Source organism: Ammospiza caudacuta, chromosome Z (genome assembly GCF_027887145.1).
Source record: "Ammospiza caudacuta isolate bAmmCau1 chromosome Z, bAmmCau1.pri, whole genome shotgun sequence".
Taxonomy (NCBI): domain Eukaryota; kingdom Metazoa; phylum Chordata; class Aves; order Passeriformes; family Passerellidae; genus Ammospiza; species Ammospiza caudacuta.
The window spans coordinates 70,220,092-70,364,270 of NC_080632.1; positions in this window are offsets into that span (position 1 = coordinate 70,220,092).

A 144,179-nucleotide genomic window follows, 5' to 3' on the forward strand; every position below is an offset into this window, starting at 1 on the left:
CAGACACCTAATCAAGTATCCTCCACAGCAGCTCGGCCAAAAATCTGCTTTCAGGCCCTGCGCATAAAACACGGGCCCGCTGTCCAAGAAGTGCCAATGACCTGCAGTTCCCCAGCTTTCAGGGCATTTTAACAGGCAGCTGAAATGTTAGATGACCTAGTCAAAATGGGGAAGCGGGCAAGAAATAACCTCAAAGAGAAATCCAGACAATCAGACACATCAGACTGAAGTGGGGGAAGAATTGCTGGCTGATACTAATCTGGCAACCTTAACCATGATAAAAGACTTTTATAGAAGCAACAAGCATGCCATTGGGGATTTGAGGGCAGATGTACAAGATGCCTTTTTAATTTTTGCATTCTGTGAACTGCAAAAGTTGTTCCTGGAGTATAAAAAAAAATTGTAGATAGATCTGCTAAGAGTTCAAAGCCTGTTACCATATGCAACACGTCCTCTGAATATCTTCTACTCTCACACCAGGAAGTAATATCAATTTCTGCATTCCTGTAAGCAAGAGTGACTTGGGCATTTTATAAAATTGTGTGCATGCTCTATTGTGCATGATTTTAGCACTAACTTTCAAGTTTAAGGTCTTCAAATGGTTTGGTTTAGTTAAAACTAGGAAACTAGGGTATTTCCTAAGGCTTGCTCCCAGACAAAATTTTGTGGGAGGAAAAAGAAATAAAGCTTTTGCACTCTGTAGTTCTACAAAATTCATAGAAAGATCAAGATTTGAAATTATGAGCTTTGAAATTATGATGTATTTTTGCATGCCCTTCTTTTTGGTGTCAGCCTAATTATTTTTCTTGATAGTCATAAAATCTGAAATTTCTTAACAGTACAGTTAAATACAAAAATGTACGAGTGTATATTAAATTCTCTATCAAAGAGAATATTTGAATAGAGAATATTTGAAAGAAAATATCAAAGAGAAAATTTCTCAATCACTCCTTTAAAATATTATTCCTAACCTTCTAACTGTTTTAATAAATTCAGCAAATTTTACATGGCCCCCTAACAGTTTTGGGATTATACATTTTGACCTCAATTATATGACAACCATTTGATTACATAATTACCACAAAAATAACTGAAATAACAGACCTGCAGGAATCAGGAATCCTTACGAATTTAAAATTATCATAGATTCTGCAAAACATTTTAGATTATTAAATCAAGGTAGTGTGCAGAAGGTAAATTCAAGGCCCAGTACTATTTTAAAGGAAAAAAAAGGAAGGAGAAAAAAAAAATATTTCAGTTTAAAAAAAAAGTTCAAGTATTTAGATATTTTCTAAACTTTTTTTTTATTATTAATTTTGTTTCCTGTTTTTTCTTACTTCAAAGCAAATTCATATTTTTCTGGTTATTACAGTGGGCAATTTTGCAGAGATTCTAATTTACTGTACAGGCCAGCTAACACTGACTATTATTACTGTGTCATTAGGAAATAGCTGAAAACAGTAGACACCTTGGCTTTTTCTCTATTAATGTACATGCATGCACACACCCATTTACATACACAGGAATGTGGGTTGGTGTTCAGACTTTAACCAGTGATTTATACTGAAGAAATTTCAGTTTCTGTAGGAAAAACTGAAACATGCAAATTTAGGTCAAGGTATTCATCATGCTGACATTGTCTATTAGGCTTTATTTAACATGACATACCTAATAAAATCATGCAACCTTTTTTTTTTTTCTTGCTCCCACCTTCTTGGGCAACATTATATTCAATATTGCAATGCAAACATCTCATTCTTTGTGGTGCTTCCTACCAATTTAATAATTTCTACTGCTTGATGGAGGCATTATGTTGTCACAAACAGATGAACATGAAGTTCTCTGAGTGAAAACAAATCACCCTAAAGCTTGTAAATTGTAATTAAACACCTGAAGTCTTGGACATGCACCTAAACTTAGCATACCCTAAACATTCTGTGTAAATGTGAGTTAACATTAGTAATAAAAATATCTAGTACAAAACACAGTTATGAATTGTAATAAATTTTCCTGTGAAAAATTTATACAATCATCCCAGTATGAGTGTAATTCCTGTCTTTGCATGAAGCCCAGACAAATAATGAGTAGGCAGAGGAGAGCTCTGTTTTTATGTTTTTATAAATTAAAGCACTATAGAGGGATAATATGAAATTAACTTCACTTCAGATGATTATATTAAGAAATGAACCCCAAAATGTGGTAAGAATTTCAACATCTCCCAAATGTTGCATTCTAATGTATAACGTCATTTAAGCTTGTGCAAATGTTATTCACCAATTTATAAAACAGCACGTGTTTTAAACCAAGTATTGAGCAAACAACACTGATTTTAATAACCCTGTAATTTTTCTGTTTTCACAGCCTCTCACCCACTACCTACAGTTTTCCCAGAATTTTTCCTTTATATTTATTTGAATAGAAAATGAACCCCAAACCTCTGCCTTGCATATAAATATGTAAGTTTATGCAAAATACACTCTCCTGCATTTTCACAGCTTCCCAGAATAACTAATAAACAACCAAGAGAAAACTCTTCATCCATTGTTGTTTCATCACGTTCATTTGCATTTTCTGCCTGTTGGAGCATTGTGTTTAGAGAACTAACGGGTTCGTCTTAGTCCCTATGACTTCCCTGAATGTGGTTTTACACATCCTAAGGCTTTATTTTCTTTTCACTGTGCAGATGAACAAAACTTTTATTAATATTCCTAACTAAATCAATTTTCAGACTATTTGAATGTAAATGGGAGCTTTACTGGACTGCCTGTTTATCCTAGCTGTCTGCAGAATAATTGATTGATCTGTGCATGCTATGGATCAATAGCAACATCAGCAGCTGCTTAACCATTTATGTTTGCAACTTACATCCTGTAGGGAGGAGCAAATATTCCACTGGCTAGCTAAGCCTTATCAGTCTGCAGAGATCAGGAAATCTATCCTGTGCTTCCAGGGAGATTTCGGCATTAAGAATGATAAAGACCCTGGCACAATGTTTTCTAACTAAAACAAGCTTCTAAGCTTCTATATGAAGCTCCTTAATGGCTCAGAAATTCAGTGTAGAATTGGTTAGCTCCATGGTTTAATTCTTCCAAAACACCTTCCTCAGAAATGTAGGTTAAAATGACATATAGGCAGAAGATAGATGACACTTTGTAACAATACAATACATGATTTCAGTGGAGTCTAGCTAAATCTTGGCAATACAGATACAGTAACTGACAGGATTTTCAGGCTTAAATATATATTTTTAAGTGCCTAAACTGTGTATTCAGCACTGTTGGCTTGATTTATGTTTTCTACAGGAATTCTGGTAGGCTTACAGATACTTACTCCTTCTTTATTTCTGACATGGGAAGCTGCCATGTCAAATCCACATTCAGAAGTAGCTAAGCATGACATTATTGGCTCTTGTTTACAGTTACTTAAAAAAAAAAAAAACAAAACAAAACTAGTCCAAGGCCTGGTTCAGTTTTTTAGTACTATAAACAGTCAAAACTTTCAGGAATTAAAAAGCGTAGTTACTGAACAAAATACTGCCTTCTTGACCACAATGGCTCTCATAGTTATGCCTCCAGTTATTAGCTTCAGACCTGTAATATTTAAGGAACATCTGCTCAGTATTTTTGAAGGGACCATGAAATAAATACCATTTTTTATCTGTTTCTATTTCTTTATGGTTTTTGCTTGTTCTCATGAGGAGTTGTGTTTTGTTGTTGCTGTTGTTTGGTGGTTTTGTGACAGAATTTTACCTTCTTTCTGCATTACCCCTAGACTAGTTGAATTCCTCCCGAAACAGCTCCTGAACATGGGTCCTTTTACAGCTGAATAAAGCCTGGTGAACCACAAGGGACAAAGGTCTCTATTGAAGGGTATTTTAAAAGGAAGACAGCCAGTCCTATGCTGTATTGAGCAGCATTGTTGAATAGAATATAGCATACTGCCTCTTTGACAGGCTGAAAGAAACATGCCAGTTCTGATTTCAGACTTGCACAGGATGCAGACCATGTTCTAGCTTCAGCACATCAGGAAATCAAACAGTCAAAGGAATGAGGAAAAGGGAAACTGGGGAAGAAAGGAAGGTTCAACCTGATTTTGTTCTCGTCCTACATAATATTCCTAGCTTCAGCTTTTCTCAATTTACATATTCATTAGAGCATTGGATGGCACTTTTCTGCTTTGAACATGGTAACATAATGAGAAACTACAAACAATATTCTGTTTAACACCATTTAACCCCAAACTGTCTGGGGAAAACGCCACACAATCTCTTGTTGCTTAAGTACTACGGATCATCAGAACAGGCAGGTTAGTTTTTCAGCTACTTTCTGTTTCTTCTGGAACTATCTGCTTTAATTCATTCTTTAACAGAAAGGGAACTTATCTACAAACTTCAGTCAGATAAGGATTCTGTGAAGGGAATAATGGCCTGACATTTATTTCTAAAGATATTCAAATGCAATTTTCAAATAAATTAAATGTCAGGTAGCAGCATGTTCTGTCCTCACTTTTACTAAGGATTTCTGGAGAGGAAGAATTAAAAATTATGCCACCTAGGTGACTACTATCCTAAAGACTCAAGAAAAAGAAGAGAAACAGCAGAAAAACATTAAAATATTTAGATGCATACAGGACATGACAAAACAAAAAAAAAATCATACAGAATATAGTCTGATCCATATGCTACAAGCATAATCAGTGAGCTTGATGGAGAGAATATATGGACTGTTCTTAAGAACAAGTATGATTTTCAAAAGAAATGTTGTTAAGTTTTACAATTTTGCATGAATTTCTCTCATATAAATGATTTCTAGATTGAAGCTGGTCACTGATATATCATGGCCAAAATGGCACTCGAAGGTCTTAATTTACCTCCTAAAATGGTGACATTTAAAAAGTTAATGGCAATTTTTAGTAGTTTGAGTTGCTCATACTTACTCCAGGCATGACCACATGTTACATATCTAGCATAAAAATTAGCTTAGGTTGTTAACAGAAGTAGTTTATTTCCAGCCCCCAAATAAAATTGTAGTATTTGTTAAGATATATTTATACTGAAGTTGAACCACACTCTAAATCCCAGTTTCAAAAACACCCAGACATCAGCAAATTATTTGGGAAGCTGAATGCAGATTTTGGCTAAAACTTCATGCAAAATCCTTATTCTCTCTCTCTCTCTCTATTTCGCTCTCTCTCTCTGTCCCTCATCTTGCTAGAACAATCTTTTGAGGCACATCTGGACGCACGAAATGTCTTCATTACAGGCATTTACTGGTGCAACAGGAAAATTTTTAGAGAGATAGCCATACACCTGCAAATGACACTGTACTCACATCTTTTCATTGTACACAATTTCCTCTGATCACATCCAAGCCTCCTTCCCTATGCCTGCGTTACACATGACAATAGAAAGGACATCATTTTTCGAAGCCACATTTCATTGGTTGAATTATAGAAAATTGTTTAAAAGTAAGATGCACAGACAGCAACTAAAACACATTACACTTAGAAAAGCAGGATGTGTCATGCAGGATCAGAGAAGAGAGTCCAACATGCTTGATATCCTCCTTCCACGCAGTACAGCCCTAATTCTTTAGGGCAATGTAAAAGCATCCAGAATTTCACAAATCCCAGCCTTAGTTCCAGAGCTGGCAGAACCACAGAATCATTCAAGATGAAAGGGAGCTCTGGAGTCATCTTGTCTGACCTCCTGCTTTAACAGCAAGCTGAACTAGGCCTTCCTGACTCACAGCACCACTGAGTTGATAAAGGAACACAGAACTTTTCTGTAATGCATACACATGAGATATCAATATTTCTGGACATAAAATGGCCCACTATCAGGCAGAACTATCTTAATACCAGTTTAGGCTGACCTCTCCTTTTATATATGAGTGAGGGACAGTTTATCAGCACACCTCAGCTCCTGGCACAATATAATGTACTTAAAGGCTTCTACTGATCACTTCATTGGTTGGGTATGACCAAATTTTATTACTTCATCTTTGAAAGCATTTCAGCTCCACATGATTCCCTGAAGTTGTGGTCCTCTTACTTTTTCTCCAAATTGTTGTTACTTATCTGCAAGACAGAAAGGAGCTAAAGAGAGGTCCTATCTCATTAAAGGCCATCAAACTTAATTTAACATGTGCATGACTACAGAAGAATAAAGACAGAAGACCTGATTACCTTGTACCTTACGCCAGTCTAAACTGATTTCCTTAATGCACAAAAAGAAATTTGGAATGATTTCCTGATTAATGTTTTTAGGAGCACATATATAAATCAGATTTTCAGTTGCATCCATTTACAAAGCCAATTCCATCTATGGTTTCAGTGGAATTAGTATGAAATTAAAAAGAAGAACATAGCACCTTTACTTCCCCTCCCCTTCCCTAATACAAAACCATAAAGCATTTCTAAGCACACAAGTAACTTGATTTTTTTTTTTTTTTTTTTTTTTTTTTTTTTTTTTTTTTTTTTTTACTTAGGGATTTATATTACCAACTATTCATTGACTTATTCAAAGGAAAGGGAACAGAAGACATTCTCCTAAGTAAAGCTTTCTGTTCCCTGAAAAAGCTTAACAAGAAATGGATACTTTAGAAAGGGATCAAGGACAAGAGGTGTTTCACACTGAATAGAAAAAGAAATCTTTTGTAAACAGTTTACGTTCTGCCTAGCACATATCCAATGACCATTTGATTGTGTACCTGCTATTACAGAGGGTAGCCACTAGCTTTAACTAAATCTTTGTAGAATGCTCTCACAGATTTGCACAATGACTTACAAGATCACTGGCAACAGGAACACTGCCTCTTCCCCCCAGATTTCACACTCATCAAGACTCAGACCTTGCCCAGGCATCTCCCTGAGAAGATTGGTTTTGGATAGCTCTGGAGCAACTACTGAAGTTTTAGATCCTGACCAGAACCCTACTGTGGACTCTAGTGTTGGTTATCACACCTTGCACAACTGATACCAGGCAGAACTGGCGCTCTTCTTCCCTGAACACTGGTTGGGTGGCTGTGAGTCACAAACATTGCACAGTAAATAATCCACATATGTACAAGAAGCTGCAAAAATCCCAGTGAATCAAAGAGCTCATAGCAGGAAATGTAGGAACTTAAAATAACATAGAATATCCTTCAGCAGTTAAAGAATGGGTTTTAACCACCTGAACACCTGAAGATAAAAGCACTTTGAATCCATGCCTACCTTTTGAAACTAAGGAGTAACTTGAAGAAAAGTTATCTCATGGATTTGCCTCCATCTTTTGGAAGGAAACACTTGCAGACTAAGAAAATACAATTTTGTTTACTTCACTGTTGTGATATGAAAGAACAAGACGTACTTTTGACTCAGCTTTATGATTCTGAATGTTGCTTTTGCTGACTTGTGACTTTTGCCCCACAAAATGTGAAAAGAGCAGGGCATGTGGGTACCTACCAACCAAAGCTGCACAGTATTAATAAACAACTGCATTTTCAAGACTTTCACTATAGCATGCCTGTAGGAAGGGCAAGTAAAACAGATCTTGGACAGAAAGCTTGCTGAGGTAGTTAAGACTAAAATGGAGTTCCTGAGAACCTGCTATGCATGTTCTCAGGAGATTATGCTTATTTAAATAAATATTTGTGAAAAATGGCTTCACTGTGAACTGCATCAGAAATATAATTGTACCTTTGAAATGAAGAAACTATATAGTCATTAGGAGTCCCTCCATTCTCTCACACGCTGCCCCATTTTCTTGAAAGCATTGGCCTGCAATGAACAATCATTCCTAGATCTCTCCTCAAAAGATGGTTTCTTTGCCTTATGAAGAAGTATTTAAAGTCCTGAACCCTTTTCTTCACTTCGGAATAATTTTATTCCTCCACCTGCTCAAAAAAGGTCATCCTTATGAACTGAGGAGAGCAGGATGGGTAATTCTATAAATATTCACATACCCTGTAACACCTCTGGAAGCTGGAACTCGCTTATTTACGTTTAACTGCTACCCCTGCTAGTGGCTGAACTGCATGTCCCTGGGGTTCTTCAAGTCCTGCAAAACATAACCTTGCCACCCCAACTAAAAAAATTACATGTGAAAGTTATGTATTAAAACTGTTATGGAGGGAAGATAAATCACAGACAGCTTGCATTCTGGAAACTCTGCAGTTTAAATTTGACTGCTTTCAGAGTTATCTCTGATGATCTGCCTCCTGGAACCCCTGGCATGGGGACATTTTGAACATGGCCATATCACTTCAGAATTTACAGTGCTGAAAAAAATGTATTTTTTCTCACAATGGAAAGATCAGCAAAAATTCCTGAATTTATTTCCTACTTCATATAAATTTAAAAGATTCTTTCATTTTCGTCAAGACTCCAGAATTAGGTATATACCATAGTCTGTTGATGAACTAGGTATTTCCATCAGTTATGTTCACTAAAAATATGAAATCTCTGAGGCTTTACCCCCTCTTGAGAAAAGCAAGCCATTTCAAGTCTTGTCCCTGGCTTCACTGATAGCCTAGACCATCATTACAATCAGTATCAGGCCTAGCAAACCAGGGATCCAGAACAATACACCCTGCATAATTACAACATTGGATGGGTTCAAAGCTGCTATTTGAACCTGAATTTTCTAATACCAAAGGTCTGCCTGGCTTCCATGCCAGTCTCAGTGACCAAGACTGTAATCTGTACTGTTATGAGTCACTGCACAGGCTGCTACAGCACAGTGCCATTTTCTGAAATCTTGCATGTTGGCACTTCAAAAAAGCAGCAACTGCCTCTTGAGCAGATAAAATTTTTTCATGTCCAGCCTGGGGTCTGTGATCTTCACCAACAATGAAACAACATTTTCAGACAGTGAATGACATTGTAGGAAATAAGCTAAGCCCAGACAGTTATACACAAACTGTAAAAATAATTAAAAAAAAATCAGATAAGCCCCTCAAGTGCAGTTTCAAGACTGACATGTCCAGATTAGTGGCTGGTCTGTAAGTTCATGCTCAACTCTCTTCAGTTGAGACACTATTATTTTATTTTCATTTAAATAGAGTTTTAAATTAAAAGTTTAAGGCTAGGGCTGAATAGTGGTCCATACAAAAATCTGAATACCATTTAGGTATGGTGATCAGAGAAAGTGTGGTCGCTATCACATGAAATGCAATGTCATTGACATACTCGACAGTCCGACACTGCAGCGCCACAGGCAGATCTCCATTAGAGTCACATCACATGACAGAAAACAGAACAAGTCTAACACGGAAGTTAAACTAAAACAACATAAAGTTGTATAACCTTATTTACTAATTTGTCTTTCTATACATCTCTCAGATTTCTGAACTGACAACTGATTTATTTTAATTAACATTTTCAGAAGAGGCCATAAGACTGACACAACTAGTCTTCAGTATTTTCCGTAGTCTCATGTTAGAGAGAATAAGCACATTTTGTTTGTGCCCCATAGCTTTTGTCAACAATAAAAAGGCTTAAAAATCCACTTCATTCTTACACTTATTTATTTTAACTGAAGTTCTATACATTTCAACTCCATATCCCTATTTCTATGGTTACTAACGGCTTCATTCAACATCAAAACGTACAAAATTCATATGTTCTTCAACAGCTCTTTGAAATATCTTGTTTCTAGAGTGCCTGATCAACTGCCTCTAAATGAGAGCCACTGCGTCTAACTGGAATGGATTTGCTGGCATGTCCAAACATTTTTATAATTCAAATGCTACAGACAACCAATGTAACCTCTAAACCTCTAGTTTAAACATATCTCTTATCCATGTCCCTAATTTCTAACTAAACCACGTATTTCCATGTCAAAGACAGATGATGGTATTTACCATATCGACACTATTCTTCTCATGACTATCTATCAATTCACAAACCTAAATCTTTATCTCAAGACTGTAGTTTTTAGATTTGTATATTCAAGTTAATGCAGTAAGAAAGAATTTCATTTTTAAACAGGCCTGAGCTGAGAGGACAAAAATATGTTACAGAAAAATAAATAAACATTACAAGAAATTTATATTGTAAGGTTTGTTTTCAATTCTTCCTTGTTTGGCTTCTATCTACTCGTAAATACAGAAATATATGACGTCTTCTTGGGAAAGAATGTTTTGGGGGAATTAAGGGGATTAGGTATAAAGTATTGGAATGGAAAAGGCCACTGTTTTCATCTAAAAAAATGGAATGTTTTACCCTGTACTCTGGGCTTCCAAATTGCCAAGCTTGTGATGCGCTGTCACAACTTAGGCGTGACTGACTGGTTAGAGAGCTTGCTGATCTATATGGAGAGGTGAGAATTTGTCACTGTGCACAAGCAGAGAGATCAGTCAGATATAGTGATAGATCTGTTCTTTGCACAGGTTCGTATGCTGCTATATTATGGGGGCTCAGTGCTGCCAAATCAAATTCTGAGCCTATTTCTGTGGTTGAAAAAACAGGAAAAAGACATAGGCATGTCCTGACACAAACATTTTCTGTAGAAAAACCTCTTAGAACCTCTATAGTGCTGTGCTCTATCTTCCAGGGCAGCCACAGTGATCCTGGAGTTACTGAGTAATCTCCTCCTGCCCCTGCAGTTCACTCACTACACAGTCCAGCACAGCACAATGTGGAAGCATTCACTACCTCTCCTGGGGCTGTCAATAATGAAGATATTTTGTACAGTTAAATATGCCACTACCAAAGCACACAAAACAGTAGCTAACACTGTAAAGGGAACCTGGAGATGGAGAGCCTTGAGGCTGTGCTTGAAGTAGAGAACAATGGTCAACTTGATTTTCCTAAGGCTTGCCTTAAAACTTGCAGAGCCATTGCTGGAAAAAAAGCGAGTCCTGAGTGGGCTACTCAGACAAAACCACCCCTGTCTAGAAGCACTGTTAGTGGGGTGTTCAACCTGCAATCCCATGTCTGGATGACACTGACTTTTGAAGTGCAAGCATTGCCTTATGCCAGCATTACTCAGTGGACTGAGATAGTTTATGCCCACCCCAGTAAAGAGCACAGCTAGCAGCGAGAATGAAAGAAAATCACAGTCTCTGCTCAAATCTAACTCCCCAGGCAGGACCTCATGTGACCTGCAGGAAGAGCCCTTCTTGTCTCTCCAAACCTACCCTACCCTGAGGAGATGCTATGATGTCTCGACTAAGCATGAGGGTTACAGTTTACAGAAAACCACATACAGCATCCACTCAAAGTCAAAAATAAAAACACAGGAGTGAAAGAAGGGATAACAGTGTGGAGACAGATATGCTGGGTGCCTGCATAGGTAATGCTCTATTCCTGGCCTGTATCCTCCTATCTGTTCTCTCTTTTGCAGGGGGTCCTGTGACTCTCTCCACTGCAATCTCCAACATGTTGTGCTTTGTCAGAACTCTTGACCATAGGTCAATTAGACCTAAACTTTACTGAAAAGTAAATTTAAATACTTAAATTATAAAAGCACATCAAAATCACAAATACCTTGCAGCTAGAGATACATTTTAATAGAACTGTTCTGGCAATAAAATTGATAAAGTGAGGTGAAAGGCACACAAGATTTACAGAAGTAATTGCCAGCCCTTCTCTGTGCTTCTTCCAGAAGACACAGCTGAGAGCAAGAGGCCTAATGTAGGTCAATGTCTGACTCTCTTTAGTGCTTTTAGACAATGTTGTCTATGCCTTTCTGTAAAATTTGGCTGCTGGTCTCCTATTTGTGGTGGTGCTTTATAGTCTCATTATTTTTTTTAAGCTAAAAATAAAGGAATAACTTTAGAAAGATAGTATCCACTCCATCAAGTGTATTTAACCATGCTGCTTAAAGGCTGCTTTTTTGCTGAGGGACAGAACACTCCATTCAGAACATCATGTTCCTTACCACTCACCAAAGGAATAGCACTAGAATATATTTTATTTTTTTCTGCACTATATAATAGTAACTGTATTAATTTTCCTTTCTAGGGATTAATGTAACTTGTATGTAGCAATTTGCAGTGATGGGACAAAGAACCATTGTTCCTCAATGATATTTCCAGACCTGACTGACTTGCGGCTTGACCTTGGGCAAGGCATTTACCACATCATCCACATGGACAACTCTGCTAGGGCTCCAGGAGCAAATTCATCTGAGAAGCTGCCATGCTTCCAACTGCCTGAATGTACCTGCTAGTCTTCAGAGGAGAGACCTTGCTGCAAACACAGTGCACAAGCTTGGTCACTGGTTTACTAGATGGTTTGTCCATCACTGGGGGACTGTGAAGCGGGCCAGCTGCTCAGTGCCATGGCATAGCTGAAAAGCAACATAACTGTCTGCTTACACAGAGTGAAATAACCACTGCCTCCACACCTGAAGCACAGCAGTGTTACAAACACTGTATTGCTCACAAGAGTCTTTTTATTTGGGGTTCCACTGGAAGCAAAGGGAACACTGGTTTATACTAAAATTAGCACAGCCCCTGAAACAAAAAATAAAGAGGGCTCTTCTAGTCCTGCAAAAAATCCTGTAATTAAAAATACTGCACATTTTCAGTTCCCCTGAAAGCAGCAGCAGCACTAACAAACAGTAAACTTGTGAACAATTATTGTTATGTGTTGTGCTGTTTCTTACAGAAATGTTTGTTTGTCACTGGTGTCTATTTAATCATGCCTGTTATGCTGGGTTTTAAAGCTTAGTAAATAACTTACAAATCCACTCTGGTTTTAGAGAGGCTTGTTCTTTGTGAAAGCTCAAATGACTGGATTCATCAAGGGCAAACTTCACACACAGTGCAGGCCTAATCCTTCTGTGTACTGCAGTATGATAAAAACCAAGGTGGCAGGAAGAGAGTACACCAAGGAGACTTACCCTGCTGGTGCTGTTGCAGTACTTTCTTACTTTTCTTTCGTGCAGAACTGACTTGTGAACTAACACTGTGCTTGCCACGTAAACTGTCTGTCACAGAAACTTATTCTTCCTGAATAATACAACTGACATGCAGAGTCATATTTAACCAGAGCTTATTGAGTCAACACACAAGAATAGGTTCAGCAAAAGGATTTGTCTATCAGTATTTGTATAAACCCTAAGGGAACATGATGCAGACTTCCACAAACGCTGTGTATATACGATCACACAATGTAAAAAAGAACACCACTGTCAAATCTAGAGTATTTTTTGATTAATGAAAAACTTCCATTATTTTGCTTTTGATCACTAACGATTCAACCAGAGCAAAAATTGAGAGAACGTGACCAAAACATGACCTGAGATGGGCTATATAAACACGTGTACCTCCCTGTGTATACATCCATATCTGAATACGTATTACATATCTTATTTATAACTGTGTACATGTAGGTAGATAGATACACACACAGAGAGATAATTTCAAGTAGGCCTTTCTAGTATGGTGGCAGATTTTCTCTGAACCTGTAATTTATCAGTGACTAGATGTTAGCAATAGAGAATGCTCCCACTTCACTTTTTCGCATTTGTACAAATCAACATCAGTAGATGCATTACAATCTACTGTACTGTATGGGTGTTTTCAAGACTTGACAAAGGACTGGGAGAGCTGCCTAAAGAAAAGTAGCCTTGACAGAATGCACGGCCCAGAATCTGGTTTCAGCACATTGAATCAGTTTATTTTCAGCCAAAGAAACATGTCAGCTTGTCTAAGAAAGGTCACAGGGACTTCTTTGTGTAGGGCTAGCTTTAGAAAAGTTGAAGAGTTACCAAAACACTCTAAATGCATGAACTCCACCATGAGTTGAGCCAGTATTCTCAAGGCAGACTATTTCAACATACAAGTGGCTCACTCTATCCATGTGACTTACAGACTGAGTCTCAAGGACTGTGTGTACAAGTGTGTATCTCCCACTATGACTAGTGGGAGATCCTCAGACCACCTAACAAGACTGCTGCTTTTCAAGGTCAAATGGTGTGATGACTTTTGACATGGAGAGTTTGTAATTTCTAACAGTTCTGTTTTCCATAGAAATAGCAGAGAGCCATAGATAATCAGGCATTCCCTAAAATTTAAAATTTCTTTAAAAAATACCCAAACCAAACACAGAAAAAACCCTCTGTACTTCAAAATAATTCACATCATGCATACTTGGAGAGGTTTCCCTTCAAAACACTTGCAGGATTGACACCTAACTATAAGCAAATTACTACTACGCTAAATTATATTAAGAAGTACTATTACACTGGATGTATTTTATATATGTATACACGTTTTCTATATATATGTATTTATTCATACACCTGGGATGTGGCCTAATTCCTAAATGACCCTGTACTCTCCATTGAAAATGTTTTAGATTAAATAAAAGAGTATCTGAAACCAGGAACATTTGGGGCTGACCGTACAGCTGTTATTCTTTGAAGATTAGTAAATCAATCTGCATTCAAGAAGTATGCCATATTCCACATCTATGTTTTTATTCTCTATACTATATATGGTGAGAAAGAAAACTCCTAGAACCCCAAAGCAGGTACTGAAAGCAACTAGTGCAACCACTAGGCAGCTCAGTTTGATTAGTTGTCATCAGCTCGGTAGAATAATTAGAAAAAATGCCAGTGTGCTGCTTGTCAGTTTACAGCTTTAAAGAGGTGTTAGCTCATACTGATTGACAGAACTGCTCTTTCCCAGTACAGCAAATGCAAGAGTACACTATAGCAAACCCATAAATATTAATATGTATCATCAGGTTTACCACTTAGGAGTGTCACCTTATGATTAATGGGCTGAGAGCCTGTGAGCTATAAAGCAAAGCTGAGTTGAGCAAGATGTGCCTGCAGCCTGAAATGTAATTCCTATGGCACATTTCAGCACATTGGCAGTTTTAGAAATAAAATAAAAAAATTAATAACTATTAATCATCATACACAGAATGATTAACTGTTTTGTACTAGCATGCAGAGGGAGCCTCCTGTTCCATTTCAGAGAGTTCACTACAAACAATCTTTCATGCGCATGCTAAATTCTTACTTGCTCTGTGCAGATACTAAAGCTGCACTGATATTTTTGGCAAAAGCCAGGATTTGCCAAATCTTCCAACAGGCTGGCTCCTCTTTCCTTACTGACTGCTTCTTCAACTGCACTAGGAGGTCTGACCAGTGCATATGCCCTTGTAAAATCGCACGTTCACATGCACAGGCAGACCTAAACATGGTGACACATACAAATTTCAGGAGGTCTCCAGAACCTTCTGAAGTCCCAAATGCATGCCATTGGGTGAAAAGCTACTTTATATAGCATGCTTTGCTTTACGTAGGACACCCTTTGTGAGTCAGACCTCTCACAATAGAGCCACTATGTGTACCAGGAACCTGCAGAGAGTTCAGCTTCATGTCTGATCTATTTCATGCAAGGTTTATCTTTTTAAATGGAAAGATGCTTTTAGGGACTACTGTGAGAGGGACTGAGATTACTGACATCACCACCACAAAGTTTCTAATGCCATGCAAAAGAAATTATTTGCTGCAATGCTGTAACGTCTTTTTAATACAGATGTATTTGCTAATGGAAAACTTAATTCTGTGTTCCTTTAAAAAATTTATTATTTTATATCTAATATCTATGTCTTGCTTACTACAAAGCTTCCTATACAAAAAGAGTGACGATATATTCCTGCAATCACTTCCATCTTATTTTGTGAAAAGAAAGGTTAAAAACTCTCTAAAGAAGGACAATGTGTAAAAATGAAATAATGATCCCAAAGGACCCAATTGGAAAAGTTTATCTTTTTACTTATTCCATGCCAGCCCTATTGGCCATTATAAAAAAAACCAACCAAACAAACAAACCAATCCCACAAAATAACACGTTTCAGTGCTAGCCAGTAACAGCCATATCAACTTTCACCAAAGCTGATATGCTTGCTGCGTGAAACAATCCCATTATTTACAACAATAAGGTGTTTATCAACTAAAACTTCTTTTCTAATACATCTCCATATCAATTAAGAAAATTCCCCTACTTTATATAAGACTGTAAGAAATATAGAGAAGAAATGTGCCCAAACATTTCTCACAGATTTTTCCAAGGAGTGTTTCAGCTTCTGGTTAGTGCACTGCCCCAGTCCTAGCAGAAGAAAAAGAATGCAACATCACACTTGTTTTAGAACAGGGTTGAAAATAATTACAATTATAGGGTTCTGTTGTACTTCCATGATGCTGTTCTGTCATGTGGAAGTCAGATTTAGAAGCAAACACCTGGTTTCTGTGATTTAGCCAGCATGATACACACCATGCATCTGTGCACGAACAAGATGGAGAGCTAGGATCTGGATTTACACACCCAGACACTAAAATTCAATGGCTCATCCTCCTCCACATAAAAGTGACAGACCCATGTAGCAGGCATGAATTTGAAACCTAGAGTCCGTGCAACAGCTGGGAAATATTTAACTATTGGCAGTCTGGAAACAAGAGGAAACTCATATTCAGGAATGAGTGCCCATACAATCTGTTAAATGAGGAACAGCCAATGTATAGTTTACCTTCAACACAATAAAAACATTTATGATTTTCCTTTTCATATGGTAAAAACTTTACCCATCTTTACACATAGCCAAATCTCTTTTCTTCCCTTTCTTGCTTCTCAGGGCCACCTTATCTATCTGGTATTATGATCATTGGGGTGAACCAGCCATCTTGCTTTTTTTACCAAGTTATTCAGGGCTTTGCTGTAGCTAGGCTCTTCATTAGTGCTAGAAGCACTACTGTCATACAAAAGCACCGTGCAGACACTGTGCAAAGAATTCACTTTAAATGTGACCTGAAAAGTTGCAGGAACTTTGGGTAAATGTCTGTAAATGCAAGCAAAGACCTCACAGACAACTCCTAGGTTACCACATCAAAATAGACCTATTCTACCTAGATTTTCCCAGTTTTATTTAGCTCCCTGAATCAGTAATTCTTAATTCCTTACAAAGATATTTTCCTCTATCAATGAAATACTATCAGTCTGGCAAAGGCAAGAATTTTGTTTGTATTCAAGAGATGATTATAGGGCTTATTTAAACCTCTCATACAGCATTACTATAATGAGTAATTTTGGGAAGCAAGTTTTCAGAATTCTTAATCTTTCTCCTCTCCCTCTAGCACTTACTTTGTTGTTGTTCTGGGTTTTTTTCTCCTTCTTTCAGCAACTTCTATCTTTTGAACTAATTTTAACATGAACAGTTTCTTATTAATTCTCCTCCCACTTTTTTGAGTTCTATCCTGCCTGGAGGAGTCTTGCTTTCAAAACAACAAGGAGCTGTCAAAATACTTCTTTTAGATCTGTCCTCCCTACTGCAGCATCATCCTGGATCCTTTGCACTCAAAGTCTATTTGTATGGGAACATCAAACTACATGAATCTGGACCACAGAATTGAGCACCAAGAGCCATAGTTATTCAGTCACAAAATGCGCATTATAATGACAAAACCAGTATGGCCTTACTGAATAATAATGTCAGAGGTAATTATAGAGCATTATTTTAATTATTGCATGTTTTCCCTGTAGCAAGAGTAGGGAAGTGATGATAATATAGAAACAACTCAGGTAAGTTATCTAATTGCAAACTGGCAGGTCTTTGAGCATGGACAGTATTAAAATATTGTCACACATTACAGCACTACAATAGTGCATTCAGTATTACAAATATTTAATATTGCAATACTCACTTTGGAAAATGGCCATGTTCTGCTTTTTAAAGTAACCTTTTAATGTGGATATAATAACTTTTCATCCTAGCATTACATATGCAGACCCCACAGATTCATGGCAGAATATAATAATTGTGATTCTTTTAATCCTGATTGCACATGGTCTTTGTATATGATGTATATGTGCATGCTTTGTATATGATGTATATGACTGTATGCTACACTACATTTTTGAGGTCATTGACAATACTTTTGAAGGGTAAACTACAACACTTAACACGAGACAGAGAAAACCAAACTGTCCTTTAGTGACCAACTCAGTTACAGAGTAACAGAATTAGATTCTACAGGATAAAGTGAACCTCAGTAAAGTGAAGAATAGCATTGTCCGAAAACAACTGTAATGGTTGAGAATACCAAGCATAATCCCAGTGTAAAATCTCCCTTATGAAAGGTCAGAATCAAAATTTAGCAGGGAGCATCTAAATAGGAAACCTTACTAAATACATGTAGATATCAGCAAGGTCACTTGAATTTAGGGTTTTGGCTTTGATTTTTTTTTCCTCTTTAGCTTTTTAGCTAAATTCACCTGACAATTAACGCCTCAGTGGCTCAACACAATTCAAGAGCAGTCTTCAGATGCAGGAGAAACAGACACATGGCTATCTGATTACACCTAATTTTCCCCTCATGCCATGGGCGTGGACTGGAAGAGGAGAAAGTCAGGCCCTGCATCTCACCCAAGAGGACCAGAAAGGCGAAGGGGCTACATGACACACCACACCTCACATGGTTTCAGACACAGCTGGCAGAACTGAGTGCCATGTAGGAACATAAATAAGATACTCGACAAAATCCTTTCTGCATAAAATGTAATGCCTGCCTCTCACGGTAAGGAAGTTGAGGATCTGGACAGTAAGCTCAAGAATGGATGTGTCCAGCCTTGCTCTAGGTGGGATGTCCGGACACCCAGGCAGTCTGCATCTAACTTCTAACTAATTGGCAGAAGGCTTTTTGTGCCTTCATTTGCCTCTGCACACTGCAAATCAATCAAAAGTATTTGTGGGCTTTCATCTGGGTTTTTGTTGCTGTTTTCTTTGTTTGTTTGTTTCTTGTAACTGACAGATTTCCTGTTATTTGAAATACAATGCCTGGAGTAAAGTTTAATAACTGTCTCAAGAGAGCTGTTCTTTTATTCAAAGGGAAGCCAAACAATGTTTGTTCAATTTTTAATAATAATCTCATTTAGATAATAAAGCCACCAAACAAATGCTCTTGGGAATATGCAAGGGTCAGAAATTACTTACAAACCAGCAAAAAACGACACACAATCACAATGTTCTGAAAACAGAGCACTGGCAATCAGAACCCTATGACGTACAAGATGTATTTTCAAATGATGCTTCATGAGGTTTGACTACTATCCACAGCAGTGGCTTTGTAATCCATGAGGCTGAAAGCTGCACAGTTAAATTCATGGAAGCTTAGCAATAGTCTTTTTTCCTAAAAAATTAGGCATCTGTATAGACCAGAAAGTTTTCTAAATAAAATATGCATAAAACAGCACAGTGGGTGCTTATGCCCTTTGAGAATTCTGTGGGTACACCTCCATGGAAATTAGAAGCCCACAGTCCAATCACTTAGAGTAAGACGATACAGCAACACAGGTGGTTTTGCAAAAATTCACAAATACTTGTTAATGACTGGAATAGGTATTCGGGCATTAAGTAATCTCAGCCAGCAAAACCAACAAGATTTCAAGAAGCTTCCTTTCCTACTACTACCCTCAAGTTCACCAGAACAGCAAATTTGTATGTGCTTACAATGAGCATGGCATGAAGTCTGTGCATCAAGATAAGAACAGTTTTATTTTGTTTGTTTATTCATTTATTAATTTTATTTTTGTTATAAAATTAGCAACCACTATGGTACCAGAAATAGCCTGATACAGCCCCTTTGGTCATAACTGAAAAATTTTAAAAAAACCTGCTCAATTAATCAAAAGGTAACTAGTCCAGAATTAAATTTAGGGGGTCTAATACTGAGAGGTGCTGATCAACCCCCTTAGAGGCACTGAGCAAGCTCATGTACCACAGTAGCAGGTCACAGAAACAGTTCCCCATGACCACTATAGCACAAGATTTGGACTTTGGAGTTATTAATTAATTTTTTTTTTTCTTTTCTTTGTGTATTATCTGTCTATGTCCAGTTTTGTGAGTGAGTTTTACGCAGACACAATATTGACAAATATCTAGAAATACTTTTAGAAATCATTTCAGGAAAAAAAAAGACATATTTAAGTTTCTTCATGTACCTTTCACATGCACTTTCCGAAACTAATTTAGGAAAAAAAAACCCAACGAACTTCCATAAAAAAAATGATTTTCAAGAAATATTAAAGAATGTTAAGGAATTTTAATTTATGAATACTTACACTACAAAGTAACTTCTTAGAATAACCTTCATTAGTTAAAGAACATATCAGATTTTAGAAAGAGAATGAGCCCACCTGGAATTTTAAATATCATATATTGGGAAAAAAACCATAATGCACACTCTAGAGATTTTAGATTATTTATGGAGGAAATTTGGCAACTAAACATGAATAATTGAAGGAAACTGCAGTTCTATTGTCTGTGCTTGAGAACACAGAAGAAATTTCTTAAAAAAAATTAGTTTGACTGGATTCTGTAGAATTAATTGCAAACATACACCAAACATTTCTCACTCATGTCCTGAACATCAGAAATGAAAAAGTCTTGCATCACAATCTGTACACACCATGCAAACCAGCGAATGAAGGCAGATAGGTGTTCATGCTTCTATTGTTTTCCACAAAAGGATATTACAGCCATTACTATTTGCTCCCAGTTTTTCAGTTGTAAGCAAACCTTTGTCCAATAATGAAAAATCAGTAATCCACACAATTTTTATAATGTTTGTCTTCCATTTCACTGAGTTTTTAACAATACGTGCAATGCAGAAATTTGGGGTTTTTTCATTATTTTTACCATGAACAACATGATGATGTTTCTGTATCTACAATGCACTGAACCAATCACTGTCATTTAAGTTACACACATTTTTTTTTTAAATTACAAAATTACAGAATACAAAAATCCATTGCTTGCTTAACATTCATAGTTACTGGGTATTGAAAACTGCATTGCCTACCTTAGCTTTAGAATCTGTCTAGTTTAGAGTCTGTCAAGGCTCACTTACGTTGTCTCTAATTTAAGAGACAACATTAAGTAAGCCTTGACAGACTCCAAAATCTTATCTTAACTGTGTTACATGTTCTACATGCTACATGTATTCACAGTACTTGGAAATCTATTTTTTCCAATTTCAACCAAGTTTCTAACTTGAGACAAGTAAATTTATGAGTTATTTCTAGTATTGCAGTTGAAATGGAAAAGGGAAAATTCAGGCTTCCTCATGGTATGAAAACTAGTGTTTCTGTTGAAAATCCAATGTAAATGATTTGACATAAAGAAAAACAGTATTAGGTAAGAATGAAAGGCAACTAAGAGGATAATCTTTCTATAATATTTCCCACGCCCTGAATTAAACAACTTGGTGTCTTTACACCACACCAAGTGTCTAAAGCTTTATTTTGGCACAGCAAAATCACTGCAATAGGAACTCTTGTGTACAAGGAGAGGATACAGTGGTAGACAATACATAAACGAATTACCAGTCTGAACCTATTCCTCCATAAAATAGTTTCTGAAGTCAAATGAAACATGCAAGAAACATAAAAGGTATCTGCGTAGCTCTCTTGATGATGGTAACAATTATCACAATTCAGATTTTCCTATACCAGAGTAAATACTCCAAAGCTATTAGCCAAAGTCCTAAGATTTTAATAAAAATCCTGAGAATTCCCAAAGATGTTGCGACCAATTAAGGAAAGCAATGAGAAACTGCAATTGAACTTCAAAGTTTTTAGCATTATAACTCTGGTAATTACAATTATATACATTTTTGGTTAAAATAAAAGTAACATTTAAAAAATGCCACCAATCTACTGTGGTGAAAATGCAAACATTTTGATAGCTTTTCTACATGGTTCTCTTTCAAAATATTAATGACCTGCAAAAAGGTCTTACTCTGCACTGCACTGAAGGCAAAAAGAGTAAATGAGCCAAAAATGCAGGGAAAGACTCCAGAGCCTTTTTATGTCTAATGAGCCAAATGTTTGAGACATGATTCTGGGAAAAGTCCCAACAGTTTATTTAGGGCAGTACACGAACATCAAGTAAAGGCAATCAGATATAAGATGACTTCATTGTTTGGTTTGTTTCAGAAATATTATGACAACTTTTTAATTTGGCAAATTCTTATTGCCACCCTGCCTATTTCAGCAGGAACCTCCTCTCCTTCCCACAACTTTTCCTCTTCTTTTTGCAATCACTCTTCATTTGTACCAGCGGGTGATATGGTGTGGAGGTAAAGTGGTGACTGCATTCAATTTCAGCTGTTGATGTTAGAATGCCCCAAGGGACATCCTATCTACTAAAAGAAACTTTAAAAATACCTTGACCTTGATATAAAAATGTGCAGATCTCAGCAAATTAACCACCAAATGTCCCAAGAGTACAGAAATGGTTACTCCAATTTTACAAAGGAATGAAGCTGAAATGTAGCAGGCTAAAGAACATTAGAAAGGTGATTCCTGTGCATCTTCTAAACATCCTGCCCAGCGCTTCCAATTTCATGAGAAAATTTGGACGAAGTTGGTAAATCAAATACACGTACAAGCAAGAACACAGGCAAAGACTCAAAAAGATAAAAAGCTGAACTCAGTTACCAACAGCTCACTTACCAGTCACTCACTGACATACAACAAGAATTGGCAAAGTGACCATGATATGATCCAGCAATCTTAAATAACACATTATAAAAAAATATCATAGCACATGTACATTAAATGGTATTGGGAAATTGACTTTTCTTTGTGGAGAATTAGCAGCAATAGCCTTCTTACCAAGTGCAGTTCAGGCATACAAGTAAATAGAGCAAATTTCAGTAGTGGCAAAATATTCATTAAAACAAAACACCAAAAGAAAATTTAGAAATAAAAGCAAGGGCAATGATGTAATAGAAGTATCAATACATTATTATTACAAAAACTACAGAAAATTGACATTTTCCAGACTGGAGGTTCTTACAAAGAGTACTGAACAGAAAATTTTATCATTTAAATACTTCAAGCTACTAGAGACATCATGATGTTACTATTTCATGTAGTATTCTATTCTATACTATTTCACCAGAATTTGGGACATTTAATAAATCTCTTCTGGTTAGAAAGTCTGTATTTTACAATTATATGTCTGATTGTGTTTTGATTGCTTAGCTGAATTTACCCAAGAGGAAACCAACACGACAGAATATCTTTCAAAAAGTAACAAAGAGCAGAGCTAGCTGAGTATGCACTTCATTAAATTTCTAGTGATTTATTTAGTAAATGTTGCCAACACACAGAAAGAGATGTTATCTGTTAGACCATGTATCATCATAGCTGGAGAGAGACAATTAAGACACAATTTCCACTAGGTTCATCACAAAAGCACATCTGGGCTAAGAGAAGAAACAGAGGTAACTGCTGCTAACCTAGAGAAAAGATCAAAAGAAACAGACCAGAGGCCTAGCAGAACACATTGCATACAAGGTTTACACACAGCAAAGTATTTACTACATGGTTGAGCTCAGTCCTCTTGTCTGAAATGGAAGGTGAAGTGTACTGAGGAAAGGGAGGTTAAGAGAACAGTTACAGGCTTGCACTGGCAGTGCTTGCACTGAGTGCTGTACAAAATGCAGGGCCAGGTTTGCACAGATTATCTCAGTGTTATCACAGCTATGCACATTCTGAACAACAGTCTTAAGCAATGGAAAGCAGTTTTCCTCAGACATTACCTAAGTAACAGCAGAGAAGTGATGACTAAACACAGGCTATGCTGCATACACTGCAAATGGTTCCCAAGCAAGACGTATCACCGGCAGAGGAAAAAGGCTTGGATTCACCTTTATTTCAAACCTTATTGAAGTCCAATGTCAGAAACAGCCAGGAACACCCAAAAAACAGCAGAAAAGACAAGATTGCTGAAAGGGAAGGACTTAAAATATTGAGATTCACTGAAGTAACTTAGTAATGCAAGGAAAAGTGTTTGGAGACATTTATAGAGATAAGAAGAGAAAATGTAAGGAGTACACCAGCAGAATTCTATATTGCATTGCTCACTTCTGCATGCAGGCATTGCTCTGAGTATTAAAAGAAAAAGAAGGGAAAACAAAAACAAAAAGAATACAAATTGATTGCAAGGAGCGAGGCCTTATTTCTTTCCGAAGCAGAATTTTTAACAAAAAACCAGATCTTCAGTCATCTGTGTGGAAGACAGCTATACAGCTCAAATGACCAGTGCATCTTTGGATACCCTTTGTCTTTGTCTTACAATTAGCAAATTGAAAAAGACTGAGTGAATTTAGTCAAAAGTAAGCCAGGAAGATCAAGTTTAGCTAATATAAAAGAATAAATTATTCAATTAGCTACCTAATATTTTAGGACAAATCACAATTAATCCCCTTGAAATTCTGTGAAATATTTCTGTTGTACACAGGCAACAAACTGAGGGACAGAAATAACAGATACTTTGAGATGAAAGTAAATGTCATATTCAGTAATACTTGCTCTATTGTCTTCAATGAATTCAACAGGAACTGTCTGAAGAACAGCCTGCTACACAGGATGGCCCATAAATTAAGGTGCATTAACTTGATTATCTCAACAGCATCTTGGTGATGCGGTAGGATAAGAAATGACCGAGAGCCCCATCCTGCTGCTCTTCTACTCCCCGCAGCCAGGCCTGCTGCCAGGGCCAGAGCCACCCACTGGGGACAGCACTGTCCCCACGCCGCAGAGCTGCTGCTGAGCCACGCCACTCAGCACAGCACCTGCACCAAGCCCGAGTTTGTGAACTCTGTGATCATGTGGATGCGTACACCATACAAAACTGGGAACTTGGAAGATGCCTTGCCTTGTTACAGTGCACAGAAAAAAAAAAAATTGTGGTAACAGAACACTCCAAACAAAACAAGCCATCCTCATCCATCCTTATTCATTTTTGGGGATGTTGATAATCCTTTAACATCCAAATTTAATGTTTGGCATTTGAAGCAGTATATTTAGAAGACATTCTCATCATTCCATTAAAAGTGAATGATGACTTTTTATTTTGACACAGATGTCTTAATTATTGTTTTTAAAAATATTAATACAACTCACCCATTCATGCAAATTATCAGCTGGAGAAAATTATCACAACTTCAGCATTTTCAACAGAATAGTGTTGATTAATACAAGTTGAAAATCCAGACAATTATTTTTACTGCTGTGTGGTATGACAGCTAAAGTCTATATATGTTGAGGAATGAAGACACAGTAATATTCGCCTTTATGAGCTCACAGAGGTTTCAAAGATGTTATAAGGGGTCATTAGTATTCTTAGTTTTTCTTCATGTCACTGTTCAGTTTTGGACTACCTGTTATTTAGTAAAAGATGGAGGCAAGGTGAAGGTGAAGGCACAATGAGAGAGAGCACGGTTCTTTAGCATTGTCACCACGCCTCCTTGGGAGGAAGATCTTGGTTCAGTCCCAGACTCAGTAGCTACTTTATCCAGTTAGTTTCCAATCTGGAAAATAGACCCAAGATTTGAGTATGTAATCTGGATGTTCAGTCTTGCTCTCTGCGGTTAAAGGACCATGCTTGCCCTATTTCTGACTCAGTGAATCTTTAAAAGTATTACAAATGAGAACCATCAGTGGTCAGTATACAGCTTGCTCTCTAAGGTATATCGCTGTGTATTTATGGATTTGACCCTCCAAAGAGCACAGTGCAGAGGAACACTCTCTACACTGTATTATGCTGAGAGATACAAAGAAAGGCAGCAGAAAATAGGAACTTTTAATTTCTGCAAAGCTAAATGTGGAAAGCAAATGTCCTCACATAACTTAAGGATTCTGCAGCCTAAAAGAGGCTTTTAGTGTCATAATTTTGTAGTTGACCACCTATCATAGGTGCAAAACTGAATTTATAATGATTTGGTGGAGAATAAGTTTTTATAGCATGAGAAAAATATTGGTGAACTTGCACCAGCACAAACTTATCTTCAAAATCAGTAGCACTACAGTGAAATCAGTAATTTCTTTTAATATATTTAACCTTTTTGGAGACAATATGAGCTCAAATGATCTCAATAGGAGACAATATGAGTGTAAACCCACCAAAGAGCTATGTATATTCAGGATAACCACTGACTAATTTTGCAGACACACCATCAATGATGAAAACATTAAAGAAACTAACTTAATCTCATTAGAAAGCCTGAACTGCACACATGACCTTTGCAGATTCAGGGGTCTAAGCTGCACCAAGGGAAATAGAGGCTGGATACTAGGAAAAAGTTTTCTTTCAGAAAGGGTGATAAAGTACTGGAATGGTCTGCCCAGGAAGGTGGTGGAGTCACCATCCCTGGACATGTTTAAGAAGAGACTGGAGGTGGCACTCAATGCCATGGTTTAGTTGAGGTCTTAGAGCAAGGTTGGACTTGATGACCTCAAAGGTCTCTTCCAACCAAGTCATTCTATGTGTATGTCTGTGTGATTCTGTGTGTTTAGAGACCCATAAAAGCTGAGCCTAGCGAAAAGCCCTATTTCTAAGGGCTAGAGCTATAGAGGAGGAATAATCCATGTACAGGGAGAAAAGCTGACATATGGAGATTGAAGAGGAAAAAGTAACTGCACGTGGAGAAGAATGCAGAAACATCAGATGAAAGAACGAGACTAGTGAAAGAGAAATACAAGTCAAAGTAGAAGTAAACTGGAACAGATGGCTGGAATGCCTTATCAGAGGTTGGCAAGACATCATTTTGGCTCTAATTTATCCTTTTCACCTTGTTCCTACAAAGTGATGTTTGGGAAGGAGGCCTCAGACACACAGACTAATGACTTCAGTAGAAACAGTAATATTCTCAGCAGAGCCACAGAAGAGAGTGAAAATGGGGAACAAGGACCTCCTGCCTGACTTCAGGCTATGCCTTCCAAATGTACACTCCAGAAACTTTTAACATGCCTGTTCCCCTTAACTTTTTCTGCTTAGAGCAGGTATCACAAAATCATCATGAGATGGTGAGAAACCTCCTAATGACACTTACTCACTGTTGCCAGAATGACTCTGTCTTGAATTTGAACTTCTGAAAAACATTAAGTGAATATTTCTCACAGACACTAGACTTGTAGAATTTACTCCCAGTCTCCCAGTTTGTTCTTTGTATTTTACTGAGCAGGTGAATATAATATTTGTTGGTGCAGCTGCCTTCTGCATGAACCCTGTTTTTGCTTCTTCAACTTGGTAAGTGCTTGACTGATCTACACACATGAAAAATGGAGCAGAATTTACACCATGCAGCTAGGTGAAGGTCAGCATTAAAATAATATCTACATCTGTTAGTAGGGTTCTGACATACACTGCTTTCACACTGTCTATTTCTCCTTAGATGGTCACAGCATCTCTGTCAATCAGAGTTTATTCTACAAGTGTCCCATGGCTCTCCTACCAAGACCTACTCAGTTTGCAAATTTAAGATAATCTAAGATATTATATAGCACTGTGATGAAAAAGTTAAATCACCAATAATGTTTCTAATCTGCATCTACATTGCCCTGACAGAACACAGCTGGGAAACTTGCTCTGGGCAGAATTTGTTGTGTATACTAACTTTGGCTTTAGGCCATTCCTGGAAACACCGCTTCCTGAGCATCCCTAAGCCTGCCAAGGACAGTCTTCAAAGTGCTTTCCCCAGACAGCTGCTCCATAGATTCACCCCAGAGCAATGCCCAAGAACATCTCTGCTTCTACCACAGACAGTCCTTCCTGGCCTGTCTACAGCTGGCTTCTTGCAAAACTGAACACAGCTTCCAGAGGAGGATCATTCAGACAGAGTTGCTAGAGACTGAAATGTGTCACAAGGAGAAAGCTGAAAGCTGAGGAAGGGCAAGAGTAACACTGACTTCATATGATTTTCTCCCTCCAAGATGATCACTGTAGGACAAAAAAATCAAGTCAGCAGTATCTATTTGCTGATCTTCACATCACAATTGCTACAAAACACACGCCAGAAGATACCATACCATTTCTACAAAAAAAAGATAGCAACAGTTTTTTAGTGGAGTTCTTAACCTTGGAGATGGAAAGATGATGGATAGCCACAAAAAAGTTATCGACTGTTCAGGGATAGAGATGATACAGAGAATATTTCACTTATAAGACAAGAAGAGAAAGTGACTCCACAACATATTTTAAAGCCTTCTACCTCTCAGGGTCTCTCAGAGCATATCACAGAACATTAACAACAGGCTGAACAGATACATAGAAAAATTCTGTGCATCACTTGTAGCTACAGCACCCAATCTGATCCTGCTCCTGACCTTCTTCTCCACCCTGCTATCTCTCCCCTCTTCCTCCAACTTTTCTGAATAAGCAAACAGACAACTCACAAGACTTTACAGGTTTGACCACTATATCACCCTGTCCTAGTCTAGTGTCTGTTAAGCTCATAATAATTTGGTCTGCCATCACAGAATAAAAAAGATGTCTGGCCTTTCCTCCTGTCTGTGTGTAAGTAGAGGAAATATGGTATTTGGCATTCCAGACAAGATATGACCAACACAACCTTTAAAAATATTTCCCTAGTACAACCAGTTTGGTGATGAGCTGGACAATAAACATATAGGCTGGGAACACTGCAATAATCCTTAAGTCATTAGAAGAGTTAGCATGTAATGCTTTTGTGGCACGGAATTGTCCTGGTGGTTTTTTCACCTGTCCAGTGTTTTTTTCATCCAGACTTAGTGTCTGGAAAAGAAACCATTATTCTTAAACTGAAACGAGATATATCTTTCTTTGATGACAATGGGGTTTTTTAGTATTTACTAATTTTTTTTTTTAGGATTTACTAGTATTTACTAACAGGGTTTTTTTAGTTTTAATTGTTGTGGACACAGAGGTACAATTAATTTAACAGTCTTGCAGAAGACCATAGTGGAAGACATTTATTTTGCTATTGCCCATTTTCTGCTACTGTCCATTTCTCACCTTATGGTCTTGATGGCCTCAGCCGCATTTTTCAGGTTTTGAATATCATAGCACTACACAATGTGCCATGAACATATCCCTTCTCCAATACTTTGAGCAGCTTTCAGAAAAAAACCCCGAAACAGCAAAACCAAAACAGATGTTTAAGGAAAAGCAGTTTTTTGTTTACCTTTTCCTTTTTTGACATTGAGAAGAGTTGTAGCGAGTCTTTACCTACAGACTGAACAAGGAGAAACAAAGCACTTTATCCTTACCAATAATAAGCTTTATTGGCCCTTGCTGAGTGTTAAGTGAATACATTATCCTCTCTCCTCATTTAATGTCCTGGTAATTTGGCTTAAAATTCCCCACACTGCTCTATGACAAACCCCTTTGGTGCTACTGAGTTTTGGTGACATCCAAAGGGTTATATGAAATCCACATGAGGGGGCCAAGAAGACAATGGAGGAATCTCCTAAAGGACAGACAATGGCATTAAATGAGACAGCAAAGACACAATATGGAGTAGATCATGGGGGTTTGTATGGAGCACCAGCTTTGGGTAGCATTGTGATGATCTCAGTGGAGATGCTTGGAAAGATCATGAATTAAGTATTCACCCTGATGGCACCCCAGAGACCACCTCTGGCAACTAGAAGGAGTGAAAGACAACAAACCACAGGAATTCTTTAGGAGAACTAAAACTATTTGGACATGGTTACTTAAAAATGGACACACAGCATCCATCTCTTTCTCTGCTGAGTGAAAGAATATTCTTTGCATTTGGAGAGAACTTGGTGAAAAAGCAAGATCTTGGACACAATGTAATTATAAAGAAATTATAAAAAAATAAAACATAATGCTCTACAGAAAATCTCCACAGTAATATTGGCAAATTAAGGGAAACTACAGAATTGTGTTCTGGCAACAGAGATCAGAGTACAAATTGTAATAAATTTTGCACTGCTGTGGAAAACCTTGCGCAACCTGCTCACTGAGTATGATCTTACTGCTTCTTTCTTCAGTAATGTTTCTCCACAGAAAGACTAAATAATACGTTAGGCCTATCCATTATCAGAATTTGAATGAGAACACTAATGCAGTGTAATTCTGACAAGCAGAATTCTGTATGACCTTTGAAAAACGTACGTTAAGAGAGTATTGAGGAATAGAACCAGAGACACATTTCTAAACACGAAATAAATGGCTAAATTCTGGCTTACCTGCCTACAAACCTGATGTGCAATAGTGAAGTATTTACATTTTGATAGAGCAAGATAGCTGCATGTTTGCATGCTGACAAAAGCTCTCCTTCAATCTCTGCTTCAGATTGTGTAACTAATTTAACTTGGTTAAGATAGCACAACTAACCAGACTTTTATCAAATGACACCACACCAAAACCTGCTTTTGTCACTTCTGTTTTTCCAGCCGTAACATAGCACACGTAGTTCTAATTAAATTTCCTTTTCATAGATTTTGAGTTCCTGCTAACTCCTAAATACAAAAAAACCAGACTGAAAAAAAAATATTTTAGAATGGCAAGGCAATATTTTAATCCCAAAGCTTCTCGATTATTCTTAGTTTTTGCTTAAGATGTAATACTACCAATCAGATCCCAAAATGTTTTTGAAAATGTCAAATACGCTTCCTTCTTTGGCAGAAGAGAGCATTGGTGCAGTGCCTTTCAGGGATTCCTAATCATACTGTAGATGAAGATGGGATTTTCTGTTGGTTTATATTCAGTTGTTTTTCTCCTCCACCCAACACAGAGGGGATAAAATCTATTTTGAAAATGAAGGAAAAAAAATCAACGCAAACACTAGCTTCCCCTGCAAGCTGATGTATACAAGAGAAAACAGGAACCGCTCACGTATTTGTTTAAATATTTTTCTAAGATACCCAGAGAGAATTTACTACAGAAAACCCTACGGAATCAAGCTGCTGCACAGCACAGCTCTTGAAGCCTTTCCTTTTACTACTGGTGCTGACCAGCCAGAGAAACCAGCTGTATGTCCAGATCTTTAATTGAAATCTGCTGCTGAGGGGAATTGCTCTGTGCTTTCAGCTGGTTCAAATGGGGCTGCCTAGCAACTGCAGAAACAAGTTTCAGCAAGGCGGGATGACACAAGCCATGACCGCCTTTGTGGGAACAAGTTTGTTGAAGTAGTATTTACTAGTGAGACCTCCTCAGACAAGGAACAAGAAGCAAGTCAAAATCAGATGATAAATAAAGTATAAATATGAATATATTAATAATATGCATTTTTAAATGCCTGGTTTTGAGCTGACTCAAATAAGCTTTCCATATGCTGTTGACAAACCTATGTTTTATTTATCAAATACATTTTCACAGGAATGTTAATGTTAAGTATCAACCTGCAGGACAACTGGATCAGCAACAGAAGTACCAATAAAACCTCAAGTTAAATCAACTAATGAGAGATGCAATTAATCTAATTTTAACCAAAACTGTATCATCGCATCTGTCTGTAACTCTGAACATCAAAGCAGTATTTCTGTGTTGATAGCTGAATGCTACATTACACCAAAGCAAACTTCCCCCACATCTGAATTTTTCATATTCTACTCCTGAAATAGCCACAAGGCACATTTGTAGAGTGGTAAAATTGAGAGCTGATGTCAATACTCAGGGGGTAAAGGGTCATGCTGGGTAAGATTCATGGGGGTACATGAACATACGATACAACTTCATTCATGATGAAAATATACTTGCAAACTACAGTAAAAAAATTATGCATAAACATCATGATAACCCTAAATCAAGAGGGCCAGAGATGAACTTTGCAAAATTATCTGCTAAATGAATGTAAAACCATTCTGAACTCTCAAACATAGGGAAGTTGTTCAAATAAAGGAGTAAGAAAGGTCATACTCTGAAGTTTTGAGACTCCTGAGAATGAAATTCTGCCGTGTTCAAAGAATTAGATTCAATATGTGCTTCTAACAGTACGACTTAGTAAAAAAATAATATTTTAGAAGCAAAATTATTTGATACATTTGTCTTTAATGGTTTTCTACTTGTCATTTAAGAATAATAAAGGCATTGCTCTGCTACAATACACATTTATACCATCTCCTCATTATTAGAACCGGATAATGAAACAGTATCTAAAAATGAAACCAATTTCATCTCTAAAGTTCAGCCCCCCTTTAGCAGAAAGTCCAAATCAGGAGCGTTTCTTTTAAAGGATTTACAGAAGCAACTACAATACCAATATTTGTGGTGCAAACTTGCATCTTTGTTCTGCTCTCTCTTGCCCACTCTCTTTTTGAATTTGCTTTAAAAGCTAAATTAGGTCTCAGGGACACTGCACTACTAAACAAAGATCTCTTCTAGCCCATTGTGATGGAAGTAAATGTACTCAGGAGGGAAATGTACTGAGAGGCTAAACAGTCTTCCCCAAGTTCTCTCATTTTTGCATGGAACTCTTTATCCCACTTCACAATATCACTCCCACCAAGTCATACACTTTCCCCTCCTGCTTCTAGTCTTATCTCTTTCTCATATATGTAGCCACATGAATGTACTGAACTGGAGTAAATGTTTTTTTTGGTAGACTTTGCTAAGCTATTTCAACATTTACATGATTCTTTTTATATATGTATTGAAAAATAACTCTTTTCTAATAGTTACTCTTTTCAGAACTGACTTATTTGAAGAGAATATATTCACATTTGAATCTCAGCCCTATTATGACTCAATAACAACTCAGTTCTGCTCTCCTAGTGCGGTCCTGACTGCTACTGTCAGTAATGACAAAGTTCTAATACTTCCTCAGCTTCAGCTTCACTATCACATTATCTTAAATTGCAGACATACTTGTAATATACCTCACTGTGAAGGATCCCAGCTTGCACTGGGTGGGAAAAGAAGACCAAAACAAAACCCAACAAAACCTGAGCTGTATAACCCATTTCCTCCTCAGTTATGAAAACAAATTATTTAAAATTTTAAAATATCAAAATACTGCAAAAGAAAAAAGCCAAGACTGTTGCATTGAGCTAAGAAGTTTATTACACACCCTCATATATGTCACGTGAAATTTGGCATTAAACATTTTAACACAGGCTAGTGGATACCACTTCTGTTGGACACTGAGAAAAGTTTGTTCATGCATATTTAAAAGAATAATAAAAATAAAAAGTAAAGTAACTTTTCATCCAACAGAAAAATAAAAACTGTTTCAGAATTACTGATTTAATCCTGGGCTCCACATAATACTAAAGAAAACCTTCATTTTTCAACTCCGTTTTCTGTCTAAGAAACGTTAGAAGTTTGTGGTATGTATATATTTAAATACGTTTGACAGAAAAGTCCTGGTAAACTAAAGATGTCCTAAGATCACTTATGAGATGTACATAATAGAACAGAGACTCTCATGTTTCTGTATTAGTTTGCAAAGCTTATTGTAACACACAGAATTCTCTCTACTTTTTGCAAAATTCTACTGCTCCCATCATTCCTGCTGTTCCCTTTTAGTACGTCTGGTCAGCTCTTGGGAGTTTTTCCTAAAATTTGTGCATTTTGTAAGTGCAGAGTCAAATTCAGTGCCTGACCACAAGAAGTAAATGGAGATATTTTCTGTATTTGTTACATAATACTATGCTTTATTCACAAATCTTACTTCAGAAGCAAACCTCTTCTACCAAGTACAGCCATTTAAAACTAATGGTAGACACAGAGACTGCATACAGATTGCACATGAAGGTTCAACACCAGGTCAGTAGCGACTGAGCAAGATAAAAATGCCACGGCACTTGGTGGCCCGCATGAAGTAAGCTGGTGGTGTCAGTCCAGTCCTCAACGGACTGAGTTCATTAGACAGGAAAAACAAACCCTGCCACATAGCACTAATTGGCACCCCTGTTGTCACTGTCAGCGGCCAGGCCAAGGTTACAAGAGCCGCAGGAAAAGGGTCCTTCAAGGTCACAGTGGAGGCACAACGGGGAAGCGGCACGGGAGACAGGCAGCGCCAGTGCCACGGGCAGCCCAGCTCCCTGACCTGCGCCAGGGCTGGGCACACCAGCCACCCCACCCACGCAATATCTGCATGGTACAAACCCCTGCAGGAACAGGTCCCCAACCTCTGCAGATCTGGCACCTTTTCAGTTAAAGAATACGGCACGTGTGAAGGCACTTAAGAGCAAAAAATGCCTAGGAAAGTTCCAATTGAACTGACTGACAAAATGTCTTTGTACAAAAGGCTTCTGCTTGTTTTCCTTAATGTACAAGATGCTGGCCATATCTGCAACAGAAGGAAAACTATCATTTGTCACATCAATAGAAACCATCATGAGGAACAAAGCAAATTAAATAACATAACTCAGAATTCTTTCTTGGTTTTCCTGTATATGAATAGTTGCTAAATGCCACTACAGAAAGCATTAATGAGTGCGTCTGTAGTTATGGAGTACTCTGGTATGGAGACTCATCTTCAGTCTGCCTTTCTAATGACTCTAATGAATTATGTGGAAGGATCATGTTCCAAGCTCACCCGTAACACCTCAATAGTTCAACACCTCTTATTCTACTGAGTCTGCTAGTAAGCCTGTTAGAGAAGCAGGTCACAACATTAACAACCACAAAGACCAGAAGAATGTGAAATGTACTGAGAAGTAGCCAGTAATCAGAGAGCAGTGGAGATGGAACTTAAATGAATGCAACGCAAAAAATCTAAAAAGGTTAACTGCAATAAAACCCCAAACCAGACATTGTAGCATAAACATAACAAACATACATTGTAACAACTGTTTAGCTCTAAGACAAAAAATGTGATATATGGCATTTTATTTTCATTTTTCAATCTTCATTAGAAACCAAAAATATATAGCTATTAAAGGAAAATTCGTATACTTGGATGTGCATATATCTCGTACTGTAAATGTTTTGCTGAATTCACATCATGGGAAAATAATATCACCTAGTTTTTAAGAAACTGATTAACACATAAATGTATCAAAATACCACCTATACCCTCACAAAATAAGAAACATTTATATACAAACATCTAAAATCCAAAGCCTTTTCATTTAACTTCCTGAGCAGCATGTAAAATATTAATTGATTAGTGTTCCTTAAAATATCAACAGTCAGGCTTTAGACACAGACAAAAATAGCCCTAATCCTTAAGTGAAATGTAACTCTTAACTCATATTATTCCTGACAGTAAACTAAGAGTTCATCTTTTGTCTTGGTTCCACAGTGAAACATATAAAAAATGCTTTTTTGGACATTATGAAAAATCACAATATGCATTTAATAGCATTTGTTTCCTGGAATTATTTTATACTGCTGCTCATTTGTGCCCAAAAGACAATGCAGGCTAAGACTGGCTCAAAATCGGACGCTTTCCTAAACATTTCAGTAATAGCACAAAGACTCTGAGCCATATACCCTCCTCTAGCTCAACTGATCCTGTGAGAGGATGAAATAGATGCTAACGGATGACAGCTTGGCATTCTGCCTGTTTTATGCTTAGGACTTACAGAAAATTCCAGGAGGGATGTGGGAAATCAAGAGATTTCATATAAATGTACCTCCTACACTTTCAGTGTAGTTTTCTGAAAATTGAGATCTTTTTCTTTTTGGTCATGGGGACTTCTGCAATTGTTGTGGTCTGTAATAGGCTCTGTGGGGCCGCTATAGAAGGAAAAGTTAGTCAAGGGCTTATTCTTAAAAATCACCCTGTTCTTGGACAATTGGAGAGCATTTTAAGAGCATTCTCCATTTCTCTTTTTCTTTTGAGCATGGAGAGAAGATCAGAAGATGTTTTTTCTGTCTTACAAAAAATATTATGCTACAATCAGATAGGACACTATTCCTTCATCATGATGTATTTCCAGCATCTCCAAAAGCTAAAATCTATGTAACAAATCTGTGGGTTTTTTTTAAAAGCAACAACACAAAATCAACCAAACTAACCACTCAAAACCACCAAAACCCCACAAAACAATCAAAACCACCAACCAAACAACGCCCCCAACCAAATAACAACAACAACAAAAAATCAACCAAAAAAACTCCCACACCCCTCCCCCCAAAACACCACGTAAACAAAAACCCAACAAACAAATTGAAAGATACCAGCATATTCTTTTACCAGACAGGAGAAAGAACAGGTGCTGAGAAGTAGGAAGCAATAGGGAAGCAGAGATTCAGCTCTTGAGCACCTCATCTATTTTCAAGGCTACAAGCATAAAAATGTTATAGAGGATATGTAACCTGGCCAAGGTTTAACAAACTGCTTATTTCTTTGTAGCAGGAAATCCCAAGCAAACTAACCAAATGAAAGAAAAGGTTAGAAGGAACAACTGTAACACAGGGACATATGATGTATAATTTAGGGAACCAATTATACATTTTCTAACAAGTGAATGAATTTCAGTCGCAAGCACCTTTCTGACTGTAAAGCTTTTCAACAAAAGTGATTGAAAAAAAAATCAGAAAGAGGAACAGAATAAATGATATAAAGACAGGGAAAAAACTCTAGTCAAACCTAATTTGATTTGATACAGAGTTTAAAAAGATTGGCTTTGGATGCATTTTGCAAATGACATTTCAATTTCACAATAAGTAACTTGGCTGAAGTGTGGTGAATGCCAAGCTTCTACAGACAGCTTACATAACTATATGTGACGCCCTGACTTGCAGCATTCCTGAGTAGTGGAGCTCTGGATATACGCAGTGAAATGAATCGAAGTGGATGTCTAATGTTAGCATTTAGCTGAATACCAAATAGTTTGAAGTCTCATTACAACAAATTTACATGCAACACCAAGTAACAGAAAGTAGCACAATGAATACGTTTATATTTACATTTATATATAATATTTGTTCTTTTCTTTATTTTTCTTGTCTTTTTCTGTTACTTACACTTCTCTCATTTCCAATAGCAGGCCCACTGTAGTTAACTCCACTTGCAATGAGTGGAAATTGAAAAGTCCAGCACTGTGTAGTACAGGACTGTTCACATCAAAACCCCTTCCATCTCCTCACTCTTCTGTTTTATATTGTTCTTTTCCTTTACATTTCCACTTACTTCTTGAACATAACTCTATTTCAAAACAGCATCTTTCTATTCAGTTTGTTGTTTATACAAATTCACCATCCTTTTTTTCCTCCCTATTTTCTCTCGCTCCTGATTGAAAGCATACATTTCTCTCCATCAGTTTTATGATGCAGCTGGTACAATATTTTTCTCCCCAATTCTGTTGAAGCCTGAAAATAGCTTGCTGCAGAAGGTCTTAGTTAATGTGTTCTGTTTTAATGGCACTTCCACTAGAGTTTTTAGGAATGCTGATTTAGAGCACATCTTGGCCAATCATATTTAAAAAAAAAAAATGGAATTTTGGCAAATGCAAATCAATGATAGACAAAGAAAGTGCCTTTTGCATAGGCACCTGAATTAGGATAGCACAAGTTCTCTTCCCTGTTATCCACTGAACTCAAAACTGATTAGTTCTCCCATTTTCTAAAAACCAGTGGGCTGTAAACAACAATGAGAACATATTGCACCTTGATTTTTACATAAGGCGTCCCAACAAAGTTAATCGGGAATTCTATTTCAAAGACATACAGCTCTGCAGTTACAGATTTCACTCAGTTGATGCAATTTACTGTAGTATACATTTGCTTGAAATATTATCACATATAAACAGTTTCTCAGAAAAAAGCTTTGTGTGGTTGTCATTTCTCTAAATGTTAGAGTGAATATTGCATGCAATACCTTTCTTTCTGTTCTCTTATTAATATATAAATTACTAATTAAATTTTGCCTAAATTATGGAGACTACTAGATACCTTTGAAGTTTTATTTTTAATACTGTTAACAGCTGCTATAGCACTGGTAATGCCTCTCTTATCCACCAGTTCTGAATAAGGAGTTTATTTTTGTAAGCATGTAGAGTTGCTTTACAAATTGTAGTGGAACATGATGTTGACATTCTTCAAGCCATGGAATAATCTGAAGTTTAAATTACTCTCAGTGGATGTTAATCAAACATATTTCGCCTCCACTGACATCGTTGTTTTAATCTTCCTCTGTATTCCAACTACTCATGTGAGAGATTGATATAAACTGAATTTTAAAGAACTGGCTATGGCTACAAGGAAACTAGCATTCTAAAGAAAATATATTGATTTCTGAATGAGAAAATTCTGTGTAAGTGTTGCTAATTCTTTACTTTTTTCAACGCAATATTAATTTTAAGTCCTATTGTCCCAGTAATCTAGTGAATATATCTAAAAAAAGACTTCTGGTGCAGTACTGCGTACATCCTACCTATAGTACAATATGTATTAGAGGTTTCCCTACATTGAACAAAACAGTTAAGCTGGTATTTCTTGCATCACCTTTCCATTTCCATATGCATTCCTATAGAGAGAATGGTTTATGCAATTAAAAGGAGAAGTCTGGCTTGCTGACAGGCACGTCCAATGATAGTACATGTACAGCTTATATAACACACTGAAAGAAAACAATAACAGGTTTAATATAACTTCCTGAACAAAATAAATTAATTTCTTCTTGTCCACCAGTGGAACTCTTTCCAGAAGTTAGGTGTCTTTTCTTCACAAAGATGATATCAATGTATGGCTTTGTGCCTTATTAACACACGTCTCCTCTAATGCCGTTACTTCTCTGTGCCACTAGACTGTGCTGCATTTGTTTACATTTGTGCTGCCACTGCATTTGAGTATCCAGCCTCAATTCTTGCGCATGGTCTCTCCTTTCAGTTAATTCCAGTTACTTTCAGTTCATCCCAAGTGATTACCAAATACAGCTCATTGTATTAGAACCTCCCAAACAATGTGCACTGAAGTAAGCAATGCTTTTCATAGCCAGCTGATGCTTCATTCTTCCAGACTGACAAATACGAAAAGAAACAACAGAGCACTTGTTTCAATAGTCAGCCAGGACCTGAAATGTAATATTTATTTTCATTTTCCATCTTGTTTAAAAAAGCAAAATCAGTGCTGCACTGCTGACACGCACAAATGATCAAGGAAAAATGTGCTAGCAGGAAAGTCTTAGGATTTCCAAAATGCACTTCTGTGGCAGGCTCTCAAATCAAAAAGGTGACTCAAATAAATTTATCCTCACCTAGTAAAACTACTTGTATTTTCCAAGAAGGAAAGAGAAGACAACACACATCAATATCTCTAAACAGAACTTTTAATGAAAATATGGTCCTTAATTTTGTTATAGTTCACCTATAGTAAAATCCCCTAACTGTCCTTCTCCAAAAGATCCTTATTTCTAATAAATCTTCTGGAAAAATATTTGCTGAACAGTTCTCAGTCTTCTAGCTAAGACATGCAACCAACTTTGGACTGAGACTATAGCTTCCAAATATCTCTGAAACAAGTGTGCACTTTCAATGTGTAATGCACACTAAATAATCTAACCTTTGAAAACTATGCAGGTGCGTAAAGCCTATCACTCTTTACCTCCTGTTGTAGTGGGAATAATAATTTAAGACTTGCTTATTTAAAAGCAGCTTTGTCTTTACTTTTTACATTTGAAGTTTATTTTAGGAGAACCATAATTTCACCTGAGACCAACAAAATGCAATATGCTACCCACTTGACAGCTCATTATTTTGACAGTAGACCGAACTGCAATTTAATTTTTTTGCCTTCTTTTGATCTGTTTTTCCCCCATGAATGCCTTCACTAAAAAAAAAAAAAAAAACAAACAAAAAAACCCCAGCAAACAAACTAACAAACCCCCCCCCACAAAACAAAGAGAAGAAACAAAAATGAAAAAACACCAACAACTGAAACTTGTAACAAACAGATTGCTTGTAACAATGTTTTTCCTCTAAAGGATTGCTTCAGAGGGAGGGAGAAAATTCAATGTAATGGGAATGCATGTCTTGTTCAGAAGTGTCACTCTGAAGGATAACCTCACTTATGAATATCATGGATTAATGAACCAGAAACATGACTCCGAAAAAGAATAATTTTGTTATGGAAGGAGTTTGCTTGTTCAGGAAACCTAAGTGACCATGGGTAAAAAAACAAATCAGTTAAATGTGAAATCACCTGAAGAACACCTGTAAGTAGACAGACTTTTATATACTGAATTTGTAATAATCATCAAAATTGCCCTTAAAATTATATTGCTCTTTAGCCATACTAAAATATTTATTACCCTATGTAGCATATTCATGCATAAATACAATACAAATATATGTATGTTCCTAATCTTTACTTAAAGATCTTTCCAATCTTTGCTTGGCCACTATTTGCTAGCAACAGCAGAGCAATGAGCATGAGCGTAACAAATAAACAAAGTAGTTTGTTGGTAATTGGCAGAAAAACAATCTTTTTGAATACTTTTTATGTGTCAGCCTCAGCAGATAAAACATGTATCATATTTCCAGCATATATTGCAAACAGCTGTATTCAAACACTGAAGAACACCAGACAGTGACAACAGGAAGGTGATTTTACTGAAAATTCAGAGCAAGAAGACATTTTCTAATTTGGCATGCTTCTTATGATATCAATTCCTTGTGGCCTTATAATCATTCATGCTGCTTACAATCTCAAATCATTGGGTGTCCAAGGGACACAGAACGAGCAGTCTTAAATTCAGCTTGCCTTATTACTGTGAATAGTCCCATAAAACCTCACTGAACTACTCACATATACAAGAACCATGACAACTCTTCATAAGTGGGTTTGTCTGTCAAGCAAGCATAATTGATGCTTACTCTTTAATAAGTATATGTTTTTAAATGGCCGCGATCCAGATAAACATAAATTTACATTTTAAAAAGTTACTGCGTTTTTGTGCAGTAGGAAAAGTGTAGATCCTCCATAAAAATTGTATACATGCATTTTAATTGGCAATTCATCAAAATAATTCACAATTAACAGCAAAGTAACAACATTTATGTCAAGCTAAATTAGCGTATATACTTGTAACAGAGGCAGAAACAGCTGTTAGTCTGTTTGCATAAACTTCCAGCAGAATGTGTCTGGCAAAGTTAAGCATGAACATTTCTGCTTCATAAAAAATAGTTCCAAGACTGAAAAAATGTAGAGGGCCAAATGTCTCATTAATAGGACCACTCAAGTGAGTAAGCATTGTTCAGTCAAACAAGGACCAGGCCATCACAGCTGTACTGTATTCTCAATCCTGTGCATAAATTAGAGTTTTTAATATGCTCATGAAACCAATATTAGAAACAAACAGAGAAATTGCATGATCCAAAAGGCACCTTCTGTCTGCCACCCCCAGTGACACTGTGTGATGTTTTGTTCTCCAAGCTGCACTGCAGACTTTGCCAGACTGCATACAGAATCGGAAGAAAAAACAACATTGAACTTTTTTAAACACAGAGCACAAAGAACAACATTTTGACATCTACAGCTAGTCTATGAAAGTCATTATGGAAAGCCCCAACTGTGCTAAATGTACAAAGCTGTTAAAATTACTGTTTAAAGAAACTGATTTTAAATTCAAATGTATCAGTTTTTTTAAATTTACACTTTGATTTAAGTTGATATAACAGGTTTATTAGCAAGCTCAACAGCAAGTGATCGAAGACAGAACTTAGAACTGTAAAAAAATGTATGACCATTAACACACTACTGTTATCTCATGACTGTGTAGCAATGCTCAGACATTCTTATCTTTCTCAATTATTTCAGTTTTGAAACTGGAGCAGCTAATATATCTAGCACAATTTACCATAAATGTAACACCTGTGATTTTCCTCATTAAAAGCAAAATTGACTGGTTCAAGGGTTGAAAGGGCAGGGTATGGACTACAAAACAGCTAGTTAACATAACCATTATACTGCTTTACTGATGAAGATCATTTCTATTCACCAGATGATTAGTTCAATCAATATTTACTCCTGTATGCATCTTCAGCTACAAAGCACACATTCTTCAATTTTGCAGTGCAGACCTTAATTTCTGGGAACTCACTGCACCACTTGTGTGGTAGAAATTTTTTGTATAACTTGGGAATCTTTCACCCCTTTGAACTGTTTTCCTGTATCAGGTAACCAATGTGCACACTATGGCAGACGCTGGGTCCCGAAATTGTTTAATAAAACTCACTACTGTTGAAGGTATACCTTACCCACATGTTTCTGCTGATGCAAACGTCACTATGATATACAGCCATACCTCCCATAGTGCCCTAAAGACCCTCCACAAATTATCACAAGTACATTTCAAACAGGAATTATGACTTCCAGAATTCTTGTCTACTCAGAACACTTTTTTCCTGATAGATTCACTCCTAAATGCCAAAAATAGTTTTTAACCATAATACACAATTTAAATGACCTCTACTACTCCACTGTCAAATTAAAAAAAACACAGCAACTTACAGCTCGCCACTGGATTTGGAGAAGACCAACAGTGGAAGTCAGATATTTTCCATACCACAAAAAAGAAATTATTCTCAGCCAGTGCACATGGTATTTTTGCAGTTTTTAAATTAACTGTCACTCGACTTCCATCTATGAAAAACAAATGTAACTTTAAAAGAATAATTATATTATGAAAAAATTCTTATAAAATATCTATTTGTTATCAAATCATGTAGTTATCTATTGATGAACTTTCATTATATATTCTCCTTTGATCCCTAATATAAATTGAAGACACCATATGGAATGTAAGTACCATCCAATGCAAAGTAAAAGTATTGCTGAGGTAATAATGGGCACTCATGCTTTCCCTTTTACTTTTGCTCCTTCTGCAGAGGTGTCACTGTTTATTGACTATATACAGCTGTATTTTTTATTACATGACACAGTTTATTACTGGCTCACAATTTTCAAAGCATTTACTGACATTTATTAAATTTTACCTGTGAACAGCTAACACCAGAAACTTGTGCTTTATCACATATCAAGGAGTCCCAATGAAGTCAAATAACATTATTCAATTAAGGAGTTGCTAGATGCACTACACTGTGAGGACAAACTGGTTTTACAATGGTAGGGCAAGGTCCTAAGTCCTTCCTTAAATACTCAATGCAATCGATCAATTTTAGAATACTAATGTTACATATTACAAATAGAGACATATTTACTTTTCCTGGAATAAACTGCAAAATAATTTTCCTTTGAAGTTAATGAGTCTATAAAGATTCCCTGCACTCATCTACTCAAGGAGATCTTCTAAGCAAGCCAGTGTCTTTATATGCATTACTTAATAAGCTGGCTTAGAAATACTGTGTGTAGAATTTGAGCACTTTTATAATTTCTTACAAATATTTTAGTCATGCTAAGAAAATGGAGTAACTATATCATGCAACATGTATTATTGCTCATCCTGGCACCAACAAGAAAAAACTACACATAAAACTCACTTAAATAACTTGGCTTCAGGGAGTTGTGGTGCTTCTTTTCTTTAGATGTAACAAAAAAAGCTTTAGTAAGATTTTCAACTAAAAGTTAAAATATTACTTTTGTAATAAGTGAAGTACTTGGGTACTAATGTCACTTTCACAATTAAAATAGATACAATCACAAAATTGACTTTTGTATGTGTAAGAGTACCATGTTCCCAGAGTAAAAGTAGATATTTTGACACTTTTTTTGCCACAGTTAACCTTCCACATTTGTGTAACAGCTGCATTATACACAGAACTAACTTTTAATAGCTTTAAACTTTACAAATAATTTTAGTAAGAAATGAACTACAAGGAAAAATATAAGACCTGTTTTTCAGTTAAATAGCACAATCATTTTAGTGCGCTTTCTGTTCTCTTTTTCTAAAAAATATACTGAAGTACACATTCTATGTTCTTAACTCCCTCACAGGATGTTGCCAGGAGTGGGACAGATGGAAGGAAGACTGTGATGAATGCTCACTGTAAATTTCTTTTACACCTATGTTTGCCTCTATAAAATACTAGTATAAAAGTCATCAACTCCAAAAAAACCCCATTTTTCATTCAGAGGGAAATATCGGGACCTACCATACCAACAAATGCTCAGTGCCCTGTATATTGCTCTGCTATAATTCAGTATGGCTACATATGCTTAATGGGATTGAAATCAAGGTTTGAAGTGCAGAAAATTATTATTTTGGATGGAACATGACCAATGATGGTAACAACAGCTGAAAACTGGCTTCCACAGGATGGGATAACAAACAGTCTATGTGACCCTGGTGCTCAGGGATTCAGCAGAAAATAGCCAGGTTAGGTATTTTCGGGCACTTTTTGGCCTCTGTCTCCAATGTGGAGCAGTAATGAACCACAGCAGCCCCTGAACATCCCATATCCCAGGTATTCTGTGCCAACTGCCTCAACCACAGCTTGGAAGGATCACAGCTCAGCTGGGAAAGTTCAGGGGAACAGACCACATGTTCAAGACTGAGCGCTTCCTCTTCAAACCAATTGCAAATACAGTTGAAAACAACTACATCCTTACAAGAAGGCTCACAGCTCTCTAAAAGCATCAGTCCATGGGAGCTCACATCTGTGAACTGTGACACTCGTTTATTTCCATTATTTGGAAAGCCACAAAGACAGATGCTCAATTAATGTGTAATGTTCCTTTTTAATTGAGATGGTATGAAGCACTGCTCTTGCCTTGACACACACCTGTTGCAAAAACTTCACTTTACTGATCTCTTGCACATGATATAAATAAGAATGAAATCTGCCTGTTTGTTTGTTTTTCTCCTCCATCCCCCCACCCCCAGCCCTTTTTTCCCCACCTGTAAATTCCCCATTGAGTAAGCATAAATACAATGCAAATACTAATTTGCATTCTAGGGGCAGAGCTGCACCTCTTCACATTGGCTGACAGCACAGCTAAAGGGGTGGCAGAGATGGTTAGGGAGCTGGGGCAGATCCTGCAGGAGATGTAACCAGATATGCAGCAAGATATGCCTCCCTCTCCCTGCCCAGCACAGCTAGACCACTCCGGGCCTTGCTTAGAAGGAAAGTGTCTGAGGAGAGGGGGGACATTACTCACCACCCTTGTACAGGCCACCCCAGGGCAGGGGAGGAGAGGCATGGGAGCCACAGCTTGTGAGGATGAGCTGCCCACAGAACGGGGAGTTGGGGCTCCTGACCAGGGGTCACTGGATGGGCACGTTTTTAAAAACAGCCCCTGAGACAATGACCGGCTTTACTCAAATTGGAGGCGCTCTGGTGCGCAGAAAAAGAGAGAAGGAAAAAACCCAAACCAAAACCACAAACAATACCAAAACCCACACAAACCCCATAATCAAATAAATAGAAAATCTCCAACCCAAGCTGCAAAGCTGCAACAGGGGCCACTTTACAGAATTAAGTGTTTTCCCTTGTTTCCTGTTGCTCTTAAGAAAAACAAACACCCTTTAGGAAGTTCTTGCCAGATGCCCCACAACCAACACTCTAACAAAGAACGCTGGGGGAAAAGAAGGTCTTTTTAAGTCGATCTGTGCCGATGTCATAGCTACAATTCTTTGAAAGCCAATTACACACGTGTGATTTGTTAGTGCTTCTAACACATGCTGTTAGAGGAGATGACATCAAAAAAGCTGAAATTCTAGCTAGAAGTTCTTTACAGTACGTGTGTGTGTGTCCCATCCTTAAACAGAAGATCAAGAAATCTGCATACAGTGCCGCTGTCAACCCCCAGCGCGTCCCACTCCCCATAAGCCCTTCTCCTCCGTTCCAATACCCTGGTAGAGACTACTTTTTGTCCCTTTTACCATGCCGTGGGTGAGGTAAGCAACTGCCCTACCAAACTGGGTGATAAAGGGTAAGGTGGAAGATGGGGGCGGAGGAGCTGCGTAAACCCCGCGGACGCCCGAGGCTGGCAAGGGTTGTTCTTGCCCCGGTGCTGGCGTTCGTCCAGCCCGGGGATGGGGCCCAGGGGAGTCTGGTCTTGGGAGACAGGGAAACAACGCATTCCCATGTCCTCCGCAGCCCTACACACCCACCCGGGTGCCCGGCGTGCCAGCACGCAGCCTCTCTCCATCCCCACCGGACACCGGCAGCTCTCCATGCCTGAGGGTGTCCCGTCGGTGGCGATATTCTGTTCTCCGGCGGGACCCTCACCGAGTGCGGCTGCAAGCCCCGGGGGAACCTCTCCCGCCCTCCACGATCGGGCTGCGCAGGCAGGACAGGCTCAGGACCCAAAGAGACCTGCGGGCACGGGGAAGGGGTTCCCGGGCAGCGCAACCCTTGTCGCCCAGTTAGCAACCCATGAGGAGTGGGGGCCTCCAGGCGACGTGCCGGTTGGGGAACAAAGTCGACGTAACTTTTGGGGAGAAAAGGGGAGCCCCTCTCCGTGCTGGCAACGACCCGGGACCAAGCGGCAGCGGGTTCCGCCGTACGGGACACCTGCCGCGCCCCGCGGACAGCTGCAGGTGCGGACCTCACAGCACAGACACGGCCAAACCCCCGAGACTCCCTCCTGCCGGCCCTTCTGCCCCGGGCCAGGGCGGCGCCGGGCTCCCCGGGACAGCTACGCGAGGGGTGTCGCCCACCATCCGCCCGGAGCCTCCTCGGTCTGGGTTGCGGCCCCCGCGGGCGCAGGAATCAAACCGTAAGTAGCCACGCCGGCGGGCGGGTACGATCCATCAACTTTCTCCCTCGGACCCTCTTCTCTAGTACGAACCCTCTTCTCCCGCCCGTTCACCAGCAGCTTTCCCAAAAGACAGCCGCTCGCCGGCCCGCTTACCTCGCATGGTGTTGGTTCCCCGCTCCGCGCAGTCATGAAGCTAGGAGCCCAGGAACCGCACCGCACAAATCCCGTCTCAACACCCGCGAAGGTGGCAGCGGCCGCAGCTCCGCTCCGCCGGGAAAACCATACCTCCGGGGCGGCTCCGCGGGGCGCGGCTCCGCGGGCTCCCCGCCGCCGGGCGCGCTGCTCCGGGGCGGCCGCCCCGCGACTGCCCGCGGCTCAGCCTCTGCGGGGGGCGCCTGGCGGCCGAACGGCGGCGAGGGGCTGAGCAGGGGCGGAGAAGGAGGAAAGGAGTTACGTGAGAAAAAAACAGGAAAAACACGCGGAGGCAGAAGAGAGGGGGGTGCCGCGTGGATGGCAGAGCATGTGCGCTTTCACATGACAACGGCGCCCCTCAGCAGCTCCCCGGTGCGGATTTCCACTGCGCAGCCACAGCAACGCACGGAGCGAAAATGAGACCCAGTGAGAAAGCGGCAAAGAGGCTTATAGCGGGGGGTGGGCGGTGCCGCCGCCGCCGCCCCGCCCGCTGTCAGCGCCGCCGCCAATCGCCGCGGCCCGCCCGGCTCCGCCGCCGCGGGTGGCCCCGGGTGCCGCCGCCCGGCCCGGCCCGGCCCGGCCCTGCCCGGCAGCGCGGGGTCCGCGCCGCAACTTGCGCTCGCCCCGGGAGCGCCGGCGGGTCCTGCCCGGCAGGCGAGGCTGGGCGTGGTGGGGCAAGGATGGGACCGGCGTGCAGAGCTCTGGAGCTTGTGGAGGAAGGCAGCGGGCGCAGAGAATCACCCCGTTGTGGCGTTGTTAGTGAGGACGCGGTGTCTGCGGGGAGAAAGGCGAAGGCGCTCGGTCACCACGGTGTGACCCTCATCGGAAAACTTCATTTTCCGACGGGAATGGGAAAGTTTGGTGGTGAGTCATTTTCTCATTAAAGAGGGAATCTGGACATCGAAAGCAATTTGTTTTCCGGTGTAAGACTAGCAGAAGGTTCTGCAGAAACCGGTGTGTTTCTGCGGCCAGCAGGATTTTCACGACTCACAACTCTCCCCCTGTTTAACTGATAGACAAACTAATGTTTGTCCCCCAAAAAACAAAAAACCCAAGCAAACAACCCCCCCCCCCCAAACAAACAAAAGAAACAAAAAAGGCAACAAAAACCACCCAAACAAACAAAAAGAGCATGGGATCTTTTCAATTACTGTTTTGTTTTGTTTTTTTTCCTGTATGATAGATCATAGAACACAATCGAAGCTCAGTAACACATCCTAAAAACAGGTCCCTATTATCAAGGTTTACAGTTCCTAGCTCTAAGCCTAAAATGAAAAAAAAAAGCCTCTGCTTTAACTAAAATGTATATAGTAACAAAGTTACTGTATCAACATCATAAATCAAAATGGGATACATAGTTCAAAATGTTTAATTAAGTTGAGACATACCAAAATAGATTTATTTGTTCCTACATGAATTATCAGACTGCGTTCTATTAGGTCTCTTTTGCAAGAGGTCATAGGTATGATGTCTTTTGCTGTCTTAAGACTTATTCTAGGAAAGATACAAAGTGAAGTGCCCACTGTTAGTGCAAAGTGGTGGCAAAGCTTTATTCTTGGGGAACAAGATTACAGGGTTTAGAGGAAACAAGTTCGTGTGGTTAGCCTGTTTTAAACACCTGTTTAAATTGCAACTGAAAAAGAAATGAAAGAATCAACTCTGCCAGTATTGCAAATGTGTAGATTTACTTGACCATGGTGAATTTTGACTGTATTCACTGTAGTGAACACAGGGTCAGTAAAAAAAAAAGAAAATTCTTAATTCCTAAGATATTAGATTGTATTTGTATTCCTCACTATTGTATTTACGCAATTTATATACTGCATGCAAAGTTGTTAGGACCTCATCCAGAAACTTTTACCAATTACTTGGCTTTTAGTCTACTTATATCAGCACACCTTTCAGTAACAGTTACGTGCTCTCCATCTTTTCACTTCATAAGACATGGAATTTACAGTGGCATGTTTTCTTTTTAATTGGGATTTTAGCAGATGTGGCTGGTGGCAGTTAGGCTTGCCTCCAGGATTCTCTTCTATGGATTTTCCCACAAACCATCTCTTCAATCTGTTCCTCCTGTTCAAAAGTTTCTGAGGTAATTGCAATAAAACAACTCTTACTCATCACTTTGCAAAGCATATTAGGAAGTCTCATCTCATAATCGGTATCATTTATCTGGTATCTAATATGAAATTTAGTGAATAGTGCTTATGGCTCTTACAAAAGCAACTAGGAGAGATAGCAGAGATTCCATCTACTTGTTGTATTGGTGCCAGAACATTTTTTTTCACTACTGGAGATTCACCTAGCAGCAGGAACAAAACACAGGTGGATTTCAAGAGGAGGCATGCACTCTCTTTTCACATTGTTAAGACATCTTGTTCCTGATTATGCCAAAATGATTTTTAGATTTATTTGTTTTCAAGGTTCATCTTAACACAAATCAAAACTTTATTAGGTAAATAACAAGCTATCTACTTGCTGTGCTGTGCATTCAAAATACCTTACACTATTACAGTGAGTTCTGGGTCATCTTTATATGGGATTTGTGTGGTGCTTTTGACAATGGAGAAAAAAAAATCTCATTATTCATTCTTAGCTTGATTTTGACAAAAAGCTTTTTTTCTCTTTTTCTTCTTTTTCTTTATTTCCTACAAAACCCACATAATTTGGGCTCTGGAATTAATTTACTTTTCTCACTACCGTATCAAGTGGCAATTTTTATTTATTTACCATTTTCAGAAGCCTTGGTAGATTTTTAGTTTATTCATCTTTCTTGTTCCAATATAATATATGTACAATGATGTCTGAGACAACTTCACTAGCTAGGGCAAGTTGTAAAATTTCATTTTAAAAAATATTTATGATTAAATTTGTCTAATAAGTACTAGTAATGGTGGTGAAAGAATTAGATGTTATAAACATGTGTGAACTTCAGTGAGAGTCAGACAAACTACAAATACTGTATTTAAAAATACAAGGCTTCTTGAAGCTGTTATATGTTGAAGCAGGTAAACAACACACAAGAAAGCCACATGATCTGAAGTCATACAGAAATTTAGATAATATTTAAAAACTGAACACATACTTTTAATAGTTAAATAAACTGAGAGTACAGTTTAGCCCACTATTCTTCAAAGATGTTAGTTATCCTAGGTTTCAAAGACAGCCTTTTCGGGTTTTTCTCATTTCAGGTGAGTGATTCAGAGAAGTTTAGAAAACATCAGACAAATATAGTTTAAGTACAAAAAATAATTTGTTTTACTTCAAAATATAAACTAATATTCTATGGCTAAAGAGCTATATTATTGCTATTATATTTTCACTGCAAAATAACAGTGAGGAATTGATTTTCAGAATATTCACTTACATTAGCACCTTTCCAAGCACAATCTTCTAAGACAGTATTTAAGGCTACATAGTTTTATCATTTTCATAACTTGCAATATGTTCATTAGAGCTATAGCAAGTTAGGCCTAATTTAGTTGCTTCATTAAAAAGTACTGAATAAATAGTCACAACAAACTGTATCAGGCAGGTCCCATTTAATTCCCCTGGGTATCAGTGGCTAATTTCTGTTGGCATGAAAGGAAGCCAGATGCACCCCATAGTCAAAATTTATTTCTGCGATTCAGTAAGAGTAGCATGGTCACAATTTTCTTCATTTGTCTACAGCTTCACTGCCAGACATTCCTAACTTCATGTAAGTAATAAAGATTTTCCAGTTTTTCTTTTTATGACTTTTGCACAAAGTTATTGACAGACTCAGGAATATGAGCTTCTCTCATGCATTCTTCACTTTAGATTTATTTTCTGAAATTCTTCCTATCTCATTATGCTGCCTGCAATCTGCACATGTACTATATTATCTTTGTCTCCTATAAAGACTTATAACCATTATGCAATTTTAAACCGTTTCCACAAAATATTATTAAATTCAAAACTCTGCATTTTCTTCCAAAGTAGTAAAATTATTTTAAAAGCAGCCCTAGAAAATCCTGACACAATAAGGAACAACATTTAGTAATTGAAAAATCTTTATTTATGCCAATTTAATTTTAGAAACTAAGTATTATGCAAGACAGGACAACCAGAAAGAGGAAAAAATTAGGTGAAAAACTATGTTTGACTTTTTCCTCTGTCTTGTGAAATGAAAAGCAATCCCTAGCCACAAATAAAGAGGCTCAACTCCTGTAAATACTTCATGACATCTATTTCATTCTGTCTCTTCTTCCCTGCCTTAACGGCAGAAATTGTGTCTTCCTCTGCTTTACATGCAGTGTCAATCACTGATCATGTTATAAAGTATCCCAATTGAACATGAAACAGAAACAGATACTAGCTGAGATACTAGATACCATCACCACCTCACCCCCTGACAAACTGTTCAGCACCTGAAAAAACTGTCTGTTAAGGATATAATTGCTGCATTAAACCTAGAACACCAAACTTTGAAATTATATTTTGGATTCTAAAACCTAGCTAAGGAAGGTGCTAAATTTGACAGTAGCACCTATGCCCAAGTAACCTGAAGTTTGCTCTGGAGAAATTACAGCATATTCAAACATTGATGAGAGAGGAGGCAGCAGTGAAAGGCTGTCTTCCTGCAGCAAAAAGCCTGCCAAGAGGCAGTGACCTTCCAGGATTTGTGTCCACGTTCTCCATCCTTGGAGGGTCCAAGGGTTCCTAAGTTGTTTTGAGGCAATCCAAGACCAAGAATGGGCTCCAATGAAGGAGATAGAAAGATAAGAGTTGGAAGGAATATGTGACCAAAAGAAAATGCTGTAGGGAAAGAAGCATGACGCAGAAGACCTGCCTTCAGATCAGTGCTTCAAATCCTCCTGGCAGCCTCTGAGGCACTAGACACTATAGCCTGGGAATGAGACTCTGAGTATCTTCAAATGTATATTGCTCTCATTAAGTAGTTTAAGGTTTAAATGTGAGCATGTATTACAAGCAAAAATTTTTCCCTTTAAATGAATACTGACCCTCCAGCTAACTATTCTTTCAGCTTCATGGAAACACTTTGATTTTTCAAATTTGTACTACTCTTTTACTGGAAAACTGCAAACCCAGAATACAGTTATTTTTATTCATCAATAAATGAATTAATTTTCTAGTGGAATCTCAGTATTCCTATTCTTATTTATGCACTACAGTTTTACATTATAAAATCAAAGAAGTTGAAAACCTTTATTCTAAATTCTTTTTCATTGTATGAACAATTGATGTTATTTCTGAGCTAATATCTGTTCAGAAAATCATAGTATTTAGTATATCAGATCTGTTTACACAGTTTTTAAAAACTGATCCTTTGCTATAGGTAGCATATAAAAGCATTTGCATGTTAGCAATTGTCTTCTAAAAGAGGTAAAATAAAGGCAAACAGAAATATTGTGTATTCATTTGAAAAGAGAGTATCACTGAAAGTGGAATCTTGGATATAATGGATAACAAGCAAATGAAACAGAAAAATTTAGAGGGCCTAACTTTCTGGACTTTATAGGAACCATGAAGCATATTGACTGAGTAATCCATAACATTCTCTTGATCATTCAGTTGTTTATTGTTATGTCACAATAAGCTACTAGTACCTGCAGAACAAGGCTGGTGGTAAAAGGATAATTTGGACTAAGCAATTTTAAAACAGCTGTATTCCCTGGTTTTGAACTGAAAAGTATATATTTATTTCTAATTTTCACTCAACTGAGAAATATTTAGGATTCAATTTGTTGCCCTGCTTTCACTTCTGGGGCATTCATATCTGGTGTACTGTTCTAGACTTACCTTGTGTGCATAATGAGTCCACTGCTAGAGACCATAGCCTTAGTTGTAGCTCAGAGCAACGGCTGAAGTCAAGGATGCTTAAGGGCTTCTCTTCAAAAGTGCCTTTTCATCCATCCTCCCTCCCTCCCTCCCTTCCTTCCTTCCTTCCTTCCTTCCTTCCTTCCTTCCTTCCTTCCGACACTTCCGACACTTCCGACACTTCCTTCCGACACTTCCTTCCGACACTTCCTTCCGACACTTCCTTCCGACACTTCCTTCCTTCCGACACTTCCTTTCGACACTTCCTTCTGACACTTCCTTCCTTCCGACACTTCCTTCCTTCCTTCCGACACTTCCTTCCTTCCTTCCTTCCTTCCGACACTTCCTTCCGACACTTCCTTCCGACACTTCCTTCTGACACTTCCTTCCTTCCGACACTTCCTTCCTTCCTTCAATATAAACGATCAGGCCAGGAGTATTCAACGTGTCTATTGTTGGCCTAGTTTATTAAACAGATGAGAAAAGAATCAGGTTTTTGAAAATACACATATTAAAAAGCAGATTTTTAAAAATCTTAAAGTATATTTTTGAAGAGAAAAAGAGCTTACAGATTGCTTACCCCTATTTTTGGCATGATACATTTACAGGCCAGTGCAAAGCAAACTAGATAGTTACTCAGATAACAAAAATAACCTCCAAAAGCAGAAATTGTTGTCGATGCTCCCCTCATTTAAAAGAGCTGTTTCTATTAGCACCACTTTAATTTATGCTGTTAATTTTTCCATCCAGTTCATAGGCCAATCCCAAGAGGGAAAAAAAAAATGGCCCCTGCTCTATCCCTTACATAAGGCAGGCAGATTTAACAAGTCTTGATCTGAGAAAGTAGTAATGCAAATGCTCAGGATTAAACATGTGGTTATGTGCTTTTTTTAAAATTAGAATCTGTGTCAGAATGCTTATTTAGCTACAATTCTGATAGTAAGAAAATCTTCTTGTGTTGGCTGACCTGATACAGAAAGTGGCATTGTTTTGATTGTTCCTTTTGTTTTATACACCTATGGTAAAATACATTGAGTATATAAATATTTGTAAGAGAGACATAGATTAGCTAATAGACATTTAATGTCTTATTTCCAAATTTATTTTTGTGATGTCTATTGTGATAAGATATGACTAAGACCAAAAGAAAACTTCTAGATACAGTGATATAAAAACTCTGAACCACTCACACTTGTGAACAGATGCATGCAAATGAGTTTTCATAAGATGTATTTGAAACTAATAAATGCTAGTATAAATTGAGTTCTTGGCACATACACTATCCCATGGTATTGTTACTCTGTGTCACTACAGCATGAAAGTAGAAAATACTTAAATGATTCAACTGTTAAAGATGTTCCAACTATTAAAGATGTTGGGACCTCCAGCCATAGCTGGCTTACGGGCTGATAAATGCACAGGTTGGACAAAACTAAGCAAGACCAAGAAGCTAATATTCCTTTAAATCTCAGTTCTCCAGGATGGCCATTTGCACCTGACAAACTGCAAGTGTTCTCCACGGGTATCTCCAGTTTAAATCCCTGGAACAGGAAAATATAAAAGCCCACTAGGACACAGTGTAGCATAAAGATGCAAGCCAGTTTTAAATGAAGTATTTTGGGTACTGGCAGCAGTCAAGCTGTGATAGCAGAAAGCTTACTCTGTGCAAGAAGTTTATTCTGCTGCATGGGCATGTTTAGCAGCCTGTTCTGCACTTCATGCTATTGTGAGGTGGCTGCTATGCAATGTTTTGCATAATACCTGCCATGCAAAATGTATCCAATAGAGCAGAGGCACCTGACAAATAACAATTAAATGGGCTAGAACTACACTGAAAAAGAATATATATAATACACATTAAACATGTAATTAAAGGTATATTATACACTATAAAACTATAATTGCATAGTTTATTCTAATAATTTCTGCCAATTCATTATACCACTTCCCCCTTTCTCAGAGCTTTTCTGTGTAAAATGTGGCTGGTCTTGAGATGCATGCTTTCTAGAAAGAAAACATTCACAGGAAAGAAATGAGGCATTTCTGAAGGAACACTACCTGTAGTGGCGCATGTGTGTGAATGAAGAGTAAATCTCCAAACACCTACAGTTATTGCAAGTTTCTCAGATGAAATGAACAACTTCAAGACTGCTGCTGCTCATAGGACACAATGAAAAACCAGCAAAACCTCTCTCTTTGCTGTTTATACAAGTGACAAGAAGATTTTGGGTGCCCCAGGCCCATAGGATGCCACTGCATTGCAGGGAGATATCTGTTGTGTCACATTAGCTTTTTTTTCAGGTAGGCAACGAATGACTGTACAAAGAGGTATCAGGTTATTAAGCAATATGGAAGCATGATAGTAAGTTCAATTAACAGAAAGAATATAGAAACATATGGAAAATGTTCATGTAACAACAGCAGGGACACAATTTTCAATACAGAATAAATAAGAAATAAAGGATAGGTTTAAACTCCTATATTTACAAATTAGGGATTTTAAGTAGAGATTAGAATTACACAGGGAAACAGAAAAGTACAAAAATAATTGCCTTCTTAACCACAACAAATTGAAATTAATGTAATGTTTATTCTCCTGTCATCTTTCCAAATGTTTACCAATTCATAAATGCAGCCATTTTAGCTACACAAAGTAAGGAATTTAACTTATGTGGGATAGAGACTCATACTGCTATCTATTATAAATATTAAAATCACTTATTACAAGAACAACAATAGACAATAATGAGGAAGATAAGTACTAACAGAGACAGGAACAGAAATTAAAAACAAATGAAATTAAGAAATAAAAAATTAAGAAATTAAAAAATAAACTAAAAAATTAATAAAATTCAATTAAAAATTAAAAAATATCCTTAAAACCACTGTATGATACTTTGGTGCCTTACTTGGTACTTCACTATATCATGTTTTATATATAAGATGTTTTTTGTAACTCTGCCCAGGACATTGCACACCTTACTAAGATAAGACCAGAGAGAGGGAATACTGAAGGGGTAGGAGGCTACATAATTCTTCTTGTAAGTTTTTTGAGTTTTAGAAGAACTTGCATATGTTACACAAGTTCTTTCTACTCTGGGCAATTACAGTAGTCTGACCAGACTGAAAATGCTTGGACTCCACAGAAGTAGTGATTTTTTTGAAGGCTGATAAGTGCTAAATTTGGGAAAAGATCTTAAAGCTTTTCCTTTCAGCTCTTGAAGAAATCTATAAGCTGTTGAAATTTTTATTTATTTGCAAATAAAAAGTAGAGCTTTTGCAATTTTTGGAGAATAAGTATTGTCTTAAACTATGATAACTCCTATACTTCTAAGGGCTCAATAGAATGTACAAATACTATGCATGTATGACTGTATATATAAAAATAATTTAATAAAGCTTTATCTTTAGGGGAAAAAAGAGTGATGTTAGAAAACTTTAGTAGTGTATTGTCAGCATCAGTTATGTAATTGTTATACATTACAGACATTTTCAGACTGTCATATTCAATGTTTCTTTTAGATTGCGAAGATATTAGAACAAGAGTCCACTAACAAGAAATAAAAGAAATTAATGTCAAGCACTTCTAAACCTCTTCAAAATTACAGAAAGTGTCAAAAGAATGATGAGAACAATATTCAAATGACAACTGTAGAAACACTATACAAATTACAGTCATGTCAGGTTGTTCCTTGCAAGCTCTCCAAGTCATAGTAGGCTTATGTTTATTTTTCTTTCATTCAAAACAAAAAAGCAAACAAACAAATGAAAAAAATCCACAACAAAACCAAAAACAACCAAAGAAAAATACACACCAAAATTAAAAAATTAAAAGCCCATTTTCATTGCTTCCTTGGTGTTAATGACCTATGCTATTGAAATAGACATCTTTAAAGAAGCAGCCACTTTTCCAAATACAGAGAATCAAGCACCAAACAAAGAAACAAATCAAATCACTCCTCTGTGCACATCCCCCTGGCCAGCTGGATTATATGTCACATTTGGAACAGTTTCTATGCCGAATCAAACCTTTCATTCCCAAATATACTGGTGCAGAGAAAGCTAAGGGCCAGATTTCTGTTTCAGTCTTCAGCTATTTTGTTTCAGAGTAAGATCAGAAGTCAACATTGATAAATACTGTTTTGTCCATAGACATTACCCTCTTGCTCCCACTAAATCTCCTTTCAATCTGTTAGGTTTTTCTGCAGCATTTTAGAGCTATTCATTCATGCCTTTTTCTTGCTGCATCTGTGTTAGTTGATGCCTGACTTATAAACTCACCCTGCACAAGGGTCAGTTTTATTTCCCTTCAGCTCCCTACATAATTTGTGTAAACCACCAGAGGAGTGAATAAGTGCTGGCAGCAGATAGCATGATATTCAGCTCTAGCAGTCCTACATCTTACTATGACCTCCAGCCTGACCAGGAAGGAATGAGCTGGTTAAAACCAAAGTCCAGTCCTATCTGGAAATAGCAGAGAAAATTATTTCGTAAGGTCAGTCCTGCAACAGTGTTCTGAAAGTGAACATTGGTTTGTGTGCAGTGCATGGCTATTGATGGGTTCTTGCTGATTCTAAACTCAAGCCAAAAAGTATCCGTTAAAACATAGTAGTCAATAATGTCTTCATAGGTAGGAAATTCCTTCCAGCTCTGCCAGAAGAATGACTGCCTGTGACTAAACTACAGCCTAAAACAGAGCTGGATGTAAAACCACTGATGAGTAGGGAACATCAACTTAGCCAGCTGTTGTATTTCCTAAGTGGCACAGGTACCACAAACAGAGGGACCTTCCACTGGTTTTATGTAGAATTTTTAATTTGAGTCAATGGCTCTTTCCTTATATTTTTAGGTGATCCCAGATACTGAGGAGACTGCTTAAACTTGTGGAATGATGCATGTGTTCTTTTACTCAGGAGGACTTTAAATGATAAGCATACACAAATGGAAGATGAGGACTATGGACTGGTCATGAGCTTGAAATTCATTTATCAACGAGGACCATAAAAAAATTGTTTCTTGTGAAAACTGCATTTTCTGAATTTTCAATTTTTCTATGCCTGTAGCTATAGTATATTAACAGCACTTCTCCCCCTTTCACTTCTCCATTTCTTTACACTGTAAAGTACATTGTTTTGGTTAAACAGTTCCACCAGCTATCTCATTCTATAAGATCTGAAAAACACCGTTTTCTAAACACATAGTAAATACTGTGAAATTGTGCAGTTCAGGAAGCATAGTTTTCTTTATACATGCTATAGAAATAAAATTTTGAGTTAGTATGCTCTGTTTGCAGAGTCTGATTGTGATGTCACTGAGAAACATCTGCATATAGCAGTGGTTCTTTGACTGGAATGAAAGGAAAAGACAGAATGATAGGAAAGGGAAGGGAAGTTCTGGGAAGGGAAATTAGGGAAAGGGAAAGGGAAAGGGAAAGGGAAAGGGAAAGGGAAAGGGAAAGGGAAAGGGAAAGGGAAAGGGAAAGGGAGGATGAAAAGAAGTAACAGGATTAAATGAAAACTATATGTGATATGGTCAAGCCATTTAAGCACTGGAGAAGCTAAACACTCAATTAAGTGACATGTATAGTAAACTTGTACTGATACTTGGCAGAGGAAATACTGTGAATTAAGAATATTGGAGAAAAGTATAATTTTTGTTACCTTAGTGAGATTTAAGGATTTACAGAGTTGTCATCCCAGATTTTCTTCTAATGGCATTTTAAATAAAGATCCCAGAGAAACAAATATTAATTGGTGAAACTGAGAATTAATGATTAAAATGTAGTGTCTGAGGAAAAAAAGCTGCAAAAGACATAAGTGAAAGGAAGTACAACACCTAGAGGAAAGAATATTGTGTGCAATTTGGAAATAAAACCTGTCTTTTCCTTGGTACTTGCAGCTTATGAAACTGTTGCTTGTGTAATTTTTCTGCAACTTTCTGCAACATTCATACTTTGTATTGCCTTGTAAGTGTGATCAAATCAAAGTTAGAGAAGATGTAGCGGTTTGGTGTACTTGCTAAGATGTCTTTTACCTATCAAACCTGAATTTAGGCAACGCCAAGCACTGGTTATATTGAACTGCATATCCTGCATTAAAAAAAACCAAAAAAACACAGAATGAATACGAAAACAAAAACTGTTATACCAAGTAATTTTGGATTTGCTGTACTTTATGTTATTTTTTTTTTAAAAGAAGAAAATCTGATCCTAAATATCAGCTTTTAAATATAATACAGATCCTAAAGCCACATTAAACATTAACAAAGCTATTTATCAAAATAAGAACATTAATTAAAAAAAAATCACTGAGTGCCACATTTGACTAGTTGACAACAAAAATAAAACGAGATAGACATGAACATTTTTCTCCTCAAAAATTAAGAGCAAAAAAATGGAATCAGCATTCAGTAGACGTGATGAAAAAATCTGCAGAAAAACATATTTATGAAGTATACTGAACGAAAGGATTATTACACTTACTTACAATGAAATCCATATGGTTTCCACAGGGACCTGTTTGAATTAAGGCATAATTTTTAGACAAAGCAAGACTAATTTGAAATTTGTCAGCAGTGAATAATTTACTTTGTCCTTTTCTAAAGCAACATTAGCAACAGTTTTTTGTTATCCTATTAGAAATCTAAGATAATATCTCCAAACTCAACTCATGCCATGTGAATTTACTGGGGTTTTATCTTTAAAACTTACCTTTTTCATTGCTGTCTTTCCTTCTTAGCGTGACTTGCTGAGTATCTTGCTCTATAAAACAGGTTATAGAGCTGGAAATGGTCTGTACCATGGAAGTTAGTCCTGAAGCTCCCACTGGGAGAAATACAGGTTTTGACCAAGTGGCTTTATCCATAAGTCCAGAAGTCTTTGGAACAGAGGTGGTGCAGCAGCTCCAGCTCCAGCTCTGGCTCCATTGGCACATCCTGGTTGCAGCAGCTCTTCTGATTCACAGACTACTCATAGCAAGCGTAGCCCCAGCCAAGTCTGCGAAGCCAAGTTCTGTTCTTGGTTACAAGGATACAACCCTGAGGAGATGATGGCCTGTTTTATTCATTTGTGGTACATACCGGTGTCAATGTCTTTGGATATGAAATTAATGTTCATTCAAGCAACTTCCCACTCATGTAATATTACTGTCCCTACTGAAATTATGGGAAGATATGACTAAGAGAAGACTTCAGAACTTTGTAAATATTCAGTTAGAGTATAATTTGCTACCAAATTGAAACTTGTTAGAGACTGAAGCAGAAGCAACTGTGCTGAATTTATTGGAACTACGTCTTGTTTCAAACTGCCTCATAGCTTTATTTAAAGATCTGCATTCTTCAGAGAGGAATTTGGAATAATAAATGTTTCAGCCAAGCTGTGTAAAAAGTGTAGGTATTTCCTTTCACCCTAGCATGAGTTTAGGAGAATCAGCTTTTATTCTCATATATACTTGATGCAATACTGCTAAGAAACATGCTGAGATTTTTTTGCAGTTTTTGCTTTCCATATCTGAAAATAAGCAGTGATAGTAGTGCTCCTGTAGTCTCAGTAAATAAATATTCCACCTTAACTGTATTCTGAAATTTACATATGTACCAATTCATTATTTAGGCATAATAAAAAAATTAAAAATTCATCTTTATTAAAAAGTTATGGGGTTTGACATAATATCCTAGGGTGAAGCCAAGGCCAGATAACACTAGCAAACTAGCTGTGAACTTCATTAATGACTGATTTCCTCAAGATTTAAATAAGCTGTAGCATGATTTGAGGCATATTTGGAAGAACAGCTGTTTTTAATTTAGACTTTCAGTCTTTATCTTTAGTCTAACTACCTTGGACTACAGATTTTCAGCAAAAATCCCAAACCAGTAAATTGGCAGCATTAGTAAATCCTAAACTAGTAAATTCAGCTAAAAATCTAAACATTAAAATTAGGCAGAGAAGGCACGAAGATCTGAAATGACACATACTCCTGCTTCAATATGGATAGAACTGAAGGCAATTAAAATTCACCTCCAACATACCTAGGAGTATTTTCCCGGCATCTCTTAGGAACTTTTCTCTCCAGGCTTTTATTTTACCACTATTAAAAAGGCAAATGCAGCCAAATAAAAACTAATATAAACTCCATGCAAACAATTCATACAGTTTCAGTATTGCTCTATTTTACTGAAGCAATGCAAAGGATAGTACTACCAGCACAATGCTTAAGCAGCAGCAGTAGATTTTGAATAAAGAGCTCTGCATTCCACTGGCAGCTGAGGAGATCAAACAGAAAATATGTCAGCAGTATAGACCAATGCATTATCACCCCCTCCCTCTTGCTGCATAACTGTGCTTCATAATGTGCCATAACATTGGCAAGCGCAGCTCAGAGCTTTTTAAGAACACAAGGAAGCTCATGAATAATGGTTGAATCAGGAAAGTGATAATTAAATGAGACAACTGAATGCCGGTGGAGTCCCCAGTGGAAAACCCTGTTCAGTGAAGATCATCTTCATTTTCCTGGGTTTAACGGTACAACACTTAATTTTTCAAACCAACATTTAAATGAAAATACTGAAGTTCCCAAAAAGATATGAGGTATTTTCCTGTATGTAAGAAGCTCTGTTTTAAAATGGAATGTATATTATGTGCTTCAAACAGAAAAAAAAAAACAAAAAAAAACCCAAAAACATAAAAGCTTTAATTCTTGATTCAGTGAGATAAAATATTTTGTTCATTTACCTAATTAGTTGACACCATTTAATTTATATTACAAAATGTGGCAAACAATAATGGGTAAATTGTAAGCATCTTGGCTTAAATGTTTGCTTCATGTTTCTCCTTGTATTGGAAGTATAGTAAGTTTTGTTCCATCTCCAGTTTCACCTACTTTGTGACCTTAGAGCAAACATGGTTTGCTGCCATTTATCAGTGGCCAGTCTCAAATTTTTATACAATAAGCATCTCTACTGTCTCCCTGTCCTGTCACCAGGCCAAGCTCCTCCTAAGGTTGTGCTGCAAGGAGAGGCTGCCATGCTCCTTGTGCATTAATCAACGCTCAGTGGGTCCGAGAGCCAGGAGCTGCAAGCTGTACACCCAGATCCTTTTCGGTTTCGCACTCTCCAATTAAGTGCTCTCCACAGATCACCCCTTGAAACAGAAATGAGAAATTAGTCTTGTTATGGAACAAAAAATTGCTTTTTGTAAAAGCACTAAAAGTCAAAGTGATTAAATGGCTTGACATTCATGTGGACATGATGGCAAAATCTGACTGGAACACAACAGTTTTTGTGACTTATGGTGTGTGTAATATACATTCATTCATCCATTTTTATTTGAAATAAAGTCATAAAGTCTTGTTCCTTTATCACCTGACTTGTCATTCTTAAAAAAAAAAAACAAAAACCAAAACTGACTGACAATGGATCTCAAGATTGTATTTTGAACAAATTCAGAGGGTTTTTTTTTAATTGTCAGTTTTTATGTATCTTCTTGAAAGGATATGAACTCCCTGAATTAAAAGATCTAGAAAAATTATTTGGGGTATGCTTTTGTTAAAACACCACACAAACTATTTATTTATCATCTTTATGTGATTTTTTCAGTAAAATTTCAGTTTCAGTCTTTGTCATGCTGGTAAATGCAATGGAAGTTCAAAGAATCCTTATACTGCAAAGGATAAAAGCTCAAAAGCTTTATCACCTAAATCAAGGTGATGTAAAAGCAGTGAAGATTATTTATTCACAGAACCTTAATCCATTGTAATCAAGGTTCTGGGTTGGGCATATAAGATCACGAACTGCTCTTAACACACACAAGAATAATTAATAATACAAAAATTCTTTTTTTTTCCAGTAATTAAACTTAAAAGTTGCTTTCTCTCTTGCTTTGCCAGGTGCCTCAGAAAACTTGGCCAATGAAGATTTAACATATAATGGTTGCTCACATGTATTTTTAGACTCTCTTAGTTGTTCCAGATCCACTTTATGGCACACAATTCCAGTATGTTTTCTACCAGAAGAAATTGAACGTGGTGGTGGCCTGGTTGCAGAGATGGGGTGGAGGTTTTCAGCGCTGTGTGGGTGTGACCACAGTGTTCATTCCATACCATCAACTTCACTGCGTTCAGCGGGACAACCTGGGCACCAGAAAATAGTTCTTCTTACCAGGCTTGCTGGAGCAGAGTGGACAATTGCCTTAAAAACCCGCTGAACTTGGTTCCTTCTACTTGGTGCTTCTGCTGTCCACCATCTCCCCGCTGTCCCATCTCTCCTCTGGAGGAGGACGGTGCTGAAAGGGACAGCTCTGAGGCACCAGGGTAAGCACCCTGGCAGAGGTGTTTCACACTCACACACACACATACACACACACACACACACACACACACACATCACATGATGTTACAGAGATTTGCAGGTGGCAGCGCAAGCAACTACAGAGAGCTGAGCTCAGCTTTTTTTGGGCTGGGGACTAGAGGGGGAATGTGAAGCTGCGGGAGCTCTCCTCACCACATTACCTTTGTTTCCCAAATAGCTGGTGTGCAAGCACCACCTCTGGGAAGCTTTTTTTTGTTCTCCTTTATTCCCAGTGGTGAATACCCTTGTGTGGGTAAATCACCTTATCTTTTTTGTAGTCTTGTTATTAAAACTGCTGCTGTTATTGTGGTTTTAGTAAATTTTTATTGCAACTCATAATTTTGCATTTACTGTCCCTTACTTACAGAAAGGGACTGGGGGAGAGGATGGCTTGTTCGAAGTTTAATTGCCCTGCTGGGATTAAAATCAGCACAGACAGAAGAACTTCATAGGTTAAAATACCCTTTGGAAAGCTGGAAAACTCTGAATCCCCTCAGTTCTCAGGAGAACAGAATGACGTGGAGCGATGATTTAAATGGTTATTTTCCAGCCATATTGGTTCTCTGGTGCACTGTGGTGGTATACAAGCAAGCTGGTGGAACAGTAACTGAAGGTTCTTGCTCAGGATGGCATAACTACTAAATGCAGCTCTGCACCAGCTTGATGTCCCTCCCACATACTAGAAATTAAACAGCTGAATTAAAAACTTCCTAGGTTTTTGTTTCATTTTAAGGATTTTTCAGTTATATTCAGGGGGGTGGGGGAATCACTAGGAAGCAATAAACCCAAACAGATTTTTTTCATTTAGCTGCTGAACCAAAGAAGAAAGAGAAAATACAGTCTAGTCAAAGAGGACACCCTAAATCATGCTTCATATTTTTTCACATAGTGCACATGACACTGGCATTATGGAAAAATACATAAGATGAAGTTATGCAGAGTGATGTTGCCAACTACACATTAGAGATGGGTCAGATTATTTATATGTGACTTCAGAAGGGTAGTGTAGAAAGCTCCTTAGAGCTTCCCATATGCTAATCTGCATAAAAAATGTTGGGAAATGAAGTGCAATATAAAAGAGAAATTTAAAATTTTGGTCTTGCTAATAAAGTTAGAGGTATCAATAAAAATAAGACAAAAATTCCTTTCCTTCTAAAAAAATAAGGTAGCTTTGTGGGAATTGGGTACCAGAATTTATTTCAACCTTGGTGTTTTGCAGTCTTTAGGGGGAATTATTTTTTGGTGAAGAGGCTATTGTTATCCTCTCAAAGAGATGAGATTATTGCCTCCATTTTGTCCCAGATTTAACTAAAGAATATTTGCTTTAGGCTGGGATGTCAGTGAGAAGGAGAAAAAAAATTATGTGAAAAAAAGCAAACACCAAAAATGGGTAAGCACCTTAAATAATCTTTAAAAGTTCATTGTGAGGGCATTTTTAAAGCTGTATGGCATTGGTTTAATTTAGATCAGATGTGAAAAATTTTACAGTGTCATTCCTGATGCCAAAACATATGAAGATATCTGGAAGGTGCCATAATCTCGTAATCTACTGAATTAGGAAGGATCTGAAAACCACAAAGTTTTGAATTACTACCTTTTCTTTGCCATTGCCTTTCAGGTTAGCTTGAAGCATCTCTCTTAAATGGCTGCAGTATTCACAGGTGTAGGAAAGACATGACAATTTTTAACTAATTCACAAATTTATCAGGAGAAAAGATAAATCTTGCTTGGGAGAGAAATTTATAGCTGAAACCATCAAATGACTTTTTCTCAAGTTTGCGCCTGTACTGAGACTATGAGTAACAAGGCACTTTAATTCTGACAAAAATGAGTGAATACAGCCCCAAATTTACTATCTTGTCTCTTATTAGACAAATGTTTGGGGATTTTGTTTTCTTCAGGTGTCCTAGAATAAATTTTATAAAGGGGCAATTTTTTTTTCCTTTCAGATACAGAGAAACCTCAGAGTTAGGAAAAGTCAGAATTTTATGGACTGAGCTCTTTATTCCCAAGCGTTAACACTTCCCATCTTCATAAAAATTAATCTTAGTTAGTGAAGTTATGAATCTTTCCAAAGCGGAAGTTATCACCTGGCTAAGTTAATATTTGCAAGAGTTTAGTAAATAAAATCTCCAAAACCAGCCTCCCTTAGGATGTGGCTTGATCATATCTCCAGCAAAAGTATTCCATTGATCCCTGTTTTTAATTAAGGAGACCTATGCTAATCAACACTGATTTTAGGACATAGAGTCATATTAAAAACTGTATGGAGGTCTTCCCTGTCTAAGAGCAGGCAGCCAACTTTTTTAGTTAAAAGTACAATTCATGACTGAGACAGAAATCTTCAAATTAAGTTAATTTTAAAATCATAGCAGTTATTGGTACAAATAAATAATTCTGGGGACCCAGTTTCATGCATTTCACTCTCTAAAAATCAATACAATAATGACCTTTTCGCCTTCTGAAGCAGATGTGGTGCATTGTGAGCTTCTGGGCACATCCTGCTCCCCCACAGAAGCAACGTGGCACTGTCGGATTGCCAGCGTGCCTGTCTGAGGAGCACTGCTGAGGAGAAGAAAGCTATGCCAAAGGCACAACAAACGAAAGTAAGACCCTGTTTTCACAATCCAGCACCGCAAAATTAACGAAAATCACTAAACCACGGATTTCCACTAATCAAAATATCCTTTGACTTTTTTTTTTTTTTTGAGAGGCAAATGTAAAATAAACAGTTAAGAAAACATAACAGAGGAGAATGAGATAGACGTCAAACAACTAAGAAACCTACAAACACTAGATGAGGGATTATAAGCAAAAACAAAAAAAAGAGACTTATAGTCCAGAAATATAAACCAGGAGCTTGAATTAACTACATTTCTTCTTCACAGAAAATGCAGGAGTCCTTATGCGCTTAAAAATACTGACCCAAGCGGCGCATGCATGATTAGCCAAAGGGGCCTGTGAGCCAAAGAAAAACTTTGTTCAGGTTTGGGGTTTTTTTCTTTATTTTCTTTCTTTGTTACTTGCGGAATTTTTCCCATTGAGTTGCTAAGAAGCACTGAGGGCTGGGTGCTTGAGACAGCTGGGAGAGGGAACTCCCGTTTTTGGGAGTTTCTCTGGGGGCGGGGGGACAGAGATACCACGACAAGAGAAGCAGGAAAAAATTTCCAGGGCTGGGGAGATGGGGACTCTCATTTGCTCTCAGCTGTCGGAGGAAGACGGTGGAGCTGCTACTTGGGAAAGGAATTTCGCTCCCGCAGCTACAAACCCGCCGGGAGCTGCCTGCCTTCCTTCCGCTGCCGAGCCCGCACCCCTGCCCGCCCGGACACCCGCAGTCCCAGCTATCGCCGCGGAATTTTTGATAAGTCTCATACACCATCCTGGGATTTCTGCTCATGCCTGCCGTTCCAGCTTGTTGCTTCTGAGTCCTGGAGTCGCACCGGGACCGGCTGGCCGTCCTCCACCCCTGCCCGTCGGGGCGGAGCCGCCATTGCCGCGTGCTCCCCGAGCCCGCGCCACAGCGCCCCCTGGCGGCGCGGGGGAGGCACCGCGCCCGCCGGGAGCGGCAGCGCCCCTGCCGGCCGTGCCCGGAACTGCGCCGAGGGGAGGCCGAGCGGCTTGGCTCGGGTTTGGGCCTGCTTGGTGTTAGTGCTGGAGCTGTTGATGTTTGTTTGCCTTGTTATACGCGCTGGCAAAGAACTGTTGTCCCTATTCCCGTATCTTTGACTGAGAGACCCTTAATTTCAAAACTTTAATAATTCGGATGAGGAGGTTTGCATTCTCCCTTCCAAAGGAGGCTCCTGCTGTCCCTAGCAGACACTTGTCTTTAAAACTGAGACAAACTTCTGTCTCATCGTTCTTGAATTCCAGTGCAATAATTTAATGTCTTGATCACATTGAAAATCTATTTGGACAAGTTTCCTAAGCATTTAGAAAGAACTAATTTTTCCAATTTGTGTGACAACTTTTGTTTGTTATTTGTGTTATATAAGTCACAACTGGAGTATAGAAGTACTTATATCATTTGTTTGTTCACGTGTACCTCAGTGGTAAAGAAGAATGGGTAAGAAAGATATGATGTAAGAAATATGTGATGATTCTCCTGATGTCATATAGCCTCCGCAGATGAGGAAAAGCTGATCTAGTTAGGCAGTGTAATGGTTCTATTATTTTGAATTTTAGAAGTCCTTTTTTTAAAATTATATTCCATGAACTATTTTCAATACCACAGTATCTATCTGCAACGTATGTGACTTTTCTCCAACTTAAAAAATAACAATTAAGGTCTTTACCTAGAGCCCAGCACAAAATATTTTTGCCCAAGTGGTGGATTTTTCACAGCTCTTGATCCATCTTGTGAAATGTGGATCCATTGAAACTGTTCTGCAGCCTTGAATAAGGCATCTGAGTTAATGCTCCAGTAATTATATCGTGTAATATTAGAGAGTTGATTTCATAATGCCTTAATTAAGGCATCATGTTATCCGCGTGTACTTTTCAGGGACTAAACACTTCAATTTATGTGCCAGATTTGGTAAAAAGATGTCAATTGTTTGTGAAATGAAAATAGAAAATGTTTTCAAGTAGTGCTTTGCTTTTCTCCTCCTCTCTGAAGAAACCTGTTATATAACGGAGAATACAATTTTAGTGAGCCTGAAGGTTCTTTTCTCTTTTTGGTGCATGTCCCTTTCTCCCATTAATTTTGCCTAACAAACAAAAAGTTGCAAGCACTTCTCTGAGACTTAGAGACTGAATTTACCAACTTGCTTCTTGTGGTGAGTTGATCTGGCTTGTAAGGCGTGACTTCCATAAATGTAACTTATTTGTCAAAAGTCTTCTTTCCTTTATGACCTACTTGCCCTGTAGACCTCTTCCTCAGTTAGGCCTCATACTCTGCTTATTTGTCCACCAACTTTAATCATCATCACTTTCAACTACTATCTGTCAAGTGAGATTTTGCCCAATTTCCTCCTTGTTTGTATGCATTGCTCCTGAGCTTGGAAGAGGTGATCCTCAAATACCAGGAAGCATTCTTGTGCCCCTCTGCCCTCCAGGGCTCTGTCCCAGGTAGGTCCATGAAGAAGCCAAAATGTGCTCTCCTGAGTCCAGAGCAGGGAGCTTGCTGCATGCCCTCCTGGTGCCATGAGGACCTCACCACTGTCCTGTGGTCCCTGCAGACAAGGCTATCTTGGATCACTACAATCTCCACCAGCTCCTCCCTGCTGGTGGGCACAAAGTCCAGCATGGCAACTCTTCTTGTTGACTCCTCTATCACTGTGTAAGGAAGCTGTCATTGACGCATTCAAGCAACCCTCTGGGATTACTTGTGCCTCACTGTGTTGTCCCTTACCGTGTTGTCCCATGTTGTCCCAGATACCGTGGTAGTTGAGGACCAGTGCTCCTGTGTGCCTGTGGAGGGCTTCATCTGCACCATGATAATGGCTGGGCGGCCTGTATCAGTTCCCCCACTATAGTGTCCCCCATCCCTGCCTTCCCTTTAATCTTGACCCACAAGCTCTTGGTTGGCTCTGCATCCTTCCCCAGGCAGAGTTCCACACACTCCAGCAGGTCATTGACATAGGGGCTATGCCCTACCTTTGCCCCACCTTTGTCTCCTAAAACCTTCCATTCCAATGCTCTGGTCATGGAAGCCGCCCCACCCTGTCTCTGGGATGCCAATGATATCACAGTGATGCAGGTGTGCATGTCTCTAGTTCCTCTTGCTTGTTCCCCATATTATGTGTTTTTGTGTATAGGCATCTGAACAAGGTGAAGGCCCCAGATGAAACCAGCTCACAGGTTGGAGTGTCTGGAATGCCTTGGCATGCTTCCAGATAACCATTACAGGTATTTGCACTCAAATGGCAGGATTGGGATGGAGAGGTGCCCCGTGTCCTTTAACAAATCTGGTTTAAAGCCCCCTTTACCAGTCTGGCAAATCCCTGACCAAAGATGCTTTTCCCCTTTGTCAGATGGACCCTATCAGCCCTTGTAGGCCAGGCTTGCCAAAGCAGGTCCCATGGTCTGAGTGAGCCAACTATGGTACCATTGTTCTAACCATTTATTGACCTGCCAAAATCATCTGGCCATTTCAAGCACCTCTCCTTTGACCTGGAGAATTGATGAAAAAAATAGTTGATCTCCAGAGCCCTTTACCATCTATCCCAGGGCTCTCTAGTCTGTCTTAATGATTCCCAGCCAGCTGCTGGCTATGTCATCTGTGCCCACAAGAAATACTAATAGTGAATAATAATCCTTGGGTTTAGCTAGGCTTGGCAGCTTCTCAGTAACCTCCTTGATTCAGGCTTGAAAATGGGTCAGATATGCCTCTATGCCCCTTAAAGTAGACTTACCTGCTACTATCACCTGCCACCTTTTCTGGGGTGTTAATTTCTTGATTTGTGGAGAAATGCTCCTGTTATTTCTGGCTGTTCTTCCCATATGCTGGGTGTTGCATCATTAGTCTGCAGAATTATAAAGTGGTTCTGGGTGGTGATGTCAGCTGTGTGGGAACAGCTGAAAGGACAAAATATCAAAATGATTATATTTTGGCTATCCCATTTTCTTTTTTTCAGAATCCTTGACCGGCAGTTATGGGAATAATTTTTTCTTACAACCATTATTATTTGAGGTTATTGCTTGCCATCTTATTTGACCATCAAGGAGATGCTGCATATCCCATTTAGGTAACTATTTGCTTTGTTCTTCAAGTTGCTTATTGTAGAAAAAACCACCAACTTCATAAACATGAAAGGCTTATCTGTGGATTTAATGCAGTTCTCAGCCCTAAAGGGAAGGAACATTCTACTTCCTAGTGGGCTAGGAAGCTGTTCTGGGTTTTTGCCAAGCAGTACTCACTTTCTCAGCTGATTGTATGGTCCATGTGCCCAAAACTAAATGAAATATCAAAGCAAGTTGATAGTCTGTGGTATCATGACATGAAAGGTTCACCAGTTCAACAAAATCCTTGTAGGGAAAGAAGAACATAAATCCTCCAAAGATAATTATGTAAAAGGTGGAGATTAGCATATTTCAAAATTATGTTCAAGTATTTCCATTCCATTTGTTTTTCCTGTGTTTTGTTTTCATGAATAAATTAATTTTACCATGAGCAATGAAAGGCAGAATCAAAGAATTTCCTTGTTTGGGACTTGAGTTTGTGTGAAAGAAACAAGGTCCAGGATAGAAAGAAAAATTCCCGATCAGTCAAGGGTATTGGGTTTGGAGTGGTACCACTAGAATGCAATATAAAGCTCTTATAATTTCACTGTTTACACAGTCTTCTTTAACAAGTACTCATAGATGTAAGCTACTCAAAACTCAATTGGATCCTTCACAATCCTTCCCTACTTTTATCTCTTTTTTTTTTAACAAGGGATTTTTCTCCTTCTTAATTTTAAAAATAATACAGCATTTGCATGGAAAGCACAGTAATTTTTATTGAATAAAAAAGGTGTTTCTAGTGGATTTTTTGTTGGAAAGACAACTTTCCAGAATTGTTTCTCTAGACTCTCTCAATACAGCAGAATAGTGTACTTTGAAAGAAAACATCCAGCCAGTATTCCAATAAAATCTTGAACACAGAGGTTTTATTAATTTCTTATCATATATATTACAAAGCCTGTTGCTATTCTTTTTCCTCTAATTTTTTGCTTCATATTTTTTTAGCAAGCCCAGTTCCATGACTCATTGCATTTGATAACTGCGTTTCCATTACATATATTTCCAACCATTGCTTCTCTGTCTTCTCTCCATATTCCCCTTAACAATTTTTTTTTATACTAAAAGGACTAAAGAATTTAGAGTTAAATCTTTTCCCCTACTCCCTTAGGCTGTGAAGCTGAATTAAAGAAACCCTACTAAAAGTAATAATAACCCCTCCTAGGTGTGCCATAGTGATATCAGTTGTCAGAATGTCAATGGCAATGTGAGGACTGAACACGCTGTTGCTGCTATTGAAGGAAAATGAATCCAAAAAACCGGAAAACCATCAACATCAGAAATCCTGTGTCTCAGACCTGAGAGGACCTGATACAGAAAAATCAGTCTTCCTAAGAGAAATACATATTTGCTGTAGCTTTATGGAAATTATTCCTGTCAGGATCAGATTTGAGTACATGTTTACAAAGCGGGTGCAGCATTTCTGGTGCAAACGTACTGGACCCTGCAAGAAAGATGATAACCTCCCCCCAGACAAAACTCCAAAACAAAGAGAGGGAATCGCCTCTTCCAAGCTCTCTGGGATACTGCAAGTGAGCACTGTAACATGGCAGAATTTATGAGTGTGACTAATACAAGGTGACAGCTCAGTTCAGATCTCTCTGCCCGTCTTTAGTGAGACCATTTTAATGAAATGTTTGTTTACTCTTCAAAAGCTGAACTCAGCTTGCAGGGAGTGCCTATTTTGTATTTATCTCAGTCTGGTCTGGAAGAGCTAGATATTTAAGTGACTAACAAACCATAGCATTGGTGAGTTGGCCTCTTATGGGAACAACAGCTCAGAAAATAACTGCCACCTCTTCACTACAGGCAGCGGATTCCTGCCTTCAGGAGAGCTATAGCTATAGGAGTTCCCAGGGGAATGAACACAGGAAAGGATGAAAAAAGATACTTCAACAGGGATTATTTGTGAACAGTGGTGGATGGGCTACTTTCAGCAATTATTATAACAAATTTACACAACGTTGTCACCATTCCCTAAATAATATAACTATTGCAAAATGTTCTTTACAAGAAGAGGTAGAGTACAGTTAAAAGAAAAAAAGGAGTAAGAGTTTTAAGAGAGCAAGAATAATAATGGTGATAGGTAGCTGCATACAACAGCAAATACATTTTTTATTGCATTTAACCAAAAAAGGGAAAAAAAGGTTCCAAATAGGACAAGCACATTTCAATACTTGGATGCTAGAAATCTAGGTGAATTTTCTTTCTTTTTATTTTTCCCCCTTGGATTTTGTTCCAAGACAAAATATAAGTGAAGTGAAGATGTGCTGTACTCTGCTTATAAACCCACAGGATCATAAATCAAGGGTCCCAACTAAGACTAAGAGTTAAAAGAAGGGAAAGAAGAAAATCACAGGTTTTAAAAGCACATCTTTTTCCCAAAAGACTGAAAAGATGTTAGTCAGCATGGCATCTGAATTTTTTTGGGGCTTTTGCATGGCAAAAAAGAAAGACACACAAAGATTAACTATAGAAAATAGCACTGCATGGGGTACAACTGAATGCCCCCGGCTTTCCACTACATTCACAGCATCACAAACCTTTGCATCAAGACCATCATTCTCTGATGCAGCCACAGCAACTTTCCAATAACTCTATCTAGATCTGCAACCCTGCACCAGGCTTTCCTCCTCCCTCAGCTGCACCACCATGTGTCTGTTCCCTCTGGGGCACAGAAAACCAGTTAGCATGAGCTGGTCCCATGAACCCCAGCTGTCCACAGCAATGTGGAGGTAGTTGGCTTGGTGTCACCTCTCTGTCATCGCACGCAGGTTTGTCATTTCTCCCTTGCAACACAGTATTCCAGCACAGCTAGGCTTCTGAAATTTTCCCCCCTTAAAATGCTGCAACTCAATGAACATAAATACTAAAGAATATAGTATTTTTCTAAGTTGTCAGCATCCCAAAAGCTGTAACTAACAAGGACAGATCAAGTTCTGCTACTTTCATTAGGAAATAGGCAAATATTTCAATATGAATTAGAGTCCAGATTTAGTAAGAAAAGGGTGTAAAGGCACTGTGATATTCATTTAATCATTGATGAGTACTCATATAACATTTATGGCAGCCAGTATCAGTGACAGTAAATGCAGTAAATATGTCTAATTTTATTGGATTGCTAGGATATAGCAATCTGATAAGAGTATACACACAGTTTAAGACATGGTGTTACAGACTTTGTATTAAGTGCTCTACATGAGAGTTACAGATTTTATTGTTAAGTCTCATTAATTTTATCACTATCATTTTATATTACTATGAGTTACAAAATTGAGGATGCATATTTTGTAAATATTTTCTAGTTAAACAGTCTGCTAGCTGGCAACATGACTTTTTAAACCTCTTGTGAGGTGGGGTCCAATATTGACATTTATTTCAACAGTAGTAAAATGTAATCTTACATGTCCTGGCCTATGCTTTTTTGTCATTTTTCCCTCCTCTGTGAAGAACACTTTCAAAAATTGCTTTTACGCAGTCCTTTTTAATGGATTTTCTTTGCAAAGCTTCTTACGTTGAAACACACCAAATATACAAGTAGAGATTTACAGATTATGCACAGAAGATACTCTATAAAGAATATGTCTACATGCTTTTCTGCATCTATATCACAAAAGCATATGGACAGATAATCACACTTTAGATTTCATATAGTCAGATGAAAGAGATTTTTTTTCTTATTTCAGGTTTATTTTTCCTCTCTGCTCTGTGTTTCTGAATAAAAATTTTATGGAAAGTGTAATATTCATGATTAGGATATTTTTCCCTTATCCCTTGGATGCTATTTAAAAGCTGTTCTCCCAGCAGCAGCTAGATCTTCATCATATTCTAGCTCAAAAAATATACACTTATACTTACTTGGATGGCAACAGTATTCCTATATCACAAAGAAAGATAATGAAACTTTTATAGATAAAACCCAAATTTCACTCAGATAGTGATTTTTTCTGTCAGGCAAAGGTAATATTAGTATTTATAGTGAAGTAAATAAGTCTTAAATTTCTATTACACTGATTTCCAACTCTGAATGGTTTTTAAATACATTTCCATAAATACTTAAAATGTTGCAATGATTTTGAGCCCATAAGACCCAGACAGAGAACTGGAAGAAAATTCTATTTGATTTTCACCTTTGTTTGGCAGTTTCACTGAAGAGTGTACTGCATTATGTAGCATTAGATGTCTTTCCAGACAAACACACAGACCTGCATTGTATGCTTAACATTATGCTGCATATTTTATATTAAAAAGATACAATTGATAGCCTATGCCTGCTGTATTTCAACATTACTGTGTGGGATATTTAACTCCATCCTATAATTGAACAATAGCTTCTCACTGTTTCAGTAGCCTTTATTTTTACTTTTTCAGGTAACCTTTCAAAGCCAAAATATTCTGGAGTATCAATTCAGGGGAGAATATGACATGCTGTTGAAAAGAACACTAGTAATTCAGTCAGCAGATACCTACCAGTCATGGTAGATGTAATCTTTTTTTGATCTTCAAAAATGTTTTAACTACAGCAGTTTTTTGATCTGAACATAAATATGATCCTCATCTAAGCTTTTCTTATTCAATGCAAACCAATTTGTCATAATTTTAAAATTCTCTGTGACAGAAAAAAATTTTAGGCTTATTGTTCACATTTCATTCCATAACCTTCAAAGGTAACATCTTCTGCCGGACTTATGTACTATTTCCGTATAGGCTGGGATTTCCAAAGAGGAACCTGGATAAACACAATGTCATTTACTTATGAAGGCATTTAGAGCCTTCATCTTCTTTCATCCAGTTAGAAAAACATGTGATAAATATGCCACTTTTATCACTCACCATAACACCCCTCATAACACTAATCATCAAGAGGTGCTAATAAGCAAAATTAGTTTAACCAGCAGAACCTTTGTTCTTATCCAGTCTTAATTCCCTGTCCAAAGGTGGGTTTTGAAACACCTCTAAAAGTCACTATTTTCCCCAAGGAAAAGAGGAAGTAAATTTAAAAATTATTATTACTTCTGGAGTACTATATCATACCACTTATCACAGAACTGAAATAATTGCTCACACTATCAACAGCACATCTAGAAGGGAAAAAGGTGAAATAGGGTGTGGCTAGTACTACATCAGTCCTTATGTACCAGATCTAAATCTAATTGTGCACCTTTAAACTTTCCAACATTATCCTTGTTTTGTTCATCCAGCCATTTAGCTGCATGGGTTTTGAAAAACTGTGATCTCAAAGAAGATCAAGGGATTGATTCAGAACAAGTGTAAGTCAGAAATTGTCTAGATAATGAAGACCATAAATTCCCAAAGCAGACCATTGTGCCAGCCTGGGAAGAAGTTTTGGATTAACTTCTTCATGTCAGAAAGTGATTAAATAGTGCAGCCTTAACACTGAATATCTCCATGTGCCATTATAGTTTGCCTTGAAAAATTCCAAGCTTGGAAGGATAGTGTTTAACAGACTAGATGTGATAGGAAATGTTTTGCTATCACACACTTACTTTTGTGTTAATATCAGAGACTTCACAGAAATTTTTAGGTCAGTATAACTGACAACTGAACATATTCTTCAATCCCCGTGATGTTTAAGCTTGTGGTGAATATATGCTCTAGGCAGATGATTAACAATTTCAGACTTTTGAATACTATTTTGTGAACTGTGATGATGCAAAAGGCTGGGTGTGCACAAAGGTGGTCAAGGGACCAGCTTTCTGATGTGAATGAAAGTGGAAGATGCACCATTATCTCCAAGGTCCTAGAGCCTCTCTGCTGTTAGACAGCCAGATCTGGGAATTCACTATGCTTTTAAACCTTGACTCCTGTAAGTATCCTATGTAAAGATCAGTACCTTTAAACACTGAGCTACAGCACAGAAAAAACTATTCTGCATATGCAGATATCAGAAGGAGTTTAATAGAATTTGAGCCATATGACCATTTTTGAAAATATTATTCCCCAAAACTTGAATGCAGATTCCTCTGTAAAGGAAAAAACTTCCTTAACATATTAATTGTATTGGTTATGGTAAAGCTCTGGATAGACTTATGAAGCTAATTGTCTTGCTTACATGAGTAAGGAGGAGGCTCTTAAACTCACTGGTACAAAATCTCTACTGTCTTGGATTAGTATATCTCTGCAAAATTCAGAGTGAGACACATCACCATAGACAAAAAAATAGGTGAAGAATGAGACAAAATGAACTTCTCTTATTCTGAAATCCATGTGATTCTCCTTTCTTGCATAGGCTACATTCCAAAACCAGGCTCCAATTTTGAACAGGAGTTATGTCTGGTTTTGTCTAGTTCTTATTGTAGCTTTCCATATTCCACACACACAATGACAGATTTTTTGCCTGAATGAAATAGAGCAAGAAGGAAATGTAGTCCATTTTGACTTAAGAAGCCAAAGCTTAATTAAAGTACTGGCACATTCAGTTCTCATACAGACCTGAGTAAGTTGTTAAATAATTCCAGTCACTGATAATGATTCCTTAAATATACATCCAAAAGAAAACAGCTTCTATTGGCACATTTTTCCTATTATACAGTACTCTTATAACACTGGATAAAATCTGAGAAACTATCTGATATGCTCATATATGCTGATATGCAAGAAATCTGCTTTGGAGTACTCATATTACACAAGAATTCTGCTGTATGTTTTCAGCACAATTAATAAACAACATATACATTGAAAAGGCACCATGCTCATAACGTGTCAAAAAATAGAATGAGAAAGAGAAGAGAAGAGAAGAGAAGAGAAGAGAAGAGAAGAGAAGAGAAGAGAAGAGAAGAGAAGAGAAAAGAGAAGAGGAGTGCTAAATCAGTGATCCATACTTAAGTATGAGGTGATAATAAGTATCTTTTATTCTAAGCAATGCCTTTTTCTCCACTTTTATAGATAGGCTGGAAATATCACACCTAGGTCAGTTAAGAGTACGATGTCCTTTTACTTTGTTAAAGCTGAATCAAAGCTTCTAAGAAAGCATTGTGTGGGGAGTATAGGGGTCAGTGAGGAAGGCATTAAGTCTTTTCATTAGAGAAAAGTGATGTTATAAATCTTAAGCTCCTTCAAAGGCTCTCAGGTAAAAAAAATATGTTCTGCTAAAGGTAGAACAGAAAGAAAACCCAGACAACCTTCCTCTCATTATGCATAACAATTGAATAATCAGAGAGATACACATATTTGACTGGCTACAGCATATTTTCTGGTTTGTTTTGGTTTTGGAAGAGTTAGTTAATTAGAGCTTTTTATTTTTCAGTTTCAAAGGACTAGACACCTACTGACCATGAGCATCCATGATGGAATATGATTCAAACTCACAGTTAGAGATAGTATTGATTGTTTTGGCTAATATGAGGATAGGATGTCTTATATCTATATTTCCTTGGTCTAAAATCACACAGGCCTCTTCTTAACTTAATTTCCATATGTCTGTGAAAATGTTTGGGTTCTAAAGTAAAGGAAGAAAAAGTATTAAAGTAATGAACACTTAAATTTTAGAATATTTGGGTAAGGGAAGTGGTTTTTGTTTGTCATATTATTACTAGAGAGCAGATGGTGGGTCAGATCACTGCACCTTTTCTTACATTCTGCTGTTGCACTGAAATCATTCACCTTCAATATCTCAGAGATGCTCCTGCACCCATATTGCCTTCTAAAAGTGTGATATTCACAGATGGTGGAGGTCTCATAAACTGGAAATACTTTCTCCACATTTTTCTGGCTACATGCTCCTAAAAAAAACCAAAAAAACCCACCAACCAAAAAAACCCACCAACCAAAAAAAACTATTATGGAGTGCAAAGGCCATTCCTTGCTACACCCTCTCCTGCTTCTGGGAATACACTAATAGCCTGCAGCTGTGCTAGCTGGAGATGGGGAAAAAGAGTAAATTTGAATGTCTTTTTCTTGTCCACTGATCTCAACAGCTGCTTGTGGAAAGGATGAGACAAAGTTCAGGTATTTTGCCACCACCAGTATCTTCTCTGACAAGTTCATGCCAACTCAAATTCAAGATTGACTTTACCAGAAAAAAAATTTCATTCCAGTTTTCCTACCAAAATCTCCGTGCTAGGAAGTCAGTTTCTGTGAAAAATACTATACTCCATTATATTTGAAATTTGGAAGATATTTCAAATGGCGTTGTTTTCAAGGTGGCATTCTTTTCTCTAGCATCTCCCAGGTGTAGGAATGGTCTTCCCTCCTTAGCTTGGGTGATTTACAAACAGTCAGGCCTCTGGCGCTTACTTGCTCCTATCTTATTTTCCAATAAAATATTTCTAAAACTGCTGAATGAAATAATACATTCATTCTCTTTTTACATAGTAGCTGGTGCAGTTCTCTGGTCTTTTGTTTCTAGACTGCTACTAGGACTCTTTTATCCATTTCACAGAGACCCAGCCCTCTTGCTTTGTGTAGTACGATAAATGACAGTGCTGTATTTAAAACATAATACAAATATTAAATTATGAAGATCATAATTGCAGTGTATCAGTGAGATAAAATTGTGCATCTTCTTCATGATGAAATTGAATATTTTTGCCTCACAGATTTCTCATAATTAACATATTCAAATATAATTGCTGCACTAGTTAATCTTTAAAAATTAAATTTTGCATGTGTTGTATTTAAAACCCACAAGTGAAGTGTCTCAGAGATAATCTGTTATTTTCCAGTTTTAAATTTGAAAATAAAGAAATTTGCTGTTTCTATACTTATTATGCTGCAAATTCAAGTGGGAACTGCTTCAAATGGGAGTCTCATAAAAGAACAAGCAGCTTCTCTATTTTAGAAAAAAGGGTGATTTTTAATTTCCTTTCCAGCTCTGGAAAAGGGCTATAAGAGCCTGAAATAATATTCACAGAAGTAATTCTTAAGTGTCTGTCCATCTTATCTTAAGATAAAAACCCCACAGACACTGAACTTCCCTGCAGTTGCTACTCAGCATACAACAAATGGAGGTAATCTGTTTGAGATAGCTGTTAGTGCAAACTATATTGGGTGCTCAGGAGCTGTCTGCTAGTTTCAAGGTATGTAGAGAATGAGACAGCTAGTCATTTAGCTAGAGTTTTAATTTAGCTAATTTTAATTTAGCTAATTTATTTATACCAGCAGTCTGATCTGTACCTGTGTTTGGTAGAAAAGTTGATTTAAATGACCCCTGGTACTGCAAGCTCAGCATATCATATGAGAATTTTCAGTCTTAATGGAATTTGTGTAAATGAACATATATGTATGTGTTTGTGGTATGATTTTATTTAAGAATTTCTTATGTAATTTTAAGTTCTCACACTACAAATTATTATCTTCCCATAATTTTGGCATTAGTTTACCCAGTAAAGACAATTTCTTCATTTTTATAGAGTTCTTCTTTTGAGTCCTTTACTCTCAAAAAGAAAGCTGCATAAATAGTGGACTTTTTGGTTTAGTGCCTAACCAACATCTTCTATTGTTGTTGTTGCTGTTGTTGTTGTTGTTGTTATTTTGGCAATTAAAATAGTTTTCAAGCTAAATCTGAATTATTCCTATGAGTGTAAAGGAAAAGGTATTTCATAAGAAAAGAGATGATGTTTCCACCATTATTATTGTATCTAACTCCCAACACATTAACTCTGCAACCCTGCACAAAAAATATGTCCAGAACACAAATTTTAGTCCTTCTGTCAAGGCAAAGATTTGAGCCTGATTTGTTGTTTTTCTAACAATAAATAACTTTCTAAAACTTCTACTTTTTATGAAAAGTTTAGGTTTTTGTTGAAATACAAGGAAAGAGAACAATTAAAAAATCTCATTGCTGAAAATTCCTCTCCTGAGGTAACAGAAGCCACTATTCCATACCTTCTCCATTGAACACCTATTAGGTTTTGAGCAATGCATAGATGGCTACCCAGAGCATGCAAGCTTTCTCCACAGGATATAAGTTTTCAACATAAATCCTTTTATAAAATAAGTCAACAAGGATTGAGAATCCAAATCTTCCTTCACATGTGTGCTTTAAGTCACAAACTGCTTAAGGGCCACACAGCTGCACACTCACTAACTCCACCACTGGTGGCATGTGGGGGAGAGTCCATAGGGCAAAAATGAGAATGTTTGTAGGTTGGGGTAAAGCCACTTAAAGAAGGAAAAAAAGAAAAAGGAAAACCCCCTCCAAATTTTTCAAAAACCCAATCTCCCATCACCAGAATATCAATGCCCAGCCAGTACCCATGCAAAAGAGACTTTGGAAGAATTTTCACACCTCTCCATTCTTTACTGCTGAACATGACATTCTAGGGCATGGGGCAGATCTCTGATTAAGGCAGTTCAGCTGCCTTGGCTGTGTTGGCTGCCTTGCCTGTTCTAGCCAGCCTTCTCACTGAGAGGAAAAAGAGGTAAATAGAGATGGTCATGATGCTGTGCAGGTACTGTTTAGCAATAGCTAAAACATCAATAGTTAAAACATCCGTGAGTATCGACACAATTTCTATCACATAAGCCACAGCGCCACATGGGATACTGTGAAGAAAATAAACTCTAAGGAATTACAATTTAGACCTTATTCCATATCATTTGTATTGTGCTCAGGTACTGCATTATTTAACCTATTTCCTAAAACACCACCATACTCTGCCCTACCTTTTGACATATGTACAGATATAATTCCCTTCATTCATTTCATGGGCCACTCCCATTCAAATATCCATTCAAATATCCATTAAAATGTCCATTCAGTAGTTTAGTCCTTCCCCAAATTTTGATGGTCATTCAAGACTGGAGAGATGCTGTATTAGGTCCTTGCTGCATTTGCCAAATTCCTTATTAGGTTCTACCTCCATTTGTTGCATGGCTCTTGCTTTGGTACTTCTGACATAGAACTATGACATCACACAGCAATGGCAACATACAACCGAGACCACAGATGATTTTCAACCAAAGTAAAACCTCCTCAGGGTGCACACTCAATTTCCCCATTGTTTTGTGTTGTCCACCAAGGTCCTTGAGCAAAAAGTATCTTGTGAATTATGAAAAATGGGGTTAGCTTTCCTTAATCCATGCTTTCTCAGAGTCACTAATGTGCACTATAGTAACTGTATGTCCTTCTGCAATGTGTGGGGATTTTGTGTGGGCAGAACCACGTTGTAAATTTAGCAAACCCTCTAGTGTTAATCACCCAAGTGACCTCTGCTGGATTTGTATCCCAAATGATTGAAGGTCCCAGCACCCATCACTCTAAGTATAGTTTTTAACTGTTCAATTAAAATTTGGTATGTGATATGTCAAGGTGTTTGTGAGCACAATAGGCAGATTTGATTTATACTGGAGTACTTTCTTGCCTTGAGGCTTATTTTCCAAGGTTAAGAATGGTGTTTCTGGCAGTGGAGTTGGTCACATCTCATGTTTCTGGCCATCTGGTAATAGTTTCCACTGTTGTAAGCGAGTGGCAATAATCGTGGCATGTTCCTGGTAAGGGAGCCTCCCCATATTAGTATCTCAGCCACCATCCTCTGTGCCAGAAAGCCAAGCTTTGCCTGTTTGTGTCTTTTGAATATGGCATGTTTTGCAGTCCCAGGATAACCTGTGCAACAATCACAATCGGTCATATTCACCCTAGGAACACAATGCTGCATTCCCTCCTTGGTGTCCTGATGCACAACGGATCCATTGAATGAAGTGCTGATGTCCTATCCACCAGTGTTTTGATCACCAGCCTTTAACATAGCACTATACAGAGTGCTTAATTGTGAAGAAAATTAACTCCATCCCAGCCAAAACCAGTGCAAAAATAGATTAAGATAAGCTGACCTAGCTATTCATCTGAAGATGAATAGCTTTCATCTGAAGCAAAAACCACCAAAAGATAAACTATAAAACCTTTTCCATGGGGATTACCAATTTAGGGAAAATGTTCAAAATGTAGGCTAAGTTAACTTTTCTTTAAAAAGACTGCGGCAACCCTAGGTTTTCTAGTCTTGATCTTCCTTATATTTTTTTCCTTTATTGCAGACTGTGAAAATGGCAAGGCACCAAAACATGGTGCACCAAGGTGCTCTGGATGCCCCATCCCTGGAAGTGTTCAAGGCCAGCTTGGACAGGCTTTGGGCAACCTTCCCAAGTGAAAGGTGTCCCAGCCTGTGACAGTGGGTGGTTGGCACCACCAGATGATCTTTAAGGCCCCTTCCAACATAAACCACTCTATAAGCTGTGAAGGGCTGTGATTGGCTGGTTTTTGCTCGTTTTTATTTGAAGCACCTGTTGGTTACTTTTCAAAGATGCCTAAATCAAATAAAATCAAATTAAGACAGTAGAATTTTTCATATAATTTTAAATTTGGTTCAGCTTTGCATCTGCCGATGTATCTGCCAGATGAAAATGCTGCCTTTTAGAATAGCAAACTGTATTCAAACAAAAGATTAAGCAGTAAACTTTTGGTAGATATTACTCAGAGAAGAATGTGAAAGGAAACATGTAACTATGTTACGCTTATTCTGTAACTTAAGACTGAGCATTTCTCTTCAATTTCCTTGCAATAGCAAGATCTAGCATTAATCACTGATATGAGGTCTTAAGTTAAACAAGTATAAAAACAGAATCCTTATAAGGTGGGAAGAAAAATGATTACTTACTGATAAAAGAAAAGGAAGACTTTTAAAAAAAAAAGATGGGTTTCATGTTTTTGTCTTTTTTTTCCTGGTGTCATGCTTTGAGACGTTGACAGGAAGTAGGTTTTTTTTTTTTTTGGGACATGCTGTGGCCACCAATAGGTGTTCAGATTTTAATATTGGCACCTGGTTTAGCCACTGAGGTTTGGACACACCTCTGAGAACACACTAGAGTTAAAAAAGAGAGCTGCGGCGCTGGGAAGGTCTCTTGGGACTTGGAGGGAAAGAGGGCGGATCTCCCTCCCCTGTCCAGCTGCTGCTGCTGGGCGGGCAAGGGGCAGCCTGCGGTAGGCCTGGGGCTGGACAGAGATGGGGGGCGAAGAGGCCCTTGAGGATGGAAGGGTGGAGGAGCACCAAGAGACATCGGGCAGCCACTCCTCCGCCTCCCAGGGGAGAGAGAGGGAGAGCCGGCGTCTGAATTTGATAGCGGCCGGCCCAGGAGGAGAAGGGGGGAGTGCGGCGAGAAGGTGCCCGGCAGGGCAGTGTGGGAGTGCTGGAGCTCTGGGACAGGCAGAGACTGAAATTTTTAACCCTTTTCTTGCATGACTGAAACCTTGCAAATGCTGATCCTCCTGGAGCTGAATGAGAAGAGAGATAAGAGATGAGATAAGAGAGGATGGGCCACGAGGGAAGTGCAGAAGACTCTTGAGTGGGGGGAGAGATGATGGAGTGGCCTTTTGGCTGGACTTTTCTTGTGTGGCCATAGACAGAACCATTTTTTTTCCCTGTGACACAGAGACTGCATTTAGGGGGAGGCAGTGCCTCAGAACCAGGAGGGTTCAGTGTGGGTACCCCTCGGCCCCAGGGGGTGCAAAAATTTGTGGGGGACAGATGTCCCGAAGGAGAGACTGTGGCTTTTTTGGAGTGAGACAAGGCAGCCTTGAGAGACAACCCTAGAAGCAGCTCTGGTCCATGCACAGTGGTGAGAGCACTGGGCATGGAAGGAAGATGTCACGATGGCAAAGGATTTTCCGGGCGGTGCTGAGTGACATGGAAACACACGAAGTTTCAACGTGTTTCCAGGGGAAGCCTATGGTGCCAGAAGGACTCCTCTTCATGGACTGAAGATTGAGTATTCTAAAGGGTGGTGCCAGACTGAGAGTTGGTGATTTGGGGGAATGTATTGCATTGGGAAATTTGGTGGCGGGGGGAAGGAGGATAATGCTTTTGTAAGGTTTTCATTTTCCTTGTGTGGTTTTTTGGGTTTTTTTTGGTTTTGGTTTTTTTTTTTTTTTTTTTTTTTGGTTTTTTTTTCTTTTCTTGTAGTTTAGTTAATAAAGTTTTCTTTATTTCTAAGTAGGAGCCTGCTTTGCTTATTCCTGGTCACATCTCACAGCAGACACCAGGGAGAGGGTATTCTCATGGGGGCACTGGCATTGTGCCAGTGTCAAACCATGACACCTGGCTATAATAAAAAGGGGCTAGTCTGAATTCAGAGATCCATAATGTTTTTTATAATTCGTCATGAATGATTTTTTTTTCTGCAATGAAAAAAAAGTGTATTTTCTTCTTAACTACTCATTCCACATTCCCTCAGGGAACATATGTTTTTCTCTACAAAAACTGAGCAGTTTGTATAGTTTAAAAGAACCATTGAAATGGTCTTTTCAATTTCCTTTGATGACTTCACAAATGTTAACTTTGTCAGCATTTATACATTAGAGGAGGAAATTTCCTAGAAAAATATCCAAAGAGACATTTTAAAACTTCTTTTTGTATGACCTCAGATGTTGCTTGCTCTGTTCACATTTAGTGATGATTCTATCATGAATCACTTGATAATTTTATTTCTTTTTAGAAGTAGGCAGGGTTGGAACAGTGCCCTTCTCTTTCATGTAGCATCTAACCCAGTTTGGATGCTAGAGAAATAGATTCAAACAGAAATTATTAATAATAACGTGTGACATGGGCAGATCAGAGCTGTAGGCAGAGGCACACAAACATGCAATGAGACACTTCATTTTGCTCTTGTGAATTCCCAGTATATTCTTACTGGACAACTGAAAAACACAAGAGAAACACAAGAAACAACAGCAATCTAGCATAAGAAGAGCTATGAAAACTCCTTACTGTGACTTGCACCTGGATTACAGGCCTGATATTATTGTTATCAGCTGACAGTGAGGCCAGTCTTCAAAATGGTTCTACAGTTGAGTTTTACACTGATAAAGATTCTAAACCTAAATTGTTATGGCTCTGCGGGACAGCATGGGTTCAAACCCGTCTCATATGCTATAAATACGTCTCCTTTTCCTCCTGTAACTTCAAATTGTTATCATTAACTATTATTAATAATAGGATCTGTGAAGTGAGCTTCTTTTGAAAATCCAAGGATCAAAAAATCCTAAAATTTGCTGTCACACAGCACATTATCCTAAACAGACATGGGATTTTTACCTACCTCATCCTGAAGTCCTGGCTCCGAGATTTTTTTAGTTTATTAGATTGACTGATTATAAACCAGGCAAGATTTCCTCCTGGAATCTTGTTTGAACCATATGTTTCAAAATAATTAGCTATTAGCTAATGAATTAAGAAATAATAAAATATATATAAGAAATAATATAATAAAATGTGAAAAGCCAAATATGAGTGAATAGTAGTCCTAAATGCAAGATGCAGAATTGATTTATCTCCTAGTAATAGTAACATATTATTTTTAATAACTTTTGCAAATGAAAAAACATGTGCACTGTCTATTCTACTGCACACCCTTTATTAAGAAATTAATACTATTATAGTAGAGATTAAGCTCTAACGGAAGTTCTAACTGCATGCAGGCTAGGAGGCCTTAAAAATGAAAGTTATCCTCCTTCAATCTCTGATACTGTTTCAACAGAAAACACCCTTTGCATTTAAGTCAGTGCAATGAAAAAGTCTGGTGGCATTTTATTCATTATTTTATCGTCTTTGGGGTCTTGTATGATTAACCCTACTGAAAATACTAACTACATTCTGATTTGTCTATGTATCATATATGTCACATTTCTAGTTCTGTTTCATATCATATGTATAACATTTTTACTTCTCTGGTTATAACATTTTTTCATTGCTTATAAGACTTCTCTTTGGAGTGTTGGAGTGACTAGCTTTGGAAAAATAACCAATTTGTCCCATGTAGACCAAATATTCAAAAGAAGAATATACTATTTTTTGCATGTGTTTCTGTGTGTTTCTATGTGTGTGTACACCTGGGTGTAAACACACCGTTATTATTTACACATATATTATTAATAAATTGTTTCTTATTCCTGTTTCAGACTTCTGGTGTTTCCTTCTCTCACAACTGACTCTGTCAAAGAAGGCAACACAGAAAATTCATTCACTGGTTGAGAAGATTGAAATTAATTTGCCACTTCTTTACACAGTCAAAATAAATAGAATCCTTACCATAAACATGTAATTCCTTAAACTTTCCTGACATAATATATCTTCTTGGAAGTCTTGTGTTCTGACACTTAGCAGTCCAGTAATACTGAGAACCTGAGACATTACTTACAGGATTTTATAATAAGTAAAGAGAATAAGTAAATTCTCTTTCAGAGAATTTCTGGAATCTCTCTGGGAATATTAGGAGGTATCCATTCTAGGAGCACATCTCTCTGAGGTCCATAGGACTTTGCTTTACCTTGCAATAAAAATGACATAATTAATACTCTATACATCAAGTGTAGAGAATCAGAGGCTTGTCAAAGCACCCAGGTTACTGAGACCTCTGCATGCAAAATTCCACCAATTTGAAGTTCAAAGGAGTTTACTGTGCTTAGATAGCAGTATAAAATTTTGCAGCTAAATCACCTTCCTTGTAGAGCTGGGGACCATATTCAACTCTTTCACCAAACATCTTAACTAAGATCTATCTTCATATCACAGAGGAAATGTGTCATGGTTTAGTAATGGTTCTCCCCAGTTCAGTGCCCCCCGACCATGTTCCTCTCTCTTTCTCTCTCTCTCTCTCTCCTGTTTTCCTGTCCCTCTTCTGCCTCACTAGAAACACCAATGAGATAACAAAACAAACAGTAACAGCAGCAATACTAATGACAGAGGGTACAAGAAAGAAAAAAATCACATGGCACCTGTTACCATACCAGACAACTTCCTCTGCCATGTTTACTTGACCAGAATGGAATTCCTTCTCCCCAGAAGAGAGTCCCTTCTCTGTACCCCCATCAATGACACGAGGTGATGTAGAATAACCTCTGGATTCTAACCATGGCCCTTCCTGGATACTGCAAGAATTAACCCCGTCCTGGCTAAAACCAGGACAAAATCCATCAGGGAATTTATACAATATACAATTTGTATATATACAAATATACAATGGATGTGAAAGAGCAGGTGTAATTGGCATGTGAACAATAACAAAATGAAAGTAATTTTTATTTGCATCACTTAATGAAAAAGAAGATATAGTAAAGGAAAAACAAAACCAGAAAAGCACAAATAAGAGAGGAAGAACAACATATTAAGAAAAATATTATGAATTTTTGAAATTTTTTTGCCACATTGAACAAATATATTCGCTTCTGAAGCTACATATAAATTGTGGTTTAGGAATATTGTGGCAGAATCACCAAAATTTGAAATCTGCATACTCAAGAGGGTTTTAAAGAGCTGGTTTGTACCAGCCATCAACATGGTCTGTTGTTAATGATCTTTCTTCCCTAACCCAGTTTCAAATAACATAACTGTAAGTTTGTAAAGAAATGCAGTTCTCTAGCTCTCATTGATGCCAACTTAATTTCTCTAGCACTATTGGTATGTTTTACATGTCAAAACTAAAGATGGCAAACATTAATTGTTAAAAAGGTATTTAATTTCATGTTATCTAAATTTATTTTGTCTACTTTGATCTTAGTTCTCTGCGTGCTTTATTTTACATTGCAATAGAAGCATGAAAATTCTTCTAAGGGGAAAATGTGTCCTGCTTTCCTAAAACAAAATGAAGTCAAGCAGTTATTTAGAGCTAATATCTACATGTTGCTGATTCTCATTTGATTTGATCCTTTCCAGTGTGGACTTGCCAGTGCTTGGAATACAGAAATACAGATGATGAGAGAGAAGAAAGTTAAGAAACCTTGTCCCCCTATGGAGGACAGATATAAGATTCATTGCTTTCCTGCCAGAAGACAATGAAAATACACAGAGTAATCGTAGCAGGAATATTTCGTGTTCAGCAGAAGTAAGACAACAAGCAGTTTCTGTTTCTCTATCCTAACTCCAGGACAAAATCATTCAGTTTCAGATTTGATTTAAGCAAACCATCTCAATGTACATTAATGGAGACATAAAGCCCACGCAGCCAATTTTCATGTGACCTCATCAGAATTGCAGCATCCACATATATGCGCTCAGAGCACAAGAGCATCCACCACATTAAATGTTTCTTAAGTGATCATGCATCAGGACTCTGGAAGCAATTTGGCTCATAAATGGGGATTTCAGGAATATTAGTCCTGCTTGCTGCATCTCTTAAGCTACACTGCGAACCTAGCTGCTTAATATTTAGAGAGAAAAAGACATGCTTCAGGTCTAAATGAAGAAGTATTTCTGACCAAACTGAAACCTAAAGGAATTCAAACTCTGAAATTTACCACTAAAAGCCATAGCCACAGTAGCTCATAAAGCTATGTACAATATCCTGCACCCTATATTTTTAAAATTTTAATCACTGTCTTTCATAATTTATATATATCTTATATATTTGGTGTATATCCTACCTTATTTTGTACCCCTGTTTCCTGGGTGCAGAGACAAGGTGGTGAAGCTTTTAGTGCTGTTTTTTCAACACCACTAACATCACAGCAGGGAGCGGGGGTGGAACTGGAAACAGAAAGTTTGCCATTTTTGCCTGGCTCTCTTCAGGAAGAAGGTCCCAGGTCAGCCTCATGGAGCTAGTCCCGCTGCCACCACCAGCTGCTCCTTTTTCCGTTCCTCTCAGTTGCAGTTTTTGAGGTTTGGGGCTGAAAGATGATGGTGAGCCCAAGATACCACTCTGAGGAAAAGGAAAGGGAGCAAGAGTGGCAGCAGCAGTGTGAGGGCAGAGCTGTGTGGGGCCCAGGCCCCAGGAGAGCTGAGAGGAGCATCACTAATACTGCGGGGGTCCGCGTGGAGCTGATCCAGTGAAATGGAGTGGTCGGGGGGAGCAGCACAGGTGATCCAGGTTCCAAGAGGTTTTGTTGGCCTTAGCTTGATGTTGTTTTTGCACTGGGGTGGGTGACTGCAGAAACACTGGGAGGCATTAAACGGTGGAAGCTCTCCTTGATGTTCACATTGCTTTTGTTTTTTCTAGTACCATTGGCCCCAGTGCAGGGCCAGCCCCCAGCTTGCCTTCGTTTGGGAAACCATGTCACGTGCTGTCTTTGGGAAACATTTTTGTTTGTTTGGTGGTGATTTTTTTTTTTTGTGAGTAAAACACTTTTTCTCTTTTGTACACATTTTATCATTAAGATTATGATTATTGCGATTTTAAGCAAACTGACACTCCAATTTATAATCTCTCCCAGTGTTCTTCCATTTTCAGAAGGTGCAGGGGCGAGAAGGGATCAGCTTGAGTGGGTTTAATGTTCTAAATAGGATTTAAATCCAGCACACCCTCATAAGATTTTTGGAAGCGTTTTTCTGCATTTTATTTCATTGCTTATTCCAGCCATAAAATAACTTAATTTTCTACAGCATTCTTTCTCTGAATAACAAAATCAGCAATTATAGCCATAATATTCAAAGTGCTTACCTTTTGGGAATACATTTTTGGACAAGTTTTTTTGTATGCTGAAGACTGTAAAAGTATTCTGAATATTCACAGGCAATTTTCATGCTTGCATCTAAAACATCTGAACAACCATTACAAAAAGGATGATTTGTAATTGAAGGTTTATGATTTTGAAATGGAGAATTTTTTTTTTTTCAAGGAAGTTCAAATCAGGGTATTATAAGCAGACTTGAAACTCAGCCTTTACTAAAGTGCTTTTTGAAATTCATGTCTTGTTTTCTGCCTTCTTTTCTAACCAAATTTTAATTTAATTGCTTACATGTCTGACTTAAAAAAGGCTTATGTCTAAGCTGAACAATATAGACTCCTCAGGGACCTGTACATACTATCTACTTTATACCAAAAACTTAAATATTAAGTGGCCCTTCAAATAAGTGTTTGCTACTGTTTCATATGAATTTTTCTCATGAATCTTTTATATAAATTTTCTGGTTTTGCTATTACCCACTTTCTAATCTTCATTAGACTATTTGTTCTTATTTGTTTGGTACTTTCATTTTTCTTTGTTAAATTGCAGGTCTACTAATAATCTTTTTATTTTAGACTTCTGTGTTCTTTCTTTTTGACTTAACTATGTTCTTTCTACAGTTCTAGACCTTCCCATTCGACACATATTAGTCTACCAAACTTCATTATCTTTCATCATCACAGTATAGGTGATTTAAACAAAATATTTAATTTTAAAAATTTGAAGAATGTTAATCTTGAAGAAGAATCCCATGGTTAATTGGAGGAGTTAATTCTAAAAAAAAGCAGTATCACGAGAGGAGGGTTTATGTTCCCTTACTAAAATTTTTCTAGAGTTATCCTTGCTAATTCCAGCTGTTTACAAGGTATTTATCATGTGAAGCATTTCACAGAATCACAGTATAACAGAATGGGTAACTAAGGTTGGTAGGGGCCATAGGGAGTTATCTTCTCCACCCTCCCTGTTCAAGCAAGGTCATCCTAGAGGACATTGCATGAAACTGTGTACAGCAGGCTCTTGAATATCTCCAGTGACGGAGACTCCGCACTCTCTCTGAACGATCTGTACAGTCACCTGCATGATGAAAAAGTCTGTCCTCATATTCAGATGGGACTTCCTGTACATCATTTTCTGCCCATTGCCTCTTGTCCCATTTTTTGGCATCACTGAGCAGAGCCTGGCTTGATCTTCTTGGCATCCTTCCTTCAGATACTTACATTGATGAGATCCCCTCTCGGCTGTCTCTTCATGAGGCTGAACAAGCCAAACTTCCTCAACCTTTCTTCATAAGAGAGATGATCCAGTCCCTTAATCATCTTTGTAGCCTTTTATAGCCCTTGCTTTGTAGACCTTCAGGAGTTCCCTCTCTCTCTTGTACTGAAGAGCTCAGAACTGGACATAGCACACCAGATGCAGCCTCTGGAGAAACCCTTCTACTAGGTTGACTAGAGGGGCAGGATCACCTCCCTCAGCTTGCTGGCATTGCTCTTCCTAGTGTACCTCAGGATATCATTGCCTTCTTGGGGCCCATTGCTGGACATGGATAGTTGTCATGGACAGTTTGTTGTCCACTGGGATCCCCAGGTCATTCTCTGCAGAGCTGCTATCCAGCAGGCCAGCCCCCAGTTGATACTTGTGCCTGTGGTTATCCTTCCCTAGCTATAGAACCCTGCATTTGCCTTTGTAGAACATCAGGGAGCTCTTCTCTGCCCATTTCTCCAGTCCGTCAAGGACCTTCTGAAGGGCTGCATAACACTCTTGTATCAGCCACTCCTCCTAGCTTTGTGTCATCAGTGAACTTGCTGAGAAGGCATCTTGCCCTTCATGGAAGTGAATAACAAATAAGTTAAACAACACTGGGCCTGATATTGAACCTTGAGGGACACCTCTAGTGACAGGCTCCCAAACAGACCCTGTGATAATGATTTCGACACTACAGAATTTGACATCGAGACAGTTCTCAATCCATTGCCCACTCATCCAATTCACACTCCCTAAATTTGTCTATGAGGATTTTGTGAGAGACAGTGTGAAAGCCTTTCTAATGTAGACAATATCCTTTCTAACGGTGCACAATTGCTCTTTCATTATCATGCAGGTAGTGGTTTCATCATAGCAAGCTATGAGGTTGGTCAAGCATGATTTATCTTTTGTGGCTCCATTCTGGTCCTGATCACCTCCTGTCCACATAGATAGAGATGGCCTCCAGAATGAGATTCTCCATCACCTTTCCAGGAACTGAGATGGTTGGTTGCTCTCTGTGCAGTCCTTCTTGCCCTTTCTGAAGACCAGTGGCATTTAATTTCTTCCCATCCTCAGGCACCTCTCCTGAACTCCATGACCTTTCAAAGGTGAGAGACATAAAGCCCACACAGCCAATTTGCTTGTGCAGCCTTGTGGTTTCCACCAGCTTTCTCAGCACTCATGGATGCATTCTGTCAGGGCCCTTGGACTCATGGATATCAAGTTTGCCTAGATGATTCTAGCCTGAGTCTCCTTCATCAGGAGTTAAGAAGAATTGGGTTAGAGTCTGTCTGTCTTACAAGTTTCCTTTACCCTGGTCTGCTGGATTAGCATTTTCTGAGGGATGATCTTGTCAGTGAAGATTGATGCAAAGAAAGAATTCAGTAAGTCTGCCTCCTCTGCACCCTTTCTTACCAGGTTTCCTTCACTAGTAATGGGTCCACATTTACCTTTGTTTTCTTTTTATTACTGATGTACTTGAAAAAGTAGATCAGTACAAAAGTACTTCTTGTTGGCCTTGATATCCTTGGCTAGACTTAATTTCAGGTGGGCCTTGACCTTCCTTGACTTTCAGGTGGGCCTTGACCTTTCTACTACTCAGACAACCTCTCTTTATTAATTCCAAGTGGTCTGGCACTACTTCCATCTTCTCTGGGTTTTCTGTTTGTGCTTGAGTAATGGCATGAGTTCTGTGTTCATCCACACAGGCCTCTAGCCCCTTTGTCTGATTGGGATACATCACGCTTGAGCCTGCAGGAAGTTACTCTGTCCCATAGGATTCTTCTAGGAAGATTACTGAAGAGGTTAGCTCTCCAGAAGTCCATGGTTACAATCCTACTTGCTGCCCTGCTTCCTTCTCATCCGAAACTGAACTCCACATTCTCAGGGTCCCTTCAGCGGTGTCTGCCGCCAGCCCTCACTAAAGACTGAGATGAGTTCAATTGGTTAGAGCACAGTGCTGATAACACCAGGGCTGTGTGTTCAATCTCTGTACAGACCATTTACTTTAAAGTGGAACTTGGTGATCCTTGTGGGCTCCTTCCAACTCAGGATAATCTCTGATTCTCCAACAAGGCCTTCTCTCTTGTTAGGGTAAGGTTGAGCAGCGCATAATTCCTGGTGGGATTCTCCCCTACCTGAAACAGGAAGTTGCCATTACTGCTTTCCAGAAGCCTCCTGGATTGCTTGTGTTTTGCAGTGCACCCTTAACTCCAGCTGATATAAGGGTAGTTAAGACCAATGTTTCTGACTTAGAGGCTGCTTTGAGCTGCCTGTAGAAGGCCTCATCCACTTCCTTCTCTTAATCAGGGAGCTTGTAGCACACATTCACAACAGTGTCACCTTTACTAGTCCCCCTTTTATCCTAACCTATAAGATCTCTACCCACTCTTCAGACACAGAGCTAAATATATTCCAAGTGTCATCTCATGTGGAGGGCAACTCCACAGTAGGCCATATAAGTCTTCATGATATAGCTTTCCTTTCCCAATTCCTTAAACCAAATCTGAAACCAAGCTAATTACATCTTCTGCCTGCACATGTATAATCATAAACAAATTTCACATATATTTTGGTCTTTCAGCAGCAGTCTAATGAACTAGGAACTTAAAACTAATTACTTCTACAAGGAGATAATGAAGATTGAGGAAATCACTTCAATGGCACATATTGATTTATCTTAAGTTCAATAACACAGTCATAATTTTAATGTGAATAGTGCTCAGTACTTCTCTTTTTATGTTCAGCATGCACCATTACTCTGACGAAAAGCAATGATGGCTGCACTAACAATGAGCAGTACTCCCTTTTGTTAATGATCTTGATCATTCTAATATTCATACTACAGTTTTTGTAAGTAATGAGAGATATTTTCCTTTGCTATTACCAAAACTGAACTTTACAATCATGGTTTGGATATTAAGTTGTTTGGCTCAGATACACATTTCTTTGAACCTGGTATAGCAACCCTTTATTATGTACACAATATATCTGTTCATGTAGGTGTAATTGTTTCATAGCTATAATTTACAGATTCACACAGGTTCAAAATCCTCTTGCTTTTAAGCATTGTTTTTCCTGATGTTATTGTAAATATGTTTTTGTTCATTTCTTTGAAGAGAGAGGAAGTGAAGACATCCTTAGCAGAAAAAATGGTCAATCTTATTACCTTCACCCCAGCAAGGTTACCTTAGATTTCACCCCTTATCAAAATCTTTACATACTTCTTTGGGGTCTTCAATGCTGGGTGTCCTTTTTAAGTGGCTGTTCCTTGACTCCCACTTGCGAGTAAGCGCAATATCATTGTTTTGCATAACTTCTGCTTTGTCAGGCTCACGGAGCTAAACTGGCATCCTGCTTGCATTTTGCCTGACTCATATTTGCCTGAGTTTCATCTTTCATCTATTTCACCAAAATAGAATAGTTGTGCTGTTCTCTTCTCGTTCAGCTGTCCTTATTTGTGTCAGTCCTTCTTCCTTTCACCAACTGTGGAGGCATGTGTGCTTGTGTGTGTGTGTGGTCAGTGCTGCTGCTTGCTGCCTCCTCCCACCACCCACTGGACTCGGTGTCAGTGCAGGGTTGGACCTGCCAGGATGCTGAGGGGAAGGAAATGGACTCACTGGTCACTGAAGAACAGTGCCCCTTGCCCTGCTGGTCCCAGCTGCAGTTCTGTAGCTGTCACTTCAGCACTGTTTGGCTTGGGAATGGCCCTGCTGCCTCTCCTTACTGCCTGGTTCTGCAGACATGTCCCGGAAAGGCTGGTGGTGTGGTGCCAGGGTCTGCCCTTCCCTTCAGTGAGCCAGACAAAATGGACCCCTTTCTAGTTGTGGCCATGGGTTTTTCCCTGCCAGAGCCACACCAACAGCTGTAACACGAATGGCACCTGAACAGACAGCACAGAAACCCGCAACACCATTTTCTCTGTACCCAAGACACAGAGTAAAGAACATTAGTGAATTTAATATTCTCATATTTTGTGCCCTTTTACCCTTCTATCCCTTCTTCTGTCACAGTATTTCTGTCCTTAGCAACCTCCTATCTTTTCTGACAGTGCCAATGACCAAGGCGACTTGCCATGTGGGTGAATTGTCAATGCTATATTTGTTTTGTCTGGCTAGCCAGAAAGTAAGGTGAAAATTGAGAATGCAATATTTTATTTTCTCCCAACTTACCCTCAGCTAAGGGTTTTACTGTCTGACCAATCAGTGATCTTTTCTGTATTCAGAGAAAATTGTCATTGAGACCTGTTGAGTTTGACTGAAATTACACAGTAGAGAAAAAAGTGTGCAGGCGGGAGAACTGATGGATATGCAGAAACCTAATAAGCACTGAACGTCTTACCCAGGCTGACAAAATGAATGAAAACTACATCACCTATTATTGCCCGCTTTCATAGCATAGATTAGGAACCTTTCTATAACTGCTTTTGGTATGATACAGTTCCAAATGTCAATAAGACAACAATTGGCTTTTTAACCTAAGTTGACTGTCTAACTAACTTGACTGTCTTTCTGAAATTCCCTGTTTCATGTTTACGTGTTTCACGCTTACATGCTTCAGTTCTTAAGAAATGGTCATCACATCTTCTCTTCTGATGTATAGTGAAGGAGGTAAACACTTCTCTCCCATGCATGGCTCCCTCAAATCTGTTTGGTCATGTAGCTGAAGTCAGTGAGTCAGCTAGAAAAAGAAAAAAGAACCATTACTCTTCAAGTGAATTTCAAGCCCATTTTATCTATTGGCTGATGAATTATCTGACATGTGATAAATGTTTGTATAAAGAAATAGCAGGAGGAATGCACATAACCATCTTCTTACATGAACATACTATTTACCCAGTATTTAAAAAACTTTAAAAAGTTTTATATAACATGCTGGTGTAAGTATTTTTGACTACTTGACAACATTACATTACAATACTGAAAAGGCAAATCTGATGCACTCTATTCCCTAGCGACAAAAGTACATGTGTATATATATACATTTGCTGTACCAAATGCCATCAAATCAAATACCAATATTTAAGATTGTTTTAATCTAGAGAAGACTTTTTTGGTGTTTCTGTTTGAGGCAACAAAGTTTTCAAACTGTTAGCAGCCTGCATTTTTGCCAGTTTAGCTTAGGAGAGACATTTCTTTTTGCTGGAGATCTGAGATCAGAAAACAACCACGTTTAGGCACCAAAACTCAGCAAATAAATTTGAACTTATTCTGTCACCCTTTCAATAAATCTCATCAGTTCCTAATGGACTCAGTGATGTATTGTGCTGATAGTTCCATCGAACATTTGATTTATGGCTAAATATTGACTTAAAACTTTGCATAAGAAAAACTGGTTAAATAAGGAAAAAGAAGTCTCCCAAGCCATTTGAAAATATTCACCCTAGTATTTGCCTGGTTTGTTGTCTTTACAGGTCAAATTCATTAAAATGAAAAAGCCCAGTCTATAAATTAAAAGCTCAATTAGAAAATTGAAACTGGACCATTTGGGAAAATATTTTAAAAAGGGCTTGAAACCATGAATTGAAAATTCCTGAACTCTCAGATGAGAATCATCTTAGGCAGAGATGGAACTGTTGATATGGCTTTCTTAACTGTCTTCTATGTGCCAGGAACATTTTTGGATAAAATCAATTGCTCAGTGGCTAGGTAACAATACTACTTGAAAGCATCTATGAAATTTCATGCTTGTGTTCTGAAGCTCTTTTCTCTGAAGGGATCCTTTCTCAAGAGAAGTTTTAATTTCTCCTTTCGTCTCACCAGTCTTTCTGGTTATCTCTTTGATCACATTCATAACAGAAAATATTTTCCCAGTTTATTTATTCACTATTTCTTTCATATAAAACTACCTTACTTAGTCTTGTCTTAGAGGCAAATCTTTTGAAGCTTTAAGGACAGTGAAGACCAACATGAACCTACAAGTGGCAATTTTCCTCCTCTTTCTCTTCCACTCTGTTGAAGGGATAAAAGACTTTCAGGGAAACCACCTGGTGTGCCCAAGTTAGTCCCCTGCTTTGAAGTGTCCCTGAAAGAAGGAGTACCCTGTAAGAGAGTTTAGTTTTGTTTAAAGACATAAATGTCTCTGGAAAAATAGACTTTCTATTAAATTAATGTTTAAGGATGAACCTTTTGTTTGTCTGTGTATTTGTATTGTATTTTCTGTGTATTTGCTACAATGCTTTCCAAAAAACACCCTTTTATTGATAATATGTTGAATAGGCAGAGTGTTTGAAGGACATCGTCATTGTCTTCTGCACACTTGTTGAAAATATCCTCAGTAAATGTAAAATGTTTATATGTGCTAGACTCTCCAGGAATATGTGCATGTGGCTGGACAAAACACTGGAAAAACGTATACACAATTGTGGTTATTGAGGTTTAAATTCTCATAAAACAGTAGTGCAACTGTTTAATTCTGGATATGATTTTAAAATTATTTAATATTTCATGGTGCTCAGATTCAACAAATAAAGCAATAAATTTAGTTTTCTTTCTGTTATCATACTTGTTGCAAAAGTTTTTCTGCTTTAAACCTAATACAGAGAGCACTTTAGCCAAAGCTTTTTAGTTCCTACTTTCCAAGTGACATCCAGCTACACAATACTGACAGTTGTCTGTTAAAAGATTGGTATTTACTGATACATTGTCAGCAATGAAATAAGTGGCTGAAATGCAAAGGAATCAAACATACAGCTTCACTTTAAACAATAGGTTATTTTTTTTGTCTGAAAGCCAGATATACCAATGCTCATTTCTATGTAATGTTACCTATGGAGCCAAGAAGCGGGCAGAGAATCAGCTACAACTGCCTCGAATCAAGTCTAGGAGACAAATGTAAACAGTAAACAGTTGTCATGTTTTAAGCCCAGCTGGAAATTAAGTCCCATGGAACTGCTTAGCTACCCCTACCCAGTCCAGTGGAAGAGACAAAAGGCAGAGATCCAGAGATGAGATAACAATCACTTACTGCAAATAGCAATAAGATAAAAAACCAGCATCAATATTAATAATGAAAGTAAAAAAGAGAGTGATTTACATACAAAAAATGCCCACTGAGCCATCTGACCTGGTCTGGTGCCGTGTGTCCCTCTGGGACAAAGAACAAAATGGCCCCCCTCCCTTCCATATGCATGTTTGTTCCCTCCCAATCTCGGACATTGAAAAACAAGATGGAACAAACTGCTCCATTTGCCATTTTGTCCCCCAGAAAAGGGTAAAATTCCCACAGATCCTCTTGAGCCCCCTTTTTCCTCCACCCAAAGTCATACCCCCTTCTTTCCAAATGTAAGCATCCCTTTCTTCTGCCCCCCAGTGATGATGAGGGTAATATAGAACAAGAACCTTGACATGTCTGTATGGCTGAAGGCTCTGTTCCCTCACATCCTTGGCCAAAACACATGTATGTACAGGAAAAAGAGCTCTGACCACCGCAGGAAATAAACAAGTTAAAAGTTCATTCATTGTGTCTCATTTACTTATTTTGCCATGCCATCGCATTTTGAAGGACATGGCAAGTAATGCAATACAAAGCTGGAGCACACCTCCTCTTACTGTCACTTATAAACTTCCTGTCTGTTTCTAAAAAGGTTGGCTTTATTAAGAACACAAATGTGGTTGAATTGCTATCACAAATTCCTGCAAACATTGTATACTGTGGCTCTTGACTTCAATGAAGATCTCTTTTTGCTGTGCTGGTGACATAAGTCACCAAAGCTAGCAGAAAAACAAGCATACTTGAAGTGTGACTATCAACCCAGTTGTGTGAACTTGCTCAGCTGAATTAAATGGCAAATATAATCTGATGTCCAAGAAGCAGAGAAAGCAGACTTGATTTCCTCATATTTCCCTTCAAAAAATGTCAGCATTCTGCTACCATTTTGAGCACACACAACATCTATTTCAGTCACAATTCTGCTGGTTATAATTTTACTGGTATTTGTATGAACCTTTGCACACAGCTTCTCATGAGACCCTTCCCAGATGAAGTCAGCGAGGCACTCAGGGGCTCGGACACAAAAGGGTGAGCGCATTATAACCCACTACTGTGTTAGTAAAAAGGCATAGCACTTATACCCAGAGGAATGAAACCATGATGGCACCATAAGAACACAAGAATTCATGTCCAGTTAAGAAGAGTGAATTCTGCTTTAAAGAACTGAGCTGTGTATTCAACACTTTGCCGCAACAGTTTTTGGCCTAGTGTGGTGTTTTCTTGTAAATAAGATGCAAGTACTTGGAGAGGTGTGCTACAATACAGAAGCTGGAGTCATTGACAAAAAGAAAAGAGTCCTCCACAATGGTAAAATCCTCATAAAAGGAAAAAACCCCACAGGAGTAAACTTCTGATTTAGCAACATATCTACATATCTAAAGCCACATATTAACACATGACAAGAAAAACACCTGTCTTTTCAAAGACTTGTCACAGTTTACTAGAGATCAAATATATACTCCTATAAATTACTTGATACCATTATAAATTTCCTATGCTTCTCTATTTTCTACTTTCTCTATAGGAATTATATTGTCACAACAGGAGCAAATTATTGTCACAAAATTTAGAAATTGCTTATGGTCATCTACACTGTCACTACTGACATTGTCAAGGTTTGCATTAGGCAAACAAGGGATCAGAGAAAAATTTTCATGAAAATGGCATGAAACAAGTCCACGGGTGACACAACTAATCTTGACTGAAAATTTAATTCTTGCATTTGCCAGAGCGAATACAAGAAGTCCTAAAGGAGGCTTTTTTTTTTACTGTCATGGAAAAAAAATCAGTTAGAAACATAAAAAATAAAAAGGGAAATTAGAATTACAGGCATATGACTACAAATTGCCATTCCTAAACTTTCAGTGAGATCAATATTTACTGTACCTAAACTTTGGAGTGCAGCCAAAGAGCCAGGGAAGGACCACAACAGAGATGGAATGTAAAGCAGTGATCTTGAATCAGTGTCCTTTGCTTTCATTGGTAAGCTCTCCATTGATGTTAAATGCATTCTGGAGTTTAACAGAAGACTTTTGAGTTTTTTTTCAGTGTGCACAGTAGGATACGCTGATCAGCTTGCACAATTGTATCTTCCTACCCCTTAATTGTTGAATTGCAAATTAGCTATAAGAAAATGATGAAGTTTCTTGCTGGTTTACTCTTCTCATCAAGGGAATTTTTTGAAATGATAGTAAAAAGTCCATGGTTGTCTCTACTAAAATAACTTTAATAATATTATGATCCAAATATTAAAATTGTTAGAGATGCATCTGCCCAAAATGGTGTGCAAACAAGACGATATGCTGAAGCCAGTAGCACAAATTTTTTCTTAACAGTAAATGTGAGGTAGAGGGAGATAGAAAGAAATAGGGAAAAGCAAGAGAAGGAATGAAAGTAGGAAGGTATATAGTAACCATTCATTGGATCCCAGAACAAGGCTTGGCGTTGCAATTGCAATGTCTGGTGGTTGATGTCCTGCCCTGTCAGAGAGGTGGGGGAAATCCAGAGAACAAAGGGTTCAGGTGGGAATGTCCAGGTGCCTCCCCTGAGGGGTGAGGAGCTGAATGACGTAATGTTGTGTATCACAGGACTGTTCAGTGAGGCCTTCTGAGGCCAGCTGCCTACATCAGAGCAGCTGAGTCCATCACAGCCATCATGGCCCATCAGTAGAGCTGAAGACCCGTGAGTGAATGTCTGGGTGCTTTTCTGGCAGGGGAGTTTTCAAGCCTGAGTTCGCTTTCATAAGGACAAGGAGACAGTACCCCATTTCCAGAGTTCCTCCCTCACCTTGCTCAGCACTGAGCTTGTGGCCTGAGGTGGTGGGTGTGCTCTGCCCTCTGCACCTGGGCGGTTACTTTGCACTTCAGCAGCTTGACTCCTGATTGTTTAGCCATCACCCTTCCAGGAAGTCTGCAAGCCATCTTCCCAGGACTAGGAGGTGTGTAGTGGGAAGTGTTTGTTTAAGGAATAGGATGTTTCTCCTATTTCTGTAGGAAGTCTCAAGCTCTTAAAGAGATAGTTTTCATGAGCTTGAATTATACATTTTTACACTAAACAAGAGAACTTGATGACTTCCTCTATCTGGGAGAATGTCCAAATGAAAATGACTATCACTGATGTCCTTGTAACCTTGTTAGATGTTCTTTATTTTCTGGCCAGTCTGTCCTTCGTGTTGGATATACTTTGTCCTTTCCTCATGTCTGCCACAGAGCTGCCCAACAGCAGAACATTACCATTAGGGAGGGAATGAATTGTTCTTGCACATGGCCAAAAGCATTTGCAAAGCACGTGTAAAGGCTTGCTTTTAAAGAGTATTTCTGTATGAAAAAGATTGATATAGTTGAAAAAAGCATATTAAAAAATGCTACTGCTTTTTCCTCTTGAAAAGGGATTCTGCTGTCTGCAGTGGAGATATCCTGTATTTACCCTGGTGGGTATCAACTGTACTGTTCTCAGAGTACAATATTCAAAAGCATAAGAATCTTATTCATTACTTATTGCAGAGATATTGCAATAAGCATTATGGCAAAATGCCAATTCAGGTATTTTGATACCTAAATTTCCATCATAGTTTCTGTTGTCTTATATATTACAACAGTTTTATCATTATGGTGCAAGGATTCAGCAGCGCCAGAGTTTCATACCTCCTTGATGTTTCTCATAGGCATCTCCTCTAAGCACTGGCTGTTCTTGGTCCTTGCAGCAGCCATCTGACTCCTCTCTCCACCAATCCACTCTTTTATTCCAATAGTTCTTATTGGCTACAGGTGTGGCCTGTTAAATCAGGCCTGCTCCTAATCTTTAGTAATAGGGTCCAGTTACAACTCACTGGGGGATAAGATTGCATTCTACATTACCTTCATTTGTCCATACTATGTCCCCCTACAGTTTCAACTGATTATTGTGTACTTCCTTATTTTCTGTCTTGGGCTGCCTCTGACAAGGACTGGCATGCTAACAAGGGAGACGGATAGGGTGTAAGATTGTGGTTTGCCTTCATAATGTCTCTAGGACCATGAAGAGATCCAGAAAGTTCCTAAAAGATTCCCAAACACCTGGATGATAAGCCCATGGTATACATACAGAAGAAACCAACTAGTAAAGGTGTCCTCCTTGATTTGTTGCTTTGATTTAATTTGTCAACAGAGAGGGTCTTGTGGCTGAAATGGTTATTGGTGGATGTCCTGGCCACAGATCTCATGAAGCAATCATGTTTACATCTGGTGGCAACAGGAAAAGGGTCAGAAAAACTTCAGCTCTAGTTATGAGGAGAGCAGATTTAAGGTTACTCTGGGAACTACTTTATGATGTCCTCTGGGAAAATGCTTTCAAAGATGCTGGGATCCATCAGCTGTGGCCACTTTTTAAGCCTCACATCCTAAAAGCGCAGGAGCAGGGAATTTCAGAATGTCAGAAGCCAAGCAGACAAGGCAGAAAGCTGGCTTGCATGAGCAGGCATCTTCTTCTGAAGCCAAGGCAAGGAAATAGAATGTACGACTAGTGGAAGCAAGGTCAGGTGACATGGGAGGAATACATGTGAGATTCTGCTTGCCAATGGGAGAAACTTCATGCGGACAAATCCTGCTGGTACTGAAGTTAGCCAGTACTGTGGGGGTCAAAAAAAGTGCTTTTTAAATAAGCCTTTAATAGCTAAAGGCAGTTCAGTAATGACTTTGTCCTGTTTCAGCAGGATGAGGATGGTGGCCTTACAAACAGGGACAAGGCAGAGAAATTTTTTACTTTCTTTGCTTCAGTTCCTCTAAACTAAAGATGGGCTGTGGAAGTGCCAGTGTACTGAGCTGAAGGGTGTGAGAGTATGAGGAATATGTTCTGAGCTGAGGCTGTGAGAATGATAAACACCCAGTTACTCCTGAACTTGTGCAGGATTTGCCATTCCAGATGGTTGTTGACTGGTGTTGAAAGCGAAGGGAGACGACCCATCCTTGTTGATCAGCATCAAACTCCGATTTATTGATCTCACTTACACACTTTTATAGTGGTGTTAATTAAGCTTATACATATTACAAAATCCGAGCTCATCATAGGTCACAGATTACATACCAACCCTTCCTTTTGTTTTCAATACCTGTGGTTTGTTATTGAAACCAAGATTTGTGTTCTCACCCTGATATGAAAGTTCTCAAGGCCTCCATATTTGTCAACTTTTGCTTTCCCAAAACTTATCCAAAGACAAGATATTTACTTGTTATTAAAAACAACCTGAGAACCTCTGCTGTTTACATAAACATGCCTGAGAACTTTTGTTGTTTACAGAAACAGGCTGTGAGAATTTGCTCCCCACAGCTGCCTTTTACTTTTCCATCAGCTGTATATGATTATGGCATGTCTGAACAAAACTCTATAAGCCATTTCTGAGCAAAATTCTCCAACAGACTGGTCACTTGGGAATCCCCAGGGCTCCATCCTAGCACCACTTCTCTTTCTTAATGAATAACTTGGATATAGTACTGCAAGGTATACAGAGTAAATTTGCCAAGGACAATAAACTGGGAAGAGTTGTCCACCCCCTCAAAGGCAGAGAGGGGTCAGTACAGAGAGACCTCAACAAATTACAGGCCTGGACAATCATCAACTATATAAAGTTTGACAAAGACAAATACTGGATTCTTTCTGCACCTGGGATGAGACAGACCTGGATATGTGAACAGACTGGGGAATGAGAGGCTGGAAATCAGTGCCATGGAAAGGGACCTGGGCGTCCTGGTGAGTGACAAGTTGGACATGAGCCAGCAGTGCCCGGGCAGCCAGGAGGGCCAAGCGTGTCCTGGGGGGCATCAGGCCCAGCATTGCCAGCCAGGCAAGGGAGGGGATTGCCCTGCTCTGCTCTGGGGCAGCCTCACCTCGAGTGCTGGGGGCCTCAACATAAAACAGACATTGAGCTGTTAGCATTTAAACAAGGATAGTGAAGGGTTTGGAGCAGAAGCCATATGAGGAGCAGCTGAGTTCTCTTGGTTTGTCCAACCCGGAGAAGAGCGGACTGAGGGGAGGCCTCATCACCGTCTTCTTCCTCATGAGGGGAAGTAGAGTGGCAGGGATCAGTTCCTCCTCTTAAGTGACCAGTTATAGGTCTTGAGAGAACGGCATGAAGCTGTGTCAAGGGCATTTGGCTGGATATTAGAAAAAGATTCTTCACGCAGGGCATGACTGAGCACTGAACAGGCTACCCAAAGCTTGTGGGACAGCACCAAGCCTGCCAGAGTTCAGAAACATTTGGGCAATACTCCCAGGTACATGGTGTGATTTTGGGGGTTGTCCTGTTCTGGGCCAGGGTGTGGACTTTGATGATCCATGTGGGTCATTTTCAAATCTGGATGTTGTATGATACTAAGATTCTCTGATTCTTGGACTTTTTTTTTTTTTTTAAATACCAAAATGTCATGGTCTTACAAAAGAGACATACTCAGATATATGGCAAAACAGATCACTTTCATTTTCCCCTTTAGGTCAGACATACATCCTTTTCCTCACAGGAGCTATTTAGCACAGAAAAACAGATTCAAAAGCCTCAAGTGTCCAGTATGAATCTTATCAGATCCTTAACCAGTGGCATTGCTTCTGTGTCCTACAATAAATCAATTGTGGCTTGACTGAAATGCACTGTAGTTTTTTGTCATGTCCATTATATATTTTATATATAACTGGAAGTCAGATACCAATCACAGATCATAGGGTTATTGTATTGCCACTTTTCAATCACATTAGTAAAGCCCATGGTGGATATTTCTGTTAAAATTTCTGTTAGTCTGTGTTCATCAGCAGGGAAATATTGCTGAATTTTAAATTAATACCAACACAGTGGTTGTGTAACAGTTTCATGTTGTTAATTTCCCAAGCAAATATAATAAATTTTATTATTTGAATGTATTATGTTTGTGTTTCAATCTGTATTCTTGTAAAGAAGGCATATTTTGCATGCGATTTTTTTCCTCTTTTTTTTTTTTAATGGGACTGATAACACTGTAAGTTCATCTGCTACCCCTTGCTGGGCTAATTATTGTAAAATAATTGAGAGCTGTAGGATCATGAAGATCATGTCAGGAGGGAAAGAGAAATGCCCTGTACATCACCTGTACAGCAAACTAGTAGCAGAATCTGGAATTAGTGCTCTCACTGTGGAATTATGGTACAATTTCATAGTGCAGGATACCTCAACATCATTTTTGTGGGCCAGTTTCTGTCTTTTTCTGGTCACCAGCAGCTCCAAATAGGTAAATACTATTTGGTGCTGCTGTAAAAGACTTAGCAATTGATTTAAAACTCTGCTGGCTGTTGATCCTTTCAATTGATATTTACAGAGAATTTTGTGTAAGAACTAAACAATAATAAAAAAAAGCAACTTCTTTTAGTACTTCTAGGAGAAGAAATGTTTTAAACTCAAATTGAATTCAACAGTTAAGGAGCAGTTAAGGAGACTTAGGATCTAATTTCCTTTCTCCCTGGACCACCAATATGTGTTGCATTTACCTCTGCGCAGCATTACACTACAAAGCCTTAACAGGTGCTTTTTAAAAAAGGAATTTTTAATGTATCTTACATGTAGCTGGCAAGAGTTATTTCTGTCACTTTATATGCAGATTTGTTTAGATGGATAGCAAGCCCAGTAATTTTCAGTGCCTAGGGCAAATCCTCATATGTCCCTTTTGCCATCCTTTAGGTTTTGCAGTAGATGCTCAAAAGGGTGATCATTAATTCTTCCAAAAGTTTTTCAAAACCCTTGGTTTGCATTTTCATTAATGCAACTTGTGGTAAGATCATCAAGTTAAACAGTAGAGACAAGTGAATTATATTTAAAACTACTCAGAGAAAAGGTCTTTTTCCTTCAAAAAGACGTGCTCCCGATCAATATAACATTTTTGGCCAGTGCAAAGGAAAAAGAATTTATTGGGCACATATTGTGGCATGGGTTCATGCCAGGTAATAATTAGCATTGACTCCATGCTTCCAGAAGGCAGATCAATTGCTTTATTATACTAATACTATACTATACTATACTATACTGCACTATACTATACTATACTATACTATACTATACTACACTACATTATTAAGAAACTCATTGCCAATACAGACAGACTAGATTGGTCCTTGATTCCAAACCACCATTACTATTGGCTAATTAAGAAATCACCCTTTGGTAACCAAATCTCCATAGCGCATTCCACATGTTCACAACAACGGGTGCAGCAAATGGAGATAAGAATGGTTTATCTTTCTTTTCTCCAGTCTTCTCACAGCCTTCCCCAGGACAATGCCTGGGGAAATTGTACCTGCTGCCCTCTATGAAGAGAGCTGCGGCCACAGGCACTTTGTGGAAAATAAATACAGGCAAAAATTCTACCTAAAACTGAATTACCTATTACTACTGTGAGGCCTGTGGAAAGATACACTTTGATGTATCTTTTAGTGTAAATTTTGCTTCAAAAAGAGAGAACCCTACCCAGTCAAACCCCAACGTCTATCACTATTTTGAGTGGCTGATCTCTTAATCACAAACTATTTATTTCGAATGGGTACAGGGTTCAAATCAACACAAATATTCTCAGAAGTCCCTTTACAATGCAACTTTCTGCAGATTGCAGATCAAAAAAAAAAATTTTTTTTTTCCCCAGGTAAATTACAGAGAACAGGTGCAGTATCACTCAGCTGTGCTGTACAACCAATAGCATATGACACCAAGAGTAGGTGGTGACATGGTATTTTCTGCTACTCTTTCTCTGTAGGAATTCTGACATCTTTTCATATTTTTGTCTTACAGTAGGATTTACTGTGTCATTGGGATTATTTTTTCTTTCCTTTCGTTTTTTTGGAGTTTGACTCAAGGCTTGAGCTCCAGATGTTTTATTATTTTCGTCTCAGATTGCTGGCACTTGCTTTCTGCCCACAGTTGTAAAGCTGTGCATTTCTGGCTTCTTGGATTCCCTGTTTGGAGGCTGGATTATTGTTTGCTTGGCAGGGATGGCTGTAGGCATGTGGGATGGGTGCTGCTGCATGAGGATCTGCAGTTTTGGAAGCTGTTTGTCAGTAATGCTTGGTAGCCCCTTCTGGCTTCAGTAATGTGCTAGGACCCCACAGGCATCTTTAAAGATGAAAGGAAAGAGCTTCTCAGTTATCCAAATTGCCAAATCCTGATTGCATCCCAGGTCACACTGCTTTGCTTCTTCATTCCTTCAATGGAGACTAGAGTGCTGACTAACCAGTTATCCCCAATGAAATCCTTTCCCTTTCTCATTTTGGAGTCACCCAGCTGTCACGTCCCACTATTCCTGTATTTTCTGTTGGTTACAGAGGTTCTCAGGCACAGCACCCCTGACAATGCAAAATATTGCAGGGCCATGGATGCTGTAAAGCTGCTGAGCTGCTGACTGGCACTATACCGTGCCTCTAATAAGGCACAGGAGCTGGATCGTGTGTGCAGGGGGCCTCTGCCTCCTGTGCAGGTCACCAGAACCATCAGAGGTTAGTTACATTGGAAAACAGGAATTGTAGAATAGCAAGGACTCATGCTCCTCCAGAAGACATCAGTATTCTTATTAATACTATTGCCAGTAAGGCAAAGAAAATTGGAATGAAAGGAATTGCTGTCACTTTCCCAAATATGTAAAATGAGTGCAGTAAAGAAACCATGTTGTTACAGCTGGCAATCATTAGTACTGGCAACACAGGCTTGTCTTGACAAAATTATAGTAGTAATAAACAATGTCTTGCCTTAAATAGAAGTTTTCTGCTTTTGAAGCTTGCTGCTTTTACTTACACAGGAAGTTGGGCTTTGCTAGTTTGTTATTGGACCCAAAGTCTTTTGTTGTGCGCTGCTAGGATTTGGTGAGGGCTTTTTGTCAGCATTTCCTCCTCTAAAATGTAATTTAGTTAAATAATTAATATGAAGCATTTTTTTGAGAACATACTTGTTGCTACACAAAAGAGACCATGAGAGAAAAAAGTGGTAAAAATGATAACATTTCAAAATTAATCACTTTGATTTCACAACATATTAATTAGCTGGCATTTCCTACTACATTTAAATATTTGAAATGCAATGTGTTTGATCACTGAGATTCATGGTAAGCTCAAGGTTTTCAGTTCTGGAGAGATGAATTCTGCCAACTCAAACAGAGGGAGTGGTATGTGGTTGGAGCTATCTTGCTATAGGGAAAGTAAAGGCATCACCAGCGGAAAAGAATGGGTGGGAGTGGGGTTGACTTGTGGTACATGGCACCTCCAGCTGCTCTCCCAGTAGCAGCAGCAGTAAAACTGACTTCTTTTACTTGGGAGAGGCAAAGCAAGCAGGAGGCCAAACTCACTGTACTCTCCATGCCCACTACCTGCAGCCTCAGGAAACAGATTTTATGCCCTTGCATTGATTAAAAGAGATGTTGTCATTTCTCTTTTTCAGTAGATAGCTAAAGAAAAGCCATGGTCAGTGGATGCTAACATCTTCATTTCAGATAAATGCATAAATCGTTTTCCTGACAAAACCTAAGCATTCCTCTCAAGAGGAACAGATATTTATAGAAGGAATGTGAGAAGGACTGTCTAGATATTTCATTATATATGAACTTATATGGAATCTATCTGATCTCTTAGTTTTAGGTTCTGGGGGTTTTTTTAAGATCCAGCATTTAGACTTCAGTATTCATATGTAATTTTTATTAGTAGCCTCTGGACCAACTAAGAACAAACACTAGGTATTGATGAGTCATTCTCTGAGCTCTTTCTTTTCTCCATATTTTTCAGTTCTAGAATTATGAGGAATTTAGCTACCTCAACTTGTTTCTGTTAATAGGAACAGAGTTTAATTCAATAGAGGCCTCAAAAGTGTTTTCTGGTTTAACCACTTGTTGTCACCAGAGATACTAGGCTGGAATTTTCAGCAGGGACCACCTGAGACCCACTTCTCCATGGCATTCTACAGTTGAAAGACTTGACATGAAAAAGAGGAAGAGCTGTTAACAGAGAGTTTGAGAACCGTTGGAACCTGAAACAAGTTCTTACTGATGATCCAACACCACCTGAATTTGATAATTCCTTTTTCTTGGACAGATATATTTCCAGAAATTACTGGGATGAATATTAAACCTTTTGTTTATGATTGCCAAGGTGGGTTATTTCATTGGAGGCTTTTGTTTTTTTTTGCTTTTCTTGTGTTTCTGTATTTGTCTTTTTAAAAATAGCTACTTTCATTCTTTTGCCCATAGCTGCATTGTCATTTAGAATTCCCTCTGTGATTTTTATTTTCATCTTTCTATAAATCCTAAATAAAAAGTAACCAGAAACAATTATTAAGTATATTTAAATTTCAGTGTAATCCAAAAAGCATGGCTGTAGATGATTTCTTTTCAGTCCTATGATAGAAGACTTTCTGAAATATAGCAACATTCTGAATAGAGAACCAAGACAAAAAACAATAAACCAAAAAACTGACAACCCCCCCATTTAAACAATACCTTAGAGATGGAATATTTATCTTTACTTTTGTAACTAAGAAAATGGACTGCTCTTAGCTCCCAATGGTAAGGACCTATTACAGCACACAGGAGGTGCTGCTGATTCATACAGGTTCATAGTATTACTCCAGAACCTTTACCAAACTTTCTCCATGGAGCCTAGTATGGGAAAGATTGTTCCAGCTGATATGGCCTTTTAAATTGCCATATCAAAAGCATATCTTGAAATGAAGAGACAAATGAATTTGTTAAGTCTCAAGTGTTGTTGTTTTCATCCCTGGGTGAAAGGTTTGAATGCAACCTCAGCAAGTTTGCTGATGATCCCTGAGGGCTGTGCTGGCCTTCAGCAGGACCTTCTCGGGCTGCAGATTGGGTGGAGGGAACCCCGATGAGGTTAAACAAGGGCAAGTGTAGGGTGCTGCCCCTGGTGAGGAATAACCCCAAGCACCAGCACAGGTCAGGGGCTGACCTGCTGGAGAGCAGCTCTGCAGAGAAGACCAGGGGGTCTTTGTGGTTGACAGGTTGATATGAACCAGCAGTGTGCCCTTATGGCCAGGATGACCAATGGTATCCTGGGATGCACTGGGAAGAGTGTGGCCAGCAGGTCAAGGGAGCAGATCCTCCCTTTCTACTTGGCCCTGTTCTGGGCCCCTCAGTGCAGGGAAGACAAGCAGCTATGGAAGAGAGTTCAGTAAAGGCCATGAAGATGGTGGGGTCTGGAGCATCCTTCTTCTGAGAAGAGACTGTGGGAGCTGGGCCTGTTTAGTCTGGAGAAGAGAAATCTGAGAGGGGATGGCATTAATGTAAATAAATATCTCCAAGATAGGTGTCCAGACTCTTTTCAGTGGGGCCCAGTGACAGGACAAAGAGCTAAAGCCTGCTCAAATAGTTCCACCTCAGCATGAGGAAGAATTGCTTTATGTTGAAGGAGTCAGAGCACTGGTACGGGCTGCTGAGAGGGGTCATGGATTCTCCATCCCTAGAGACATTCCAGGCCCACCTGGACGGGTTCCTCTGTGACCTGCTCTGCATGACTCTGTCTTGGCAGGGGTATTGGAGTAGATGAGCACTAGAGGTCCCTTCCAACCCAAACAATTCTGTGATGCTGTGAAGTGTGCAGGTGAAGGAGACATGCAGTGAAACCCAAGAAATATTATTTTTCCAGTTCCCCAGCAAATCATAAGAAATATGAAAAGGAAGGAGAGAATATCCATGTAAAATACTATCTCATTTGCAACTGGTTCTGGTTTTTCTTTTTGTTTTGTTGTTTTTTTTTTGGTTTTTTTTTTTTTTTTTGGGTTTTTTTTTTTGGGTTTTTTTTTTTTTTTTCCTGGAAAAAGTGGCTTGGAAATATATATCAAAATTGTTTCTTACAGTCTAGTGTATGTTCTCACTATAGTCAAATTAAAAAATATTGAGAAACCAACCTAACATGTTATTTGGAAGCAAACATGGAAGAGATGATTAGGAAGGCTAATTAGGAGGTAAATGTAGTGCATTTTTACTCTAAAGATTTGTTATCTACTTAAGTCTGTACAGAATGAATTAGAGATTGTATATGCATGGGTGCAACACTTGTATAATCTCATTAATATGAACTACTTGCTTGTCATCACAAATGGTTTTGCTCTTTCCAGGAGCCCTTCAAGTTTAGTTATGAGGATCACAGACTTTCAATGGGATCAAATAGGAGGCCCATTTTTCAGATGATAAATAGGATTATGAGTCTGCTTCTATTTCTATCCAAATTGATGCTAAGACTAAGTATCAATTTGCAGAAACCAGGCTTGTGATCCCACAGAATATCCATAGCAACTGAGAAAAGGAGACCATTTCCTGACTACTACTCCTGTGCTTTAACTACAAACCTCCTCTTTGCCTCAAATTGTTGCTCCCTCACTTGCATAGAAAATTACACAAAAGCCTCACTAGTTCCAGGACAAAAAATTACATAATTCTGCTTTCCTTCTTTTGTTTATTTACTTAGCCGGTAATGGAACAAGATGATAAATGATCAAACAAGACTAAGACAGAGAAATGGTAACACTTCAAAAGTTCAGGCTGTTCTACAGAGAAGCTCTCAAATGTTTGCAGCTAGACAAATTAATTGTTTCTGAGAGAGCACTTATACACTGAACTTGGCGGGCTGTGAAATTTTAATGCATTTGATCCCATGGATTTATCAAAACATAGTCCAAAACAATATGTAAGCAAGGAATCACAGTTCCTGCAGCTTTATGAGCTTTCTGGAGTGCCCAAGGTAAGGTTTTATTTATTCATCTCTTTATTTATTCATCCATTTTTGAAGAAGCTTATTTTCCTGTCTTGTGGATCCAAAGATGTTCATCGCCAGACACTTTCTGATGCCAATCCACCTTCACAAAGAGAAAGCTCATTTTCATGAAGAAGTCGTATTTTTCCCTAACGTTGCATTTTTGGAGTTGTGCTCTCCACTCTACATATTGCAGAGAATATAAGACTTGTCTTTTCTCTAAGCTAAATAAATTGCAACAATTTCTCCAACCCTTTCCCCATGAAATCTAATTCAAATCTATTTTTACTTGTTTAAGGTATCTAGGTTGACTAGGTCATGTGCTGCTTGCAACTCAATACTCCCTTACTTCATGTTGGTGCTCAAAATGTAATTGGGCTTTTCTGTGTAAAAACTGGAACTTGATTGCACTTGTTTTATATTGATATTTATTTTAAAATAGTTAATTTATATTAACTATCAGTAGAATTAGTTTTATTACATTCTTGGAAGTCACTGAAGTTTTACCAAAAATGCTGAAAGCAAACTGAGCACTGAATTAAAATTATTTATTGAATAACTTTTCCAGTGTCCCTTTTAAAAAGGAGTCACATAGAAAAGATGAGAGGTGATTGGTGCAAATGACTCCTGGGGAGATTCTGATTGGACATAAAAAGAAAATTCATTTCACAATGAGATCAGCCATTTAGAATGATCTCTCAAGGGAAGTGCTGTATTCCCCAATAGCAGATACTTTTTTGCAGCTGTCAGATTCCAGACATTGTTCTTGAATCCCTCTTTTAGAGAGCATACAGCAGTTCAGGGCAACTAAAGGTGACAAAAATTGATTCCACACCACCCACACATGCAATTGAGTTTATTCCAATTGAATTAGGAGCTTTCTGTGTGATGTGGTATCATACCTGTGCAAAGGATGGAACAACAGGCTGAATTACTGACCAGCTTCTCTCTTTCCAGTGACACATCTTATGGGTGCTACAAACTCTCTTAGATACTGTACAGCTTCACTGTGACATCTGAGGTTCTGCATTGAAAGTAGAAACAAAAGTTGCTGCTTCCTTCCTCTCTTCTCAATTTCTTAAAAAGCCTAATCATTTAAAAAATGAGTAAAGAATTAAAAAGTGAGTGTGAAAATTGAAAAGTATTTACATACAACAGAAAACATACTCAGAGCTGAGCTGGCAGAGACTACAAAATTTTGGTTGTATTCATGATGCACTATTAGAGTCTGTATTTTGAATAGTATTCTAGGTTTATGTGAGCAAAACTCTGTAACTCTTTCCAGGTGGTGGTACACCAGTTGAAAGTAGTCTGGGTAAAAAGCTGCACTATTAAAGTCAGAAGGTAACAAAAATATAGAATATTATGGGCAGACAGTGTGAGCCAGGCTGCCATTATATATTTGACAAGTTAGTATATAATTTTAGCTAAAAAATTTAGTGAGATTGAGAGAGTGGGAGATTTCTTTTGAAAGTCTCTGTGTCTCTTGCTAACATTTAAAAAATGAATTATTTTTACTTTCTATTTTAAAATGGATTTTCATTTACCTAATTTTAAAAAAAGGTAAAAAGCACGTACATTCTTTGGAAAAAAACCCCAACAAATAACTCTGAAGCTAAACATGAGGCAATAATCAGTAATTAATAATTCTGACTTCAATAAGTGGAGAAAACTGGGGATAGGTATTGCTTATACTGTATTGCTCTAGTACAGTAAATTCTACAAGCCCTTCAGTTAATTGTTGCTGTAAAGATTTAATGAGATTTTATAGAAATGCGAATTTAAATAGTTAGCATCAGTGAAAATTACCAAAATCACACTTTTTCAAACAGTTCATACGTGATGAACCAGCAGACAATAGGCTGACTTTTGAAGCTTACATTTTCTTAAAACAAAACCTGCTCTTGATGCTCACTATGATGTTTTATTCCTCTATAAAGTGACTACTCAAATATGGAGGCTTATCTGTTAGTGACTCAGGTTCAAGTAAGGTAAGTCTAAACACTTTTACCCTGTCATGAACCTAAGTGTTTCATATTTTAATTGACAACATTCACATCGTTGAGGTTTTCATTTAGACTTTGTTAAAATCTGCTCAGAAAGGCAGATGGCTGGTTGTTATTTTTAATTCACAAGCAATGTTAAATATATGCCATATGTTATAGAACTTTTCAGGCACAGCCTTTTGAATGCTATCACAATAAACTTACAAAATTACATAAAAGGGAAATCTGGTAGAGAACAACAGCATTGCAGTTCACGTTTTTGAAAAAGGAAAAAAAAATGACCAGACTTCCTTCTTGCTAAAATATAATTATTCAAATCACCAAACAGTCTTTGGAACATCAAAATTGGTGCAGAAGGGAAGTATTTGTGGGCTTCTGTTATCTGTTCTGCATCTAGGAAAAAGTCTTATAATGCACTACAGGCATTAACTGAGATGTTTCCTTGTTAAAAAAATGTTCATGATGTTTTACACTACTGTATGGGGCAGCTTGATGTGTAGGTTAGTAATGAAAAAAGATGGGCTGAAGTAAAAATAGTTTTTAGCATAGTTTGAGGTCAGAGCTGTTGTCAAAAGAGACAATCAAGCTATATCTTCCCTAGAACTGGAGCTGTGGAAGCTGTAGCAGAAATTGTAAAGCAACTCTGAAATATTTTCTTTTTCCAAAAGCCATAGCTAATGGATATATGGCAGCCCACAGTCTGCTGTAGCAAAGAAAAGTATGCCAGGCTTCAGCAGCTAGTGGAAGACCCATATTTGAAAACACTGCATCCAGCATGTTCCTGAATTGCATGTGGACTTCTGGCCTGTGAGTTTTCGGGAGCAGCTCAAAGAGACAGACAAGGCAGTGTGTATAATAACAACCGGTTGTATTTAATGTGATACAGACAATGAGATGTGTCCCAGGGAGGGAATAACAACCCTGCAGGTGAAAGCTGGGGAGAATGGAGTCTTAGAAATGTTTCTGTGTGTGAGCAGGGGATGCAGCCTCACAAATCCAGCGATTAGCTGTGCCTGAAGCTCTCCCTGGAGAGTCCAACAACCAGCCCTGAAAAGGGAGCACATTCAACAGCTCCTGTGCACCCACAGTCAGTCTGGACTACCATGTGAAAGTGTCAGCTGGGCTGGCATGAGCAAGCATTGTTTATTTGGTCTTCTGTCTTGCATGGCAAAGTTGTGGGGGTCCTGAATTTATTCAGCTGCTGAACACTGCTTGAAGCCACTGGAAGTGAAACTTTAAAGTAATGGTATAAATGTATATGCAGAATGCCAAGAACATTTCTATATAGTGTGGAGATGGATGAATTATTCATTATGAATTATTCATAACACAATTTTTGACATTTTGCTGGAATAAATTTCCATTTTTTTAATTATTCACATTATAACCAAATAATTCCTGAACTTTTCATTACTAGACATCAGAATACTTTCATAGGTTCTTGGTTTCTTTCTTCATTACTCATGTTATTCAATGACACCTGATTAATCCAGCCACTTCTGTAATTTTTAATATCTTAGGCCACAAATCCAGTAAACTAATGAGATCCAGCACTGCTGTGAAGGCTGTTAGAGAAACTGCATAACATTTTTTTTTTAGAAATATTTCCTTTTGTAAACACAGACTCACAGTGGTAGATTTGGTTATAATAGATAGGTTTCTAGAACTTGCAACAATATTATTTTTCAGTATTGTCATTGAGACAACTACCTGTTGAAGTGGTTTCAGAACTACTGGCTGACATTCACATTTCTTAAATGGAATTGATCTAAATCTGGTTTTCAGGTAAATATGGGATTAGTTAATTAAACTCAGTGAAGACCTGTGACTGCACAAGCTGAATAAGAAATAAATTAATTCAGAATCAGAACTCATCTTCAGTGGTGTTCAGCTATAAATAGGGGGAACAAATATAGATTCAGGGCTATACAGTGGTTAGAGTCTAGAAATTGCATATAAAGCTCTACAGAAGAAATCTATATTTTCCTACCAGCCCTCTACTTGGTATGCACCTAAGGAGCAAAACTGCTACTGAAACATCAGAGGTTTTGGGACTTACCAGTAAGCAAAACCAAAAAAGGTAAAACATGTCACAACAAGTAGTTCCAGTCAATGAACTTGAGGTCTTGTGGCAGCTTTAGACTACATCTGCTAAAAGCACCAGTTGCACATAAACTCCCCTAGATGCTTTGGGCTAATTCCTATTTTTGCAAGTTAAGTGGTTGGATGAATAAAAATAAGAATTTTTAAAAAGTATAAGAAATACAACCTTTTCTTGCCCAGTTTCCATGGAAATGAAAGTGGAAAGACTGCTGGCAGTCAGTAGCCGAGTGTGAGAACTCTCGCTTGCAGATGTCAGTTCCTCACTCTTCACTGAAAACTGCAAGTGTTGGTTAAAAAAATCAGCTGCAAATGATATCTTCAAAACTCTGTGGATTAAAAAAAAGTTGATAAACTAGTTTAAAATGGGAATATTAAAAATGTAAAAGTCTTTACATTTCCATCCACCTGGCTGCTGAGACTCTTTCCTTTTATAAGCACAAAAAGTGGTGACTACATTTTCAGTTACTATCTTTTTGGATTTCCCTTTGGCTCAACAGTTTGAGTTGATCACTTTGCTGACTGTGCTGAAAGCCTTTCCACTTAAAGGAGGCACATGATTTCTTATTGGTGTCATAAAGCACTCATGGATTCTGTTTAGATATAGATTGCTAATATTTACATTAATTTAAACATAACAGAGACATTAATAGATTTAGTTTTAATTCAAGACGTGATTGTTTGCATATAATATCTTTCAAGTAAAGAATACTAACATATTTCAAATAAAGATTGAGAAACTTTCTCAGTGTCTTGCAAGAGTCACAGTTTGGACACAAGTTTACAATTGTTAATAGTTTAATGTAAAATAAAAAAAAAAATCCTTTATATTAAAAAAAAAAGACCAGAAATGTGTTAATTAAAACCAGTGCACATTCTCTGTAGCCTACAAAAACTCTCCTTAATGCACTTATTCCCCTCTGTATCTCAACAGGCAGTAGTTTACTGTTCTTAAGCACTACATGGAGAATAATGACTGGGAGGGATTTTCCAGAAGATTACAGTCTTAAAGACTGTGAGATGTTTTTTTTATGTCATACAATATTTATTACAATAAGGCATGATTTTCCCTGGAATGACTGTCTGCTAATGGGCTAAATGAATAAGCAAGTAACTCATTCACAAACAGCATCATTAGGAGCTGAGGTAAGCAGCTGATCTTGCTTGCTCTGTACACTGAAGCCTTGAGACTAGTTTGCCCTTTTTTCCTTACACATTAATTCAGTTTTTGTGGCTGCTATGGCAGGTGGAGTATTTTATATTCTCACATCATTAATCAGGTGTGGGTTATTGCGGAAGATCTACAAATGCCCGTTGAGGAGATTGAGACAGTGTAACCCATAACAAACCGGCTGCTGCACCATGAGGCTGTGATGGAACCTAGGCCTTGGTAACACGCAACAAATATTGTGAGGCATCTGTGAGGGAAGCAGCATCACTTATGCAATGAACAAGGTTATCACTTAAACCACATGAATATAAGAGAACAAAAAATGAAACAGTAGTAAACTTTCTAAATGTATGGTAATGAGTATAGCAGAATTTAATACACAAAATCTCCCAGTCTCTGCTTCATGGTCTGACCTAGGGAAACTCATCTTTCAATTTTCTGAACTGATGCAATACACAATTATAAATTTTTATTTTTCTCATTTTAAATTATAAAAGAAAAAGAGAAGTATTTTCCTACAAGCTTTTCCTTTACTCCCCTTTTTAGCTATACTGACTTCAAGCAACCTAGATTAATCACCAGTTATCCAGAAAAGAGATTTAGTTAAATCATTGTGTGCTTACTTGGTTCTAGGCTTATGTACAGGGAAGCACTAGAAATGAGAATGAAACCACTGCAGCAGAGCAGAGGAGCTTCATAGTGGGGTTCTGCAGGACTTTTTCCTAGGGCCACCTCTCTTCAGCAACTTCAAAAACAATTGGAAGTAATGCTAAGTTTGCTGATGACACTAAACTGTCAAGTTCCTCAAAGGCAGAGAGGCCCTGCAGAATGACCGGGACAAACCAGAGAGATGGGCAATCACCATATGAAGTTTAGCAAGGACAAGTACTGGATTCCTCACCTAGGATGAGGTGAGGAATTAACCCTGGCTGTAAGCACAGCTGAGGATAGGTGCAATTAACTCTGGCTGTGCACACAGCCTGGGGAATGAGATGCTGGAGAGCAGCACCATGGAAAGGGACCTGGGTGTCCTGGTCAGTGACAAGTTGAACATGAGCCAGCAGTGCCCTGGCAGCCAGGAGGGCCAAGCGTGTCCTGGGGGGCATCAGGCCCAGCATTGCCAGCCAGGCAAGGGAGGGATAGTCCTGCTCTGCTCTGCTCTGCTCTGAGGCAGCCTCTCCTTGAGTCCTGTGTGCAGTTTTTAAAAGAGACATTAACCTGTTTGAGACCCTCCAAAGTTGGGCCAAGAGGATGGTGAAATATCTGGAGAGGAAATCTTGAGGAGTGGATGAGATCCCTTGGTTTATCCAGCCTGGAGAAGAGGATACCGAGGGCACATCTCGTTGTGGTCTTCAACATCCTCATGAGGGGAAGTGGAGGGGCAGACAATGGTCTCTTCATTCTCATGACCAGTGATGAGTCCTGAGTGAATAGCATGAAACTAAGTCTAGGCCTTTTGGGTTGGATATCAGGAAAAAGCTGATCCCTCAGAGGGCTGTTGACCACTGGATAGCCTCCCACGGGAAGTGGTCACAGCACCAAGCCCGACAGAGTTCAGGGAGTATTTGGACAATACTCTCAGTCACAGGCTGTGTTTCTTGCAGTGTCCTCCACAGGACCAGGAGCTGGACTTGGGTCCCTTCCAACTCAGAATATTCTGCCATTTTGCCTGCAAAAGAATGCTCTGAGGGCATGCAGGACAGCATAATGGTTTTGCTGTTTTTTTCACTAAATGTGAGTACAGCAGGCATTTAAAAGATATTTTGACATATATGAACTTCTAGTGAAAGGAATGAAGCTGCTAAGTGATTTAACTAGTCGGGAGTGGTGTAGTTTTAACCAAGATTTTAACCAACCTTTTTGACTGTAGTCAAAAAGCAGTTTTCAAAAAAGAGTCAGAGATCTCCTTCTTTTTTCCACCATGCAATAACCTCATAGTTACCCGTTCTTTACCCACTATCACTGTAGGCCTGCTCTCATCCTTCCTACTTGTTATGGCTTCTAGTCCATTCCTTGCAAACATTCTTTTAAGTGATGGATATGATGAGATAGGTCAACATATCTACTCCTGCTGGAGTTTGTGGAGATAAGTGCAATTAAGAAGTTTGGACCACACTGACTTTTTTGAACTGTATTTTCTTATAGCAAAGATGAAGCTCACTTTCCCTGGGTAGCTGAGCTATGTCATTGCCCAAAGTAAGACACTGTAAGTGATTCAGGCCTTTATTTCTTTCCTGAGGCTTATTGAAACTGTCTTTACTCTTGAAGGTCAGTGCTTCTAAATAAAATACTTTTTTGTCATCTCTCTTCAGAGTGTCTTCCAAGCCATTTGTAATTCTTCCTCATTGTCCTCTCTCTTCTAGACCCTTTGTGTTTCTTGTTTCCTCATACTTTTTTTTTAGCAGGAATCTTGCATTGATGCTGTGGCAATTTTTTGCTTTATTTAATATACATTTCATATATTCTCTATATGCATAACTTACATATTTTCAGTCTGATACTGTAACTTAGTTCTGGTATTTCTCTAGGCAGGAGGACAAAATCTTCTAAAAGTCTCCCCGTTGAAGGCCTGAAGCTTTCTGCTATCTTTTTTCTCCATAGGAGCTAATGCTGGAACCAGCTTTCTAGGACATATTTTTATAACCAGGATACAAATCTCATCTGAGGGGAAGAGATACTTGAAATTGCCAGAGCAGGGGGACATTACTTAATCTATTAAGCTTCTCATACGGGAATCTTCATCAGGTGTGTTAATTTGCAAAGTTTATAAAAATTGTATATGTGTCACGTGCTGTAATTTCAGCGTTTTACGCCTTGTTGAGTTGTGCACCATAAGGATCCTTATTAAATGATCCTTATAAAACTCCTTTCATCCACTTAACCATGTAGTAGCACCAGAGAAAAAGGCATCACCATAAGTGAAACTCTAGCTTGAAAAACCCTCTCTCAGCTGATTTTTAGAAGGCTTTTCACAACCTGGATGCAGCATTCAGGAAACTAAGGAAATAATGTAATCTGAGTCCATGCTCTGAGGTATGAAATGACTTTTTACTGGTGGTAGGGAATAGCTCACAATATCCAACTTATGCTGTACAATACTTCTTGTTTAACTAAACATAGCTTTTGAATGAGACTGCAACAGGAGACTGTACAGGGAGAGGGACCTGCCTAGTCCTCACCCATTTACCTTTGACTTGGTGTGACCAAGGAGTTGATACAGCACACTTTGTTATAATAGGAATGTCACAGCTGCAGAGCTTTTATCATCCTTTTTATGGCTTTCCAATTTGCCTGGTTGCCCTGTTTCCTTCAGTATAATCAGCTATTTGCAGAGGTGGTATTGCCGGCTGATGATACTGGCACTTGGCTGATGTAAATTAATTTACATCATTAGTCTGATTCTTAGTACTGTGTTGCCTTCAGAGCACTGATATCGGACAATGAGACCACAGAATGAGATGAAACTCATGGCAACAAAGCAGTAACTTCCTAAGAACATGATTTCCTTCTTTCTACACAAACTTGTAGTTCACCTTGACCATGACCTACATCTAATTTAAGAGACATTAAAAATTAAGTATATATTGCAAACCAAATTTTTTAGGTAATTATGTGACACATTGGACAATTTAAGCTTTAATTTCTTACTGCTCCTATAAGCACGGTGCCAATATGACAGACACCCTTATAAATGTGGTGATGAGTGACAGAGAGTTCATATTCACCCACCATCTGAGATTAGGAGAGATCACAACACCGAAAGCTATGTATAAAAAATTGTGAAGCAGCATCACATTACTGACAGATCAAAACTTTCAGCTTCAGTGGGCACAACCATTTATAGTTCTATGCTCTTCCATACTGTCCCTTGCTCAAATTTTTATTCATATCAAATATTTCATACATTTATAAAGTACAAGGTGCCTCCATGATCAGACTGGTTATCTACATGATGGTACAGCAGGAGAATGAATGGAGTTGCAATTGTTTGATAGTATCAATATGCAAGTAATAAATATTGGGTTGTTATTTCATATATCAACAATACAAGTGTAATTTTTTTTTAAATTCCAGCAACATATGCACTAATCAAGTGCTCTGCTACTTTTTTTACTGACCAGAAAACCTTCCTCTTCTGCTTCTCATTCAACATACCTGAGCACCAAAGCCTACACAACACTGAGATCAAAGGAAGATTTCATCAATTTCAGTAGACTTTGAATAGAACTAAAAGAAAAAAAAATATTGCAAGTATATAATAAAGTAGTATACATTTAAATTTTAATAGAGATGGGCAGAAATGTTCTTATTTTTGTTCCATAAACCTATCTCCCTGAGATAATTCAAAACATATTCCCTAATTTTTCTTTTATGGGGACTGTGGTGGAAAAGGAAGATATAGAAAGATTCTTTTGAAAAGCACATCTGAAATCTTGGAGACCATTACCAAGTCATTAGTGAACACAGGCCCCTGTGATGACATTTTGCTGAAAAATTGTTAATCTGAACTCAGGAGCTATTTGATTCACAGCAGCAACCACTGACAATTTGAACTGATGGGTGGTGCACATTCCTAGTTGTATTACTTTTCCTGTTTTCTTCCAACTAGTTCTGTCTAATTCCTCAGATGATTCAGGCTTATCTAAGTTTTGGAAGTAACCTAGCTCCATTTTATTAAGAAAGGGGCTTTAAAATAGTACTTTGATTAACTATCTGTGCCCTCCATCTGTAAGACTTCTTCAGTCAAATGCTCCGTCACAAGCCTGCCACTGTAGCTCATGATTGTGATGAAATGTCCCAGTAGAAACTTCTTTAGGCAGGCAAGATCAAAACTACATCTCCTGAGCCAGTGCACCCAACCAGATTTCGTACTGACCTTCCCCCAGGAAACAGAGAACTTTTCTCGTAATTTGCATACAGCTGCAAACTGTCGCTAAGTGCAGTCTTGAAGCTTCCCCCATCAGCTCCTTGCAGCATTTTAATCAATAACTTCTAATGGCAAATGACAACAGTGAGACAGGCCACCCTGCTAACTGTAGGAATATCATAAAAATTGAGAAATAAACAAGAAATATCACAAACTTTCCAGTGAATGTTCCATGACATACTGTTTGTGTTAGACCGCTAATCAGTTTTGAGTCTATGATAAATTTGAATACTAATCCCTTCTGAATAGGGATTAAGCTTCAGCGTGTAGAGGAGGGATTCATTAGAATTCATCTCATCAAGACACAGCTTGAAAAAAGTTGCATGGCACTCTGTACCTCAGACCTTTCAGTGCTGACAACCAATTGCCAAACCACCACTGAGTGCCTAAAATCAACAAACTGTAACTTATTAATGCCCATATTTTCTCAGTCAGAAACTGATGACATGTTGTGTTGTTGTCTGGAGAGGACTATCTTCAGGCAAAATGCTTTCTGGTTAGTTACACTAGACAAACCATCAAACAGTCCTGAAAAAGATGACAATAAGTAAGGGAAATTCAGTGGAGATCATGTTGACAGAGTATGAGCATGAATGTTTTGAGGCCCCATCTGTTGATTTATGTATCATTGGACCACTAATTTCACTATTGTGCAGACTCACAATAGTGAAATTACTTCATTGATTCAGCATGAATCAGACTATGTATTAATGCATTGCAGGAATGCCCTTTCCCAGGAAACATACACACTCTGGAATAGCTTTGACCTTCTCCAAACCATATTCATGCAAAGGCAATGGTAGCTAATGCAAGATGTGGTGTGTGCTTAAAAGCAGTTTCTATTTCTTTAGCTACAGGGTAGAATCAATGAGTGTTTTGATCACGAAATTAGTAGGGCAAACTCTCTAAACTTTTAGGACTCTTTTCTCAGTGTCAACAAAATTGGGATAGCTTTGATGAACACATGGAGATTTACTGATCTCATAAACTGAATATATTTGCAGTAGTCGCCAGTACACTCTGCTGTTGCAGGGAGAAATGTCTGCAGGCACTCTTAACTAAAATGCTTTGTTTACAGCAAATTGTGCATGGCAACACAGCATTTACAGGTCTGCATGCTCTACAAGTGCAATATAGCCATACATAGGGGCTCTCTCACAAGTGACTCCCTTTCTCTGTCTGTCTGACAGTACCCCAGCAAAACAGTCAGATGAAGAACAAAGGGCAGAACAAAGGTAACCTTGAGACATATCATTATTTACAAGTGTCAGGTTGTAAGGAGCACTTCACAGCCCAAGCCTCATTCATTATAAGCAGCAGAAGTGTTAGCTAATTAATTTGAAATGTGTGTAAAAAAATCAAACAAGAATTCAGATGTAGAATCCTAACACTGTCACACCAGCTGGTGTTGACCACTTTTGCAGGGACTGCAAGCTTCAAAATCAATGTGCTGATCTCACTGACCCCATAATGGAGTTGCTTCATCTGGAACATTAGATATTGACCCACTTGGGTTTTGTACCTTTGGCACACTCTTCAATATATTCTCTTCTTTTGAAGACAACTTCAACCTGAAAGTATTCTTTCAAAGAAAGAAAAGTGGCCATACAATATGCACATCTGTGTGGGAAAAAGAAAAAAAACCATCACTGTCAATGAAAGTTTCCACCCACATCACTGCAAAGCCATTCAGAAGTGCTGGCACCAAGCGCCATAACATTGCTGATGCTAAAGTAAACTGTATTACTAGATAGTAACTTCGACAATTTCAGTTAGATTCCTGTTATAACCTGAAGCTTTTGCACATAATGCACTGATATAGAATTTTGGCTATTTAGGTCAAATATCATATAGTGTCCCAAATAATTTAAATTGTATTGTCTATTTTTCTTGTCTATGATTCATGACAGAAAGACATATTTTCTTTGAAGTTGGTTAGAAAGTGTCATGCAAAATGAAATGTACAGCAATGTCAAATGTTAAACAAAAAAAAACCCAAAACAAATGGCAAAAATGCACGTATGAAAATCTAAAATAGTTGCATCCAGAGATCTTGGGATTATTGAGCACAGGTAGGGATTCTATGCTTTGAGGTCCTAGCAAGAACCTCTGTTTCACCCAAGACCATCCCTACGTCTGGATGTTGCATACAATTTAGAAAAAAGATTCAGTCAAACCTTATGACGTAATTTCTGCTTTAATGTGTTGAAGATTTTTCTCACAAATTCTTAAAACAGCAAGCCTAAAAACTCCCTCCCTCCCTCCAGAAAACATCTTCAAAGGAAACTTATTATTGAAAAAAATGTTGATTTTTTTTTTTTCAACAGATGAAAATTCTGTCTCACAAAGCTTGAAGTATTTACTTATTGCACTAGATTGACCTTCCAGGATGCTAATGGTAACATTAGCTTTTTACAGAAAAAGCAGCTATGAAACTACAAAGGCCCTTAAATAGTACCTTTTCTGAGCAACTGGAACATTCTCTACCCTACAGATTCAGTGACAATAAGTGCCCAGCTGAGGGCAGGGAGAAGAAAGCCCAGAAAGGTGTGCTAGCTGGCAAGTGCAGGGCCAAGGGTCTGCTCTGTCTTAGCAGTTGAATCTGACCATGGCTGACTTGTCAAAAATTGTCACAAGTCAGCTATGAATTTGGATCTTGTGGTCAATTCAAATTGTGGCTAATCACACAAGAGGCAGACAAGAACAGTAATTTCTTCTGCAGTACAGCCAAACTTTCTCTTGTTATCAGAGATGAATTCTAAAAAAATGTCATCCTAATTGTATTATCTTCCTGGTTTTCCTGTTGTCATCATATAATTCTAATGTCTTTCAGAAAGCACACATATGAAATCTTGTATTCTGTCTAATTTTGCACTCGAAATTTGATGAATTTGTTAAACTACATTGAACAGAGGTTTTGTTACAACATAGGAAAAATAATTGTGTGTAGTACATAGGAGGGGTGAAATTTAATGTATGAGACTGAATTTTAAACAGAGACTTATTTGCTAAGAGATTAATTCAAAAGGAGAGTTACATAGCCATCATTTCCTAATGGAATATGCTTCAAGGTGTATCTGAAAAAATAATCCTTCCTTATCCTATATTGGCATGGTGAAAAAAGTCTCTCTAAGATTATCCAGCCTTTTTTGGTACTAATACAAGATGACAATGGTCTTGAGAATTATGCTAGTTCAGTATTAAATTATTTATATCTTGAAAGCTCTCCCTTACTCTTGGGAGATTTGCAATCCACCAGATGTCACTTCCAGAGTAGTGTTCCTGATCCCAATCTTTCTCCCAGCTTTGTTCTAATACCCTTAAATTAGTTATGTTTCAATACCTGTAAGTAACAACCTCAGTTCTGACTCAGTACTTAGAATATCTATTGGTCATAATTATCATTTAGCACTTATTCTGTCAAGCTATATAAAAGCAGCTTGTCAATTCTCCCTTGTAATCCTCCCCTTCTTGTCCTGCTGATCTTCAAGCTGTTATTTTCAAAATTTCCTTACCTATAGCAAGTAAATCTCCCAAAGTGCCTGTAACAAGAGATCTATAGCCACTGTAAGATATTTAGGATTACTTTCTCTGTGAATACTCCTGCATGTATAGGTCGAAATATGTAAATTTTTAGCTCTGTGTTTTTCCAATTTAAAACGTGTAATCTATTTTGGAATGATCAAGGTGTTCTGTCCCATCACTAAATTATCTTGGAATTGAAATACATGAAAGTGGTTAGCAGCGCTCAGAAAAGCAGCAGACCATTCAGGTGGCTGTATGCTTTCCTTAGATCTTAGGAAAACCTTTTGTTTTCCATCTGATGGTAGAAAGCTGAAAGGAAACTCTGTAACACCCTAGATTTTTTTGTCCACATATGAATATTACTTGTCTTGCCTTTTCTTCCTTGCACAATCCCTGCTGGGCTGTACTGTACTGGCCATTTCCATGGAAGAGGAGTTTATTAAGCCAGTCTTTGCTACCAGCCACATAACACCTCTCCTAGTTCAAATAAATACTCCACATGGACCAGCATTACAGCTGTTACTGAAAAGGGATGGAGACACAGAGGTGAAGCTGTATGCCATGGGGACTAGGTGAGGTTTAAGTGTTTCACTCTTTCCTAGCAGTGCTCCCCTTCTTGTGACTAACACACACCACTTGCCCTGCAGGGACTGGTTTCCTGATCACACTAGGAAATGGATTTGTGCAGGGCCCAGTTGTAAGCTTTTTGCCATAGGTGAGTATCTAAAGAGGGATAATCTCCAGCTGAATGGAACATGTCAGGGGAGAGGATGAGCACCAGAGGTGCAACTGCATCTGCAGTGTGCCATTCCTAATAATGGCCTGAACCATCTCTGGGTGAAAGTCACAGCCCCTCTGGAGTGTGTTTTGTATCTACTGGTAATGCTATTGCCCAGGGAAACACAGAGCCACACAACAAAATGTGAACAAGTTTAGTCTGAAGAACATAAAAGGCAAAAGAATATTTGTCTGTAGTAGAGACCTGGAAAGGAGTAAGATATTTTTAATCTAGCTGTTTTCTTGATATTTTACCTGTTTAGCAGATCTCAACAGGTGCATTTTCCAAGTATTTGTCCACTCTCTGTGAAACCCAATACTTGTATTCACAATATGGTTTCACAGGTTTACTGCCCAACTCAAAAAGGTTTATCCTCAATTCTACATGTTTTACAGTATATTATCATACAGCTGAAATTGCTGACAGCAATTAAATTTATTACTACTGTTTCATGATTGGTTTGTAAATGCTTCTGTATTTCCCATGTTAGCAATTCAGGCTGAAGTGGTTTGTTGTTTTTTTTTAATTATATTCAAGAGCAAGTCATGCTTGTTTCAACAAGATTTATAAAAGGACAAGTATATGTCCTCACTCAAGTTAAGAACAGACCATCAGCTATTGAAAAAAACAAACCATATAGGAATTCCATCTTTGAAACTTGGCCAAGAAAGATGGCAAGTAGGGATGTATACACTTTATGCCAGAGTCTCACATTTATAGGACATGGGGCAAGCATGCTTTCACACACAGTGACAGCTCAACATATTTTTAAAAAATTCTTCAGTTTGAATACAGTCAGTAGGGAGTTTGCAGCTAAGCCATAAGTGCTGAATGAAGCTGGGGTCTGAGAAGAAAATAGATGGTATCTGACTGTGTAATTAAGGTACACACATGAGGGATGACCTGGTGGGTTGACCCTGTCTGAATGCCAGGTCTCCACCAATGCCTATCACTTCTCAATAAAAAAAGATAAAGCAACAGGCTAATGGGTTAAGATAAGGACATGGAAAGATCACTCACCAACTGCCACCATGGGCAAACAGACATGACTTGAGGAAATTAATTACCAATTTATTATTAAATTAGAGAGGAGTAACAAGAAGTAAAACCCTGCTGTCTCTGTCTCTGCTGCGTCTTCCTCTTTGTGTGGAACACTCCTCACTCTCCTTCCCTGCTCCAGAGTGGGAGATAGTCCCCTGTGGACTTATCCAGTGTGAGTCCTCCTCAGGGGCTACAGTTCTTCACAGACTGTCCCAGCATGGCTTTCCTGCAGGGCAGCAAACCTACAGCATGGGCTCCGATCTCCATGGGCCTGCAGGCCTTGCCGGGCACCCACCTCAGCGTGGATTTCCCATAGTGTCACAGCCTCCTCCTTCAGGCAGACAGCTGCCCATGTGTGCACTCCTCCAGGGGTTGCAAGGGGATCTCTGCTCCCCACTGGGCTTTCATGGGCTGCAGGGATGCAGACTACCACACTCTGGCCTTCACCAAGGGTTTCTGGGGAATGTCTGCCCCGGCAGCTGCTGCACGTCCTGTCTGTCCTGCTCTGCTGACCTTAGTATGTGCAGGGCTGTCGCTCACTCTCCTCTGCTCTGATTTTTTCCCCATAAATACCTTTTCCCAGAGTGACTGCTTCTGGTGATGATGGGCACAACCAGTCCAGCAGTGGTGTGCCTTGGAGCTGTCTGATGCTGTCTCTACAGGATATGGGGAAAACTTCTGGCTGCTATTCTGAGAAGCCACTCTTTTTAGCTGCCCAGAACCAAAACCATGCCATGCAAACTGAATATGAATGAATTAATAGTGCACATGCCAGTTTTCTCTGGCACTTTTCCTTGCTTTACTTTACTTATTTGTCCTGTAATGCAGTTGTGTTGTTATTAATAAATAAATAATTAAAAAATAATAGTTGTGATTCATAAATTAAATATCTGTATGAGTCCAAGGCTTGCATCCTTCCCTCAGTGTTTGTGAGAAGACAGCTTTGCCTGATTTTCTATTTGCCACATGTCATTATTATTTACACAAAGCAATTATTGTACCTCAGTGATAAAACTTGTCTTTACGGAGCTTGAGGTTACTTTTACTTGTGACATCTCCAGCAGAAAATACTTATCTCCACAGAAAATACTGTGCATTTTCTATGGTAGTTTGGGAGAACTATAGCAGAACATAAAATTCTTGAATTGCACACAGTTTGTGTCAAAGAAACACTGCAAAACACATCTGAAAGTGGAGGGAATAAGAGTATATTATTAATTTTGTGGCTTGCACACTTCTATACTATCCAGCGTGAATGGTTTTTGTGGACACAGAGCCCGATGAAGTTCAACGTCTTCATTAAAATCAGAAAAAATTTCTAGTTAACTGCTTCTACAGCTTAGAAGACAACACGGGAAAGATTTTTTGCTGGTGCTGTATTCACCATTTTATTCAAGTATCTCAAGCATATTCAGAATTATTTCTGTGATTCTTCATTTTAATTTGTGGCTCTTTCTCATTCATACTATTCCTTGGTCAATACCAAGACATGGCACAACGTCCATAAATTTAAAGTCAGACTACCTATTTAGACCCAGTATGCAAAGTAGTGTTGCAATCAAATTTGTACAAAGTCACCCTTCAGAAGATTTATAATTCAGTGGAATTATTACAACTTTTATGAAGTTTCTGGTCCAGTTAATTTTCTTTCCTCAGAAAGAAAGTCTGTTTCTCATCATCAGTGTGAAACTGCATGATTTTGGAGAAGAAATAGTGTCCACTACTAAAGATAAAGCAAGTAACTGACAACATTTATTCCAGGTATAGCATAGCAGTCTCACTGTTATCATTATAAGTAATCCATTGAAAAAAAATTTACATGTAGAGAAAATCTTGGAATGTATGGAAATGAGAAAATTTGTAACAAATGGTAGACAACGCCATTAGGAAATTCTTTCCCCTGTACGACACAGAAACTAATATCAAAGGAATGAGGTGAGAATTTGATTCGCTTTCAATGCGGTGCATTGGCAAGTAATTTGATAAAATATTGTAGGGGTTTTTTTAAACACTTCAGCTTTCTTCCTGGGAATGCGATATTGAAATTGTGGTGTTCACAAAAGTACTGACACTCAGCTCTATAGTATTGTTAAAAATATGAATCTAGTTAGTAGCAGATTTTGTTTACATCACATCTCCTTGATCCTTAGCTGTGTGGTGGTGAATGCTCTCAATATATCAGCCAGGGATGAAACTAGCTCTCTTTTTGTGCTACTTAGTCACTTGTGTATTCCATCTCCTATATTACCAATGTTTATATCCTCTCAAACTACATACAAGCAGTCCTTAAAATGATCCTTAAAGAAAAACCAGTGAAAATATCTAATAAATGGTATGAAATGATCATAAGTACAGAAAAGTGAAACCTAGAGCTGAACTCATACATATCAGACTTTAATATACAAGTATGTATGTATCTACACACAATTTGGAGAGAGAAAAATATGCATCTCATTTCTTCCTTATTTCAGTGTTTTCACTTGTAGCATTCAATAGGTAGATTCTTCTGTCATACATAACTAAAAGAAGAATTAGTCTCACTGTTTCTTTCCCTAACAACCATAGCATAAGGCAGCCATAAGTTTGTTGGTGGTACAGAGGATGGCTAAATTATTTGATTTTTCTGGGTAAAAACTACCCAAGAAACACCATAGGTCTTTGAAAACTTACTGTGGGGAATTCCTTTTTTCTTCATTAGAAGGAGTTAAAAGCATTGGTATCACATCTGTAACAGCTCAAACAATTACCTTGGCTTCACTAATTAACATTTTTCTACTCTTTTCATCCAACCAGAAAAGCCAGAAATCTGCTTTAGCAGCACTGAGTCTGATCGCATCTCTTTCATTTGGAAATCCTTGTCACTATTAGCATGCAAACCTGAAATTTCAAGACTCAGAGAGGAACTCAGAGGAAATTATTTAAAGTGAATTCATTGCTTAATTTAAAAGGGAGATATAAATTTCTATAAGAAGATTAATACTTTCTTCATTAGTTATCAGGGTTTGATTTCAGATGCTGTGATCTCTGCCTCTGTCAGGATACAAAAAGCCAACTTCAAGAAAAGAGAAATATCCCCATATCCTCTGTGCAGCTTTTTCAGTTTCCTGAACACAGCACATATTTACTACAAGACTGGACGGAAGCCATGTAGGACCACCCATTCTATGTAAAACTGTCTAGCTTTTAATGAGGACTTCTGTAAAAAGCAGACTCTCCCGCACTGCCCTAACTTAAACCAACACATTGAATGCATGGTGTTTAATAAAATACATTATGATATTTTCTGCTATGTTGCAGGAATCATGTGAAATTTGTAAAAGATTAATTACATAGTACAGATAACTGGTTCTGAAATATAAGTCTCAATTAATTTGCACTGTGTGTTGTTGAAGTTTGCAAATACAGATGATGAGAACTTTAGCCTAGCTGCAGTACTGCATTTTGTTAGTTGTGAAATTCAAAACAGAAATATCCTTAGAACTTGGTTTTGTTTTCAGGGTATGTTCTCTCTTTTACCTTTTGATTCCTAATGTTATCATAGTTTGGCAACTTCTAGTGAAAGATCTGTGTGGCCAGAAAACAAGTTAATAATACAAGAGTTCACATTTAAAGAAGCCATTTTAAAATGGGAAATATTTATCTAAAATTCGTTTAGATGCAAGCACTTTCAGATGATGGAGTTGTCTGTAGCAGCTTTTGCTACCATTTACTGAGCTGTGGGTTTAGGGATGTGGCACATTGTTAATTGTAATATCCACTGTCTAGCAAGGGCCAATACTTGCAACCTGACCGTGGAATCAAAGAGGTACAACACTCTGCTAAACACTCCTTATTTCCTGAACTGATTGAATAACCTGATAATGCACAGGGGATCCATGATCTGATACAGATAAGTTAGCAATGATTCTTATGCTACTACGTTTGAAGGAAGTTTTAAGAGTGCACTACAGAATTATGTAACCAGTGACATCACATAAAAAGAGCAACTGCAGAAACCTTTAACACAAAGAGTATGGAATACAAGCAAAATGACAAAAAATTCTTTTTGGTTGATATTTGATAGCTTAACTAAACAGTGTTAAATACCTCCACACAAGTATTTAATTTTAGATATATGCACAAGGCATGTCTTATCTGGCTTTTTATGAACTCTGGTAATGACTGAGTCCAAGTTACTTACCATGACAGTCATTAACCATCAAACACTTCCCATTCTCTAGCAATTTCCCATTCCCTACTTTTCTATTAAAGGGAATATATTGCAAGAACCTACACTGTTCCATCCCAGATAAGAGCATCTTCACTCTGGTTCCCCTTTCCTTTGAGTCACCTTAGAGGTAACTTCACACTGGGGACTCTCTGGAGACACTGAGATGAGAAGAGAGCAGAATGTGACTGTGTGTTACTACTTTCAAATGATTTACCCAATAGAAGACCTGTAGTGAGTTGGGGACAAGCAACTAATCCCCTTTTGAGAGATGAAAAATAGATACAGGGAAACATTTCTGAAGTATGGTCATATATTCCTACTGAATTCAGTGTAAGGTTTTTGTTTAAATAGGCTGTTTTCTCTCAAGCTGATTTGAATGTTTGGAACATTGGACCAAGCAGTCTGCATGTTATCATAGTTTTACAAAATCAAATGGATAACTCTAAAAGGGATTAATCTGAAATCTTTAGAGTTCCACAACCAAGAAGTTACAGAGGAACTGTAGGATTTTAAGGAGTCTCACCCTTTTTTTTTTTTTCTATTTACTTATGAAGCAATAAACCAGTGGACTATTGAAACTGATATATCTGGAATCCACTAGATTACTAATACCAGCTATATCAGGCTGCTATCTTAAAAGAATGATAAATCTTAATGAGAAAACAAATGAGAAAAACTAAAACATGCAAACAAATTATAGTCTGCAATATTGGACTTGATGATCTTGGAGGTCTTTTCCAACCTTAACGATTCCATGAATATTTTTTCTTAGGTTAAATTTAACACCAAATAATAATTAAAACAGTAGATTTAGTATCAAGTTAACCTTTGTGTCCGTGTTGCAAAAATCAGGTCACATATGAATGTGAGGTGTAAATTATTTTAGGTAAGTGGCACTTGTAATGATACCATACAGATGGTATTTATGGCAATTAATGGAGATTATTTTAAATGGGAAGAAATGGTGACGACCTGGTTGTGTTAAAAATGCCAGGCAATTCACCTGCAAGCTGCATAACCGAGGTAGAGAGTAACGTTTTCCAGTGTGCTATTGAAGTGGGGTAGAGGACACTGACTGTCACAGAGGGCAGGGCCATGATAAGGAATAAGCTTGGTATCTGTCTGAATAAATATGGTATTCATTGCCAGGCCATGGATGTGCTTGTACAGAGCTTATGGTATCTGGCATTAGAATAAATGATGAGAGAGAAAGCAAATGATCTGTGCAAGCCAGACTGTGGCTGCATGGCAAAAATACTGGCATTAATTAAGAATTTCTTTGTATTTGCTCATCCTAAGCAAAAGGAGAGAAAGAGACACCAGATTTTTCTGCACTCTATTAGTTTGTTGGCGAAGTACATATTTTGTCTCATTCATCTTGGCATTTACATCTTCCACTCTACCTGGAAGCAAGGAGATAATTTTCTATGGTGTCTGGTCTGTTTTTAAATTGAAATACTTCTCTATCTCTTTCATGTAATGACTTAATGAGTTCATATCACAATCTTTTTCATGTAGTAGAATGCATTTTATCTCCAATAAATTTATTCCTTAGCACCTATAATGAAAAAAAGTAAAATGTAAATGCCTTTTGAAAGATTGTTCTGCTTTGCTGAAAAGTAAATGGAATTTTTTGAAAACTAGGGCTCTAACAGCTTCTTGCTAAAAATACATGCATCTGTACCCCTGTATGTGTTTGTGTGTGTGTAGGAGGAAGAGACTTTTGTTATTGTTATACTGGGAGATTCTCTTGGTTTAAGAATGGTTCTCCTCATTTTTCTCCTCCAAACACCAAAGACTATATAAGATAAGAACAATTTACTGGAAACAGTAAATGAGAGAAGAAAACAAGCAGTGACAACAATAATATTAACAACAAAAGAGTACAAAAAAGAGAGCGATTCCCACAAAAATGCTCACTGACCTCAGTCCAAGCACAGCCATGCCAGCCCAGATTCCCTCTGGCTTGGGACTGGTGCCCCCTGCTACCCTGCCTGCTCTGTCCACCACTCTTGCTTGACTGGAAGAAGCAGGAGAACCCCTTTCCCTGCCTCTGGCAATGCTGTGAGGTGGAGCAGAATAACCTCCTAGCCATGCCCCTTTCTGCCTTTGGCTACTGCAGAAATTAACCCCCTGTTCTGACCAGGAAAACAGAGGTCTCACTGTTTAGTTACCAAGAAATCTATTGACAAGACCTATTGTTTAATGGATTTAATATTGTTTATTGTTCAATTTTTCCTACATTGCTTCCTATGTATTAAAATAATTTTGTAGAATAAAACAGACCAATTCAAGCTAGCAATGTTCCTGATTACCATACAAGTTCAGAACACTAGTTACTCTATTAATTTTTTTAAACCAGAGGGATATGAAAGGTGAAAGAGGTAGAGAGAGATAGAAAGAAATAGGAAGACAGGTGCAGAGGGCTGGGAAAGGGAGTGTGAGAGAGATTAGAGAGAAAGATAGTCACCACCATGTGAATCCCATGGTATCCAGCTGATCCTTCCTCTCCCAGGTCTTCTTGGTGATAGGCTTTCCAGAGCTGTTCTTTGGAAGGCACCACATTTATACAGTAAAAGCCCCAGATATCCAGGGGGCATGGATGCTGTTCCCACAACTTGGGTTGGCATGTGTATAAGTGGCTTCCTTCCCCACTGTTTGCCACTGTGCAAATTTTTGTCAGGATAGGTTACCCAGATCTGTCTCACCAGGCCAGAAAATAGCATCTTCCTGGTTTTGCCATCTATACTTGCCTCAAGCTCTCACAAAAGGAATTCTTTGTCTGGCAGCTGATCTTGTGGGAAGTCCCTTTTGTGTCTTTGACAGTGTTTTGAGACAGGTAACTGCATTTTGTTACAGCAAAAAGGCTGTGCTCTGCTAAAGTAAATCCACACAGAACTTAAAGGCTGCTTTGGCATTTTCACTGAGGATGAGTACAGGAAATACCACCACTGGAATATTACACAGAAAAAAACCAACAGTGAGTATAATTATACTATTTTTCTGTTCTAGGGAGTGACTCTCCTTCCGTGTGGTCTGTTTTGCATCTCACAAGTTTGGAAGAGACAAAAGTAATGAAAAAAAGAAGTAGAAGTACAGTTGGACCTGTATAACACCTAGCTTTTCATTTGAGGACTGCCAAGTTTATGATAACCATGACAGAATCTACCATGGAGAGTTGCTTGTCAAATTTTATCCCATCTAGTCCAGGAAAATGCAAACTGTGAAAGAGGATGTCTTTGTAAGGCGAGATAATTTATTTATTTGTGGTCATTTGTTGACTTTGAAATTTCACCACTGTTAATGACAGGAAGACACAAATTTAGCCACACAGTCCTGTAGTTTTATTAGAGCTTTGTGCTTAGTTGTGGCCTTTTTTAGAAACTGTGGAGAACTTGATCTGTGTGTGGATAAATGTCACAACTCAGTCTAGGAACTACAAAGTTTATTAATTAATACTGTGAATGAGAGAGTGTTTTTCAGAAAAATAAAAACTTTTGTTGGATATAGTTTGCTTACTTTTGTCCTCCCAACCTTAGAGCCTTTTGCTTTGCACTATTTTGTGTGCAAGCACTTTTAGCCTTTAGCTATCTAATCTATATTTTTATAATCTGTGAGTTTGATGCAGTCAAATCCATGGCCTTGTTCTGTTCCTGCAGAAGTCAATGAGAAAATTGGCTCCAGAGGGCCTGGAATAGGGTACAGAGGCATTTAGGAACCAGATAATTAGTTTTTGCTCTCTTTCACCAATTCATAAGTCAAAAGAATGTTGGAAATTTTCTGATTCCATTTAAATCACTGTGAAAACTCACTAGGACCAATATTTGACTCCATGCAAATCAGAAATTATGTAAAGAAAGAACAGTGAAAAGAAAGAGCAGCAACACACGACTTTTTGTATAGCACTGGCAACCATTTCAAAGCAGTAGGCAAGCAGCTCTCCCACTTCTCTACCAGAAGAAAAGAAGCACTAAGAATTGTCAGTGTTTAAAAGGACTACAAACTTTGTTTCTGCCCTTGCCAGAAATAACTTGTACTCCTAAAATCTCTTCGAAACTATCCAATGAGATTCTTAAGAGAAAAAAAAAGTCTTGTAAAGTATTTGCTGACTCTCCCTTCATTTTCAGTTGTACACCTTCGACGTGTGTTAGTGAGGCTGTTAAGTTGGAATGTGAAGTCTAGTCTTGAAGAATATGAAGAGCAGTAAGTCTGCATGATTGTAGGGTAGTGAAATTCAATCCTGTTTGAGGAGAAAGGAGAAAAGAGTGCACAAATAATATCATTAATGAACTCTAACTATTTGCAACAACAGCTGGACTTTAAAATAAAAGAGAATTCTTCAGAATAAGCAACAGATTTAACTCCTAAATGCATTTAATTTTGGAACTCTTTCAAGTCATCTTTGAAGATCTAATATCAAAACTGTTCAAAACTCATTTCTTTTCCTTCTCATTTATTCTCAAAACTTCAAAACTCCTTTCCTCTGCCTAGTGTTTTAAAACTGCACTTCTACATTCAAAATAAGGAGAAGGAACCTCCCATTTGTAGCTTCTCTTTTATTGAACTAAATGCCTAAATGGCACAAGGGCAGCAATTATGCCATCCAAACCCATTGTAACAGAACTCTAGGGGTAGCAGTGAAGCAGACTGGAAAAAGGAAAGAGATATCAAAAGTAGCATAAGCTTTATTTAATTTATTTCTTTATTCTTCCATGGGGTTTTGGGGGATCTTGGGATTTAGAAAACTGTCTTGCTATTATTTTTCCCTTTGTTATTGCAATTATACTCAATTAAGGCAAGAAATGCATTTTGGGACAGTAGCTGTACAGTAATAGTCACTAATAGGTATGCCACTTATTCATAGTCACATTTTTGGTGCAGGTCTTGAAAAAGCTAGAATTTTGTTTTGAAGTTGACTTTATTATAACTTGCTTTTTCTAGGTGACCTTTTTTTTAGTCAGGACAAGTTACGTATAAATATTTTGAAGCACATTTCACAGAACGAACAATATTATCTACCATACTAATTTTAGAGGAAACTTATTTCCATGCTTATGGCAAATTAAAAATCTGCTAATGTTTTTGCAGGGATAACACAAAAATTAGCTTTTTCCAGGGGATTAATCTTATTAGTTTTGATAATTTCTGCCCAAAACATTATGGTCTGGAAAAATTGGAGCCTAGAAGCAGTCAGTGGGCCTTGGATACTGGAGAGCTATAGGATAGAAACAAAACATCCTCACAATATATAATATTAAACAAAACTCATCCTACTTCTACTCATTGTGAGAAAGAAAAATAATAATGATCATTATGAGAAAAAAAAATTAATCAATTAGATGGAACTAAGACTATGTATATGTTAATTGGCTAAAGTAGAATGAGAAATTGTGTGATGGATCTTCAAGAATACTGGAATTCTGTGTGTCACTTTTACACCATGATTTCAGCATCACCAGAAGATAATCTTATTTGAATTACTTGCTGTATGGGATCTTTAATGATGTCAATGGAAAATAACTCTACCAAACTACCATTTTTGAGACAGTAAGATTTTCGCAATATTGAAGTGTGAAAGAATTTCTCTAGACTTACCTGAACTGAAACAACAGACCACAGAACTCGACAGTATCTCAATGTATTGTCTTGCCTGCTGCTGCCCTTCAAGTCAGGCTGTGTTTGAAAAAGCTCATAGTGCCAAAACACAGGGCCACTTCAGTGATATGTTTTCATTGTGTTCCGAATCTCTCAGCCAGACTTCCCAGCTGAGCACGGACAGAAGGTTTAGAGGATTGTTGAGGTTTGGAGGGATGTCTTTAAGTCACCTGGTCCTGGCCCCCTGTTCAAGAGTGGTAAGTGAGAGCTGGCTGTCCAGGTGCATGTGCAGGTGATTTTTTTATCTCCAGGGTTACTGTCTCCACAACAACTCTGGGCAACCTCCACCAAAGTCTGGCTGCCCTCACGGGCACATGGTAGGGAAACGTGCAAAGCAGCAAGTGCTCATCTGCATCACTGAAGTCCACACCCCCAAAAACACCTTCTGGATTTCAGGAAATTGAACTGGGAGTTAAATCATGTGAGAATTTGAGATGTGATAAAGGCGGCACTATTGTCCAATCATCTCATATCTAAGGTGATGTAACTCCCTGGGGAAGAAGAAAGTATCCAAAAGAAAAGCCAAACACGGCAGCTATGTTGAAAATCAGCTCTGTCTGGATCTGGGTAGGGGAGGCCATAGTCCACAGACTCATCTGCAGAGGCCAGGTTTGCACACACACTCCCCCACAGCTGAGCTGGGGGAGGAAGTTTTTGGGTGTGTGAGGGTGAAGCTCCGGTCCACCTAAGACAGAGCGGATGGGCACCCACTCCTGGAGGCTATAAGCAGACACTGTGGAGATAGAATGCTGCTTTTTAAGATGCCAGATATCCTCCCTTACAAAAATCTGTCTCAGTTGCAAAACTCGCAAGCACCCTGGGAAGGTCACCTTCACACAGAACGTTTTCATGGGAGGCAGCTGGCATATTTAGGTGGTGTCATCTCACCTTGGGAGAAGCCCAAGGTGCCCCCCCAGACTCATTCCTGAGGCTTTCCACCAGAGGCTGTGCTTCTGTGACCCAAGGGTTGCAACAGATCCACAGTCTGTGTCAAATGACAGCCCAAAACTTGCCCCCACCCCGAAGAGATGCTTGGGTGTTCCCACTGTACCTGAACATATATTAACCCACTGAACTCTGTTTTGTGGGACCCCCACCACCAGAAGACCAGAAGAGGAGTAATGGGACACCACTAGATCCACGGGAGTGGTGATACCTTTCTATTTAATCAGTCTCAGTCACTCTCTTTCTCTCCCTGCATCTCTATTTTTCCTGTTTCTTGCTATCTCCCTATACTTTATTGACTTTATTGACTTCGAGATGTGGTCTCAATTGTATCTTGATTTGTACAGAAGTGTCTCTCTAATAATGGTAATAATTTCATCATAAAAACCTTTTTGGAGACGGGAGAGATACTTAACACACTTGGTCTCTCTACTCCTAAGAGAAATGTCTGTGAACACAGTTTGGCTTTAAACACTTGAGAGTTTGGTGGCTCCAAATAACATTTTCTTTGCATTTTAATTCTAATTCAGAAAAACCTCTGCATTTTATATATGACTTAAATCTCAAGTCCAAGTATCTGAAACACTAAATATTCAAAACAAACCAATACACTTCATCCCTTGTCCTCCTGGACTGGAATCTTCCGCTTAAAAATGTTGCAGTTTTGGAGTCCAGGAGTTAACCTCCGCTAAGAAAACTTTTTACATTATTGATATTTACCTAATTTGGTACTTTGAAATCATGACATATGCCTCATTCTGGGACACTACTACAGTAAAATAAATCACCATAATCTCTACAGTAGTCAAAGCTAAGTGAACCATTAAAGACAAACCAGCTCAATGAACCAGGCAGCAACAACAAAATAAATGTACAGTGAAAGCATGCCTAAGGCAACAACATTTTTTTTCTCACTCCCATCTCTGCTACTGACTTTAACAAAGGACAAAAATGTCCAATAATTTATTTGTTGGCCTTCCTATCTGGACTTCCAAGACTTCCAGCCAAATTTTCAGCATAGCCTCTTGGTTTGACATTTTCCACTGTAAGTTTGGTCTTATGTGAAGGTACTGCATGCTTTCCATTCCATTTCACCAGATGATGCATCCAGGATGAATTTCTACCTCTGACAATGCTATTTGTGTGTGTGGGTCCAAGTGTGAGCATGAGTATATGAGGTATTTGCCTACTTACCACAAAAAAGTGAGTTCTATTTAAGACATTATACTTGCAGCTCTACTGCACTGACCAGAGTGGAAGACCCTCTTGGGTAACTTCAGAAAGCTGCAGTCTACAGTTCACTGAGCTTGCAACCTTCAGACCTAGGTCTTTAGTCTGTTCAGTCTAAGCCTATCCAGTGTGGAAATGTGCCATGCAGGCCTGGTATATTTGCAACTATGATGGAAATTCCCTTTTTCAAACTCTTCAATAAGTGGCAGCTGTCGTTAAGATTATCTAGAACTAATTGAACACAAAGTCATTGGTCAGCATGAGAATTCGTATCGTATTTTCTGTAAATTTGCTGCCATTTCCATTAGAGAAAAAAATGTGCCTTTTGTCTGTGGCCATCCTGTTTGAAGAACAAAAAAATTCCCATTCGCTTATCTGCCAAATTCATCAGCAGGGATGTACAGAGTTCTTTGGTAGTGAGTCCTTTACCATCCTTGAGAAAAATGAAATTGGATTTCACTGAGATGTACAAGAAAATGGACTAAACATATGAAATATGGGTGGGGTTTTATCAAAGCATCTGAAATGGTGTTGAGATTTACCTCTGTCTCTCTCACATGTAGTTTGCCTTTCCTGCTAGTCACAGCCAGTACCAAGGCTAGCCATCAGTGGCAGTAGCTGCAGGAATGCTGAGCAGTAGCTGGTGGTGCAGAGAAATCAAACTGCCCAGAAGAAGTTTTGGTCCTCTCTGAATTTCATTTCCCAAAGTAGTCAAAAAAGAAATTAATCACATTATTTCATAATGTAACAGATGAGCTCAGGTGAAGAATAGGTTCTTCCTCTCTCCTGGGACATCTGCAAGGCAGACTGGTATACATATTTCCAATGTCTTTCCCTTTCAGGCAGTGAATACAGGAGAGTTGTACCACTTAATAAAGACAGAAAAGACAATTTTAGCTGCTGAAATTTCAGAGCTTGAAAATGCAGAGCAGATAGAGTCCAATGGCTCCAAAATCAGGTAGCAAATACACTAATGCTGACTTTGCTATGATTTTAAAAGCTTCTTATTTTAAGCTGAAAGCCAAACATGAGAGGGATCACAGGATGCTGCTTTTGTGCTATGCTTTCATCTCTAGGGCTTCACAGATGATGCAATGGCAATTGGTATGGAGATACATGACTTTTGGCATTATTGATCACGTCTGCACTATCAGACATGATCAATAGGCTAACTGGCAAGTCTAATCCCAGCATGCATTAGGTTTTAGCAAGCTGCACAGTCAGAACAATCTGGGGTCACTTTTGGTTTTGGTTTAGGAGAATTATGAGGGGTTTATTGGGTTCTGTTTGTTAAACTAGTATTACCCAACAGCCTTAAGAAAATAGAAATAAAATAAAATAAAGTTACACTAGTGTCAAATCCTTGTCTCAGTGCTCCCCATATTTTAAAGATGAAATTTTTTTATCCATGAGTCCCTTCTCTGCATGTTCTCACTTGGTTTTTGATTTGAAGGACATCTGAGAACAACGTGGGGGAGTAAGACAGAGCCAGCTGCTTGTGGCAAATAACTGAAAATATCAAGAGTTAGAAATAAAAATAACAATGAGGCTACTGTGTTCCAGCTATTAGCAAAAAAGGCCAAAACTAAGCTTTCACGGAAGTCAAAGCATGCCCCAAATAGGCCAGTGTATAATTTTACCAGGTGTATATTTTTAGTTATTCACAAAAGTTTATATAAACACTGTCTACATTTATCAGGTACAATCACTTGCAAAAAATCTCCATGTGACCCAGTACATTTCCAGAAAATTAGATAGGTATATTAAGTTCATATTCAAAAAATGAGTATTTTGCTTAATAATGTTTTCCAGAATATACAAAAGTGCATGTGAACAGTATTCTACCCACAGTGTCAGTATTGTTCTGCACATAGCAGTTCTCAGAAAAAGCACAGGTAGCAAAACTTCATTTTCCCAAAATGCACTTCAATATATTTTAAGTATAAAAAGCTAATTTAAAATAATGTCAGCATCTTTTGCCTGTAGAATATGAGGCTCAGCATCTTTAAATTATTTAAGAGCTCCTTAGAGAGTCAGTTGTGCTTATAATGTCAGATTTGCTCAAAGAAATGGAAAGAGCAAAGCAAAGTGTTGAATAAGGACTTCCTGTGTGATTTTACCAAGTTATTTTTTACTGCCTGTAATTGAAGCAGCATTCACACCTCACACCATTTTAGCCAAAAATATATGTTGTATAACTGTAACTTGTTTTACTTGGTTTTGTTTCTTTTTTTTTTTCCTGTTTTATAAATAAACTAGCTCCATTGAACTGCTCTTTTCCCCACTGGAAGTCATTCACAAATAAATACAAGATCTATCAAGACTCAATTGAAAGTACACTTGTAAAGGGGCTTACAGATTTTTATGAATGTCTCCTCCTAAAATGAAAAATACAAACTATAAAGGAAAGAGTTTACTACTATAATCTCTGACATATTTTGTTTCCTTTATTGTGATAGAAGGACCAGAGCTAATACTCATAAAGCCACCTTAACAGTTTCTATTCAAGCAAATGAATATATTCAAACAAATAAATGACAGGACTTGTCACAGTTTGTCACTACAAATGCATTTTCAAGTTATAGCCAAAACCTTTATCCTAGTATCAGCCATAATACTAGGTTAGATGAAAATAAAGATTCTTGTTAGCGTTGTCTTTTTAATTTTCTTTTTTTTTTTTTTGCTAGGCATTTTGGAGACCTCTAGATGAAACCAAGTTTGTGTAAAGTGTGTTATATTTTCCCATGCTTAAGTCTCAATTTATAATTTTTTTTTAATGTCCTTCCCAGGCACCGGTGTTTTACTAGTAATAAGGATGTGAGAAATAAAAATTAGAAGAGTACCAGGTACATAATTTTATTTAAATGCTCGATAAACTTGCCACACTTAGTCTTAACTTAGGTATCTCTTCTAATTTAATGAGATGTCATTTCCTAAAATTCCTAAATTGTACAATTCCTAAAGATGTACAATTCCTAAAATCAGATGGAGAACTTAATTCATATACTGAACTTGTCTTTAAAATAACCATTCAGTTGTTGCAACTAGAAATCTAGCCTGCACTTAATTGCATGAATTTACCGAGGAAAATTGGCATAGGGCTGCATTGCTGTTTTCTGCAGCTAGCTACACCACCATGCAGACCAGCAGCACCTCATGGGCTCTTTGCAACTGAGATATTTCTTATGGCTCTGTAATTAAAAACAAACAAGCAAACAAAAAAGCTGACTAATCCTTCTTTGCTTTGAGGGTCTTTCAGTACTAATGAGGAAATTGGAGTACACAGAGAACATGGATCATAGCTTGAGCAAGGAGAACAGGTCAGCTCCTACTTTACCTCAAAACACCTTGCACTGGCAGACCATGCACCGTCTGTGCCTGAGACACTTTGTGTTTGAACTAGAGCACAAGCTCCCTGGGGAAGCAGTGCATAGCTTCATCTGATTTTGATCTGAGTCCAGTCACTATTGACTGTCTGTACACAACAACAGGGATTGTACCACTCATAATGTTAATATTCTGCAAAGGATTTCTCATTAACTGTACAAAGAATGCTCCTTTTAAACAAAACCAAAAAAAAAAAAAAAAAAAACAAAAACCAAAAACAACAACAACAACAACAACAACAAAAAAAAACAAAAAACAAAAAAAAAAAGACACCCTGAGTGTATTCACACAGTTCATATAATGACACTCAGTAATCACACCCTCTGACCCAAGGAGCTTTGGGCAGCAGCCCTGGCCTCTGAGCACAGCCCTCTCTGCCGTCACTCACAGGTTGCCAGGTGCCTTCCATGTCGAGACTCAGCCAGAGCCGCACTTCACCCCTGCTGAAGTACAGCCACTCCTGCGGACAAGAGCTCCTCTCCAGGCCCACCATTCCCTCAGCACCGCTCAGCAGCTTAGCTCTGAGCCTGAGGACTGTCCTTTACACTCTAAGATGCAGGCTGAATATTTTTAAAAGGATCTGGGTATTGTGAATTACAGAGCAGCAGCAGGAGCAAAATGAAATTAAATGACAGAACTCTGTGTCATTTTTTCAAGTGCTACATACACCATGGATAGATTCTTCTACTATCTCTTAACTTTGACTAACATGTTATGTATTCTGTGCCCAGTGAAGTGAAATGCAATCAAATAATTTATTATGAAGGGTAACATTTTTTGCTGTGTAGAGATCAGCCAACCCACAGCTGCCACAGGCTTCTAGATTAAGGAGGTACTGAAGACCCAGTACATGGACCACTCACTCGTGTCTTGCTCTCATTCTCTGATTTTAATACACCATTTGAGATTATGCTGTATGGCACTAAATAGCTCAAGGCAGAGGCTCAGCTTTAACCTTTAACCCTTGTACATTGAAACCTTACAATAGAAGCAGCACTTTACTCATGCAGAAGTTGGAAGTTGGGTAGATCTGAAATTATTCATTATTTCTTGGGAACAAAACTGTATCACATGTTCCTGAATTCGGTTTGACCACTGTTTCTTTCTTCACACTTCAACTTCCTTCTTTTCCCACCACAAATGATTTTGTAACACAGGAGAATTGGGAAGAATTATTCAGATGCCAGCATTAGCCTTGGGCTATACTATTTTGCCTTCCATTTTTTTATCCCTTCCAACTTTAATTATCTCCTCTAAGTGTTGTGCCAGTCTCATCTGGCACAAAATAGTGAAGCTACCCTGAAAGCCATTGTTCATTTAGATAGCTATGGATTCCTTGGCCTTCATTTTCATGTCTGACTTCAGCTGCTGGAGGTTGCCATCTCGTCTACCCTACATCAGTATGCTGGCTGTGACACCACCTCTCTTGGCATTGCAAAAAGGATTCCTACTTGCAGCAGTGCTGGGACAGCAAAGGGGCCTTTGAAGTAAATTCAGGCCTTCTTTCAAAACCTGTCTGTATTTCAGAAAATTTATTGATTGTTTTGGTATTAAGTTCAGTGACTAATTTATCTTGAGATTGCAGGGAAAAATCAGAGAGGAAACAAGTTAGAGATGACAGCAGAAGAAACATTTTTATTTACTTTATTTCTTTGCTAGCTTGAACTTGCTATTGCTATTTCTATTATTTTTATCTATCAAAGCAGAAAATGTTCCTATTGCCATCTATTATTACACAATACAAAATAGCTTTTTCTTAGCTATTGAATATTAGCTATGTTATATTTTATATGTATTCATTTTAACAATGGTGTCAAAAAACCTTAAACATGTACTTGAGAATTTATTCAAAGTTTGAAGGCAAAGCAACTTTCAGTTTTAAAATGGCACTTGAAAAAGATTACAAACCTATGTGGAATTCCCAAAATGTCTTTTCAGAGGTCTCCATCAGCTACACCATGGTTAAGTTGAACTAATTTTGTTTATATATAGCAAAACATCTTGAAAGATGCCAGAGCAATTTTTTCTCCATAAGGGGAGAGCTTAAAAGTATTGAATGAATAAGAAAACCCAAGATGTAACAACTGCACATTTTGGAAGCCAGCCAATTTTAGACTTGGTTTTAGGCCGGAAGAGATATATGAAATCTCCCAGTGGTAGTTTTACGATTTGAGTTAACAAGATATACTCTAATGACCTCATATCATAGCTCAATTTTTAATGAAAATAATTCTTTCCCATATTCAAATTAATCTATTTCTAACCTGTGCACAAAGGTCAAAAGATTCCAGATAATCTCTCTGAGCTTCACCATAGAGTGAAATAGAAATTATTTAATGTGCAATATACATTAGGAATCACAATCTTGGCAAAGAGCACAACATACTGATTTCACAGATTGCAGAGCACATAACACAGAAAAAAAGAGTGGGGAAGGCAATGTCTATCTGTACACAAACCCTCCCTGTTTAAATGAAACAGTGAGCATAAACATGCA